The 144179-nt window shown below is 37.7% G+C and overlaps 4 protein-coding genes across 5 annotated transcripts; 1 reads left to right on the top strand and 3 right to left on the bottom strand.

Annotated features, from left to right (window-relative positions):
• Nucleotides 1-9235: 9235 nt before the first annotated feature.
• Nucleotides 9236-22877, bottom strand: Cetn3 (centrin 3). Its single transcript, XM_090331115.1, has 6 exons — nucleotides 22754-22877; nucleotides 20473-20608; nucleotides 18249-18363; nucleotides 12118-12309; nucleotides 9535-9629; nucleotides 9236-9500 (listed from the first exon to the last, which is right to left on the bottom strand). The coding sequence occupies exons 1-5, from the start codon at nucleotides 22768-22770 to the stop codon at nucleotides 9586-9588; spliced, it is 504 nt and encodes a 167-aa protein (XP_090187241.1). The 5' UTR covers nucleotides 22771-22877; the 3' UTR covers nucleotides 9236-9500; nucleotides 9535-9585.
• A 43176-nt stretch (nucleotides 22878-66053) lies between these two features.
• Nucleotides 66054-74621, bottom strand: Mblac2 (metallo-beta-lactamase domain containing 2). Its single transcript, XM_090331649.1, has 2 exons — nucleotides 74154-74621; nucleotides 66054-69252 (listed from the first exon to the last, which is right to left on the bottom strand). Exons 1-2 carry the CDS (start codon nucleotides 74608-74610, stop codon nucleotides 68867-68869), a joined length of 843 nt encoding a protein of 280 aa, XP_090187775.1. The 5' UTR covers nucleotides 74611-74621; the 3' UTR covers nucleotides 66054-68866.
• A 768-nt stretch (nucleotides 74622-75389) lies between these two features.
• Nucleotides 75390-96730, top strand: Polr3g (RNA polymerase III subunit G). The gene is made up of 8 exons (XM_090331114.1): nucleotides 75390-75431; nucleotides 82650-82799; nucleotides 84741-84870; nucleotides 88397-88453; nucleotides 91950-92000; nucleotides 92857-92936; nucleotides 93591-93734; nucleotides 94949-96730. Exons 2-8 carry the CDS (start codon nucleotides 82683-82685, stop codon nucleotides 95033-95035), a joined length of 666 nt encoding a protein of 221 aa, XP_090187240.1. The 5' UTR covers nucleotides 75390-75431; nucleotides 82650-82682; the 3' UTR covers nucleotides 95036-96730.
• Nucleotides 96731-100673: 3943 nt separating this feature from the next.
• Lysmd3 (LysM domain containing 3) lies at nucleotides 100674-108343 on the bottom strand. Of its 2 annotated transcripts, XM_090331647.1 has the most exons (3): nucleotides 108181-108343; nucleotides 105385-105644; nucleotides 100674-102490 (listed from the first exon to the last, which is right to left on the bottom strand). In XM_090331647.1, exons 2-3 carry the CDS (start codon nucleotides 105634-105636, stop codon nucleotides 101831-101833), a joined length of 912 nt encoding a protein of 303 aa, XP_090187773.1. In that variant the 5' UTR covers nucleotides 105637-105644; nucleotides 108181-108343; the 3' UTR covers nucleotides 100674-101830. The 2 variants fall into 2 exon arrangements, with proteins under 2 accessions (XP_090187773.1, XP_090187774.1); XM_090331648.1 differs by lacking the exon at nucleotides 108181-108343 and having other exon boundaries at nucleotides 105385-106292.
• Between the last annotated feature and the right edge of the window lie 35836 nt (nucleotides 108344-144179).

The following is a 144179-nucleotide window of genomic DNA, read 5'->3' as shown; positions in this document are numbered from 1 at the left end:
TTCTATATTTTAGATTGGTAATATGTTTTCATAGTTCTAAAAAAGAAAATCAATTCCCTCTCCTTAGCTCTGTCCCTTAACCACCTACTTTCCTCTTTTGCCCACAGCTTTCAAAGTTTCTGTTTAGCAAACCTCCCCTTTTACACAAAAAATAGCTTAACTTCTTCACCTTTCAGTTTTACATATCACTATAGAACTCTTTCTTATTTATTACTTTTGCATGTGTACAAGTATATACATGGATTAAATTTCAGGAAACACGTTGGACCAAATGGTATGTCAATATTGACTATTTTTCTTCATGCAGTTGTACTAATTTTTAGCTCATGTACTAGAGAATATTTTTTGTTTCTCCTATTTCCCAGTACCTAGCAAAGTATATCATAAAAATTAAATAGGTGAAAGTAGTATCTAATGTACTATAATTTTATATTTCTTTTGCTCTAAGTGAAGCATTTCCTATGTCTAAGATAAATTTTATTTGATTTGGACTCTATCCATTGGGCTAACTAACCCTTTTTTCTTTTGAAAGAAAAAATATGTACCTGCACAACAGTTAAAAGGTATTACAACTGGAGTTTTTTTATCTCTCTAAAATAGACTATCACTGATCTTTAGCAAGGTCAGTGGGAATGATCAGGCAGAAGTCATTTTCAGCAAGACATTCTTCATACACAAAACCATGTATGGAGCAGAAGGCTCTCTGACACTCCAATTACAAGTTCACCAGCCTAAGGTCGACTGAGGAAGTATACTGGAACAATGAATGGTTAGTCTATGTTAGGGATATGCCAAAAAATCAACTGTGTATTTTGGAAAGAATATTTGACTTAGAATCTTCAGACAGAGAATGTTACATTACTCAAATAATGACATCATTCTCAGACTCCATTTCCTTATCTGAAAACTAGGAAACATAAAAACTCCACTACAGCCTTTACAAACTGTCACCACTATTAACCACCAATGTCAATTATTTCTCGTCAATAAAATCAGGGAGGTAGTCATAAAAGCCAGGTTAAAAACATTGAAAATAACTGGACGCAGTGGCTCACACCTGTAGTCCTAGCTACTCAGGAGACTGGGATCTGATGATCAAGGTTCAAAGCCAGCCCAGACACAATAGAACCTGAGACTCTTACCTCCAATTAACCTCTAGAAAATGGAAAGTGGGACTTAGCTCAAGAGTAGGGTGGTAGACTTGAGCTGCAGAGCTCAGGGATAGCACCCAGGTCTAGTTCAGGCTCCATGACCAATCAAACAAAATTTTTTTGAGAATAAACTATAGAGCTTTCCTAAGAAAAATAGCTGAAGTATAAAAAGATTGTTGAATGGTCACATGGGTGATACTGATTGAGACACCTTGTACTTATAAGCCTGATAAGTTGAATTGAAACTCCTTTGTATAACTACTGGTAGTAAATATTTTTATTAATATATATTAAGACATGAGTTAAATACAAATAAAGAGGATAGTACTTGATGGTAAGAAAACATGTAATCTGAAAATACAAAATGGAATGCCTTCACTGCCTGTCTTTTTTGGGCAAAAAGACAGATTTGCCCATTTTCTGATTCATTTTGTAGATGTAAATATCCTAGTATAGAAATGTTTTCAGAAAAAGTATGTCTTTAAATCTCAGAAAAAAAAACCAGAATAGAAATGAAACAGACTGAATTAGCAAGTTAGAAACGTGCTTTCTGAAGTCAGTCCTGCAATCACTTAAAATTAGTCTCAAAAAACTGGCTACATAGTTTTATCTCATTCCATATAAAAAGACTGTCTTACCTTTCTAATGTTTTCATTATATATAGTGTAAAATAACATGCAAAATACTATAATGTAGAATATAAGTATTTTTAAACAGACGTATACCCTTTAAAAGAAAAACAACTATAGTAGCATGAAATAGTCTTGTAAAAAATGTATGTTCTTCCTCAGATTTGACTTTTTTAGTTGCAGCAATAGGTCCCCCTGGTGGAGATTTAAAATATATTTGTCCTATTTTTCTGTTGCCTCAAATCACTATTCTAATTTAAGCAGTTGGATTAAATACTATTCTTCCTTGAAACACTGTATGGGGAAAGCTTTAAAAAAAAAAACTTAATTGGTTAAAGGAGGGTAGAAAGCCTGTAGAATGACTGACATCTGTATGTGTAAATTTTCACTTAGTAATGTGCATAAATTCAAGAATAAAACATCTTTCCCTAAGAAATTTCCCAAAATATGGTTCTAGTAGATATTTAAATTTTAGTGTAAATATAATCAAGGTTTTAAACATCAGGTTCATAATTATAAGATTCTACCTAAAGATTTCCCATGCTAGTCTATATCTACTCATGTATATAGGCAAATTGCCAAGTTCTCAATTACATTACCAGATTGAAATACCAAAAGATGCAACACTTAATGTTAGGTTCCCTTATACGATACCTATCAAGTGGCACATGGGAAATGTGTGTCAGCTTCTCCTACGGAAATTCTCCAAGTGAAACCAGTACCACATGGCTCCATCCATGTTGCCCTCCCAGCAGATAGCCCCTTCAGAACAGCAAGGAAGTCATGTTCAAGCAAGCCCAAGGCAAAAATTGAACCTTAGGTGGTATTGTCAAAATTTTACACTGTTAAAGGTCCTGTCGATCCCAGAACATTCAAGATTGTAGAACTGCAGATCACTTAAACAGGCCAAAAGCCACTTACCATATTCTCTCTGCCATCTATGCCCCACTGTTACTCAGTTTTCCCTGTGACACCTCCAGGTTCCCTACCTCAATCCTAAATCTCTATAGTTTCCCTGTGTGTGGTCCAGGAACCCCAGAACATTGATATTGATAGTGTTAGTACACCCTACTATATTGATATTAATATATCCTTCAATATTGAATTCTTCAAAACAGGATGCATTCTCAATTACTTTAATCTCAAATTCTTCTTAGTAGATGAGGTATATTACTGATCCAGAATTAGCACTTCAGAAAACGATGCCCATACTCTTAGGTCATATTCAGTCACACTTCCTTTTACCTATCTCTGTCTCTCATGGACTCCTGGACTATGTTCCTTCATTATACAGGAATGAGTTGTCTAGATATCAACAGTTGTAAACACTACAGTGGCCTACTACATCCCCTCCTCTTTAAGCAGACACTTCTCGAAACCCAGTACCCTTATGTCCATAGGTAACAAGGAATGTGGTGTGGGACAAAAAGTGGTAAAGGGTACCAGTCACTAATGAGAGATGAGCCTCTACTGAGTCTAATCATGGCTAAAGACTCTTGGACCCAACCCCAAATAATTCATTATGTATTTTTCTTCCTTCTTTCTGGTTTGTAATGTTTTGATGCTAATTTATTCATTTTACTCTATTTATGAAGTTGGCTACATTTTTAAAGAATATTACATAAATTATAAAAATGCAAAGCAGAAAATGTGGTACCTATATACAAGGGAATTTTACACAGCCATTAGAAACAATAAAATAAAAGTCATTTGCAGGAAAATGGATGGGTGGATCTAGAGCAAATCATGTTAAGTGAGGTAAGTCAAGCTCAGAGAGACAAATGGTGCACATTCTCTGCTATGCAGAAGTTAGATCTAAAATGACTGGGTCATGATAAATTACATGGGATTCTAGATAATCACAAACAGTGAAACAAAGAGAATAATCTTAGGAGAGAATTTACAAAGATGCAACATCTAAGCACCTCTTTATTATCTAAAACAAATTCCAAATCATGGAAACAAGACTTTTTTTCTGATGATTCTATATTCTTTACTTTATATACAGTGTATTCACAGGTATATCTATGAGAGGGTGGGGGGAAAACAGAATCAAAGGCAAAAAGTGAAAAAGTACAGCAGTGGAGTGCACTGGACATTGATGAAAGTGAACTACACAATATATGGGTGGAGATGGGAGAGAAGGAATGGGAGAGAATGAGGAAACAGGTAACACTGTGCTAAAGGAAATGTAGTTATTACCTGATGCATGTATATCACTTCTATAACAACAATAAAGTAATTTTTTTAATGAAAATAGAACTTTCATTTGCTTTTTTATTTAGGATTAATCTTTTAGAAGTGGAGAGTTATATAGATGCTAGGAAGCAAGGTTCGTTCTTTGAAAATATTTTGTTGTAAATCTTTGGCCTTGTTAACTGGGGTAGAAACATACATTTAAATTTGTTTCAACTGAATATTAAAGAGTATATGGTTCATCCAACCTACCTAAGGTTATACTTCCTTAAGTATAAACTAATGTAAACATAGAAATTTACACACAAGTGGGATCGTGTTGGCCTAGTCTTCATGAGGTCCTGGGCTCCAGCTCCACATCCAAGTATGAGATTATAAAATAGTTGGCAGTTGGGTTCATAGGCTAATAACTTAAACTGCACAACAAGCATAATTATGCTTTATATTTTCATATAACATAAATCACAAAAATTTCATAAATACAATCTTTATTTTTCCAAAATTAGTTTTGTTTAATCTGTCCTTTACTTGGAATCTCTGAAGCAGTAGTAAAACCAAGAAGCCAACTACTTGGCTTCCTACAGATATCTTCTAAACTCCAATTCATACTCCACCCCCCATCTTTCCAGGAAGTAAATGTTTGTTGTCAACGTTGAAAAACGCCCCCACACTCCCACAGGACTTAAGATTATCAGCTATGATCACCCAGCAAGACCAAAAATTTAGTTGGGCCAATGATTCAGATTTAAGTGGACACTTATAACTTCGACAGAAAACAATGTAGGTCGCACTTAAGATATGGTTACAGCTATATATTTGGCAAGCACCTCAAATGCTTGCACTTTCAAAACAATCCCAATGCACAATTATAATGAAAGATTGCTTCTCAGCAGGTCAACCTCAAACCTTTACCCTGCTGCTAAAATTGAAGGAGGTGCTCAATGGTAGGAAATAAGATTTAGAAATATTTTTATCACTTAGCATTTAGTTGATACATACATATATATATATATTATTTTTTACTATAAATAGTCATTCATCAGAATAGGCTTTCACCAGTAAGTCCCCCCCACCCCATTTGTTTTACAGCAGTACATGTTTCCTCACAGTTAGACATACACAGACCTTTCGAAGACCCTGGGGACAGGCCGTCCATGGCAATGCCATACAGAGAAAATGATGGCTCTTTTCAGAGAACACAGTGGCTGTTGGACAAATGTTACAAGCATATTCAAATCAGAAATGTCGGACTCCAGGGATTCTATTAAGTGTCCCTGATTTCTTTTATTATGGAATAGAAGAAAATCTATTTTAAAATATTTTAATTAAGTATAAAATGAAGGCAACCCTGCTGATCTTTGATTCTAGAAAATGTCACTAATCTTCCTAAAATCATCATATAATGAAAACATGTTACATATTCTCAGAACAGCATAAAACTTACAGGTTCCCAAAGTTCTAATTTAAAAAGAGATAATTTAGATGTTGCAGACAATTAGATAATATTACTAATAATTATACCTACTAAAGTGCACCTAATAGACTACATGTATTAGAGTAATGTTCACCTGCATATTACAGGTATATCAGAAACTTGTTTTTCCTAGTTTTAGATTTCCATTAGCAATTTTAATACAATCTAAGTGGAAGTCTTCACTGAATGTCTTAACGATAGCATCAACTAAAGACAGAATGGAAATTGTAAATAAACTGAAAACACGTTGTCATTCAAACAAGGATGCCAAGGCCAATTAAAATTTCTAAGATTCAACTAAGTGTTGATTCTAAGTGTCTTAGAATCTTCAATATGGCTGCCATATTTCATTTCAGTATTAAAATAAGTTGCTTGGGGCCTGGAGTGTGGCCTACTGGTAGAGTGCTTGCTTAGCATGCACAAAGCCAAGGGTTCAATTCCTTGGTACTACATACACAGAAAAGGCTGGAAGTGGTGTTGTGGCAGAAGTGGTAGAGCACTACTAGCCTTGAGAAAGCCCAATGATAGTACCTATGCCCTAAGTTCAAGCCCCAGAACTGGCAAAAAAAAAAAAAAGTAAATAAAGAAGTTGCTGATTTTTTCTGAAGCTTACAAGAACTTGGTTTTAAGCTTCCAGGTTCAGGTCAATAAACTTTACACCTTCCTCCTGATGGCTGGTTTTAATAACTCAAAGACCATCTCAAACACCTTTCACCAAGCAATCTTCTACTTTCTAAGAATACAGAATTGAAAAACATTTTCTAAACTTTACCTTCAAAATAAATATCTTGAGTCTTTACTACTGCTCAGTAATGTACATTTTCTCAAAAGATATTTAAGTGCATTTTTTGGGTGGGACAGTCCTGAGAACTGAACTCAGAGCCTCAGCACTGTCCTGGGGCTTTCCTCAAGGCTAGTGCTCTAGTACTTGAGCCACAGCACCACTTCCAGCTTTTCTGTTTGTGGAACCGAGGAACTGGGTCTTCATGAATGCTAGGCAAGCACTCTACCACTAGGCCAAACTCCTAGCCCCTTAACAGTATATTTTTAAATAATGTAGTTTCCTTTTAAGTCCAGCAACTTTAATGTTTCCTACATTACTATAAAAAGTCAGTAGACAGTAGACCTTTAATCAATGGGCATATGAATATATAGCCCAAGGAGATTTAGATTGAGGGAGGAAAAAACTGGAGATGTTCAGGATGCATAGGGTCCAATGGATCTGTGACTCCATTTTAGCACACTATGGCCAACGTCCATTAAAGGCATGTGGTTTTCCAATGAATCTCCAACGTTTCTTACCACTTAAAGCAAATTAACCTTTATCTTGCTTTGCAGGCACCATTAGCTTTTATGTGAGGCATATTTTCAAAACCAAAGGCAGGAAAACAGATCACAAAATTTAAACAAATAACAAATGCAGGACTAAGAGCTTCTCCCATCAACTGAACTGTGTAACACATGCACAGCAACTTAACATTTTTGTTTCTGTTATCTTCACATTAAAACTATTTTTCCATTCATTATTTGGGCCTACTGTATAAACTTCCAAAGGTCTGACGCTAAATACCACTTCCTATAGAATAATTTAACAGTTCCATGCTAAAGTAAGCATTATATAACAAATGTTTCTAGTGCTGACCTTCTGAACACCAATATCCATCTTTTGTGTTTTTAAAGATCTGACTCACTTGAACGTCTCTGAAAGTAATATTAAGGTTATCATCTAGTAGTGGTTATGAGAGGGCTCAAATTATAAAATCATGGGATTAAATTCCAACTCAGTTACTGTCAGCTAACTTCAACACATTGAACTCCAAACTGGTTTTGTGAAGTTAAAATAAACTAAGATTAATTCATTTCCTACAATAAAATAACACTAACACAAAGAGCCAAGAACATTTTTTTTTCCCAAAACAAAAAAAAACCCCACAACTCAGGAGACTGAGATCCAAGAAAAAAAGCTGGAAATGGAGGTGTAGCTCAAATGGCAGAGTACCATCCTTGAGCAAAAAAAGCCAAGTGAGAATGTAAAGCCCTGAGTTTAAGCTCCAGAACTGGCACCATAAACAAACAGACCCCTCTGGCACTCCAAGGAGAGCTTACTTCCCTAGCAGGACTAATTTAAAATAATAAAGATGCCAGTCATGAGGGCTCACACTTCTACTACTAACTACTCTAGAGGCTGCGGTCAGTAGCCTGGGGTCAGCTCCAAACAAATTCATGTGGTGTGGTGGTGCATACTTGTCATATCAGTTTCACTGGAAACACACATAGGATAATAGTAGTCCAGACTGGCCTGAGCCAAAACTTGAGACCCTATTCAAAAGAAACCAAACAAGCAAAAAGAACTGGGGCCGAGCTCCAGTGGTAGAACATCTTTTTAGCAAGCACGGGTCTTGAGTTTGTAAAGAAAAAAAGGTATCTGTAAATACAAAAAGTATCTTAAGATATCACTGAACTAAAGTATTAGAATACTAGGCATCAATTTTTGTGCATTATTGTTTACTTGCCTGGAATCAATGTAAGTCATGATCATAACACAGAATACAATTCATCAAACAGGGTGATTTGTTTCAATGTTACTCTGTGAAGAGTGATTCCACATCCAAAATTAAATTATTCTAGGTAAAATTAACTTACTTTCTAGAGAATTGCTTGAAATATCACCACTGCTCTTTCATTTCTGATTTTCTGTTAATTTTTTTTTTTTTTTTTTTTTTTTTTTTGTGGGTCATGGGGCTTGAACTTGGCCTGGGCGCTATCTCTAAGCTCTTCAACTCAAGGTCACCACCCTACTCTTGAGCCACAGCCCTAATTCCCATTTTCTAATGATTAACTGCAAATAAGAGTCTCATGGCTTTGTAGTTCCTGAGTTGGCTTTGAACCAAGATCCTCAGATCTGAAATACTCAGATCTGAGCCACCTGAGTAGCTAGGATTACAGGCATGAGCTACTGCGCCCACCCGACTCTGGTAGTTTCATAATATTTAAAGTGCCTCAAATTATATTAAGCTTAAAATAATGATTGAAATTGAAACTTCAACATTTTCCCTAAGAGAACCCAGACCACCAAAAAGTGAACTGTTAGTGAAGGCTTAGCACAGATCCATTTTCTTCGTGTATTACCCATAATCACCGTAGGAAACCCTAACTACAACCTGGGAAGTCTGTCTACTTTTTCTGGAAGAATCATGGCAAGTGCCCGTAGGTAAGTAAAACACAGCACAAAATGTTTCCTGTGGCTTACCATTTTGTCTTCATCACCACTTTAACAGATCAAAATTTTATAATTTTAAATGCTTTTCTTTGCCAAGTTAGGCAATTAAGCCTGTATTCATTCAGAGAAAACACTCAGATTCAATAGTTAGAATAGCAAGAGTTCTAGAATGTAATACAGTTGAATGAATAGATTTATATGCCCAAAATATGTTTCTTCCAAAATAAAAAAATGAGTAAAAAAAGAATTGGACCTATATGGATCATTATTTTACACAGCACATCAAACCTGATGAAATCTTAGGTAATGCAAAAATATTCTATAGTATTGCTGCTTTTGTTTTGTTCCAGAAGCTGGTAAATGTGTAGGGAGAAAACTTTTTTTTTTTTAGTTAATCGTGAGCCTTGAGCTCTGGGCCTGGGATCTGATCCTGAGTTCTTCAGCTCAAGGCTAACACTTTACCATTTGAGCCACAGCACCACTTCTGAAAAAAGTTTTTAAATAATTTTTCAAAGATTAACATACTAGAAATAAAAATAAAATAGAAAACTTACCAGCTTTCGAGTACTAATAAAATAAATATTTTATTAACAAAATCTGAAAAATGTGTACACCAAAATAAGTGATGACTAATGTTGAAAGACCTGCAAAGAATGTACACCACATGATTTTGTTTTTAACACTTTATATAAAAACTGTATTACAAATTCAAAGTTAAATGTATTTGAATACTAACACTAACACTGTTCATATAAAGAAACTTAACAGTAGGTAAAATACAAATACAGAAGATGTTTAGTTTTGGTCCTTCTAGGAAAAAGAATGAAGATTTTGTTTGTTTTATCATGGCTCCAGGCCCAAGATCAGAATATAAGGTTGTTATTGTGACATTCTTAGTGTTTATCCTTGCATTCTTCAAATGTCACCGGTCATAATAGCAATGAACTCCTCTTGATTAACTGTAGTAAGAAAGAAAATGTAAGTCAGAAAGATAGACCCCTTAGTTAGAAATAAAAATACCACATTTTTCAGACTACAACAACCATTTTACACTATTTTTAAAATTTATATTATGTAAACTTTGCAATAAGTCCTAGTTTGCTCAGAAGTTAAAAACACTTATTAAACAGAATTTCATGAATAAAAAAACATAAAATGTATAGGGAAGGGGGGAAAACCAAGACGGGTGAGGGTAATGGGTACCAAGACATGTGAAAGGGTATCAATGTATGTGAATTAATGCACCTTCTATCTGGCAAATCTCATGTAACCCTTTTATTAATTACAATAAAAAATTTAAAAAAAAACATAAAATGTAAGAAGCATAAAATTAGTACTTTATAATATTAACTGGGCAGAGATGATACATTACTATAAAGCAATCAGTCACAATATTTGTACAAACTTATTAAGACAGTTTTAATAAACATGACATTTTAACTTTTGTAAATGGTTCAAAACCTCCTCCTTATCACTCCTAACCAGTTTAGCAAATACTTCCGGAGTAAGCCTAAAAATTTAAGGCATGTAAGTTACTGGTATTCTGAAGAATAAAAAATATTAATTTTTAAGTTCAAATAGCTGTTTTCAAATTTTCATATATTTAAAATAATTTCAAAGAAAAAATAAAACTAGATGACAACTAAGAATGGCAACCTGAAAATATGAACTTTATCTTAAGTATTATTGAAACCATAAAATACAGATGTAAATTCAGCATATAGTCACTGATTATTACTTTACTAAAATAAATTTAAGTAAAAAATTGCAATTTGTAAAGTGTGTTTCAGACAGTATGCTAGAATAAAAAAATGGGTAATTTTCTCTAATATAATTTTTACAAAGCAACACACAAATATGAGTTCCAAATATTTGCTTTCATTTTATGCATTCTGAAGCAAGAATTCTTTCTATATCACTACTACAGTTTTATGTTTATCTTACAGTATATCTTATTTACCTTTAACTCCACATCTGTTTATTATTTATATGTATAATTTAAGAACAAACAGTTTCATTGCTCTTAAAACCTAAGCAGCATGAAACATTCAGAAACAGATGAACTACAAAAGTCCACAAAAGCAGGAAAATATTATGATCATTAGCCATTAAAATACAAAGAATGCAGTTTATATCGCTAAACAAAACTTGATTTGCAACCCAAAAAACTCACATTAAATATATGAAAATACAAAACAGTCTGTTTTCTAAATGCTATGATCATTCAACAAAAGCCTCACAAACAACACAGATACCATTAAGGGGAAGGTTTTGAGAAAAAGATGGTGTTGAAAATGTGCTTGGAAAAATGAGTAACATTTTAGTAGACAGAAACTGGCAATTAGAGCACTCTCAAAATTGAGGAACAGTATGAGCAAACACAGAATAAAAAAGTGTTTTCAGGATCAGAGTACTCTGTCAAAGTATGCACATATGGAAGATGAGGGCTGAAGTAGAAAAGCAAAAGACTGGGGAAATAAAACTAGCTACTTGAGGTGGGACATATTAGAAGACTTTACACAGTAATGATTCATTTAAAGTGAGCACAGAAACTGCATACTCAAACCTATACTTTTCAACATAAGAACAATAAGGTATTACGGAATTAGAGATTTATAGACTCAGGATAACAGGAAACTATTAAAAAAAAAAACAGCACCACTGTGTAACACATTTCAGCACACAGAATACTGCCACCTGCTGGACAATAAAGGAAAGCATAAATGAAGCTATAAGGACAGATCTAAACAAGGCGCTGGTGTTTCATGCCCATAATTCTAGCTACTCAGGTGGTTGCAAGCTGAGAACACAGTTCTCAGGCCCAGGCAGGAAAGTCCTATTAACAACCAGGAAAGAGGAAGTAGAGTTGTGGCTCAAAGTGGTAGAGTACTAGCCTTGAGTAAAAGAGCTTAGAGACATACCCAAGCCCTGAGTGCAAGCCCCATGACCACCACTAACAACAACAAAAACATTTGTAAGAAGCCAAGATCTGAACCAGATGGCAGCCATCTATAAAGAAAAAAATTCTGTAAAAAGATTTGAAGAGTAAAAGGTTAAATTATATTACCTGTAATTTTGCTACTTCATTTTGGAAGTACCTTTCTAAAGTATATGACCCATAGTTATTTCTGAATTCTGATTTATTCTACATTGAATTTATAAAGTATTTCAAGTAAAAAAAAAAAATCCCACTACAGACTTTACAATGTAATGAGTAAGAAGTATTAATTTGTAGCTATGGCACACGGATAGTGCCAAATACTTGGGAGACCGAACCAGGATGCTCTCTTGAGCCAAAGAGTTCAAGACCATCTTGAGCAACATAAGATCTGTCTAGAAAGAAAAGGAGGGGAGGGATGGATCATAAAGTGTCTTGAATATCACAAGATAGAAATCCAGCATATGTGTCGTACCAGGGATATTGGAAAAATGTTATGCAAAACTTACTTTCTCCATCACCATCTTTATCAAATTCTTCTATCATAGCTCGAAGTTCTTCGTCACTCATATTTTCACCCAGTTCTCTAGCAACACGTCGCAAATTCCTCAAGCTTATTTTACCTGAATCATCGTCATCAAATAGTTTAAATGCTTTAAGAATTTCTTCATGTGGATCTCTTTCCAATATCCAGTCTGTCACTAGAGTTTAAAAAAAAAAAATTTAACCAGACTTACATAATCATGAAGGCATTCATTTGTAAAGTTAACTAAATAGTAAATGAAAATTAAAGCTGTGAAGCTGTCAAACCTTATTCTAACAACAAAAATATCACTATATTATATATATATATCACTAAAACACAGAGATAAAACTTAAAATTATAAAAAGAAAATCCCTATTTTAAATTTTACTTATTTAGTGAAAATAACTTGTCTAATAACAGTAAGCAAAACTGTATCACCTAGAGAAAAATAAAAGAGACTTATGTAAGGCATATTTACTTCAAGTCAACTATTATTAAGAATTGCACTAGGGGGCCGGGAGTTTGGCCTAGTGGTTAAAGTGCTTGCCTAGCATGCATGAAGACCCGGGTTTGAATCCTCGGTACCACATATAGGAAAAAGCCGGAAGTGGTGCTGAGGCTCAAGTGGTAGAGCTCTAGCCTTGAGAAAGTCCAAGGACAGTGCTCAGGCCCTGAGCTCAAGCCCAGAACTGGCAAAAAAAAAAAAAAAAAAAAAAAGAATTGCACTAGGGGGACCAGGAGTATAGTCTAGTGGTAGAATGCTTGCCTAGCATGCACAAAGCCCTGTGTTGGATTCCTTGATATCACATACACAGACAGAAAAAACCTGGAAGTGGTACTGTGGTTCAAGTAGTAGAGTATTAGCAAGGACAGTGCCCAGGCCCTGAGTTCAACATCAAGGATGAGGAAAAAAGAAAATTGTACTAGGCCCCATGACACCACACCTATAAGCCTAAAAAGTCAACTGGCAAGACAATTAACCTAACACAGTAATACAACTTAAAAACTCGATTAATTAACAAAAAGCACTTCTGTCATTGGTATATTCATACTTTGAATCAAAAGATGAATTAATGACTTCTATTAACATGATTAGAAGAATCGCTTGGCTTCTAAACTGTGGAAAGTAGATTTAAAGGACTGAAACTGATCACAGCATAAAAGGAAAATAAAGGGGTCAGGACTTTGGCCTAGTGGTAGAGTGCTTGCCTAGCCTACACGTAGACCTGGGTTCGATTCCTCAGCACCACATACATAAAAAAGCCGGAAATGGTACTGTGGCTCAAGTGGTAGAGCACTAGCCTTGAAGAAACCCCAAGAACAATGCTCAGGCCCTGAGATAAAGCCCAAGACTGGCAAAAAAAAAAAAAAAAGGAAAATAAAATCTTGGAAAAGTAGTCTCTCTAAAAACATAGTCACTTTGCTCAGCAAGAGAATATGAATAATTTCAGGCCTCAACAGAAGAAATATGCATTTAATATACTAAACAAAATCATGTTACCCTTTAATCAATAACTACAATAACAAAAACTGAGGTACAACTATATAGTAAGTTTTTTAATACAAGGTAAAATACTGAAAATGTGAATAATTATACATATTACTCTGCTGTTACAAGATTCTACTACTATTAAGATTACCAGTGTAACATTAAAAGTAATTCTACTGAGGTCACAGAATCCTCACAAAACTGCAATGGCTTGCAAATGCAAACTACTAGGATGTTTAGTAAGTTTAAAAAATAAATTAATAAATCTAAATCCCAACAAGTTATTGTTTTTTGCTGCTGCATTTGGTTGAGCAAGCACCTGTTGAAGTTAGCGTCATATCACCTACATATGTATTCAATACGTAACTTTTAATCACTAATTTTATCCCCAAAAAAGGATTCCAAGTAACTAATTGAAGTATATTACTATCAGTATGCAAATCAAATCTCATAAATATTCAGTCAAAAAAGTTGGCATATATACAGTCATTACACCAAAATAAAATACCACACTTAACTCTATGGCTCATACTCAACTTATTTTGAATTTAGTCCCAACAGAAAAGCAGGACAAGGAAAAAAAGTGTTAAGAAATTTTCCTTACCAATTAAATAATTTGCATGACAGGTGAACCAAAAAAGCAGCTTGCTGAATGTATTAATGTACGTAAGGAAGCAACAGGGTGCTATGGGGAACAGATGGGGCTCCAAGATGTATAAATTCTTATCCCACTGGTACTTTGTGTTAGCTCAGGCTTATTTGTAATCTATATACCCTCTATCAATGCTTTCCCTTAGAATAAAGCTATTCTTTGAAATTACAAATGCCTGTAGTTGCAGACACCTAAAGCATTATCTAGCATATAATTATTCAGTGCCTCTTCTCCATGCTGTCTTAAGTAAACATTAATTACAAGAAATATCTTGCTATGAAACCAATCGGTATACTTTTCATATAGGTATCCTCTATTTCACAAGACTTCAGACTTCTCTGTAATTGCTGTTTTCTTGCAGTGTTACTGTTTTGCTTTCTTAAATTATAATACTGAATTTTTATTAAAGTAAAGCACACTACATCAAGCCAACTATAAAGAAACATGATTTAACTACAACTATCAGAAGTGTACTTCATCAAAATAATTAGATCTTATGCATATAAAAAACACTTAAGAACACAACACTCAAAAACATCACATTAAGAGTAAATCAAAAATTATTTAGTACTAGAGTATCAACTCTACTCCTCACATTACCTCTGGAAATTTCTATCCAAATGCAAACACTTGCTTTAACCACATGCCAGACTCCAAACTCCTTCCATGATCACCCTGGTAGCTCTTTGCTCCTGCCTGACCTTCACCCCACCCTTCAAGGACAAGAGCATCATTAATAGCTAGTGTGCTTAATTTGAAAAGCCAAAATCGTTTCTTATCCCATAAATTTCATCAGTGAACAGATCACATCATTCCTGCAGATTCTACCTTTCTTTCATAGGTAGAGGAAAAAATATACCATTTTAGGGTAAAATCTAGGATGTTGCTTGTACTCTTTCTTCCCTCTAGTTCATCCTCAATCTTCACATCAATTATTTTTCTAAACTCGTCATATCCTATAACTTAAAAATTATTAGAGTCTTTGCTGACGGAAGTCTAAATTCTTTACATTACTCAAGCCCTGGCCAATGGAACCCATTTCTTCTTTCTCCGTTAATTCCCTAACGTCTAGCAAAATGAACCACCTGAAGTTTCTAACCATGCTACATTTCTAATACCATTTCCTAGTTTTTCTATCGTCTAGTCCTTAAAGTATTTCACTACTCCTCCTTCAGCCTTCTTGGAAATTGTATTTACATTCCAAAAGACCTAAATTTAAAATCCCCTCTGTTTAAATTTATCTGGATGAAAAGCTGATAAATCTTCCCAATAAATGACCAGAGAGTAAATATTTTTGAGTCATGGCAGAGGGTTGTGAGGTCTTTGTTTAAACCACTCACTCCACTATGGTAGCAGAAAAGCTGCATGAAGAATGGGTATGGTAGTATTCAGAGTGCAGTAGCAGCCTAAGAGCTGTGCTTGTCAATTCCTGCCCCAGACAAAAACCAGACTTTTATCACATTGAACCATGGCTTGTTGTCACTCAATACTTTAAATCAATTCTCCTTCCTCAGACCAGTAAGCAAATGCCAAAATTTCAGTATAAAATAAGAAAAATAAAAACACAATACTATAAATAAGCAATTAAAAGAAAATTTATATGTACTCAAAACAGAAGAAACCCAAGCAAATGATTTACACTGTTTTTCCTTCTGAAAATCAATCCTATCAAACACGGGTGCTCCATGCCTGTAATCCTACTCAGGGGACTGAGATCTGAAGGATCACAGTTCAAGGCCAATCCAAGCAAAAAAGTACCCTAGAATCCATTTCTGGAAGAACTAGCATCAAGGAGTAAAGCACCAACCTAACAAATGTGAGACCATAAATATAAACCCCAACACCATGCTCTCCTCCCTCAAAAGTGCAATTCCTGAAACATGATACTCATTACCTCCGGCCTCCTTGAATCTAAACTCACATTAAATATTTAATGCTTCTTCCTAATACTGGAAAAAAAGTTAAAAGTAACTTCATTCACAAGTACACTTAAGCAATAATAGTACATAAAGCTAAGATTCAAATGTTCTGGTTTTGAGGCACTCACCACAACCTATAAAACATTCATCTACATCCCATTATTAAAGTAATCAACACATGTGATACATGGTGTGATACATGGTTCTTGATTGATTCTCAAACGTAATGAAGTTTTATTTGGTAGCTGGTATTCTCAATAAGTAGCAATATGTAGCTAAAGCATGTGTTAAATATGTCAGAGGCTCATCATTAAAGAGCCCAAATTTATGTTTGCCATAGCTATATATTCCAGAAGAAATATAGTATTTCTGCTCTGTTACTTTAAAAAGGTAGGCTCTCAGGAAAAGGTGAATATAGGCTTCTGTTCTCAACTGCAAAAAAATAAATAAATAAATAAACCAAACAAAAAAACCTACTCTTTTAAAACTGAATTTATAGAAAACAAAACAATATGTTTTACAAAAAAAAAAAATTTGTGCCAGTATGTAGCCTCTGAAACAAATACTATTTTTAAGTCATAACAGATTACACTTAGTAGCATTTATTATATGTAGTCTTTTTTCAAGTACTTCATGTATTATTAAATTAATCTCTATAAAACCCTATGAAACATATTTATCTCCATTTGATAGCTGAACATAGGCATACATAAGTAAAATGATTAAATGTATAGCTAGTAAGTGGCAAAACCCAAATCTGAGGTCTAAAGAAGGCCAGTATACACCACCACATTGTAACCAAGGTACCTGAATTGTGTAGCTCTTTCCTAGCCTAACACCTTGTTCCTACAAATGCCCTGAATTCATACTTGGAACATTATAATCATAAAAAGCATATATCCATGCTGGGAGAAGAAAGGTGGCTTTTTTCCTTTTCAGGTAAATAAAACTGAAAATCATAAAGAATAAGACAATATACTTCTAAAGGGACCAGGTGCTTCTCTAAATAGCCACATATTAGTTTACAAGTTGTGGAATCTGTGCTGTGGTTTCTTTCACTTGGATTTATTATTTACTTCTGTCTCTTGTCTTTGTTATGAAAAAAAATGGAAAAAAACAAAAGACTAATAATGTGAATCTATTTTCTCTCTCTAGTAATTGCCACATCTTTTTGTTTCTCATATTGCTTCTTAATGAATATTTAAAATATGGGGTTTATGTGTGCATGTGTAATTGCATATGCTTTCAATTTTTTGAAAATAACTATATGAGATGCTTATACTATGACCTACATAAAGTGATTATCAGTTTTTTAGAAAAATAATTAAATAGAAATAAATCTGAATGTTTACACATTCCATGTATATTTTAGTCAATATATTCAGGTTATAGTTGCTAAGTCCTGATTTTCATGAATCTTCTATATTGGTCTAGACTAATTTATGACTAATCAATAATTCACTAAAGTCAATTACACACAATTTAACTAAAATAAACTCATGACACATTATTTTCCCTTGGGAGTATTAAAGCATTTTCTGTTTCTTTAATCTGCCAAATACTTCCTTTACTACCTCACTACTGGCAACCCTTATTTCTAAACAGTTCAAGGTTATTCGGAGCATACAGCCCTGCATCCATATGTGAAGGCATGTATCTCACTTATGACCAAAGATACCAACTGCTATCAATTTCCAGTTCTCTCACTATGTTATTGTTGTTGTTTTAATCATTTAGTAAAAAGATCTTGGGAAATAATTCCTAAATAGCAGGACACTACATTTTTTGTTTCACTCAAAGAAAATCACTTGTTGATTAACCTTGTAACATAATATATAAACACACATTAGTTGGAAAACAATCTTTCCATATAAAAAGCTACATTATAATTTCTTCTTAGAATTTTAACACAAAACTTGAGCCATATTATACACCAAAACATTCAGTAACAAAGTACTATATTTTTTAATACCCAGAGAATTTTTAAAAAGCAACTTATAATAACCAGACAATTTGCTAACAACTGAGGATTACACAACCATTAAAATACACACCAACTTCATTAAAATCTTCAAAGGTGATTTTCCCTGTGGCTTCTCTGTCATAATCTTTAAGAATTTTCAGCACATCAGCTTTTTTTACATCAAACCCCAAGGCTCTCATTGCCACCTTTTGGAGTAAAAGAGAAAAGCAAATTATGAAGCATTCCTTACAAAAGAAATGATTGCTTATCTTTTTATCTTGTAAAAAATAAAAATGCCTGAGGAAATACAATTCTTTTGTAGGCTTTATGTATCCAAAATAACAAAGTAAGAGTACAGTTTATCTTCATTAAGGAAAAACAATTTTTTTACAGAGATTTTATTTTTTCTGACTAGTGAAAACTGTTTACAGAATACCCTCTACAGTGCACTAGCTCAGACAATTTTAAAAATCTATTTTTTCCTCAAAGAACTAAAATAAAAATGGAAACTATATATTACATAAATATTAAGGTTATACAAGAGTAAGAATTACACACTAAACAAAAATTATACATTAAAACAATAATTATTGGCTCAGCATGTAATCCCAGCATTCAGGTGGTCAAGGCAGGAGAATTCCAAGTTTAAGATCATCCTGGGCCAAGAAGCAAGACTCTTATCAGTAAATAAGTAACCTTTAAGATCTTGTGTAATTAGCTACCAGTTACAGTCCAGAACCTAAGTTTAAACAAAGAAGAAATCTTGCTACAAAAACAAGAAAAGAGATATTACTAATTAATGAAGTCTTATTTGAGTTATTCCTTAATGAATAAATGAAGAGAAGTAGAAGGGCATTAGGAAAGGACAACTGGTAATAGCTCAAAAGCTATGTACGTATGGCCACATAGGATGAGGCTAAGCAAAATGAACTCCATTATATTGAAACAAGAGTCTTATCTTTATTTTTGTGATTGTTGTTCTTAAGGAATTATGTGATGCAATTTCTTTTCTCTTTTATTTTTCCCATATGGTTTACCTCATGTTGTTACCGTATCTGATTTTGTACCTCATATATTGTTTAGACATGTACTTATTTATTTAAAATAGGGAAGGGAAGGGAAAAAAACAAGAATGGGAGGGGGTGAAAAGAGGAATATGGGAAGGAATATCAATGTTCAAGAAGTAATGTACCCCCTACCTGATAAATGTAACTATGACCACTCTATTCAGTATTGAAACAAATACTGAAAAAATAGATCTAAGGAACAATAAACAGTGCTGTTTACCTTCTGTGAATAGGAGGAGCTCAGGTGAAAGAAAGTAACTACCAAGTGACAAAACTAGATGGGAATAAAACTGCAGGGGGCATTTACTAGAAAGTAAAGCTAAGGAAACTGAATTTCATATAGTGTGAGGTATGCATAAAGTGAGTCAGTAAAGGTCTAAAAGCAATGAACTATTTAGAGTAATACTTTAAGAACAGTGGTAATGTTCAAGAACTAGAAATGAAAATAACAGTTTAGGAAGTTTCAGCAATGAAAAAAGTTCCAAACCAAGATAATCCATTGCAACAAATGGAAGGAACATTTTCAAAATCAAATATGTACAGCTAAAAGAAAAAAAAAAAGAACAGTAGGAAAAACAATCTGGAGAGGACAGAAAGATTGAGCAGTTGACATTCTATGCTTTCACTGCCTAGTTCCTAGCCCTACTTGGAATTCTTGGAAATCCCTTACAGAGTTACCAAAGTAATTACTAAATAAACATCAGTTTGCCATTGAGGATACTTAAAATCTCAAAATGTTATCTTTGTGAGTATGCAATATATAAAACTAAGATCAACTCCCCTTATATCTTTATAAATAACTTCAATCTTTAACTGTGGCATTTTCCTCCATTCAGTGTGTAATATTAGCTAAAAGACAACTTGCATACTATTTTCATCAGAAAAAAAAAGATTAAGACTGGAAGTGGGCTGAAAATTAACAGCTTACAAGACCCTCAAAGTTCCCTCAACCATAAAAATGAACTATGCTTGTGTACACATGCATACATACACATACATGTACACATACACACGCAAAGAAATCAAAAGTAGAAAGAATATGGTTTGAACTAAACTCAGTCCTTCAATTATGTGAGTGAAAAAATATGGTAAAATCTGCCAGTTCTATTTACTTTTCTTATAGTACCTAACTGCTTAAAATTGCTTCATAATTCTAAAGCACATTTAGTTAAGATAATTATTTCCAAATGCATTTTAAAGCAAATGCCAAAATTTAATGGAGAATTAAAGCTCAAAGTTCATTATTACCTTTAATTCATGATAATCTATTGCTTCATCTTTGTCTGTATCAAATAGCTCAAAAGCATCTTTAATTTCTTGTTTCTGTTCTTCAGAGAGTTCTCTTCTTTTTTTCCTCTTTGCTTTGTCGACTACCAGCTCACTTCTATAAAACAAAAAAGTCTTTAGTACCCTTTAATCCAATGCTTTTATGCAAACTGGTCAAAGACTGAAATTACACACACACGCACAAAAAGGATTTTGGTGAGTCAAAAATCTGCTTATTTCCTAATCTAAACCACTACTTATTTGCATTTCCCAAGACTGAACAGTGCTACATCTTATAAATGAAGGAAAAGCCAGACACTGGTGGTAATTCTATCCACTCAGGAGGCTGAGATCTGGGGACCATGGTTTGAAGCCATCCTATGTAGAAAAGTCTTTTGAGACTCACATCTCCAATTAACCACCTAAAAGCAAAAATCGAAACTGCGATGCAAGAGGCAGTGAGCCAGGCTTGAATGAAAAGTTAAGGGAGAGTATCTCCAATCTCTGATCCCAAGTCCCAGCCCCAGCCCCAGTCTCCTTCAGAGAGTGAGAGAAAGAATATCAAGTTTCCAGGGGCTGGGAGTTTGGCCTAGTGGTAGAGTGCTTGCCTAGCATTCTTCCATACCATATACATAGAAAAAAGCCAGAAGTGGTGCTGAGGCTCAAGTGGAAGAGCTCTAGCCTTGAGAAAGCCCAAGGACAGTGCTCAGGCCCTGAGCTCAAACCCAGGTCTGGCAAAAATAAATAATATATATATATACATAAAGTTTCCCTCTCCCCTCTTTTGCTCCTTTGCATTTTCCCCACAAAGATTACCGTGGAGAAAATATGAGTTGTGAATAAAAAGTCGTACATATGTGTGTGTGAAATTACAACGAAAGCAAGTACCCACTACCTATTAACACCATTCTACAAAAGCATAAAAATGGCAAAAAAAAAAAAACCTCATCATTGCTCATCATATTATATACTTGTTTTTCTTAATTATCTGTAAAACTGGGTTAGCAAAATTACTACAAAAGAACCATCAAATGTATCAAAAAGGTTTCTGGCTCTGTAAATTCATGTTTTAACATTACAAGGCTCCTAATAATACGGTACCCTACTTTTAATTTCCTGTACTATGCCAAACCAAGCAAAATATTAATGTTCCTAAATAAGACTCCAAAAATAGTACATTGGGACAGGAGTTTGGCCTAGTGGTACAGTGCTTACCTACCATGCACCAGGACTGGGGTTCGACTCCTTGGTACCACATACACAGAAAAAAGCCAGAAGTGGTTCTGTGGCTCAAGTGGTAGAGCGTTAGCCTTGCGATAGCCCAAGGACAGTGCCCCAGGACTGGCCAAAAAATAAAGTAGTACATCGTACTCTTAGTTCTATAAGACGTTACAAGTCTGGTACTCTTCACTTAGCATTTATGTGAGGATTTTCGAACAACAACAACAACAACAACAAAAAACACTATGGAAAACCTGAATAGAAACAAAAATGGTGGGGGAGGGAGGCTGACCCTAAAGCCAGAAACATATTCCTTAAAAGCTGGCAACATAAAAGTGTTCTCATTTGGTTTTTTTTTTTTTTTTTTTTTTTTTTTAAAGAGGGTGCAACACGTGTGTGAAAATCCACAAGTTTGGGCACAGGAAAGATGCTTATAAACCTTGAAAAAAAAACCTTTAAGGTGACGTGTGAACGCGTTATCACTGACGTTTTTTCAGTGATTTTTGCTCTGGGATGTGCAACCCCCAAACGGCCCAGAGACGTGCAGCGAGCGTCGGGCGGTCTGGCGGCCCGGGAACGGCGGCCCTGACTGGACGCGAGCTCGGGGTCGGCGCGGCCTCCCGGGGGGCTCCGCCGACGCCCCGCACCGGTCGGGTCAGACCCTGCATCCACACGGAAGGAGGGGGCCGAGCACGAAGCTTTGAGGTCGGGAGCTCCGCGGTCCGGAGGCGGCGGGGCGTGCGGCCTCCTCCGGCCCAGGCCTACGCCGCGGGCGGGAACCCGGGGAGCCACGGCCTGGATCTGGAGAAGCACCGACACCTCGCGAAACTGCAGGCCCTCCTGGCCCGCTGGGGAACCTGCGGTCTCCGAGAGCCGCGCTGCGGCGCCACGACGGGGACAGGGCGCGGGGTCCGGGTGGAGGTCGGCGGGCGGGCCGGCCGGGGTGGTCGTCCCGGGCCCCTCACGGCAGCCTCTTCCCCAGCACGGGCCCTACTTGGCCTCCCATACCCGCCCGCCCTGGGCCCTGGTCCTCGTTACCGACCTCAGAGCTAAACTCATTTTCTCTCCGGACGGAGACCTTCCTCTCAAGAACGACTTTAACCCCCTAACCGGCGCCGCACCGCGCCCCTTCCGCAGGCCGTTCAACAGACTCGAAGAAACCCCCGCCCCCCGCCCCGCGCCAGGCCCCGCCCACTGACCAGGAACGCCTGATCCGGATTGGTCGAAAGTCGCCAATGTGCTTCTCGTGAGAACGGAAGTTTTCCCGATTCTCTTTTCTCGTTGGCCACATTTTACGTCACTCAAAGTCTTTTGGGCCTCTCCCTCCCTTCTAATGGGCGAGATGTTTTCTCCGCCACCCCTCGATCTTTCCTGGGTGCAGTCCCGGGCCTTCTGGCCGACTCCCTGGTGCCAACCGTTCCCGGCGTGGTACCGCGCCTTCCGAGGACCGTGCTTGGACAGGCGCGGCTGGGCTTGTACCTAAACCACACTTCCCTGCGCTTGTCCTCTAAGGTGCTGTTTGGAATGGATGCATTCCGCCTCTGCTCCCTGTTTGCACCACACATCAAGGCCCCTCAGAGCTCACTTGGGGAATTAATACTTTTTATGTTCTTCATCTCTCCTACTTAGCCGATTTTCTAGAGTGGCAGGGTTGTATCTTCCATTTGACAATAGTGTCAAATGAAAATAAAATTATTGTGCTTTGCAAAATGTTTTATTTTGGTAAACATTAATAAAACAGTTATGAAATTATTTTCTGATATGGAAATAACCTTCAAAAAAGGCTATCCTCAGAGTTAATATTTTGAAAATTGCCTGCGAAAACATAGAAAAGAAATTGAGAAAGCTTTTGACAGTTCCACCAACACTTCAGAAATAGTTGGTCTACCTGGCAGAGCTTCAGGAAGACTCCCACATAAAGGGTGGAAAGAGAAGCATTTTGCTTTCTCCAGATTTCCCTCCCTAAAACTTTGTTCACCTGTGTCTGGAACTGAACTCTTAAAAATAAACTAAGAATTGAAATCCATCAGTTATTTTTTTTAATCAACCGCATGAAACATAAAACTAAGGAAAACAAAAATGATTATCTTAGAACTTTGAGTCAGCTGGCAAACAAAAGAAAGTCATAGTAATAATAATAATAACAATAAACTTCCTTAGGCATAGTGAGAAACTATTGTATAAGGGAACAGGATACTCAGAAAAAAAAGAACATCAGAGAATAAGAAAATGTTATAAATAAACATATGCATGCAGAAGTTTAAAAATCGAATGCAATTATAAGGTAGATTAGTAGGCAAAACATCCCAGAACACTCAACAACAGTACTCAAACAGCACATGGACATTTTTTAGGAAACAATGGATTTATCTGTCATATGACTAATAAAAATTCCAGAAAGAGCAACTAATAGGTAGAAACTATCAAAGAAATAACTAAGAAATTTTAAAGAATTGAAGATTAACAAAAAGACCTCAGAGTATAGAAGGGATACAGTGCTAAGCAAAATGAATGATAAAAGAAACACAACTAAGTCACATCAGCATGACATTTCAGAGCATCAAAAATAAAAGTGTCCTCGAATTTTATTTCTTTGTAAGACAAAATTACATATGAGAGTTTAAAAATGATTTCAGAAAGTTAGTTTGAAAATAACCAATAAACCAATAAACAACCAATACATGCAAGTACAAGAGTATGACAGAATGGCCCAAGATGCTCATGCCCTTATCCTAAAACTTGTATGTCACATTGCATAGCAAAAGGAGTATTGTATAATTAAGGTTGCCAACCTTAATACTGGCCTTTGATTTTGTTGCACCCCTTCTGAGACAGGAGCCCTCAAAAACACAGGCTTTTATCCATGTAGAGGCAGTACCAATAAAGCAGGAGAGTTTGAAGAGATTTGAAGTATGAAAATAATTCAATTTACTATTACTTGGATCAGGACATAGATGTTAAGAACTCTAGCCAGCAACCAGCAAGAAAATGGAGACCAACATTTAATAAAAGAGTGAAATGAGTTCAGTCAACAATTTGGACAATCTGGAAAGTAGTACATTTCCCCCAGAGCCTGGAGAAAGGAGCACACCCCTGCTGATGTCATGGTAGGCCTTGCAGGACCCTCAAACAATTCATTTCAATTACACTGGATCTACACTTCTGACCTTGAGAAAGTTGGCATAAGACAAAATGTTGTTTTAAACCATTGCACATAAAAGAAGAGGTATACATACCAAAAAGGCTATGAAAGGAGAAAAATGGTAGATTTAAGAAATGTTTAAAATAAATTTGTGTAAAATAAATTAAGGCTATTTGGGGAAATGTCTTCTAGAAGAAAAAATAACCAGAATAGATTCAAAGTAATATACATTTTTAAAAATGGATAAAGTTATGTTATCATTGGTCATTACAGTGGTAGTAAAACATTATTCAATGTTTTTCCTCAAAGTCAAGATGAACTGTCTTCTTGTTTATTTTAGGAGATAAAGGACTTCATGTACATTTTGAAAAAAAAAATGGATAAAGTGAAAGTGAATGAATTCAATGATGTGGCCAAAAAGTTTTTCTTTCTTCACAATGAAAGAATAAGAGAAAATTCATGAAAAAAAGAACACACTAGAAAATCATGGCTGAAAATAATGCTATTTTAGACTAGTGAGTGTTGTAAAGTACCACCCACTTTCCTCTCTTCAAAACCAAAAAAACTTCCAAAAATCTTCACTGCTGAGAACTTACAGTTCTAGGGTATTGTCCTCCTTCAATTTTAGTTCTTTGAGCAAAGTTAGACATTCTCTTTGAAGACCCAGTAGACCTAAAGATTGTTCAGACTGAAGAAAGAAAAGCTGAGTTCTTTTCTACCTACTTTATAGTTCCCCATACAGTTGACTGACAATTCTGCTTTTAATCACCTCACAATATAACTTCTCAGTGAATCCAATCTTTTTCTATTAGTTCTTCCCAGATCTTTTTTCTGAGATGTCTTCTAGATCAACTGCATCTATACAAGTCTCTACCTCATAGTTTCTTTCTTAGATAATACAACAGTTGATAGAATTTAAAAAGAATAAGACAAACACATTGGTTCAGCACAAATAGTGAGGTAGCTCAGACTTCAAGACTCAAGTTTTTATAGTGAAATACAGAAGTTATTTTCTTTAAATCGAAACCACCACTGGTATTTACAGCAACTATAATCATGAATACAAAAACTTGAAAAACAACCAGCGAGTGCATGAGTCAATGATGTATGGTAAATCCCAACAGTGGAATTCCAGTCAGGTCTAAAAATAAAATACAAGAAGACAAGAAAGATATATAAATGAATAAGTAAGAGAAGTCAATATGAAAAGGCAACTCCATAAAATTTCAGAAAAGGCAGAAACTGTGGAGAGTAGTTGGAATTGGAGACAGGAATTAATGACTACAAGGAAATAGATCTTTGTAGAAATAAAAATAATATTTGATATTATAGTGAAGGGTAGTGTTGGGGACCAAGTATGGGGTCAGTGACCTTGGACCTGCACAATTGAGTACACAAGGAAGTAAGCTGTTATCATGATTTTGGAACTGTGTCAATCGCTTCTCATTTAACCTATTTGAGACTTGATCACTGTTTTGTACGAATGTAACCCCTGGCCCTGTCCTGATTTTAAAAAAGGTATTTAAGGTTGGAACTTGAAATAAACCCCAAGGTCAGGAATCCTGATTCACTGCTGGCTGGCTCTGGCAAGTGGCGCCCGGACAGGGACCCTGTTAACCTGGGCTGAATGTAGTGGAGAGTGCCTTGTCAGAAGAGACCGTGAGAGCCGATGAGTGTATCGTTGGGAGTAAAAAATAATGGGACAAATAACCGAAGGCTTTATGTGCAGGCCCTTAGAGGAACACTCCAAGCCCACGGAACGCTGGAAGGTCAGGGGCAGCTTGAAGGCTTCCTACAGTTTATTGAGGGAGTGTGCCTGTTGTACCCGAATCCCTAGAACCCCGAAAAGACCACCAGAGGCCACAGTCAAAACTAAAAAGCAGGGGTCATTTTATTTACGAGTCTAGACTCGGGCCTCCGCATACCAGCAGCCGGCAATGCTGAAAAGGCCCTGAGCAAGAACTTTACACAGCTTTTATAGGGAAAGTACAATTACCTGACTGGCTATTTAACTCAAACCACTGGTCGAATCAGAGCTCAGGTGTCTAACCACTGAGCACCAAACTGTTACCACCTGTGGTTCAAGTACATGGGCCCTAAACAAGGGGGAAGAAGGTCATTCCCAGAACATGGGACAATCTTGGCACAACATGCCCATGGTTTCCAGAGGAGGGAACCCTAAATTTAGAAATCTTGCGTAAGATAGGGAAAGAAATTCAGGGTTATTATAGTGAGAATGGCTCCGAAAAGACCCCTGTAGATGCTCTTATGCTATGGAATTTAGTAAAAGACTGTTTAGGTCTTCGACATGAGAATGCCAAACTTAATCTTGAATTACAGAACCCTCCTAAGGAAAAACCCGAGGCTGGGGCATGTGCCACAGCCTGAGAGAGTTTAAATGAAATTTTTAAAAAGGGAACAACAACCAGTAGATATTGAGCATAAGAATTCAGATTTGGATTACAAGGAGGAAATTTATGATGAGCTGTCAGAGGATCGGCTGGCTATGGTGGAGGAAATGCTTAAAGAAATTTTACATATACTGTCAAAGACAGGGATAGATCAGAGAGCCCCCCTGCCATAAGTAGGAAATAAGTGACCCTCCGGCCACTATCTTAGACAATTTTCATCCTTACCCTCCCCCCCAAAATAAATAAAGCTTGAGCAATTTTATGAAACTGTTTTGTCCCTCTGCCCATGGATTTTTGCAGGATGGGATGAGTCCACCTGAGAGAGGGTAGCCTGGCAAGTGCAGAATGCTATTGAGATAAAGGATTACTTTTTCTTTTTATTCCCCTTCACCCATTGGATAAGCAGTAGTTTGACTTTACTACCCCTCCTATTAACATCCTTTTTTGAGAAAGTTACCCAGGTGAAAAGCAAAGGCCTCCGGAGGTAAGTAGAAGTTGGCCGATCCCCTGTATGTCTGTATTTTTTTTTTAATCTTTTTTCTAGAAAGTGCACTGTGGGCCTAAAACAGAGAGGAAAAGCTAGCCAGGCGCAGCTAGCTCTCTAAGGCCTGGGTGGTCAAGGGATGCCTTGACCCCCTTCTGGGTTTCTTGTCGATAACAGGGCATGCCTGAGAGTCCCACTGGCAAGACATGTCTAAGTATAAATTCATGTTTTTGTGTTAAATGTATCCGATTGAGTCCAATCGTCTTCTTATGAGCCAATGTTTGGTTTTGTTTGAGAGTAGAAAGGTAGGATGGCCTTGGACAGCCAGCTGCCAGAGAATGGAAGTCTCCATGGGAGAGGCGCACCCCCGAGAGTTTTCAGGGCCCCAAGTGTCTTCCTCACTCTGACTGCTGCCAGGCATGCCATCAAAATTTGGAGGTACTTAAAGGTCTCTGCTTCTGTCTTGTTTTGTGAGGTGATTTTTTGTCTTGTCCGGTTTTGTCTTTGAAATTGGTACCAGTCCTAAATATGGATTCTTGTGGTTTGTGTGTGTGTGTGTGTGCGTGAGCGTGCGCACGCACGTGCATGCACATCTTTGTTATCTATTTGAATATTTCTGGGGAGTAAAAGATTTGGCCCCACCTGGGGCAGGTCTCAGGCCTGGTATGGCCCCTCCCACTCAGCTGCAGTTGAGGCGAGCTGAGGTCAGATGAAGCAGCTGCAGGCCTAGTCTACTTTTCTTTTTCCTAAACAAGTTCTGGAAAAATAAATTTCAGCTAAGTTGCCTTGTTAGAAAGCTGCAAGAGTAAAAATTGGCAAAACTCTCTTGACACAAACTTCCAGAAAATGTACGCCCAATATTAATTGTGTGTGCTTTACAAATCTTTGAATATGAATGTGTGTGAATGGGTGTGAGTGAACATCTTCAAGGTTAAATTGTCATCTGTGTAAAACAATGGATGTGTTTATACTTGAAACACAAAGGCAGTTGGGTAAATCTAAGTCTAAACTTCAAGAAAATGATTAGGTTTGAATATTTCAAATGTCTCAAAGGATTATTGCATTGTTTTAAAGAGGGACTGGTTAATAGGATTTCTCTAATGATTCTGAAATCTGCATTTAAAAAATCTGGTATTGTAATGCTTAGAGCTGTTTACATTGTAAACATTGTATCTTGTTTTTAGCCCAGAGGCATCAGGGAATTTGGAATTTATTTCCTTAAGTTATAGTTGGGAGACATGTATTAGAGATTTAAATGTGAATTTGCTTATCAGTATCAAACTTTGCCTGTCTTTTAAAACTGTTTAGGTAATCAAATGTCAAGAGAAAGGACAGGGAAAGCTTAGGATAGTCCTGTGTGGCCATCTTTCGGGGTGAAAGGTGAACTGGCAAAGGTGCAGCTCTGTGTCTCCATGATGGGACAGGCCCTAGGGAGGGTCCACGCATGGTAAAAGTAAAAGATAAGCTGGCACAAAGGCCGTTCACCTAAACCTGGTCAGAAGGACTGAGTGGACCATCTTTGTCCTTTTTCTTTGTAAACTGACACTAGAAATCTGTGGGTGATGTGATTAGTATTTTTTAAACTGCCCCCTAAAATATATTAAATTAGGGAAAGAGGTTTATAGGAATGTTTAAAGGTTATCGCCTTATGGTTTGGTTTCGTGCTACTTCGCAATTGGATGTATTTTAGAAAAAGAAGGAAACTAAGTCTGGACTTTTGGTGCACCGATGTTTATAGTTCTTGCATTAAGGAAAAACTTATTTGAGTTTAAACTGTTATTGGAGTTCTAGGCAATAACCTAAACTGCAAAAAAATGCCTCTTCTAAAAGGAGGCCTAGAGGCAAAGGGAGTGCTTTGAGCCCTTAAAGGTTTTTAAAATGCAAATAAAGGCTAAAGTGCTAAGTGTTTAAGCAAATATCAGTAAAAGTTTTAGCGAAAATTAGAAATGGGGTTCTGAACAAAATTTGGAAGTGAAAGTTGTCCTAAATGTTTGTTTCAAAAAGAGAAAGAAGGAAAATTAGGACTACCAAAATGATTGCTTAATTGCTATTTCAGCTTGCTCTTAAGTTACTTTATAGCAATTTCCCACAGGCCCATGGAGAAAGTACAGCAAATCCTTATTCAGATATAATTTTGGCCCTAACCAAGTTCCAGGTAAGATCATGCTTAGAGACTATTTCTATGTTGACCACCTGTTGCTTTAATTGGAGTAAAGTGGCCCTTTGTAGGACTCATTGATCTGAAAACTGAAGTTCTGAGCCAGCCCAGGCAAAGCAGAGTCCCTGTAAGATTGTGGTCTCTAATCTGCTAGCAGAGTGCTAATGAGGCAAAAGTTGCTTTGAAGCTCAAAGTGGCAGAGTGCTAGCCTTGAGCTGGAGAGCTGAGGGACAGCGCCCAGGCCCTGAGTTCAAGTCCAGCAACCAACAAAGTGAAATGCCAATGGGATGGTTATCCCTGTGTGGAGAGACACTACTGGGACAAAAGCAATAAAGCATCCAGATGCAATAAGCCACTGCTTCTGGTGTCAGATCCTAGAGTCATTTGCACTTGGCCATTCAAAATTAATCAGAGCCAGGAGGTCATAAAATAGTTTGTAAGCATGCCTTACTAATGTCCATGTCTACTCTATAACTGGGCATGAGCTTGTTAGTCATCTGTAATAGTGGGTAGTTTACAGTCCTGAACCCCATGTTTGCTCAAAGCTCCCTAACTGAGTGAATTTTGAATTGACACCAGCCACAAATTCAGGAAAGAAGTTTGTGGACCTGCGGCTGTGTCCCTATTGATCTGTTTTGGCCTACTCTGGCAACTGAAGCATAGTTAGAGTCACAGAGATTAAGTTCCCCAGATAATCAAGAGCCTCGTTTAATCTGGTTACTAAAAGTTGTCACCCTGGTATTATTTTAGACAGCTGCTTCATAGATTGTTTTGAAACCTTGGTAGTAGGACATTCTATCTGTGCTAGTTCAAAGTCCCTTAGTTTTTACAGCCATCATGGTGTCTCTGGCTGGGTTAAGGGAATTTTCCACCCAGTGCTGAACAGCCTAGAGAGGTGAGAGGTACTAAATGTAAATGAAGGCCATAGTCAAATAAAGAAAAAGAAAGAGAAGAGTTAGTAAAGAAAATCTTGGGAAGGAAATTGAGAAAACAGAATAGTTTATGGATAAGAAAGGATCTGGAAAGAGATGTTTAACAGGATGAGGATTGGTATGCAAATGTGGAACTATTCTTTGTGCCCATCTGAGGGATTGTTAAGCTTTGAAGCATGCTTTCATGGGTGAAGAACTGGAAGGGCACGCTGTATGCCCCTCCAAACCAAAGAATGCTGTCTGCCCAGGTCTGATAGTAATTGTTGACAGCCCCCCAGGCCATGTGTTATCTCTGATATCCAGATGCAACCCCAGGAGTCATTTGAAGGAAAATTTGGGAGCTGAACTAGCTGATAGTACTAGACATGATTCAATCCAGTCCTTACAGGCCTTCCAAGTTGATTTTGGGATGTGTTCATCAACTGAATTCCAGTAAAGAGCTACTAGATTCATCATTCCTAGGTGGAGACAGCGTGTGAGGACTTTGGACTTTCAGATCCCCAGAAAAATGAACTTTGACATCATACAAACTTGTCTTTAGATTTGTTTCGGCTTCATAGACAAGTTATTGGACTTGAACAGACACCATCACTTGACGCTGAAGTAACACAGACCGCCAAGGAGTTGTTTGAACAGTTCCAGCACTATGTTCCCTCCTTGAGCAACTTAAAAAGCTTGTTGATGACCTTTGTTGGTCCAGGGATGTTGCTCTGACCCACCTAAGACAGGGCCTTCAGCTTGATAGTTCCCCATGACTCGTAAGGCAGTCAACGATCCACCTGGTTCTCTTCTTTTAAAATAAAGACAGGGGAGATGTTGGGGACCAAGTATGGGGTCAGTGACCTTGGACCTGCACAATTGAGTACACAGGAAGTAAACTGTTATCATGATTTTGGGCTGTGTCAATCGCTTCTCATCTAACCTATTTGAAACTTGATCGCCTCTCATTTCACCTATTTGAGACTTGATCACTGTTTTGTACGAATGTAACCCATGGCAGTGTCCTGATTTTAAGAAAGGTATTTAAGGTTGGAACTTGAAATAAATGGGCTACAGTCTTAAACTCACGGCCTTAGGCTATAGTCTTAAGCTAGCCTTAAGCTGGAGTTTTGGGCTGCTGACTTGGGCTGTAGTCCTCCTGACCCCATCTTTTTTGTCTTCTTCTTTTCCCAGTCTTCCCTGCCAAGGTCCAGCAGGGTAGATATCATTATACATTTGTTAAAACATCAAACTATAATCCTCATATCAATGATGACCTTTGGATGTATAATCAATGTGGACCCACCAATCATGATAAATATATCTCTCTAATACAAAATATTTGATACAAGATGTTAATAGTATGGGAAGATGTTACATTTTTATCAAGCACATTAACAAGTATTTGTGCGTCAAAGGGCCTTTAGAATTAGGGAAACCAATCCAGACTGTAAAGGGCTATGGAATAATGAAGTGGTAAAAATAAGACTTTTTGTAAAAGATTTTTTGTAAAATAGGAAGTAAAGCCAGCCAACTATATGGGAAAGTTGAGTGGAGGCTGAAATCTCAAGGAAGTAGCTATTTCTGCTGTGAAGTCCTGGGCAATTTCCTTTAGTAATTATTTTACCTCTCAGAGTTGCTAGTGAAGATTTAAGGAGCTGAAATATGTATATGAGACAAAAACTGACTGCAGTTTCCTTTTCAAATAGACCACAGCTGCTGACATGAGTCATTGGGTGAAAACAATGAATAATTTGGGATCAAAAGAAAATTGATTGTTTTTCATTTGTAACATAAGCCGTCTACCTGTCTGAGGTATTTTTTTAGTAATAAATTCAATTTATTTTCTTAGCTAATTTGCAAGAACATAAAAGTTATACATATTTACCAAGTACCATGTGATATTTCAACATATGTATATATTGTGAAATGCTTAAATTAGATCGATCATATCTATATTAAACATTTGTAATCCTTTGTAATGAAAATATTCAAGGTCCTTCCTTCTGGCTTGTTGAAATATTTAGTACATATTTTATTGTTAGTCTATAGTCACCTAATGTGTGCTTTCCTATGAAATATTGCAGAAAACTCAAATGATTTATGAATCCTCTTTCTCTTCTTCAAATCAGAATATTTAGTGGCTAGAATTAGGTCTGAAAATTCCTTTTGTTAGATTTGCCTAAAGAAAATATGAAATTTCATAGCCTCTGTTTTGTTTGGCTTAATATTTCTTACAATCAAGCAAGTTGAATTTCGATATTCATATTTGTGGATTCACAGAATGTCTTTGAACTCAAATGGTGCTCTTATTATAACCATCAGAAACAAAGAACTTTATATTATTTTTTGATGAATTCTCATTAGTAATGAGGCACTAAACATGCTAGTGAATACAATATAGGGCAGAATATTAATAGAGTTATTTTTAGCTACCACCTACATGCAACATCAAGACAACATCAGGAGCAGGAGAGAAATAATGGTTCTTTTAGTTTAATAAACCATAATGTTCCTGAAACATTCTTTCCTTTCCTCCTTAAATTGGAGCATCTAATTATATAAAGTGATTGCTGTGGCAGCAGCTTAGATATGAATAACAGGACAAGTGGTAAAAGAAGAAGGAAGGGAGTGGAGGGAGAGGGAATAGGAGAAAAGAACATACAAAGAAAGAAATTTTAAACTGTTGAACAAAAATGATAAATTTGTACAAAGAAGAAAGTATTTGTCCTGAAAAGTGGAATGTGGAAACTGGTAATGAGAAAAAAACTGAAAAATTATGTTTAAATATTAGACCTGTCAGTACTGACTATTAAGTATTGATGCACATTGTAAATGTATGGGGGAACCCTGCTGCTTGCTATATGCTCTTAAGCATGTACCCACTCAGTGACACAAGCAGTCAGGAACCAGAGGGCTCCTGGTCCCACCCACGTGGAGCAAGTGGGGCGTGTCCCAGGACACCATTGGCTGACGGTTGTCCCTATTTGATGACAAGGCTGCGACCGCTCGATCTGTATTTAGTGAGCACATTTTTGTGAAATAAAGTAGATATGCCCCGAGAGTCTGATCTCTGGAGTCTGTATTACTCGTGGGCTCCACCGCCATTTTACCCCCGCCACGTGGACGTCTGAGAAGGACGCCAACATCTGGTACCCAGACATGGGACACGACTAGCAGGTAAGTGGACTTCTTCAAGCGATTATGTGGAAAGGAATCTTGGAGAGCAGGCACCTTTACTTTTCTGATAAAAAAAAACTTGAGCAATTTTATGAAACTGTTCTGTCTCTCTGCCTGTGGGTGATTCTAGGCAGGATACAGGGTGAGTCCACGTGGGACCTCCCCATTGGGGCCTCCCCCTGCGTTCAGCCACCTTGGTTCTGGCACCGGTCTCCGAGACAAGGGCCCCCCTGGAAAAATGCTCCACCACCCCTGTAGACAAGGGCACAGGCCAGCAATTTTATCCATTTCTGATGGATCGCAAGCTCAAAAATGATCCTGGTGGGTCATGCCCCTCGGCCTCCTCAGGAATCCCCTGGGGTGGGGAGCCCTTCCCTCAGTAATCCTCTCCCATGAATTGTTACTAATCTGATGGTAAATTGGGTAATATGATTAGTATTTCTTAAACTTGCCCCCTAAAATGTATTAAATTGGGAAAAAGGGTTTTAAAAAGATTAAAAAGGAAAATTAGGGCTAACAAAATGATTGTTTAATTGCTAATTCAATTCGCCCTTGTAAGTTTGTAACAGTTTCCAGCGGGCCCACAGAAAAGAACAGCAGGTCCTTATTCAGATGTAAATTTGTCCCTTACCAAGTTCCAGGTAAGATTATGCTTAGAGAATCCTTTGTAAGCATACCTTACTAATGCCTGTGTTACTGGGCAGGAACTTGTAAGTATAATAGTGGGTAGTTAAAATTTAAGATTGTCAAAATTATGGGTAGTTTACAATCCTAATTTTGCTCTAAACTGAGCAGATTTTGGGTTGAAACTATCCACAAATTCGGGAAAGAAGCTTGTGAACCTGAGGCTATGTGCCTATCAGTCAATAAAGTAAGCTAAGCTTTTAGGGTCACTGGCCAAGTATAGAAACAATGCCCCTGACCTATCCAGAAAAACCGCCCTGGATGGCTGCTCTGCCAGATATGGATGCCATGGAATCTCTTCAAAGCTACCTCATCCTATGTCTACCCCGGCATGGGAACCAGAAGAAACAGAAACTGTGGAGGCCCAGAGTAATAAACTTGACTCCCAAGCAGGTGACCGTGATATGATTATGAACAATTATCTTCCCTCAAAGCATGCTGTGGAGGACATGGAGCTGTGATTCCTGTTTACCCCAATCCCATTTCTGAAATCCACCTAGCCCTAGTCTGTCTTTGGCCCACTAAGCCCATTTCCACAGCAGCAGGACCCATGTTTTCCTTAGCTAAGTTTGTTAGGCCCCATATAAGTATCCATAAATCAAGAAAAAGGGGAAGATGTGGGGGAATCCTGCTGCTTGCTATATGCCCTTAAGCGTGTACATACGCAGTGAAGTGACACAAGCAGTCAGGAGCCAGTGGGCGCCTGGCTCCACCCACCTGGTGCAAGTGGGGTGTGTCCCAGGACACCATTGGCTGACAGTCGTCCCTGTTTGATGATGTGGCTGCGACCACTCCATCTGTATTTGGCGAGCACGTTTTGTGAAATAAAGTGGATCTGCACCCAGAGTCTGATCTCCAGAGTCTGTATTACTCCTGGACTCCATCCCCATGTTACCCCCGCCACGTGGACATCCGAGAAGGATGACTACATAAATGTAGATAAAAGAAGATAAAAATCATAGTAGATGTCTTCAGTAAGATAGAAGCAATACACAAATATATTTCCAGATGGTATAATAAACCTTAGAAGGAAATCAAATACATGCTATTTTGTGAAATAAGAAAATACAAAGATTACCATACTATATATTATATCACATTTCATACAGTAATTATGCTACATATCATATTAAGTATATTAAAATATGTACAGTAAAATGAACTAAATAACATATATAGTACATATACAATATATAGTGTAAATATATATCATATATGACATGCCATATGTGATATCTATGATCTTGCATGATATATATGCATCATATATATATTATGATATATTTCATTTTACTACATGATATATGATATATACACTTACATATTTCCATAGTAGAAGAGAACCTAAACTATTTAAGAAGGAATCTTACTTAGAAAGTTGTACAGGCTGGGAGTTTGGCCAGTGGTAGAGTCTTTGCCTAGCATGCACAAAGTCTTGGATTTGATTCCCTAATACCGCACACACAGCAAAAGGCAGAAGTGGTGCTTGGCTCAAGTGGTAGAACATTTTCCTTGATAAAGCTCTAGGACAGCGCCCAGGCCCTGAGCCTGACTGACAAAAAGCAAACAACAACAAAAAAATACAAACAAACCCTACAAACTGGTAGTCTAAAATTGGTAGTCATTGAAGGCAGGAATGGACAGAATCAGCATATTGGAAAATGAATGAATAAAAGAAACATGATCAGATGAGACTAGGGAAAAAATGAGCAATGACTTAGATTAGAGAACTAAGTAGATGGAAGAACTGCAGAGATGGAAGAACTGAAAAAGGCAAAAAAATATATAGGAATGGAAAATAAGCTTGAATTTAGGAGCAGCAAATTTCTGATACTCTTTAGACATTTGTGTGAACATGTTAAATATGAACCATTTACGAGTCTAGAACTTCAAAGGAAGATGAAAGTATTTTTTTAATTTTCAAATTTTTTGGTTATTGTAATGGTTTCAGTTACATAAGTCAGGTAATGAGTACATTTCTTCTTGAGAAATGCCCCACCTTCCCTCATTTTCTCCCTGTCTTTCCCTCCTGATTCCTATCCCACAAGTTGTAAAATTCATTTTCCACATAGTATCTAGTGAGTAATATTGCTGCATTTGTTCACCCTTTGTTCCTCCATATCTGTCACATTTATCAAAATGAACTCCAAAAAATGGAAACAAGAGATTTTATGTTATTTTTTCTTCCTTTGCCACTGTTTTTTTTTTGTTGTTGTTGTTGTTGCTGTTGTCTGTATCTTTTGTCATATATGTAAGTTTATCTGTTTTGAAGCAAGGAAAGAGGAACACAGGAAAGAGGAAGGTATTTCAAGTGATAGTATTTAAAGTCAGATAACTAAATAAAATCAATCTCAAAAAGTATGTGCACATTTTAAAAATAAGGTATAAGATCAACAGCAGAGCATATTAAAAAGTTGGCCAGAATAGTAGAAATAAAATCAAGAAAAAATGAGTGCTAGACACCAAGTAAGAGGAAAGAGGTCAGCTCAGTAGAATTTGTCAAAGTTAGTGAGTTCAACAGGAGCACATGTACTGGAATGTTAGTGGTAGAATCCAGGTTGGATTAATTAAAAATCATCACAACACTTTTACTGTTAACTGATATCTACGTAAAATAAGTTTTGAATTTATTTTTCAAATAGAATGATAGGATGAACCCATTTTAAACTGACAGAATTACCTATAAGAAATAACATCTTCCTATTAATTGCAGCCCTTCCCTTTTCTCATTTATATGCTAAATTACCATATTATATAGTAAAGATAGCAAGTTTATGGCTGTGGAATGAATGCTTTGCATGGCAGAACGCCTGCTTAGCACAGGAGAGTCACTTCACAGCTAGACTCACTACAGAAAAAAGATTCCACATGATAGACTTACAGCTAAATTTTATCTACATCTTTGTTCCAAGCTATGGAGTGTAGACTCATGGAGTTTCCAATATTTTAAGCCTGAAAAGTAAATAGCTGTCTTTTAAAGATAGAGATAACTTGTCTGTCCCATTCTGCCTAAGATTTTTAGCATGGATAAGGACACAGTGGATGATTTATAATAATCAGTTTATATTTGTACACAATTGAAAGCTTTCAGAATAAAATGTGTGTGTGTGTGTGTGTGTGTGTGTGTGTGTGTGTGTGTGTGTGCAAAAAGGAAATCAGGATAGCATGTACCAAGAAACTTAGATACAACATGAGAAGACACATTCCAGAGAGTTAAACCCCAGAGACAGGGAGAACCTGTGCTTTGGAAGGAGATATATCTTACAGTATTTAAGTGTTCTGTGTTGATGTGAAAAGCCAGGCTATAGGATTTTAGAGTTTAGTAGGAACAAATATTCATGGAATAATTTATATTAATTTCTGAGTTAGGTTTTGCAGGCATTTTTTAATTTACATCTTACGTATATGATATGAAGTTGTTACCATGCAAAATAGTGAGATACTTGAACAAGGTGAAGTGCCTTTCAGTTGGGCATGAACCTTGTGTGGGGATACTTTAGTAAAGCAAGATCTATGGGAAAGCCAAATCTACATGGGAGCAAGGAAGAGAGGACCAAGGGTAGCCTTACTTTAAGTAAGACCTGAAAAGGTAAAAGTGCGATTGGTGCTAATCTTTAAAACCCAAGAACAAAGAACAAAGACTTTCAGTTTTCTGATTCTTGAAAAACCAATGATCCAACGAGGCAGATTCTACATCCCTCACAACCAAAGCACTGCTTCCCCCTTCAGGTGGGAGTATGAACTGTTTCTTCCTGAGTCCTTTCACTCACTTCACTAAAAATGTACTGCTTCATTTAGTGCTTCATGCCCTATATAGGTTTTGAATTTATTTCTATACTAATTACAGTCAGCGTGGAGTGTTTGACATGCTAGCATGGATTTGATCAGGGAGAGAGAAGCAAGTAGAGCCTTAGGTTCTCAATGTGATTTGACCACCACATGTTGAGAATTATACTTCAGACCACTTCTCAAGCAATTAATCCCATACTCTATGCCTGCTATAATGCCTCACAGAGTTTTCTTTTGCTATAAATGCTAAATGCCTTGTGAATAAGTGGTGTGATAATAAATGCTTAAGGATGCAGACAAGGGTGTGATTATTTCTGCAATCATTTAAGTATTCTAAATTGGCTTGATTTTTTTTAAAAGAATGCGTTCAAGATAGAAGGAAAAATAAAGAGAAAAAGAATCAATTTAGGAGGTATAAAATATGTGCAATCAGTGGAAACTAGAGTTCTTGAAACTAATCTTCCTCCATCCCAATAACTAACTGAGAATTTGAGAAAACTACATAAATATGAAAACTGGAAAAGAACTGATAGATCATCCTACATATGAAACTCTTCTTTTTATACAAGACAATCAGTATCTGAAGAACTTAAATGATATGCATAGCTTCATAAAGCTAGTCAATGAAGGAATCTAGATTAGAGCTTCAATTTTCCAGTGTTCTGCATTCTTCACATTGGTCAGTGTGATCATTGATCCATGATAGGCAAGAGGAGAAAGTCCTGAGCTGTTGCAAAGTTCAATCACTTCATTATCATCATCATCATCATCATCATCATCATCATCATCATCATTAATATTATTATTATTATTATCATTATTATTTTGCTAGTCCTGAGGCTTGAATTTCAAGGCCTGGACAATGTCCCTGAGCTTATTTTGCTCAAGGCTAGCACTCCATCACTTCTTGCTTTTTCTGTTTCTGTGGTCCTGAAGAATCGAACCCAGGGCTTTATGCATGCTAGGCAAGAATTCTACCACCAAACCACATTCCCAGACCTTTACTTTTCTTAACCCCATTACTCATTACTCATTTACTATTAATTACTAACTTTCTTTGATAATCTTTTTTTCATTATTGCTATTATTGTTGTTCAAGAAGGGGCATGAACTCAGAGTCTAGAAGCTGTCCCTGAACTTTTTGTTCAAGGGTAGACTTGAGCCACAGATCCACTTGTGGCTTTTAAGTGGCTGATTGGAGTTGAGTCTCATGGACTTTCCTGCTCAGGCTACCTTTGAACTTCAATCCTCAGATCTCAGATGAGCAGACAAGATTACAAGCATGACCTACTGGTGCCCAGATTATTTGACATTCTTAGTTAGGAACCAAACCAAGAAAGTACTGGAAAATATGTGACAGCTAAAGAAAAATATTTAAAATAACTGATACATTATCCCACTTTCTGCCAATGTATGATTGCATTTGCCCTTGAGAAAAAAAAGTCTACTTTTAAATTCCACATGATGACTGTACTCATTAAAGAGAAAGCACAACGTGCATTTTCAGCTTATAAAAATGAATGCAAGGTGGGCCAGGAGTTTGGCCTAGTGGTAGAGTGCTTGCCTAGCATGCACGAAGACCCGGGTTCGATTCCTTGGTACCACATACTTAGAAAAAGCCAGAAGTGGTGCTGAGGCTCAAGTGGTAGAGTTCTATCCTTGAGAAAAATCCAAGGACAGTGCTCAGAACCTGAGCTTAAAGCCCAGGACTGGCAAAAAAAAAGTGAATGCTAGGAAAGGCCTGATGTGCTGATCAGCAAGTTTCAGCTTTAGCATTTATAATAATTAAAATCAGAATTTGAAAACAGTAGTTGATGTTGTCTGAAAGATACATGGAAATTCTCTCTGGCCTCTACTCCACACCTCATGATACCTAGCTTGCATCTAGGATTTGGGGATTGTTGATGTAGCATAGTGTTAAGATCATAAGGTTTAAATTAAATTCAGTGAATTATCATGGGTGGTTAAATTAATTTCTTATACCCTCAGATGACAAATCTGATGACAGATCTCTCTCTGTTCTCATTTGGCTGTAAGGAATATTGAATTCCTTAGTTTCTTACAAGATAGACTGAGACAAAAATTTGAGAGCAAGTCATTCATTTGGGAAGTGATACTACGAAATTCAGTGAGACCATGATTAAGTAAGGCAGGAAGGGAAAGAGTACATTATTGCTAACAAATATATCATTGCTGCAGATAGCAATCTTACTAACAATTCTTAATCCAAAAGACCAAAAATCCAGGAATGGTAGTAAACTCTTAACTTCTCAGTCCACAAAGGTTTGAAGAATATCATATCATCATTCTGACTCTTCGCACCTTATTTGGATATATCTAGGACATTCTAGACCACAAAGAAAGTCTTCTGACAGATTCAGTGCTTGAGATAGAAAACATTTGCTCTCTGTAGGAACTATACATTATAACTGCCTAGAAGATAAGGAGAAAGCCTTGATCGCATTTGATAGCAAGACAATACGTTTATCATAGCAATGATACATTTATCATAGTAATGCAAGAAATCTAGGAAGCACTTAATAAATTATAGAACAACTTCAAGTCTAAAGTACTGAGCACTAAAATGTCCAAAGGAAAAATTTCCCAAGTGAAAAGAGACAGCACTATTACTAAATCAATGAGATAAATAGATACAAACCAGAAACCTGGCCGACATCTTTCAGTTTATGTTCTTCACTCTCATCTCTCTTATTTTCTTCAAGACCCAACAATTTTATAACCTCAACATCACTTGCTTCCCTCTTCCTTCCTGCAAGCATTTCATATATTTTGCTTGAAATATGACAGCCATCTGCCAGACACTGGTGACTGTAGCCTGTAATACTAGTTACTCATTCAGGACTCTGAGATCTGAGGATAGCAGTTCAAAGCCAGGCCAGGCAGAAAGGTCTGTGAGACTCTTATCTCCAATGAATCACTGAACAGGCCAGAAGTGAAGTCATGGCTCCAGTGGTAGAGTACTATCACTGAGACAATAGCTCGGGGACAGTGACCAGGTCTTAGGTGTAGGCTCCAGTACCAGGGATCTGGCCATCTAACTGCCAGTTTTACCATCTTCCTTACCTCAAACTTTCTTACCACTGACTTTTATTCAACCCACTCTTTCTGTATTCTCAGAGTACTTTTCCTGAAACCCCAATTCTCCTCAGGATTTCCTTCACATCAAACACTTCATTGATTTACTCCTTCATCCTGGGTAGAAGTTTAGTTTAAAATACCAAATTGTTTATGATGTAGAACTGATTGTTCAATTCCATTTTTCCTGTACTTTATCCTGGCCCCTAAGTTCCACACACAGATTCAGTGCCTAATATTGATCTTCCTTCCCCATCACTCAGTGCCAATGTCCCAACATTTTTCCCAATATTTCTTAGTATAGAAACATGTTGATTTTAGTCAGGAATTCAAGTTGTTATTAGTGTCTATGAAAAATAACTCTGATACTTTCCTTTCCCCCTTGACAGAAACTTTATCTCGCATACTTTGTTAGAAATAAAATCACCTTCATAGTAGAGTGCAGTGATTCTATTCTTCTAGAAACTACAAAAATGTATACTCATGAAGAAAGTAAATTACATGATCAGTGAAGTTTTGAGATTTACCTATAAATAAAATTTTACTAATCAGGAAGCCAAGATCTAATTGAATGTCAGTAATCCTAGCTACTCAAAATTATCACAGTTTGGAATAGACCCAGGCAGACAGACCTGGAGAGATTCATCTCCAGTTAAGCAGTAAAATGCTAGAAGTAGAATATTTCATGTGGTAGAACACAAGCCTTGAGAGGAAATCCAAGCAAGAGTGCAAAACCCCAAATTCAAATCCCAATAATGACCTAAATTTTATTTCCTGGACTTATCTATATAATTTAGATAAATAGATAGATACTTAAAGGTCAAAGTTTTTTTCATATATTTTTATTGTAATTAATAGAAGGGTTACATGATATTTGCCAGATAGATGGTGCATTAATTCACATACATTGATACCCTTTCACATGTCTTGGTCCCCATTTCCCTCCCCCCTACCCCTACCCCTCATCTTGTTTTCCCCCATTCCCTAACCAATTTCAAATAACCAAATACAAATATATCCTATATATCAGGTAACAAAGTGAGATACTGTAACAATATGAGATAACCAAGGGACAGCAAAAGAGATGAGAGATAACATAGTACCTTAAGAACAACAATCATTCATTATATGGCTTATGTTTCTATGTCCTAGAGATCCTTTCATTTAGTGTCCTACTATATGGCCTTGGCTCTCCTAGCAGAGATCTGCAATAGAGCAAAACCTTGATACTAAAGGTCAAAGTTTTTAAGTTAGGAAATTCTATAAGATACACTTTTATTTTATAATTAAAGTTTATAATAAAATAATATATTTAATAGAACCTTCTATTATAGTCAAATTTTTAGTAATGAAGCTTCTTAATTAAAAGCAAGGAACCCTAATTTTAGACCATATTATACTACATTACATTGCTAAGTAACTTTACAGAATATAATTCTAAAAAACGAATTATAAACTATTCATTTTATCAATTTAACTGTATTGCTACTTTTTTTTTTGCCAGTTCTGGGTTTGAGCTCAGGTTCTGAGCACTGTCCTTGGACTTTCTCAAGGCTAAAACTCTACCACTTGAGCCTCAGCACCTCTTCCAGCTTTTTCTATGTATGTGGTACAAAGGAATTGAACCTGGGTCTTTGTGCATGCTAGGCAAGCACTCCACCACTAGGCCAAACTCCCAGCCCCTATATTGCTATTTTTAAGTTTTCAACATGAGATCATTTCTTCAGTGAAACATGATTTATTGATATTTTCCTCAATTCAAAAGTTTTTGTGTGAGCTGGACGTGGTGGCTTGCCGGAGCCAGCCGGCAGCAAACCAGGGTTCGTGGATTGGGATTCCTGAAATAGGGGCAAGGACTAGGAAAAAATAGAAGAGAGACAAACAGATGGAGTTCGGGAGGACTACAGCCCAAGTCAGCGGTCCAAGAAGACTGTGAGCTCCAGACTGCCGCCTAAGACTCTCCTGTTTATTTTAAGTTCCCACCTTAAATACTCTTCTTAAAGCTAGGGAACTGCCAGAGGCTACATTCATACAAAATAGTAAACAAGTCACATATAGGATAAATGAGAAAGGATTAACATTGCTTAAAGTCATCTTGATAAGAACTGATTGACATAGCTTTAAGTCATCATGATAAGAACAGATTGACATTGCTTAAAGTCATCATGATAAGAACTGATTGTCATTGCTTAAAGTCATCCTGATAAGAGTTACTTCCTTGTGTATACCGTTGTGTAGGTCCAAGGTCAGGTCCAAGGTCATTGATCCCACAGTCGGTCCCCAAAAGTGGCTAATGCCAGTATTCCTAACTATCAGGAGGCTGAGATCTGTGGATCTCGGTTCAGAGCCAGCCTGGCCACTAAAGTCCATGAGACTCTTATCTCCAATTAACCACTAGAAAGCTGGAAGGGGTACCACTTTAGTGCCCAGGCTGGCTTTGAACCGAGATCCACAGTACAGGAGTAGGACAGTAACCTTGGGCTGAAGAACTCAAGGACAGTACCCAGACCCAGAGTTCAAGCCTCACAACCAGAAAAAAAGAAAAAGAAAAAGAAAAAAATTCTAGCAGACTTCAATGCATATAGACTATAATGTGACAGGAAAAAAATGAGTGTCCAAGTCCCAAGATTTAATTTGACAAACTGTAATAGTATTTTTTGTGAAAAGTTTTTTGTATTTAAGAAATGTGTCCTTAAATATGAAATTTTATTAAAATTCATGAGAAAAGGTGCCTTATTGCATTTCTTGAATTAAACTCTAGATGGCAGTATCTTTGCTTCTTTGTGAATCAAGACAAATGCCTCTTGAAGAGTCTATTCTATTTTAAAAGGAACAAAATTGCTTTTTCAGTTCTAAGAAAGAAAAGTGTGTGGGGGGGGGGCTTAAAAACATAGCTCAGTGGCAGAGTGTCTAGCTAGCAAGCAAGTTTATCCTGTATGGGTTTTAGTCCAATAATATTCTTTTTTCCCATATTTTTATACAAGGTAAGATCCTGTAACAATATGAGAATAACCAAGGACAACAAAAGAGATGAGAAATAACATAGTACATTAAGAACAATATTCACTCATTATATAGCTCTTGTTTCCATATTCTGGAGGTCCTTTCATTTAGTCTGATCCTGTATGGCCTTTTGTATCTAGGTTTTGCCCTATTGTAAACCTCTGCTAGGAAAGTCCAAGGTTTGTACTAATTATTACAAATAAGGGAAACCATTGAGCCTATGTTCCTTTGGGTCTGGCTTACTTCACTTAATATGATTTTTTCCAAGTCTTTCCATTTCCTTACAACTGGGGCAATGCCATTCTTTCTGATGGCAGCATAGAATTCCATTGTGCATAATAAATACCACATCTTGTTGATCCACTCATCTACTGAAGGGCATCTGGTTGGTTCCATATCTTTGCTATGGTAAATGGTGCTTCAATGAACATTGTTGTGCTAGTGGATTTAGTATGTCCTTTTTTCTGGACATTTGGGTTAATACCAAGTAGTGGAATTGCTGGGTCATAGGGGAGCTCTATGTTTAGTCTTTTGAGGACCTGCCATACTGCTTTCCATAGTGGTTGAATGAGTTTACACTCCCACCAACAGTGTAGTAGTGATCCCTCCTGGCTGCATCCCTGCCAACCTCTGTTGTTATTAGATTTCTTGATCCTGGCCATTCTAGCTGGAGTGAGGTAGAATCTCAGAGTTGTTTTGATTTGCATTTCTTTTATGGACAGAGATGTTGAGCATTTCTTCATATGTCTATAGGCCATTCTTATTTCTTCTTCAGAGAAGACTCTCTTTATGTCTTTGGCCCATCTTTTAATGGGATGGTTGTTTCTCTGGAGATTAGTTTTGGAGTGATTCAATGTTTTTAGCTGTAAATATGTTTTAGATATGAGGCATTTGTCTGTTGTATAGTTACCGAAGATCTTCTCCCACTCCGTGGGCTTTCTATTTAGCTTGCTAGCTATGTCCTTTTCCATCCAGAAGCTCTGTTGTTTAATGCAGTCCCATTTGTCCAAACTTTCTTTAATTTCTTGTGTCCAAAAACATTCTTAGAAGATTCTAAGAATTCTTAGATTCTAGAAGAAAATCCTCTGGGAACCTGATGTGGAAAAGCAATGTCTTCTCTCTGTACAGGTCAAAGTTCCAGGACATTAGAATTTTACATAAAGAGACTTCTTACAGAAGTCAATAGCTGCACCTTGCTCTTAAACATACCTGCATTTCTTCCCACAATTTTATTTTTCCTTTCCCACCTAATTTCTCCATTCCTGATCTTTATTTTCCTCTTTCTGGATTAGTGACAAGAAAATTGAGAGCGAATAACACGTCAACCTTTCTAAATGGAGATTTGCTATCTCCAAAACAATGTTAAACATTGCCTCCCAAAATAGTACCCCAAGTACTCTTTCACCCCAGGATCACTACCCACCGATTCAGGACTAATTAAGGGTCACACATTTTATTTTTTTTTTATTATCTTTAGTTGTAAGAGGAGTCCCACTTAACAAATCAGTTTATGAATATGACATATCTTGATCACTGTCATTGCTTTCAGCATTCTCACCCAGCCCTTCCCTACTCAACCCTTTCCTCACTCTCCTTAAAATTTGGAGGATATATTTGGGATTCTTACCTGCATTGTCCCCCTTTTCTATTAGCTTTTCTACCTCTTTCCCCTTTACTCACATCACTACTTTGACTACTTGCTTCTGGGTGTTTTATTTTGCTGAAACTTGACTTTTTCTTCCTAAAGAATTACATTATTTGAAGGCCGGGAGTTTGGCCTAGTGGTAGAGTGCTTGCCTAGCAAGCATGAAGAACAGGGTTCAATTCCTCGATACCACATATGTAGAAAAATGCCAGAAGTGTGTTGTGGCTCAAGTGGTAGAGCTCTAGCCTTGAGAAAACCCAAAGACAGTGCCCCAGCCCTGAGCTCAAGCGCAGGACTGGCAAAAAAAAAAAAAGAAAAGAAAAAGAAAAAGAAAAAAGAATTACACTATTTGACTTCTTCCTTGAGTCTTTCCTATTTCCGCTAATATATTTGTATATTCTCACGTACCATACAATCATACATTTACTAACCTGAGTTGCTGCCGTGTGTGTGTGTGTGTGTGTGTGTGTGTGTGTGTGTGTGTGTGAGTGGGTATGTGTTTGGGATTGCTGGAGATTTGAATTCAGAATCTCATGCTTACTAAAGAGTTATTCACCTGAATGAGTAAATCTGCTTACTTTTCACATAAATTTTCACATTTTTGCCAGGGTTGATCAGACCAAATCACAATTCTTCTACCGATGGTGATGATGGGGGAAGAGGTCTTGCACTCCCCTTTTTTGTTTCCCTAGCTTTGAACAATGATTCAATTTCTATATTCTGAGTAGCTGGAATTTTAGGAATGAAACAACATGCCTGATTTGATTTTGTTTATTTGTTAATTTTGTTCCTTATGGGTTTTTTTTTTGTTGTTTATAGGGTTCCTTCATTATTCTGTTTATATCAATGAAATATATACTTATGGCTCTTTTTTCTTTATCAGAATACATTAGTAATGCCCTTAATGGAATTATGTGATAATTTCAAACATGTGTGCACTGTACTTTGAAGTCATTTGCTCCCCTTAAGCACCTTACTCCAATATCTTTTTTGCCCCGGCCTGCAGGGTAGTCAACTGGAACTTGAGGAGGAGCAAACATGAATGAGAGAGACAAACAGACACGAGAAAGGAGACCAAGACAGTATTCTGATCAAAGTCTCAAACTTTATTTTTACACAGCTGCTTATATATGCGTTAGGGAGAAGGCAGTTAACGCAAGTGGGCTGCCTAGTAACTATCATCATGTACTTGAGTCAGGTTTGGGATGTCAGAGAGGGTCAGGCTGCTCTACCAAACAGGATATTAGTCAAGTTCTTTCTGCCAGACAAGATATCACGGTTGGGCCATCATGGGAGGGGTAGAACAGATAGTGTTTTCAATCAAAGTTTTACAGTTAACAGCTATTTGGTTCCCAGCACTTTTTCAAATGGAAACTATTAAAAGATAAAAATAAAAACAACAAGCATCTTTCTGGATAAATAATAATGCTTACAAAGTAAAGTTGTAGTTTTTATTCCCCTAGAAATATAAAATGATTGCATGTAACAGATATTTTTCAAGCCTTTAATTAAAAGGGAAATTAGCTTAAGGAAAATTTTCCAGAAAACATACACACAATCAAAAGAAAGTGCCTAAAAGTTGGCAAAGTAGTTAATAATGTCCTATAAGGCACAATAATGTAATGTTTATGATAAACTTTTATCCTATGAAGAATCCAGTTGTATTTCTAATTGACAAAATGAATTAATTTTATCACTATATATATATATATATATAAGAATTACTTTCAAGACTATTAATTTCAGACAAGTTAATGTCTACCCATATTGAGATGTAAAATAGCCTGGCACAGAGAAAATTGGATCAAAGTAAGCCATTATTTTATATAGCCAATGATCTCAAGAAGGTATGGCGGTAATCTCTTCTACTAGTTTTTAAATAATAGATATTTTTCTTCACATTTCCATTTAAGAAAAATAATTACATTGGAGGGCACACAAAAGTGCCTTTTTGCATGTGCTGCAATATTGGGACAAACCACAAGGAGGTACTCTACATTGCCATGCATTTCTCATACAAATAGTGAATTGGAGGGATGGTTAAATTTTTGAGAGACAATGTTTTGTCAGTGAATTTGAGGACTAATTAAGCAAACTGTGGCTCTCCTTACCTCTAAAGTAAAGTTTAGTAAATGAAAAATAAATTATCTCTGATGTTAAATAGCAAAAATGAAGCAGGTATACCTTTTTTGGTTGGACTATATCAAGTGTGATGGCTCTACCCCATATTTACAGATCAGGGATTAGAAGGTTAACTTAGTTATCTCAGTGTTTGCCTAGAAGGTGCAAGGTACTGAATTCTAGCCTCAGGATCACAGAAAAATAAATGCATAAGTAAGACAGGGGAGGGAGAGGGGAGAGGGAAAGAGGATACAGAACAACTGATGAACTAAGAAATAAGAAAGATCAGGTCCACAAACACAAATACCTAAAAATGACCATGCAGATAGGTGAAATGAGTAAAGCTGAATGGATGTAATATATCACACAAGATTCAAACGAGGACAGCTATGGAAAAATCTGGCTAAAGGCAGAGATCACTAATCAGATCCAGACAGATGACATAGAAAAATACAGTTTCAAACTGCCAGATTTTCCAGTGTTGTTGTTACTTTAGTTTTTGGTTTTATTTGTTTAGGTTTTTTCCTCAGTACTGGGAATCCATAACATCTCACGTGTTAGACTAGCTCTCTACCTCTGAGCTATAGCCCCAGCCCCACATTTTCAGATATTTGTAAAATAAATATGAACACAAAAATTAATGTTTGTTCCGATTTTTGAAGATGCTGTTTACTTAGTGAAAATAAAACTTATGAAAAGAAACAAACAAAAATTATGTAGCATTAATTTTCCTTAAATTTGCTTGAGAATTTCCTTAAAGCCTTTCTATTTTGAAGTCCATCAAAGGGGCATATTCTGAGAAATGAATGTGATTAGAGAAGTAGTGGGAAAGCTGAACAGTAGTGATAAGCAGGAAAACAATAAGAATGTAGTTTCCCACATCCACAAGACAATTGGGAAATCAATATGAAAACACACTATATTGGCTTGACACATTGGAGTCACGAGGAATAAGCCTTCAGGATTTGAAGTTGTTATAAATGAGAAAAGAATTAATGAAACATGAGTGTCACCAGGTACTAGTGAATCACATTTTCACTCCTAACTAATTGGGAGTCTGAGATGAAAAGTTCACAAGACTGCTTTTTAAGCCATAACTAGGCACAGAGGCACTTTCAACCCAAGCTAAATGGAAAGCTAAGACTGGGAGGGTTGTGGTTACAGAACAGCCTGAGCTGGAACATCTGGTGGTATCTGCTAATCCCAGAAATGTTGGGAACACTGAAGTAGGTGAGTGCCGGGGCCAACCGGCAGCAAACCAGGGTTCGCAGATTGGGGTTCCTGAAATAGGGGACAAGGACTAGGAAGAAAAAGAAGAGAGACAGACACACCGGGTCCGGGATGTCCGCAGTCCAGGCAAAGACTGACGAGACTGCCGCGTTTATTTTCCACTCCCCCTTCTTCCCTCCTCCTCTCCCAGGGAACCTCCAGGTGTTACATTCATATGGTAATTCTCAGGTCATTTACATAGAATAGGGCCAGAAAGCAATAAGACAATATAGCCATCATCTGATGCAAGTCAAGGTACAGTTTGATTCCACTCTGGCTCCCAACATGTCCCCCGTTTTTTATTTTAAAAGAAACACAAATGCAATTTTTACTCTTTTCTATACCCCTAATTTATCCTGTCACATTTTCCAAAAATGACTTTGGTCCCTTGGTCCAACGGGGATTTGATGGGCGGAGATTCAACTTCCGTGACTTCTTCAAGCTGACTCAGGGGCGCCGTCTCCACGCTTGACCAGGGACCTTAAGAAGCCTAGCCTGTTTTATCAAGGGGTTGCAAGGATTAGACACCAGGAACAACAATCTACTCCAAACTAGAAATTTACTTGACATTCAACAACTGCACAAACCATCCTTGGCCACAACAGCGCAGCCTACCTAGCACCCATTTGCAAAGGCTTTTTCTTGATTGTCTGGGGAACTAAATTTCTGCAACCTTAACAATGCTTCAGTTGTCAGATCTAAACAGATTAATAGAGACAAGCCTCAGATCCACAAACTTTTCCTGAATTTGTGGCTGGTGTCAAAAATAAAAAATAAAAATTTTACTCAATTAGGACTTTAAACTACCCACTATCACAGAAGATTGACAAGTTCCTGCCCAGTTATGAAAGGCACGGGCATTAGTAAGGCATGCTTACAAACTATTCTATGACCTCCCGGCTCTGATTAATTTGAATGGCCAAGCACAAGTGACTCTAAGATCTGACACCAACTCTGCCATCCAAGCAGAGGCTTTCCTGTCCTGGTAGTGTCTCTCCACACAGGGATAAACATCCCATTGGCATTTCACTTTGTTGGTTGCTGGATTTGAACTCAGGGTCTGGGCGCTGTCTCTCAGCTCTCCAGCTCAAGGCTAGCGCCCTGCCACTGTGAGTCCCGAGCTTGGTGCTTGAGTGCTTCCCCCCAGCTTTTCAGCTCAGAGCTAGCACTCTGCCACTTCGAGCTCCAAAGCAACTCTGTCCCAGCATCCTGCTGGCAGATTAGACACCACAGTCTCACAGGGACTTTGCTTTGCCCGGGCAGGCTCAAAACTGTGGCTTTCAGATCAATGAGTCTACAAAAGACCACTTTACTCCAATTAGAAGCAACAAGGTGGTCAATACAGAAACAGTCTCTAAGCATGATCTTACCTGGAACTTGGTGAGGGCCAAACTTACATCTGAATGAGGATCTGCTGTCCTTCTCCATGGGCCTTCTGGAGATTGCTATAAAGTAACTTACAAGAGTAAGCTGAAATAGCAAGCAACCATTTTGATAGTCCTAATTTTCCTTGTTTCTTTTTTTGAAACAAAGCTTTAGGACAACTTTACTTTTAAATTTTGTTCAGAAATGGTTTCTAATTTTCTTTAAAACTTTTACACTTTTTAACTTAAACTCTTAACACTTTGGTCTTTATTTGCATTTGAAAAACCTTTAAGGCTAAAGGAATTCCCTTTGCCTCCAGGCCCTCTAAGGCTCAAGGCACTCCTCTTGCCTTTTAGAAAAAAGGGCTCTTTTGCAGTTTAGATTACTGTCTAGAACTCCAACAACAGTTTAAACTCAAATAACAGTTTTTCCCTAATTCAAGAACTATAGACATCAGTGCACCAAAAGTCTAAGTCTGGACTTAGTTTCCTCTCCTTTTTTAAAATACACCCAAAAGCATGGAGATAAACCTTTAAACATTCCTTTAAAATACTAATCACATTATCCACATTTTACCATCAGATTTCTAGTGTCAGTTTGCAAGAAAGGACAGGCAAAATTTCTGACGTTAATGAACAATTTTACATTTAAATTTCTAATACATGTTTCCAAACTTTAACTTAAAGTAATAAATCCCAAATTCCCTAACACCTCTGTGCTGAACAGGATACAATGTTTACAATGTAAACAGCTGTATGTATTGCAATACCAGATTTTTTAAAATGCAGATTTCAGGATCTTTAGAAAAATACTTTTTACCAGTTTTTCTTTAAAACAATGCAATAATACTTTTAAGACATAGGAAACATTCAAGCATAATAATTTTCTTGAAGTTTAGACTTAGATTTACCCAATTACCTTTGTTTCAAATGAGTTCAACCATTGTTTTATACAGTATGCTGACAATTTAACCTTGAACATGTTCACTCACTCATTCACACACATTTATACTCAAAGATCATAAAGTGCGCAAAATTAATATTGGCCGTTCGTTTTCTGGAAGTTTGTTTCAAGAGAGTTTTGCCAATTTTACTCTTACAGGTGAGAACCAGGTTCAAAACAAAACTTCTTGCAAGGCAACTTAGCTGGAATTTATTTTTCCAGGGCTTGTCACAACTGCAGACATGGGGGAGCGGCCATACTAGGCCCAGAAATGTTCAAATAAATAACAAGGATGTGTGCTTGAGTACGCACAGAAAAACCATAAGGATCCATACTTAGAAATGGTACCAATTTTAAAGACAAAACTGGACAAGGAAAAATATGTAACACGAACAAGACAAACGGAGACTTTTAAATAATCAGACATTGACATATAACAAGAAAATTGGACTCAATCAGATACACTTAACACAAAAAACATGAGCTCAAATGAATGTTTTCACCAAACAGTTATTTTTAGATTTAGACATGTCTTGCTGGTGGGACTCTCAGGTATGCCTTGTTATTGACAAGAAACTCAGAAGGGGAGGGGGGGTCAAGGCGTCCCTTGACCACCCAGGCCTCTGTTTTAGGCCCACAGTGCACCTTTTCAAACAAACAAAAATAAAATAAAATAAAACGCAGACATACAAGGGGGTCGGCCGACTTCTACTTACCTCTGGAGGCCTTTGCTTTTCACCTGGGCATCTTTTACAAAAAAGGTTATTAAGAAGAGGGCTGGTAAAGACAAAATAATGTCACATATTAAATTGTGTAGAGTCAATAAATATGTTAAAAGGTCCCTACATAATAGTAAAAGGAGGAGAAACACAGCTCATATGAAAGTGTGGAACAAGTGGATCAGTAGGAGTCCTGATTGACATGCACAAATAACTCAGGTCCTTCCCACATCGCAGGATGCACCACTGGAGGGTTGGGGGTGTAGGCCCAGTGAGTCGCTGCTTGGATGGCCACTGTCACTCTCCACGATCCGAACGCAGCGTTCAGGCAGCCAGCGGGCGTCATTTTCTCCTTGTGAAAAAACACATACATGCCCTCGACCCCAGGTTAGAACAGGATCGGGTCCATGCCAAGCACCAGTTAGGGGATCCTTCCATTTCACTAAGGCAAAAGGACGCTGCGCTCTTTTTTCCCAGAATCGCTGAGCAGCAGATAAATTATTTGAATCCAAATTCAAAAAATTTAAAACAAATAAAGCATGATTAAGTATATTCATAGGGGTAGCGGGATATGACTCTCCTTTCTGTATTTTAGCAATTTGATGTTTTAATAATCCATTAGCTCTCTCCACGATGCCTTGACCTTGAGGATTGTAAGGAATGCCTGTAATATGAGTGATATTATAGGAATGGCAGAAGGATTGAAATGCTCGGCTTGCATAGCCAGGGCCATTATCTGTTTTTATTTGCGAGGGAATCCCCATCTCAGCAAAGCATCGAATGCAGTGAGAGATACAATGTTTAGTGGCTTCCCCAGCAAGGGGGGTGGCCAAGATAAAATTAGAATAAGTATCTACAGTAACATGAACATATTTTAATCGGCCAAATGATGGAACATGTGTGACATCCATCTGCCAAATGTGATTAGAAAGCAGTCCTCGTGGATTTATACCTAAATGGGGGGCTGGTGAAAAAGGGACACAGTTGGAGCAAGTCTTAACTATTTGCCGCGCGGCTTCTCTAGATAATTTAAACTGTCGGCGCAAGGCTCGACTGTTTTGATGATGGATGGCATGTGACTGCTTAGCAAGTTCAACCTGAGTTAAGTAAACTCTGGTGGCGGAGTCAGTAACTGCATTGCCCTCACTTAAAGGGCCAGGAAGATTAGTGTGAGCTCGAACAAAGCCAAAAAAACAGGGGTGGTTGCGAGAACAAAGCAAAGTTTGTATTTGGCGAAATTGGGTCTGAATATTGGAGTTAGTAGTTCCAATAAAGGGAACAGTTTCTATGACTTGAAGAGCACGAATTACATATTGACTGTCTGAGTATAAGTTAAAGGGCTCGTCTTGTAACAGGACGAGTGCGTGTAAAACAGCCTCTAATTCCACCTCTTGGGCGGAGGAAAAACCTGTAACCCAAGATTGAGTTTTCCCATTAATGGTCAGAGCAGCCGTTCCATTTGAGGATCCATCTGTAAATACCAAAGCAGCAGAAGATAAAGGCGAGGCCTGTACTATGGAAGGAAATAGAAACGTATGACACACAGCAAATTGGAGAAGTTTGTTAGACGGGTAGTGATGCAAAATTTTCCCCGTATAATTGGCCCAAGCAATGGCCCAAGAATCGCAATGGGCGAATAGCCAATCTTGTTGTTGTAGATTATATGGGACACAGATAAAATGAGGTTCCTGACCTAAATATTTACGGGAATCCACTCGGCACATGTGTATCAGATTAGCTACCAATTCGTAGTAGGGGGTCAGCACTTTGCCGGGTGTTGATGGTAGATAAAGCCATAAAAGTGGGCCATCCTGCCACAATACAGCAGTTGGGGAGTGAGAAGTAGCTAAAATATAAACTCCCCAGGGTTTAGAATAGTCACAATAGGTCATTTGTTGCTGGGAAATTGCCTTTTCTACAATTTGGATGGCCCTCCTGGCGTCAGGATTTAATTCGCGCAAGGATGTAGGGTTGGTATCTCCTTTTAAGAGATCAAAAAGGGGTTTTAACTCTCCTGTGGAGAGCTTTAGATAAGGCCGAAGCCAATTTATATCTCCTAAGAATTGCTGAAAATCATGAAGAGTTCTTAAGTGGGAAGTTTTTAATTGTATTTTTTGGCTTTTAAAATAGTGTGGGCCTAATATATGGCCTAGATATGTAAAAGGGGGGTGTTCCTGAACCTTTTCAGCTGCTATTATAAGGCCAAAGAGGCTCAGATCTTGCTTTAGTTGTCCAAAGGCTTGTCGTACGACGATAGGGTCAGAACAAGCCAACAAGATGTCATCCATATAATGAACAATATAAACAGAAGAAAATTTTTCACGAGTGGAAGAAATGGCTCTAGCTACAAAACTTTGACATAAAGTTGGGCTATTTGCCATGCCCTGCGGAAGCACAAGCCAGTGATATCGCTTCATGGGTTCTTTAAAATTAACAGAGGGGACACTGAAGGCAAAGCGCTTACAGTCTTGAGGCGCCAGGGGTATAGTATAGAAACAATCCTTCAAATCTATAATAATCTTATAAGTATCCTTTGGGATTGCCATGGGTGAAGGCAAGCCAGGCTGTAGGGCCCCCATCAGTTCCATTGTGGCATTTATTTTTCTCAAATCCTGTAACAGCCTCCATTTACCTGACTTTTTCTTTATAACAAAAATTGGAGAATTCCATGGAGAGTTAGAAGGGGCCACATGCCCCAAGTCCAGCTGTTCCTGTACCAGCTGCTGTACTGCAATGATCTTTTCTAGTGAAAGAGGCCACTGTTCAACCCATACCGGTTGTTCAGAGAGCCAATTTATGGGATCAGCATGAGGGGGAGGGCAAACGACAGCTCCCGTCAAGGGATACCCTAATCCTTGTCTCGTAGGGTGAGACTGGGGTTGGAGTGGCTCTAGCTCCCCCTGTGCTGCTCGGCCTAGTCCCCTAAAGGGGAGGAGGCCTTGATCAAGTAACTGCTTAGTGACCGCAGCACTAGGACTAAACATATACACTCCCATTTTTTCCATGATATCACGACCCCATAAATTAATTGGCAGATGATCCAAGACAAATGGCTGAAAATGACCAGAGTGCCCTTCCTCATCTCTCCAAACAAGGATCGCACTGCTCTGCTGTGGGTCAGTTGCTTGCCCAACCCCCTGTAGGGAAGTCATAGAGGTTGTCAGGGGCCATTGGGCTGGCCAATGTTTTTTAGATATCACAGACACATCTGCTCCAGTGTCTAATATTCCTTTAAAGGGCTTTTCTTGTATAAATATAGTCATCTCAGGCCTCTCTTGTTTTATGCTTTGTACCCAATAGATATCAGAAGATCTAAATCCTCTCTGTCCACATGGGGAATTAGCAGTCTCCCCGGGAGGTAAAGGCACAAGTATTAATTGTGCTAATTTTTGACCGGCTGGGATCGATACCACGTGTTTCGGGGCAGAGGCCATAACTTTGATTTCTCCAGTAAAATCCTGGTCAATTTTGCCAGGTGTAATCTGTATCCCTTTAAGGGCTGAGCTACTTCGCCCTAACAGCAATCCAGCCACTCCCGGGGGAAGGGGGCCGAAGACCCCCGTGGGGAGAGCTTGTGTCCCCATCTCTGGGGTCAATACTGAGCAGGTGGAGGAACAGAGGTCCAATCCTGCACTTCCTGGGGTGGCACGGAGGAGGCCGGAGACTGATCTTGGGGGGTTGTTAGAAGATGCACTTGTGGCCGAGAAGAGGGAGGGACTGCCCCATGGTTTTGCGGGGCCAGGGGCTGGCCCCTCCTCCAGTTTCCCGAAAGCGGGCGGCCATTGCGATCTGTTCTTGACCTGCAATCTTTAGCCCAGTGCTTCCCTTTACCACAGCGTGGACATGTGCCAGGTGATTTTTCTCTCTTTTGCCTGGCCTGGCGTGGGCATTGCGTCATCCAATGTCCTATTTGTCCACAAGAGAAGCAACGCCCTGGGGGTCTAGTAGCCCGAGAATGCCGCTGACCTCTATATTTTAGAGACTCAGTAACAGTCTTTCCTTGAGGAGCGGCGGCTAAAGTAAGGCCTTGTACATGGGAGGGTCCAATATCAGCACACAGTGAAATAAAGTCCGTGATTCCTCCCTTATTCCTATGGGGTCTGATAGCTGCCTGACAGGCGGCGTTGGCATTTTCATAGGCTATGTGTCTAACTATAATCTCCCTTGCATTCTCATCTTGTACTAGGCGGTCTGCAGTCTCCATTAATCCGGACAAAAATTCTAGATAAGGCTCATTTGGTCCCTGTTTAACTTCTACTAGATTTTTTGTACGATTGGAATTGCGTAACTTTTTCCAAGCCTCTCTCGCCGCAGCATTTATTTGTAAATAGGCCTCCTTTGCATAACCCAATTGATCTTCGGTGTTTTTATAGGTTCCCTCTCCTAACAACTGATCAACAGTGTAAGGCAGGTTCTTAGACCTATTTGTTTCAATTTTAGCCCGACACTGTGCAGTGAACTCTGTCTCCCATAATAAGTACTCTCCCGCACTAAGGCATGCTCTGGCAAGCCGCTTCCAGTCATTTGGGCATGCAATACCAGCACACGCGGCCTTCAATATTACTTGAGTAAAAAGGGGCAGTTGGCCCATATTGGGAGCAGGCATTTTTTAAATCCTGTAATAGTTTAACAGGAACAGGTTGATGGTATACTTGTTCATCATGATCAACTAAACTAGGGAAGCATCGAGGCCCTGAAATACCTTCCCTCTCTCTAGCAGCCTGAGTCAGGTTTAATTGCAATGCACTGTGCCTGGTTGTAGTGCCTGTTAAAAGGGACTTGTTGCTAGGGCCTTTAGGCTTGCCTAAAGGTTGAGAAAGGGATTGAGGCCGTAAGGCTGCAGCCGGAGGCGGTGGGTGTGAGGGGTAAGGTTTAGAATCAGACACCATAGTGGCCTGAGGGTCATATTTCTTTCCTACTTCTGGGGGGGCTCTCTGCTCTGTCCCCATTTTCGATAGAAAATGTAGGATTTCTTCTAACTTCTTCTCCATCGTAGCCATTCGGCCCTCCATTGACTCATCATAACTTTCCTCCTTGATCTTCAAACCTGAATTCTGATACTCAATATCTACTGGTTGTTGTTCCCTTTTCAAAATCTCACTTAGACTCTCTTGGGCTGCGGCATATGGCTCAGCCTCAGGTTCTTCAGAAGGGTCCTTTAACTCATAAAGTTCCCTTAATTCAAGATTAAGTTCAGCATCTTCATGTAGAGGATCTATGTATTCACTTACTAAATTCCATACAGTAGTAGCCTCTACTGGGGTCTTTTCGGGGCCATATACATCATAATAATCTTGAATTCTTTTTCCTATCCGCTGCCAGGCTTTTTGGAATTCCTCCTCTATAGACCTCAGGCATGCCTCCTTGAGAAACTGTAGGAAGCTCTGAAGCACCCCCTCTTCCACCCACGTTCCGTGGGCTTCAAATAGGCCTGTTAAGATCGGTAGAAATAACCCATGGCTATTAGCTTGACCCATAATTTTTACTCCTGACTATACTCTCTTAATAGTCCTACGATGTGTTACTCACCACAGGGAGGGGTCCTTCACCTTCGTCCCAGATTTTCAGGGTCCCTGTTCGGGCGCCAGATGCCGGGGCCAACCGGCAGCAAACCAGGGTTCGCAGATTGGGGTTCCTGAAATAGGGGACAAGGACTAGGAAGAAAAAGAAGAGAGACAGACACACCGGGTCCGGGATGTCCGCAGTCCAGGCAAAGACTGACGAGACTGCCGCGTTTATTTTCCACTCCCCCTTCTTCCCTCCTCCTCTCCCAGGGAACCTCCAGGTGTTACATCCATATGGTAATTCTCAGGTCATTTACATAGAATAGGGCCAGAAAGCAATAAGACAATATAGCCATCGTCTGATGCAAGTCAAGGTACAGTTTGATTCCACTCTGGCTCCCAACAGGTGAGTATCTTGGATACTGGCCAGAACATTCTACTTCACTCCCTAAGGATTTTACAGAACTGCAGGGGATGTGAAATGCATTTTGACTTAATAGAAACATGCATCAAAGATTCTGTTACTCTAGCTGCCTATTGATCTACTATACCTGAATGGAACCACTCAGTATCTTTTTCTTAGGACTTGGACATTGAACCAAAAGCATTGCTAAGTACATGAACTGATGAAAGTTTAGGACAAGATTTAAAAAAGGAAAGTAAACCAAAGATAGGATAAATTACAGGAACACAAAGATAGCAGAAGTAAGCCCAGAAAAGACAGGGAGGGGAGAGAGTTGGGGGGGAGAACGCATATAATGTTGCCTTTATTTTCATTTTCTGGCTAACAAATATTTTATTTGTCCATGTATTTCTGAAATGGTCAATTTTGTCCTTTTAATGAAACTCAAACTTATTGATGTATCACTGTGTATTTGCACACAATTTAAAATCTCTTTCTTCTAGTCTCTGCATCACCATGAGCAGGACAATTTTCCTTTGCAAAATGGTGATGTTTCATTTGTGTGACCTGAGAACGCATGATGGGCTCAATGGTAATTCTTGCAGCTGTTTCCCAAATGATCTTATCATTATGACTCTGAAGGTTAAATTAAAGCACTACTAAAATAAAATTAAATAGGAACTCAGGACCAAGTTGGATCTTCCTTGGCATTTCCCATATCATTCTCTCTGCATGATATATTTTAATGTAAAAGTAACAAATTCTTGGTGAGTTCAAAAGTTTCACTGAAGATTTCAGTTTCTGCAACTTATCCATAAGAAACATTATCATTTTAATCAACTGAATTAAAAATTATTCAATTTTGTGATTTATTTAATGCTCAAGTTGTTTTTAAAGCTTTATGAAATCAAACTATCTTAATATAAATGTGTTTCCTCTTGATTCTTGGATCAATGATTCAATTATTCTTTTCTTTCTCCATTATATCTCATTTTTCCCAAATAGATTGCCAAAATGTAGAACACACTCACAATTATTTTTATCTTTGTATTATTCATTCATTTGTTCTCACATTTGTTAGTATATATCTTGTGAATGTTGAATAAACATTGAAATGAATTGTTAAAGATACAAGTATACAATGAAGTTTTTTAAAAAGAAAACACTCATTTTCCAATTATAAAGTAGCTTAATGATAATATCTAACAAATATGTTCACATGCTTCGCTATAAACTTAGAGTATAGCCATCAGAAAAAAAAATAGACTCCTCAGCTTTTCTACCTCTTATGTAAAGATTTTGTCCATTTGACAAAGGCAGAGAGATGAGGAGGAAAAGATAAGCTTGAACCACAACACAAGGATGAAGGCATTAGTGAGAGAAATGCCAGAGTACCCAAGGCTTTGCCTTGGATTCCTATGACAAGTGGGAAAACCAACGGAGTTGTGCTATAGAATGAAATGTTTGTGTTTCTCTAATTCCTATGTTGAGTCAAAACCCCAATGTGATGATTTGGAGAGACAGGACCTTTGGAATTGAATACTTCTGAAGGTGTTGGCTTCCTGAATGAACAAATTCCTTCATATAATGGAGCTGAGAGCTCCCTTTGTCCATTTGCAGTCTGAAACCATGATGAGAAGACAGCCATTTATGAACCAGGAAGTGGGCTTGCAAAGGTGTTAGTATCATTATCACAAACCTTCTGGCCAAATAGTTTCACAGTGATTTATTTCTTCTTTCCCTTCATTGTACTGGGGGTTGAACTCAGTATCTTACTCTTATTAGGCATATGCTCTGCCACTTAAACCAAATCCTTTAACTCTTTTGGCTTTAGTTATGTTGGGGAGTAGAGGCTCATAGTCTTTCCCAAAGACAACCATGGATTACTATCCTTGTACATATACTCCCTGTACAGCTGGAACACAGCACCCTGGGCAGCTTTGTCCAACAAATTGGTCGAGATGAGGATGTCAGTAACATTTTGTCCAGACTGACCTCAAACTGTAATCCTTTAGATGTCCACCTCTCAAATAGCTGGGATCATAGATGTGTCACTTTAGTGATTTCTACCAGTGATATTAAAACAATATAGGAGCTGGGAGTTTGGCCGAGTGATTGCCTAGTATGCAGAAAGACCAGGGTTCGATTCCTTGACACCACAAACATAGAAAAGGTTGGAAGTGATGCTGTGGCTCAAATGGTAGAGCTCTAGCCTTGAGAAAACCCAAGGACAGTGCTCAGGCCCTGAGTTCAAGCAAACAAACAAACAAACATATTTGTATACATTAATAATCCCACTTACAATAGCATCAAAAAGAGCCAAATACTTAAGAATAAATTTAACCTAAGGGGCAAAAAAAAAATCCCTTAAGCTATAAAATACTGATGAAAGAAATGGGAGAAGGCCAGGTGTGGTGGTGAATGTCTATAGACCAATCACTTTGGAGAGTATGGCAGGCGAATTGAGTTTGAAGCTAGCCTGGGCTACAGATTGAGTTCTAATGCATCATGACTGAAAAGTAAAAGCAAAAATCAACAACAGAAAAAAAAGAACTGAAGACACAAATAAATGAAAAAATATTCTCCATTGATTAGAAACCAACACAGTAAAAAAAAAAACATACTATGCAAAGTGACCTAAAGATTCAATACAATCCGTACCAAAAAGTGAATGGAATTTTTTTATTTTTTACTGAAATAAGATAACACAATCCAACACTTTGTGTGGATCCACAAAGGAATCCAAATAGTTAAAGAAATCTTGAGCAAGAAGCATAATGCCCTCTGATTTCAAATTATACTTCAAAACATTGGTAAACAAACAGTATGGCATGTAACTCAAACAAATATAAAGATCATTGGAACAATAAAAAGCTCAGAGAATTAAAAAATGTGTATTTGTCCAATTCATCTGTAATTGTACCCCGGGTATACAACCTGACAGTAAAATTTAAAAAAAAATAAATTAAAAGGAAATGCAAGTCAAAACAACTCTGAGATTCCATTTCACTCCAGTTAGATTGGCTAGCACTGTGAACTCAAACAACAACAGATGTTGGGTGTATATGGGAAAACAAGAAACCCAAAGGCACTGTTGGTGGGACTGTACATTAGTGCAACCATTTTAGCAAGCAGTCTGGAGATTTCGGAAAAACTAAATGAAGGTCTTCCCTGTGACCTAGTTATACTACGCCTGGGCATCTCACCAGGACCTCACAGCTGGGATACTGGAAAAACACCTGTCCATTCATGTTGACTGCAATATCATTCACAACAGCCAAGATACGGAAACAGCCCAGGTAGATGAATGGATTCAAAATATGTGGTATCTCTATACAATGAAATTTCCCACAGCCGTTAGAAATAATAATATCATGTCATTGGCAGGGAAATGGATGGAGCTAGAACAAATCAAGGTGAGGCAAAGCAAGCTTAGAGAAACAAACAGTGAATGTTTTCTCTCATATGTAGAAACTAGATCTAAAGTACACCAGGACATGATAAATTATACAGGATTCTAAACACACACAGTGAGATCAAAAGGGGGTATTCTTAGGAGAGAAACACAAAGGTGCAGTGCCTATGTACCTCTTTATAGCTATGTAAAATTATATATATATATATATATATAACAATGAAGTCCAAGATATTGAAACAAAAGGGCTTGTTGTTGTTTCTGTTTTCTTTTCTTTCTGCATGGTTTATTCGTGTGTAGATCTTTTTGAAGTATAAGGAGCACAGAATTCAAGGGGAAAAGGGTGGAAAAAGTACAATAGCTGAGCTCACTGGATACTGTGATGAAAATGAATTACACAGCCTACAGGAGAGAGGGACCAGGAGGTAGTGAGGGCAGGGATGACATTGTATGAAAGAAAATATACTCATTACCTGATTTACGTAACTGTAATCCCTCTGTATATCACATTTATAATAATATAGTAAATTAAACAATCTTACTTGATTTAAATAGTTATAATGACTTCTGCAACTTTTATATAAAGAAATGAATATTAGTGTCTGTCTATTCATATTCCTATCACCTAAATGAATCTGGATTGGTTTACAAATTGGAAGGGATTTTCTGACATAGAGTTGACACTTAATGGTATAGTCATGATTAACCTGGGATAGCCTTAGAAAGACTGGAAGTCACCACACAGCTGCAGAGGTCAGTAGGTGATGAGCTTCTTCATAGAGCTTTAAGCTCTGTAACTTTGTGAATAGAACATCCTCCCCAGGGTAGAGTAGTAGAATTTTATTCAGTATCAGGGAATGGACTTGCAGGCAGTTCTGGGGAAACTAAAAATTCAACTACATAGATACCTTGGGAAATAAATCAGTCTGGGCAATTTTAAACAGAATTACTTAAAAAATTTTATCAAGGTGATGTATAGAGGGGTTACAATTACATTCCTAAGATAATTCTTTAATCTCTTGCTTTACCCAACTGGGATGCAATTTGTTCTAAATTTTAACTAAACTAGTTCTATTTTTTAAAGCACCTTATTGAACATAATTTATTATATGTATAATTTTTTTTCAGTACTAGGACTGAATCTGAGGCCTTTACCCAGGCACTGTGCATGACAAGCAAGTTTTCTACCACTTGAGCTATTTCTTCAGTCTTTTTGGTTTTGCTTTTGAGATTGTCTTGCTACTATCTTTGCCTGGGTTGGATTTGAGCTAACAACCCTTCTCTTGAGCATCTCAAGTATCTGGGATTGTAGGTATGCAATTAGCATACCAGGCTAGCTTAGCTGTTTCTTGACTACAAAATATTTATCACTATTAACTATTTGAGAGTAACCAGTTGGATATGATAAGATAAAGTCATGTCATTCAAGAATAACAGACGAATACAATATCACTCTAACTTTTTAAGTCCAGCAATATTTGTATTCTAGTAGGTACTTGGACCCAGGGGCCTTTGGCTCTCTCATGAGGAGCTTTCTTGCTCACAGGTGGCACTCTACCACTTGAACCACAACCCCAATTTTGATCCATTTAGTCCCATCCTTTTAGGATGGGAATATGAAATTTATGTCATTATATCTTGGAGATGAATTGCTTTTGATTTTTTTTGCCAGTCCTGGGCCTTGAACTCAGGGCCTGGATACTGTACATGGGCCTTCTCAAGGCTAGAGCTCTACCACTTGAGCCACTTCTGGCTCAAGCCATTTCTGGCTTTTTTTCTATGTAGAGCATATGGCTAGCAAGAATGAAGCTCAGAGTTCAAACCTTGAAATTGCCAAATAAAACGAATCTTGTATTTTAATCTTTAACTTTGGGTGTGTGTGTGGGGGGGTCATAGTGATTGAACTCTGTCTGGGCACTGTCCCTGAGCTCTTCAGCTCAAGGTTACCACCCTATCCTTGAACCAAGCCACACTTCCTGTTTTCTAGAGGTTAACTGGGGATTAGTCTCAGGTCCTTTTGTGCCCGAGCTGGATTTGAACCATAATCCTCAGATCTCAGCCTCCTGAAAAGCTAGGATTAGAGGTGTGAGCCAACATGCCCGGCTGTTTAACATTTTTTATGGCATACTTTTTTTGTTTCCATAGAATTAAGATTTTCTCTATAATAAGGAAGAAATTGAGTTTTCTTCAATAATAACTAGAGTTCTGGGTCACAAATTTAAGTCATTAATCTACTTGGAATTTATACTTAATGATGGTATGAGCCTTTCCCCACATCAACAACTGTAGTATTTGAGTTGTCCATCTTTTACTCACTAATTTGAAATTAAGTAGGTACTTTCTCTTTCAGGTTTTTATCATTTTTCCATGATTATCATACGCTTTTCAAAAGCACAGTTCTTTTTTTATTGTAATTAATAAAAGGGTTACATGATATTTGCCAGATAGACGGTGCATTAATTCACTTACATTGATACCCTTTCACATGTTTGGTACCCATTACCCTCCACCCTCCCCCCCGGCTTGGTTTTCCCCCCTTCCCTATCAAATTTCAAATAACCAAATACAAATAAATTCAATATATCAGGTAACAAAGTGAGATACTGTAACAATATGAGATAACCAAGGGACAGCAAAGGAGATGACAGATAACATAGTACATTAAGGACAACAATCATTCGTTATATGGCTTTTGTTTCAATATCCTGGAGGTCCTTTCAATTAGCTTCATACTATGTGGCCTTATGTATCAAGGTTTTGCTCTATTGCAGATCTCTGCTAGTAGAGCCCAAGGTTTCTACTGATTATGACAAATGAGGGAAACCACTGAGCCTAATTTCCTTTGAGTCTGGCTTACTTCACTTACTATGATTTTATCTAAGACTTTCCATTTCCTATGAAATGGGTCGATGTCGTTTTTTCTGACAAATACCACAACTTGTTGATCCATTCATCAACTGAGGGACATCTAGGTTGGTTCCATATCTTTGCTATGGTGAATAAAGCTGCAATGAACATTGTTGTGCTAGTGGATTTAGTATGTCCTAGATTCTGGATGGTTGGGTAAATGCCAAGTAGTGGAATTGCTGGGTCATAGGGAAGCTCTATGTTTAGCCTTTTGAGGCACTGCCATACTGCTTTCCACAGTGGTTGAACCAGTTTGCACTACCACCAACAGTGTAGAATTGATCCCTCCTGGCCACATCCCCTCCAGCATCTGTTATTATTCGTTTTCCTGATCCTGGCCATTCTAACTGGAGTGAGGTGGAATCTTAGAGTTGTTTTGATTTGCATTTCTTTTATGACTAGAGATGTTGAGCATTTCTTCATGTGTCTATAGGCCATTTTTGTTTCTTCTTCAGAGAAGACTCTCTTTAAGTCTTTGGCCCATTTTTTTAAAGGGATGGTTGTTACTTTGGAGATTAGTTTTGGAGTGATTCAATTTTTTGAGTTGTTGACATATTTTAGTTATGAGGCCTTTGTCCGTTGTTTGGTTGGTGAAGATCTTCTCCCACTCTGTAAGCTTCCTAATTAATTTACAAGCTATGTCCTTTGCCATACAAAAGCTCCGCAGTTTAATGCAGTCCCACTTATCCAGCCTTTCTCTGATTTGTTGTGATTCTTGGTCCTTATTAAGAAAGTTTTGACCTGTGCCAAGGAGGCCTAGTGTATCTCCTATTCCTTCTTGTAAAGTTTTCAGTGTGTCAGCTTTTACCTCCAAGTCTTTGATCCATTTGGAGTTAATTCTAGTGCAGGGTGACAAAGAAGGATCCAACTTTAGTTTTCTGCAGGTAAAAGCACAGTTCTTATAGACTATATCCTTCTAAGAAATTTTGAATAGATTTAATGTTGTAAAAAATACAACTACAGGGCTGGGAGTTTGGCCTCTTGGTAGAGTACTTGCCTTAGCATGCATGAAGACCCTGGTTCAATTCCTGGGTACCACATACCTAAAAAACTCAGGAAGTAGTTCTGTGGCTCAAGTGGCAGACCAATAGCTTTGAGAAAGCCGGAGGACAGTGCTCAGGCCCTGAATTCAAGCCCTAGGATTGGCAAAAGAAATAAATTAAATTAAAAAAATAAAAAACTAGCAACTACAAATTGAAATGAATGTCCACTTTAATATTTATTACACAGATATTTACTTACACATATTTGACAGCCATAAGGGGAAAACTTGTGCATTGTAACATTCATATCACTATCCACATATGAAGAAGTAAACGTAATCATTTATCCAACGATATCAGAAGAACATACAAGATTTTGTTTAAGCTTCTCAATTAAAAGGAGACATCAAGTAAGAACAAGCATTAGACAACTGGTAACAACACAAGTTAGAAGTTATTTTTAAATATCCTACATTTTAATGACTTTAAATTATACTTCAATATTTATATTTTCAAAAATCAAAAATCACAAGGGTCACTGTCAGGGTGAAAATATGTGTTTTAAAGTTTTATTTATGATATGCATTAGCATTATTTGATTTCTTCTTGGCACATGTGGTATCTTAGAAAACAAAAATACATTTTGCCAATTTTGTGTATTGTGCAGCTATAAGAGAAAAAGCACAGTTTCGGGGCATATAGACCTGTGTTCAGTCACCAGGTTTGTCCCTAGGCTACGTTGTGTGAGGTAAGGTAATTACCTCTTGTTGCTAGAACCAGGTTTGAATTTTTTAAATGAATACTTAAAACATATAGCATGGGTTCTTAATGAATGCTATTCCTTCCCAAATTCTTTCCTATTTCATTCACATGGTAGCAATAACAAAATATCACAGTCTTATTATGTATTACAGTTGGGAAAATGTTAATTTACCAAATAATATCAATGTATCCTAGAAAATTACACTTTTAAAAACTTAAGGAGAAACCCTCAACAGGATAACTTTTTCCTAATCAAATTTAATGCTTACTATTACCCTAATTTTAAAATCATAAAATACGGATGAAATGGCCAATGGTTAAGGACTTTTGGTTTTCTTTTGTGCTACTGATATAAAAATAATGGCTATAGTTAAGGCTCATCAAGTCGTTATAGTTGCCCTGAACCAATCACACTATCAGCTGAAACAGCCCTACTGCCTTGAATGACCATCCCAGAACACTCTTGTGATACTCTATTCTTGAATCAATCATAGCTTCCTCTTTGATTCTATGTAAAGGTGCGCTTGGTGGCATCTGGCAGTTAGTTTGTGTCATGGAAGATTTCTAACATAAATACATCACAAATACATCTTTTTCAGATTAAATACATGGTGCTTGGAAGAAATGGGATTCCTGAAAATTGACTATATATTGTTACAAGAAAAAAAGACTACTCTATACAGCAATGCTGGCATCTCTGTTCTTGGATCTTTTTGTTTCCTACCCTGACCCCCTAACAAGTCATCCTTCCAAATATGACTCAAAACCCCTCCTCCAGGAAATTTTCCCTAACCAAACTTCACACACCTCCCCTAATGTCCCTTACACTCATGCATCATTTATATGAACTTCAACTTGCATATATTCACTGACTCATATATTGTGTGCCTTCTGTTCCCAGCTATGTTGTCTGTGACGTCCGCAGTGTTAAGAAGCACAATGCTGTGCATGTACGTTCTGGCTAGTCTTATGCATGCGGGATGGGTGTCTGCGTGCACATGCATGTGGTGAACGAATCTTTAAAAATCAACTAAAACTAGGGAATCTGCTGTCTATAAGGTAGGAAAAGTTACATACTGCTTTTCTAGGAGTAAGATCTGATTTCCAAATCTGCATCAGTTTGTTTTTAGATATGTAAATAATAAAAAGGTGGTAGAGAAAAAAACTGGTTTAGAGACCTTTATGAAATATTTCAAAAGGCTTTGTGATAAATTAACTAGAGCACCAAATCAAAGCAATTACTAAATAGTGCTTTTACCTTCCCTATGACTTTATGAATGTAGACCTGTTTTGTTCAAGACAAAGAATACTGAACAGGAATAGGTGTTGTGAATCAGGATAGAAAGGCAATTAACTCTAGGTCAATACATAATACACATTTTGCAATTTAAAAATCCCTTTGTGGTACCTATATATGTTATGTCAAGTAAAAGAATGGTTATATCAAGATATCATATCTCTACTTGTTTTAATACTGTAAAATATGACACAATACTGAAGTTTCAATAAGACAAATTTTGTTTATATTAGCTATTGGTATTAAAATAGCATATAATAAAAAATTATTCTCGATGTGTATATTTTCAGATTTGCCTGACAGTGTCCTTTTGAGAAATCTGACAATTAGTAGTTAAATGACATACATTTGAATTTCTCCTTCATGACTGAAAATATTACATAACAAACAACAATGTAAAATAGCTTTTTACTGAAGCACTTTGCAATTTATATTTAAAGCTTTTCATAAGGTAATTTACACAGCATAAATAAATGGTATAATTACATAAAGAATAAATTAAATAAAGACATAAAAATATAAGATCACAGGATGTTTTATCTGTCATTCTAAATTTAGTTTGTGTTTTGCATTTAGTTCTAATGTATTTTCAGGCCAAGGAAACTTAATATTTAAATGAAATTCTAAAAACTCTAACTTGGAGTAAAAACATAAATACCTCTTTTCTTAGAAGTGGGTGTGGAAAGTTCCTTGCTACATACTATATATTCACATGGAATCTTCTAGAGCAATTATAAGATGACAGCCTTGGCAAATGATCAGCTTATTTAAGTAGCTTCTCACTTAAAAGAAAGAAAACTCTCCTGTTTTGGATTTATTCACTTTCAATTTTCTCCTCTAATATACAATAGTTGTATAAAAGCACTTCTTGAAATGCTCACTATGACCATTTTTAACAGCACAAAATGAACCAGACACACACATATATATATAATTAACAAAAATAAATGGAGAACATATATATTTTAGGGTGAGGTCCTAGAATTTGTCACTCGAAGGGCTAAACTTGCAAGAGATCTCATGGCAAAAGTAGACACTTTGTGACATATCCCGGCTTTTGAAATATAGTTGGAAGCCAATCGAAAAAGCCTTTCAGCACCAAAGGTATTGAAGTGGCCAGGAAGCACCTTCTCCACCAAACCTCTGTCCACTAATTCTATCAGACGTTCACAGGTGCCAACATAGTCACTTATCCTGCTGTATGGGAGCCAGTCAATCAGGGATCCATCATACACGACATCTCCACTGAAGAGAATTTTTCGGTCTTTGTCATGCAAGCAAATACTACCCCTGGAGTGACCTGGCATGTGCAGGACAGTGAGCTGTCTGTCACCAAGGTTGATCACATCTCCTACAAATGGAAACATTTCACAGATAAATATGCTGTATTCATAATTTCAATCATTAAACAAAAGGACACTAGCTTCAAAGAAATAAGGAAGGATGACACTTATTCATTTTTACTGTTAATACTATTCTATCTTAATGATAATTAGAAAATTAAGTGGCCTATATTTATTCCTATTGTTTCCCAGACCATGTTTGCCAAGATGAATAATGCACAACTCTACTTTTGCAGGTTGTTATGTTTTTTTTAAAAGAATTAAGATGTTTCCTTTTCTGCAAGATAAGACAAATATCACAATGGATATTACAGATATAAAGAAAATACACAATTTTTCAAACTTATTTGACCATAAATCTTTTACTTCTCAGAACATCCAAACTACTACTATCCTGTTGGCATATTTTTTTTTTATTGTCGCTTTAGTGAATTACATTGTATTTTTACCCTTGTTGTATCACGCTGTGGGAATTAGGGCTTGAAGATTAGTTTATATGATAGAGCTCTGAATAATGCTATTGTTGCTCTGTAATAAACAATTTCTGACGCAGGAACCTCACCTTGTCTGTAAGAATCTACTGAGTTGTTGCAGGCTCACATGCTACCTTTATGTAGGGGAAAAATCTCAGAGATATCAGTTATTGAAACTGAGGAGGAAATGGAGCTCTGTGGGGCAAGATTGTTGTGCTTCACAGAACTTAAATACTAACTTGAAAAAAATGATTTGTTAAAACATTCTTATAGTTTATTTCTAGTACAAACACATCACAGAAAGAAAAATACAATAAATGCAGAAATATATATATAAATATAGTTGATAGAAGAATTCAATAATATAACAAACAGGAGGAAAAAAAGAGGAACAACAACAAAAGAGAATGCAATATAACATGAAATAGCAGTCCAGAAGCCAACTGTATAAATCATTACAAGAAATATAAACAGGGGAGGGCACAGGTGGCTCATGCCTGCAATCCTACCTACTTAGGTAGCTGAAAAATGAGAACTGAGGTTTAAAGCCAGCCTGAGCAGAAAAGTCCAACAGATTTCACTTCAATTAACCAACAAGAGTTAGATGGAATGTGTGGCTTAAGTGGTAGAGCATCTGGGCTTAGTGGGAAAATGTGAGAATGAAAGGCCCTGTGTTCAAGCCCTGGTACTGGAACAACCAAAGGGTGGGATAAACTCTCTCATCACACTAAGACATCATCAGACTGGATTAAAAAGCAAGATGTATGAAGTAACCAAGACAAGAACTTAGGTCAAGGACAAAATTAGATTGTAAAAGGTATAGCATATAAATATCAATATTAGAAAACTAGATGGGCTATTATTGTAAGACAAAATAAAATTATTTGCGTAAGAACTATTACGCAAAGAGATTTCAACTTTACTGTATTATCTCTGCTCCTATTATGTCAATATTTAAATCCCAAGCACCTTCTGCTTATTATTTTTATTTATTTATTTTATTGTCAAGAGTGCTGTATAGAGAAGTTACATTTTTAAGTTAGTAAGTACATAACTTCTTGAACACTGTTACTTCTTCCCATGTTTTTCTCCCACTTTCCCTCCCTTTACCCCCTCCCAAGTTGTAGAGTACATTTCTAACATACCGTCTAGTGGATATCGCTGTTACTCTGATTCTCTCTTTTTGGGTATCCAGAATGTGACAGCTTATCTATAATGGTATTGATGAAAGCCTCTACTCTCAAGTTGATCATCTCAAGATGACCTCATGTTAGAGGCTTCTGTCAGATTTTGCCAAGGGCTTGGTTGTCTGTTTGAATAGGGGAGTAGGAATTCTGCTTGAAGCACACATATGGGACTTGACAGTAGTGACCCAGCCAGGGATAACTTAGGAATGTCTTCACATGAGCATCTCAGTCTTTCCTTGAGGGTCAGGTTTTCCAGATAATATTTGTCTAATTTCCTTCCCAGGTGGTAGAAGTCTGGCAATCTTACGTCTAAGTATGTAATAGAAAATATATACCGATTATCCTGTTTTGATACTGAACCCATAGCACAATAGTGCCCATCTGTGCTCAATCAAGAAACCACTCTGTTTTACTTCTCTAGAGAGCAAGCTAACTAGATGGGGGAGGGACATTCACTTAAGGAGAAAAGTTTTGCATTTTTTAAGACCTTTTTAGGACTTTTAAATGCTTACAACCCATTCCACTGATTTTAGTATTCTCCTGGCTCCAACTGGTACTAGCTAATGCTCGTTCTTGGGCCTTTTAAGTCTTCTTCAATACAAACTGAGGAGTTAGCTGTTGATTGTACCTTGCTGGCTAGTACATAAGAGCTAATTCAAATCACTACATCTACTTTCTGGCATCTGAAATGGTTCCCTCAGTCAGTACATATTTATACTGAAAGCAAACAGATCACATATTCTTAGTAGTCTTAGGAGGGCTTTTAGAAGGGAGCCAGATTGGTGTTAGTTCAATTTACTACCAATTTAATCTTTCTGGAAAATGTACATTTTGTTTTTAACTTTCTCAAGTGTCCTAAGTCCATCTGAAGCCAGTCCTCTGAGACAACAGATCCTTGAGGGCTCTGATCAAATTGTTTAAAGATGGATAAAGGAGGTATCAATATCAGAAGTGGAAACACTTGAATCTTGTGAAAGATAGGCAACGAGGTGGACTCACTTCTAATAGGCCTGGGATATAACTAAGGTCCATTTGTCTCTTCTTACAGGAGAATACTATCTCACTGTTAATAAGACAAGTTTTTTAATCCATCAAAGATGAGCATTTACATTGATGAATCATTTATCATATATTGCATGATATGCTTACTCTTCTTGGCCAATCAGCTTTTGAGTGGGAGAGCCACTACACAGATTTTTGCCTTTTCATGACAGGAAATCATCAACTTACTAAATGAAATATAATAAATGATTTCAGCCTCCTGTGTTCTCCAACCAAAGCAATGAAGACATTAGGCTGTTTGGATGTGCTGTATATGTGCAGGTGCAGTGTATATACATTTTTAATATAAACATTTTATGTATTCTTGTAGGCATCTGGATTATATCTATCTTACCAGTGAGTTGGCATCATTTGGAACAGACAGGAAATTAATATTCCTGAGAAGTGAGGAAATCAGATACTACTTGAGAAGCTAAGACATCCACCTTCTAATGAGGGACAACTTTTAATAACACAGTATTATCACCTTGTAGGTGCTTGGTAAATATTGAGATTTCTTTTCTCACCTTCAAAGTTGTAAAGACTACACATGTATCTGGTAAGCCCTTTCCAAATCCGCCAAATGCTAGGATTCTAAATCATCAACTGTGACTTAGAAAATGTGGATTTTAGGCCTAGTTCCCTCCTAAATGATCTGTGACCTCAGACATGAGATTATCTCTACATCTATAAATTAGTAATCCTTACCATACTTTCACCCCCCCATTACTGTCATAGACTCAAACATAGATGGAAAAAAATTATCTCGCAAACAATTGAAATATATTTATCCTAACTATAAACCTCTCTTTGGCCTAAGTACTACAATTTAATGTGAATACTCATCAGCTGCTTGGTAATCTACAAGTCCGTGAAGCGTTTAGCTTTAGATTTTAAACTTTAATGATGATGCTACTTGGGTGGGAATGATCAAAATCTCATGTGTATGAGAAACTAAGTTTTGTAAAATATTTCATTATTTGCCATATTGTTTAGTCTCACAATATGCTTCATTGTACCCCAGCAACTGGATGCATCACATTACAGAAATATATTCCTATTCACTAAACAGTTAAACTGATCAAGATATGAAGAGCAGATTTTACATCGTCAAAATTATTTTAAAAAATATACTTCTCACCTCTGTTGAATGTATTACAGTTCTTTGTTGAGACTGCTTTATATAGTCCTAGATATATCTAAATCTCAGCCCGAAAGATTGGAATATCTTTCCGATTAATAAATGAGATTATTAACATGAATGAAATATATTTCTCAGGTAGAATTTATGTATGTTCTGCATGGTTTGACCTATCACTCCTTGATTCAAATCCTAGATTATATCATCATCTTGCTTAGTGGACTAATTAATTCAATTTAATCTGAATGGAGAGACAGAGGCCTGGGCTCTGATGGTTTTTATTCTGTAAATTTATCTCTGAACTGTTCCCTGCCTTTTAGCTGTTTGCAAAGCCAAGGAAGACTAAGCTTCATCTCTACCGGAAAGAGCCTTATTACACTCTCTCTCTCTCTCTCTGTTTAGCCTTTACCTACTATTTGTCATAATAAACCAGACATGTTCTGCCTTTATGTTCACTATGGCTTTACCTCATGCGAGGTAGTATTAAGAAATCGCCCTGAAAGATGCGGATGAATGAGTGATTGGAAGCACAGCATTGATGATTTTCTAAGCCCACAGGTGGGAATGGATCACAGTGAGTGGTGACTGAGCAGATGAAGTAGCAGTTCTCAAAAGCACAGAGAAAAAAAAATGCACTCTTGGCAAGGCGACACTTATGGGGGAAAAAAAAAATTAGAAAGCCAACCTGCTATCAGAGCATTTTGAAATGTCAGACTGGTGCTTGGGAGAAGAATGGAATAACCCTTCGTCAGAAGTCTCAGCAGTGTCACCCCTGTAACCAGACACAGGAGAACTGACGCGGGGCGGGGGGGGGGGGGGGTCCGGATGCCGGCTTTTCATTCGCCCTCGCCAAGCCGCACCAGAGCAGATCCCTGAGCAGGGATGGCTGCAGATGGCCTCGGTGCTGCTCAATGTGTGTCCTTCCTTTAACTCGGGGAAAGGTGAGGCACCACAAAATCGTATTTTGGCCGTGTGTCAGAACAACCGTGCAGCCGTGGGCCAGCGCCTTTCCCTTCCCGCTGACCCGCCGGGGTGGGGTGGGGTGGGGTCGGGGTGGGGGTCCTTACCGTCCTGCAGGACCAGGGTGGGCTGCACCGCCTGCACTCGGAACTGCCTGGCCCTCCAGCCCGGGCTGGGCGCCCGCACTACCTCGCTGTCCGAGAGCCAGGTCACCGTTTCGAAGTTGTCCCCTCGAGCCAGGGCCTCGGCCTCGGCGTGGTGCACGGCCACCTGATCGAACTGGTAGAGGCCGCCCGCGTGGTCGAAGTGCACGTGGGTGGCCACGGCTAGCAGCGGCCGGCGAGCCGCGTCTTCCTCCGGGGCCCCGCAGCCCCGCAGCAGGCCGGAGGAGTGCAGGTATTCCGGAAGGCTGCGCAACCCCAGGCCCGTGTCGATCACCACGTCCTGCTCCGAGCCCCGCACCAGCCAGATGTTGGCCCGGTTGCCGGACTCGTAGAAGCGTTCTTGGATCCAGAAGATGCCGTCGCCCAGCGATTTGTGGGCGTACCACTCGAGTGCTGACATGCTGGGGGGAGGGGGGGAGAGCAGGGGTGCGGCCGGCCGGCGGGACGCGCGGGCAGGGTGGGTGTGTGGGCCTGCGTGCTGCCCCACAGGCCGTCCGGACGCGCGGGGCGCTGCGGCGGTGCGGAGCCGTCAGCCCGCAGCCGGGGAGGAGGCGCGGGGCGCGGAGGGGCGGGGACGCGGGCTGCGAGGCGGGGGGAGGAAGGGGACGGGAGCGGGCGGAGGAGCGCGCGTCGCCGCCGCCGCCGCCCGGGCACTTGCCGCAGAAGGCAGTGGCCGCGCAGCTTGCCGCGGGACGCAGCCACCGTCGTCGCAGCACGGGAAGAGTTAACGCAGAGGGCACTGCAGCAATCTGGAGACGCCGGAAGCGGGCGACTCCGTGCCCTCCCCCGGGGCCGGACTGCGGAAAAAACACCCTTGTCTCGCTCCCGCGATGGCAGGGGAAGCGCAGCCTTCCCGTGAGCCGCGCCCGGCTTTCCCTCCCCGCAACTTCCTGCGGCGGACCGTGGAGCTCGATCGCGGCTGGCGCGTAAAGGGTGGAGATCGGGCGAGAGAACCAGAGTCAGTACGGCGCCTGCCAAGGACTAAAAGGCTCTGGGCCGTGGGGCGTGGCTTGGGCGGCGGGTGGGCGTGGCCTGGGCGGCGGGTGGGCGGGGCCGGCCGAGCCGGCTGGAAACGCGCTGCCGGGCCGCGTGGAGGGAGCGCGGTGCGCGCCCGGCTCCCGCGTGGAACCCGCAGTGGTACCCGGACGCGCCCTCCCGTCCGCACCCCTTCCAGGCCGGCTCTGCACCGCTTTGCCTAAGACTGGAAGCTTTCGGGAGCAGGTAAGTGCAGCGGGAGAGGACTTGGGAGGCGGTGGCGAGTTAGGGTGCACGTGGGGAAGGGGTGGGGAGGGTCGAGATCCCCGCGGACAGGGGTTTGCGCGCGTGCGGGTGGGGTGAGAGGCGTGGTGGGGGAGAACTTGACCCCCTCCCCCGCGTCTCCTGAGCCCTTCAGCAGATCTTTGGAAGTCGTCGCTTCCATATTTCTATGTGATCTTCCCTCCCAGCGCCGTACGCGGTGAGTTGGAAGGGAGTTGGTGCTCTCACTCACCAGGAGGGTTGACTAGCCAGAAGGGCGATGGGTTCCTTCAGCCGGACCGCGCGGCCCAGGGCAAATCGCTGGGTATCCTGTGCTTTTCATGGATGGCACTTTTCCCTGTACAAGTGTGTGTGTCGGGGGGCTTAATAGGGTTTCTTTTCAAAGTATAAAATTCTATATCTTCTATTCCTTCCTCATGGGGTGGGTGTGAGTCTTTTTTTTTTTTTCTTTTCTATTTTTAAAATGGGCTCTTCAAAGAGTGGAGAAAGTTTGTCCCAACAGTTTAAGGAACTGGGAAGACTAGAAAAGTGGATAATGACTGGGTGTGGCCAGCCACATAAATCACCCTTTCTGTTAAAAGCCATTTCTATATTGTCTCCTCGTCTCCTAGCTGCTGATTCGCCTCTTTGGGATCCAGAAATTCCCTTGAGAACTAATCTCCCTGCTTAAGAAGGAAACGTTATAAAGAGACCCGTGAGACAGCATTAAAAAATAATTATCAAAATCTTTATAGTGGCAACTAATCAACTTTCATGGAAGGAGGGAGATAACGTCTCTCCACTAGTAAAGTCTTGGTAGAATGCTGCCTTTGGTATTTTGTTTATCCAGCTAAAGCTCTTCCAGTTACTACTCATTTGGAGTACATGACTTGAACAAAACTGTGTGTGTGGGGGGGGAGTCATGATCTTCATTCTCCAGACTTTGCAGCATCTTTCAAATATGTGCAATATCTGTACACAAATACTTGCAATATAAGGCAATATGGAATATGGACTACAGAAGAAATACATGGTAGGTGCTGTGAGGTTACAGATGGAAGGGACTTGGTGGGCAGTTGCATTTGGATTAGCATTTAAAAAGAGGGTAGAAGGGCATTCTGGGCAGAGAAATACAGTGCTGTCTGTATAGTCTGGGTATTTTTCCCGAGCATAATAGAACCACTAGGTAACAAGAACTACCAGGTGGCATGGAGTACCATCCTTCCTAGGTCACAAGTTCAGCAATAATTAGTCATTGTTGGGTTTTTGCCAGGCTTTGGATATCCCTTTTTACTTTCTTCTTCTTCTTCTTCTTTTTTTTTTTTGGTACTTGGGATTGAACCTAGGATACTATACTTGCTAGACAAGCACTTCACTACTAAGCTGCATCCCAGTCCAATTATTTGGACTTAATTGCTTTAAGATACTTCTTTTTTATTTTCCAGTGATGGGTGGGGCTTGAACTTAGGGTGTGGGCCCTGATCCCTGAGCTTTTGCTTATAGCTAATGCTCTGTCTCGTTAAGCCACAGCTTCACTTCCTATGACAGTTATTATAAATATATTTTGCCCATTTTTCCATAGAACATGAGCCGCATGACGGAGCAGAGATTTTTCTTTTGTTCATTACTAAATTTCCATATAAGATGGCAGTGAGGCACAGCTTTCCTTTCAGCTTTTTGGTGGTTAATTGAAAATAAGAGTGTCACTGGCTTTCCTGTCCATGCTGGAATCCAGTCACAATCTCAGATCTCACCCTCCTGACTAGTTAAGGCAAAGGCCAAAGACACCTGGCTGAACTGTACTTTTTTATATATTTTTTTATTGTAATTAATAGAAGGGTTACATGATATTTGCCAGATAGAAGGTACATTAATTCACATACATTGATACCCTTTCACATGTCTTGGTCCCCATTTCCTCCCTCCCACTCGGATATATATCCGATATATCAGGTAACAAAGTGAGATACTGTAACAATATGAGATAACCAAGGGACAGCAAAAGAGATGAGAGATAACATAGTACCTTAAGGACAACAATCATTCATCATATGGCTTATGTTTCTATACCCTAGGGATCCTTTTATTTAGCGTCATACTATATGGAACTGTACTTCTATATGTAGATTTGCTCTTTAAATACAGAACATAAGATGTTTAACATCTCCATAGTGGCGCTATATAACATGCTAGACAGTGAGGGGTAGAGTTTCTAATGTTAATTCTGTTGAAGAACCCAACAAACAAAAATTATAAGTGAAATTCTTCTCCTTTGTAAAGACCCATTTCTTGAAGTCAAATCAATAATCTATCTAGAACTGGAGTGTGGCAATGTATTATGTACATGTATATATAATATATATTACTTAAATTTGAAAAATCTATGAGAAGTAGGTTTCTAAGATCAACATGGGATAGCATTGATATGCATGCTGAGATGCATAAGCTAGACTTTAAAGTGAAAGCCATTAAGAAAGGAGGAAGGAAAAAGGAGCAGACTTCGTGGAGAGACTCAGTCAAGGTATGACTACAGGCTAAGGATCAGGAGGGTAGGTTAAACCATTAAAAAAAGTAGATATTAACCTGAATACTTGGATAGGGACTTTGGTTTTAATTGACTGCCAAGACCTAACATGATATGAATATCACACTCAAAGTTGTATGTTAGGATGAATAATGTGGACTAATCAGTGAAAACAACCAGAAATATTGCAGTGTTCTCAGCCAGAAGCTGAGTAGTGAAGATGGACTGTGATAGAAAATTTATAAAGAAATGAATATTTTGAGGCAAGAATTAAGTGATCGATTTGTTCCATTCTCTCTGGTTTCTAGCTCAGTGCCTAAAATGTCCAGTATTTGCTGTAACTGAGTTAAATTGTTTAAGCCACTTGAACTGGAGAAGATTTGGCTAATGAGCAACTGGAAAAGCTGTAAAAATCCTTTATAGAAGTATGCCCGAAGGCTGGGTGAGTGGAACAAGTGAGAGAGGGCATGAGGCCATGGGTTCAAACCCAACACAAAGGATTTAAAAAGAGTGATACTTGTGAGCTATTTATTCCATGATACAGTTATGATGAAATGAGGACAACCTATCAGCTCTGCAAGGGAAGAAAAAGGACTAACCACTGACTCTGATTACAGGGACACTGACTCATTAACTTGAAAGAGCTGGGTTTATAGGCCATAATCCCATAAGTATTAACAGCATCTCAAGATTGTATTTTACTGCTATGGGACTTTGCTTTCCTGGCTGAAAATGAATGAGGATGCTGAGATCTCAGCCTTCTGAGTAGCTATGATTAAAGGCGTGAGCCACCATTGCCCAGTATCACTAATGATTTATATTTAAAGTTTGCTTGGCAAACATGGAAAATTAGAATCAGCAAAGTTTGATGATTTGGGTAGGCTGTTCCACAGACAGAATTCTTTATAGGATGAGTTTTTCCAATACATTTCTAGGACTCCATCCTGAAAGATTCTGATATAATACATTTAAAGACTGACACATCCCCCATGACTCTGCATGTTTTTTGTTTTTGCCAGTCCCCTGGCTTGAACTCAGAGCCTGAGCACTGTCCTTGGGCTTTCTCAAGGCTAGAGCTCAAGCCACAGCACCACTTTTGGCTTTTTCTATGTATGTGGTACCAAGGAATCGAACCCTAGTCTTCCTGCATCCTAGGCAAGCATTCTTACCACTAGACCAAATTCTGGGCCTCAGCATGTTTTACAAATCTTTTTATTAGTCCATTTCATTCCCATGGTCAGGCAAGTTTGGTAACATTTACCTACCTAGGCTTGTTCTAAGTCTTTAATTAATGGCAGATCTGGGATTGGAATAGAGCCCAGCGATCCTGGCCACACTTATTGGAGTCCAGCTGCTGTTTCTTAGAGTAAAGATGTCTTTCTGCTCAGCAGTTTTCATACCTGGAAGACTTGCATTTTGTCAACTCAGCATATGCTTCAGTGACTCAGCATTGGAAACAAGGCTATGTCAATATTTCTTTTCCCTTTTAATTTAGGCAGATGCAATTAGCTTGGTTATTAAAATGTATGTTTCCCATCTTAATTTTGTTTCATAGAAACTGAAGCATGGATAAGAAAAAGTAATCTTAGGTAGAATTCTGATCAATGAACAGAATAGGCAGGTGTGACTCTAGAGGTAATACCCCGAGTTCAATATGGCACCAAAAAAAATAAAAATGGAGTCTATGAAGCACTTGGTTCTGCAGGTATATTTTAACAAAATTACTACTGAGTTTCCTAATTCTTCTAATATTCTCTGAGAATAGGTTTTCAGACTTTTTGCTCAGTCCTCACTCCTAGAAATGCTGATTGAATGATTCACAAACTTTTGTCTGTATCAGAACTATCAAGAGGGCTTCTTAGAACATAAATATAACCTTTATAGGCAAATTCTAGCTGACTGAGAGTGTTTCTTTTGCTCGTTAGGCCTTTGGTGGTATCCCACAATTTGCACTTTGAACCACTTCCTGGGTGATACTGTTTTAGACAGAGTTCTTCGAGAGCCATTACTCTAAAGTTTTAAGCTAATTCAGTGATTGCATCCAGGGTTGAAAACTGATCATTTTGAAGGTTGGCTCCATGGTACAGTAACTATGAATTCTTTTAGGTATTTGTACCATTCCAAGGGTAGGCAGAAAAGTTCCAAAGGAGTGGCCTCTTGTTAGTCATAGGAGGTATTCCTCATCATTAATTGGCAAATTTGAAAGGAGTAAGAGCCATGGTCTTTTTATCTAGGCAAGACAATCTGGTGACAAGAGCTGTAGCTGAGTGATGTGCTCTCCCTGAGTGAATGCAAGGCAAGTGATTTGATAGGAAATGAGACTAAGTGAGCAGAAGTTAAAAACAACAATAACAACAACAGCTATTTCTTTCTTCAGGGGTTTGGAGGACAAACCACTGCTCTCCTGCACTGTCAGAGTTACATGATATTTAGCATTATCAGTAGGAAGAAAGATATAAGAACTATTGGTTGGCATCATCACCTCATGTGAATGGAGAATTCCTTTGAAAGAGCCCTTTAAATGTACTGCTGCCTATTCCACTACTTGGCATCTACCCAACCATCCAGAAACTAGGGCATACTAAATCTACTACCACAACAATGTTCATTGCAGCACTATTCACCATAGCAAAAACATGGAACCAACCTAGATGTCCCTCAGTTGATGAGTGGATCAACAAGATGTGGTATTTGTACACAATGGAATTCTATGCTGCTGTTAGAAAAAAACAACATTGCCCCATTTCATAGGAAATGGAAAGTCTTAGATAAAATCATAGTAAGTGAAGTAAGCCAGACTCAAAGGAAATTAGGCTCAATGGTTCCCCTCATTTGTCATAATCAGTAGAAACCTTGGGCTCTACTAGCAGAGATCTGCAATAGAGCAAAACCTTGATACATAAGGCCATATAGTATGAAGCTAATTGAAAGGACCTCCAGGATATTGAAACAAAAGCCATACAATGAATTATTGTTGTCCTTAATGTACTATGATATCTCTCATCTCTTTTGCTGTCCCTTGGTTATCTCATATTGTTACAGTATCTCACTTTGTTATTGGATATATTGGATTTATTTGTATTTGGTTATTTGAAATTTGATAGGGAAGGGGGGAAAACCAAGACGGGGGCGGGGCGTGGAGGGGAGGGTAATGGGGACCAAGACATGTGAAAGGGTATCAATATATGTGAATTAATGCACCTTCTATCTGGCAAATATCATGTAACCCTTTTATTAATTACAATAAAAAATAAATAAAAATTAAAAAAAATGTACTGCTGCCTGAGCTCACTGATACCAATAATCAAAGTTCAGATACTTCCCAGATATTCAGTATAAAGACTTGAATATATGATTAAAATTACTGCCCCTAAAGTTGAAAGTACTAGTTCATCTTAGCTTTAACGATTTCAGGGATTTTCTCAGCTGCTTTTGGTGAAGGGAAACTTAAATAGACCATTTGAACTTGAATTGTACCCCTAGTCTCCTATGTTGAAGACTTAGGACTGAGCAGATGATGCTGTTTTGTGTGGACTGGTAACTACTAGAGATTGGGGCACTGTGTAGCTAGAGAAAGTAGGTCACTAGAAATGTGTCCTTGGGGCCTATGTGTCATCCCTAGCTTGCCTCCCCTTCTGTTGCCTTTCCATGATGTAAGTTCCTCTGCTTCCTCATTCCCTCCCGGTCATAATAGACTGAGCCTCCTTCAATACTATGAGAGAAAATAAATCTTCCTTGCTTTAGTTATTTTTCTCAGGCATGTCTTACAGTGATGCAAATCTGACTAATCCAGACCCCTTCATAGTCTGACTGGTCCAGCTCCCAGTTTTGAAAGAAAAATGTTGAATTAGAACTCAAGGAGTCTTTCTCCCATTCAATTTCTAGGGTAAAGAACTCATTTAAGGCTGGGAGTGTGGCTTAGTGGTAGAGTGCTTGCCTAGCATGCATAGAGCCCTGAGTTCAATTCCTTACTACCACATAAACAGATAAAGCCAGAAGTGGAACTGTGGCTCAAGTGTTAGAGTGCTAGCCTTGAGCAAAAACAAGATCAAGGACAGTGCCCAGGTCCTAAGTTCAAGTACCAGGACTGGTCAAAAAAAAAAAAAAAACTCTTAAAATTTTATGGTATTTAGGGCTGGGAGTTTGGCCTAGTGGTTAAAGTGCTTGCCTAGCATGCACGGGTTCGATTCCTCGGTATCATATACATAGAAACAAGCCGGAAGTGGTGCTGAGGCTCAAGTGGTAGAGCTCTAGCCTTGAGAAAGTCCAAGGACAGTGCTCAGGCCCTGAGCTCAAGCCCAGGACTGGCAAAAAAAAAAAAAAAAAAAAATTATGGTATTTGTATTTAACTAGGATCTTCAAGTTGCTGCAGGCAAGTTTCCTTCTCTTCCATTGTGCTTTCCTAAATCTGATATCCTCTTTACAAACCACAGAGGGATGAAGAGTGTAGGTCTTCAGGCAGCATCTCAAAGGAGACCCAGAGTCAGCCTTCCATTGAGGATGTGGCTGGACATGAACAATTCAACTATCAGTAGTCTCTTGTTTCTTTACAAATTCTGGTTTCCAAAAGTATTTTGAGTCCACTCCGTGTAAGAGGTAAAGTTGTACATTTTGTTCTTACGTGTTGGCTTCTCTTTATGTATGATGTAGTAAATTGTATCATTAACTGTATTTTTCAGCATTTGCCTGCTGCCCTGCTGAAACTAGTTCTGATGGCTGGGAATAAAGGGAGAGGACGTGCTGCTTATACTTTTAATATTGAGGCTGTTGGATTTGGCCGAGGTGAAAAGCTACCTGATGTAGTTTTGAAACCACCCCCACTGTTTCCTGTAAGTATATTGACAGCTAACTTCACACAGCTTACTTTTTCATGTTTCAGAGAGAAGGAAAAATTTTACCTATGCCTTGAATATTAAATAACACTTTTACTCTTACACTTGAGTTATATACTCAAGTATAGGAAAGTAAATGAATATACTTTGCTGTAGCTGTGATAACAGGAACACACAAACTCACACAGTCTTTGTTAGAGGAATTATGTCAGTGGAGGATCCTGAACCAATGTGTCTAAACTCTAGATGTCCCTCTAAGACATCTGCTTTTTACTGTAAAGTAAGTAGCCATTTTGATACTTGGTGGAACCTAAAGAAAAACAAACTCAAGGGGCCGTGAGTTTAGCCTAGTGGTAAGAGTGCTTGCCTAGCATGCACGAAGACCCAGGTGCGATTTCTCGGTACCACATACATAGAAAAAAGCTGGAAGTGGTGCTGAAGCTCAAGTGCTAGAGCTCTAACCTTGAGAAAATCTAAGGACAGTGCGCAGGCCCTGAGCTCAAGCCCAGGACTGGCAAAAAAAACCAAAAAAACAACCCTCCCCAAAAAACAAAAAAACAAAAAACAAACTCAAGTCTTTCAGGTATAGGAATAACATTACTGTAAGTTTATTCGAAACTAGTAGCTCTTTTTGTATGTGAAATGGTTTCTAAAATAAGGGTGATGTTATTACATAGTGTTTTACATTTGGAATAGAAGTAAAGTTCCTCACTACTGGCTAAAAGTTTCTTCCTGCTCTGCCCTTTCACCAGAAATGTCTGTGACATTTCCCACCACAGTCTTTTTTGTGTCTTAGGTAGGCTGGCTTTATTTCTCTCTCAGGCATTTATCCCTACAGGTTTTCTGACTGGAACTTTCTGTGCTCCTGTGTTCGCATGGATGGCTACATGGTTTTGTACAGGCCTCTGCTCAAGTGTGATATTTCCAAAAGGCTATGTATACTTATTTATGTAGACTAGCCACTGCTGACTTCCATGGGCTCTTATGAGTCATTCTTCCTTTGCCATGTCACTTGTCACTCCTGAAATTAAAGCTTACCAAATTGCTTTACTTATTCTTGATATACTTTTTCATCAGAATGTAAGATCTGTGCGCAAAGGAGTTTTGACTAGTTTAGCAGGGTATCTCCTCTTGTTTGCTGGTGTGTGTACATGAGTATATGTGTAGAAACGTAGACTCAAAAACTCCTGTTTGCCATTTAATCTTTATATGGCTTACAAACCATTCATGTCTTGATTCATTGTGAAAGGAGACAATGTTGGTAATACTTCCAAGGAGAAGAGTGTATGTTGCTTACTAAGATTGCTGCCTTTGTTTGCATGTATCCCATGGCTTGAAGTGGGACCTGAGCTTTGTCCCTGAGCTCCCTTTGCTCTAGGCTAAAACTCTCCATTGGTGCCACAGTTTCACTTCCAGCTTTTTCTATGATTAACTGGAGATAAGAGTTTCACAGACTTTTTGCCTGGGCTGGCTTGGAACTGCAAGATCGCAGCCTCCTAAGTAGCTGGGATTACAGGCTCGGGCCACAGATGCCCAGCTTATTTATTTATTTTTTTATGGGGTTATTCCCACCCATACCATTACCAGTAGTTCAAATTAAGAAGAAATAATGTAGTTGCTCTCATTTGGGTGTCTTAATTTTTCAAATATGGAATCATTTAACAAGATACTATAGCAATACTATACTATGATTGCCAGTGTGTTTTAGAATCAATAAAAAAGTCATGTATTTATCCTACTTCTGAAATAAGAATAAATTAGGAAAAGGTTCATAAAGGTAAAGGGATTGCAAAAACTCAATAACATTTGAGCTGATTGTAAAACTCAACAATGGTAAACATAGTTTTTAATTTACACTGGCTTTTTTTGGAACGTAAATGGAAAGATACTAGAATATTTAATTTATAAAAAATTAACTTTGTCTTTTAATTTAAACAGGATATAGATTATAAGCCAGTACCACTGAAAACAGGAGAAGATGAAGATTATATGCTGGCCTTGAAACAGGAATTAAGAGAAACAGTGAAGAGAATGCCTTATTTTATTGAAACACCTGAAGAAAAACAAGGTGTGTTTTGGACTGTTTGATGATGTGGTTTATTATCTGTAGGTGAAATAATGCTTTTGCAAAAGATATATAATCTTTTAATGTTGATTATTTGGTTAAATCATATATGACCATCCACCGTCAAAAAAAAACATGGCTAATTTAATAGAAAGCTACTTTAGAATTTTTGGTATTTTTGAATAGAAGTTATTCACAGTTAATGTAAATTATGAGAACCCAGTCTAATAGGTTAGAATTACCCATATGTATTTAATAGGTTTAGTAAAAAACTATTAATATATTTTTATATATTCTGATTTTTTCTTTCATGTTTTTCTTTATAAAATTGGGTTTATATTACTTTGTCTTTCCTTTTTTACTCTATAATAATTTCCTTTACCCTTAAGTTTTAATAGCTGGTTATTATTACATGGGTATAAATTATTACATGTAATTAATTCCCTGCTTTTGATTTAAAGTTATATCCAGTTTTTGCTCACATATATAGTGCTATAATTATTGTAAATATACATGTATTTTAATTCATATCTCTTTATTTACTTTTTAGGTTAAAATATTTAACAACTTTGGGTTTTTGTTTATTATTTATGTATATGATAGAAGATATGAAATATGTATTTATTGCTGATGCTCAGAGCAGAAAGGAGAAATTACAGTTAGAGAACACTTAGTAATCTTAGACTGGAATGGGAGGTGGTTTTAGAGGAAGTAGACCCACTCCTGAGTAGTCACTTTGCACAATGGAACTCTATTGATATTCAGTTTCTTCCATTGTTGAAATTAGAGAGATCAATATCACCCTCGAGTTCTCAAAACACCATTAAAACATGAGAAATTCATATAGTATCATTCCATTCCATTAGTATTAAGAATGCATTTCCTTTTTCCTTTCTAAAAGATTTAGAATTGGCTAACAGAGTTGCATAGTATATTACATTTGTTTATAAGAAGCATTTAGAGAAGTTCTTTTCATATTTGAAGTATACCTACTTGAAATATAATGGTTTCATAAGTGATCTTTTACTTTAACAATACTGATTTTTAAAAAATCTTCATGATTATCTTGCATATTTGCATTTAGAAATAAAATTAAAGATCTCATATATTAAAAAATAGGATTAGATGAACTATTAGTTTCCTTATTAAAATAGTGCAATAGATACTTTAGTCCTTTTAAATTAGTTCTCTTTAGGTTATAGGGCATAATTTTCTAACTCAGTGTGGTAAGTAAAATGAAGTACATCCAATCATTTGAGCATTTGTGTGAGTTTTTTATTCAGGGTCAGTAAGAACATTTTATTGGCTTTATGGAAGTAGTTGCTTTGAACCTGAATTAGGCATGCTTTTGTCTTCGATAACTACAAATTAAAATGTACAAAGACACATCCTTTTGTAGAATTTTCCAAAAGGATACAATTAAATTCTCATGAAATTTCACCTTTCTCTTTTTTCTGATGTAGTATGTTTAGAAAAACTCTGCTTCAAAGTAAAGTTTGTTTAAACATAACATTCATATATATGTATGTAAATGCATACACCCACACATGCACACACACATATACAAGTTCTCTGCTACAAAAAAAAATGAGCCAGCAAAGTTCCTTTATTATGTTTATTTATTTATTTGTTTCCTTTTGTGTTGCTAAGACCAGACTTGGCCTATGCAACCCAGGAACTTACCATTCACTACATCACAGCTTCATCAAATGTTTTGAATGTGCATTTTGGACTCTGAAAAGATAAGAATTAAAAATATAGGCAGAATCTGAGAAATGGATTTGTAATCTGGGATCATTTAAATGACACCAGTGTGAGGAAAAAAAAAATGTAAGTTAGATGTATTTGAAACCTAGAATCCAGAAATACAGCATGCACATTTTAGGTATGTATGCATGCAGTCAAAGAAAGTCACCTATTTGGGGTAAATTTAGCTAGAAAAACCATTAACGAATGAAATTAAAATTTAGAATTGCTATTCTTCATTTCCTTTCATTTCCTTATAAAATGACCAATAGTTATCTCTTTGCTATTTATTCTATTATTTGTTTTAGTTTTCCTTCTTTAACACTTGGTTGTATTACTTAGAAGCATTGTCCTGATTATAGAAAAGTGAGTTCTGATTTTTCTTTAGATATACTGTTTTTATTACCTGCCCTTCTTTATGGCTAAACTTGTAAGCCACATTTTATGATAAACAATGCTTTTACACTATATGTGACAGTGTTGCTGGCCAGCTTGGTGGCTTGGGAAGGGGTCAGGGCCCTCCATCCTTAAGGGAGTTTCTCTGGCACAGTGTACCAGTCAAATGTAAGAACGATGGATGTAAGAATCTACTGATTCAGTCTGTCACAGGTCATCTGCAGTTTTCAGTAGTTGATATAAAAAGCTTGTAACTTGCTCTTTTAGACCCAAGACAGGTCCAGCCTTCTCCACTACTAGTCTTTTTCTTTCTCAGGTCACTGAGGAACCTAGCAAAATGAGTAAGTGTGTAGTAAGGGCTGGGCATGAGCAAATAGCATCTCATTCCCAATTAGGTTCTTGGTATATATTAGTTATCAGGGTTTTTTTTTGTTTGTTTTTGTGGGTCATGGGGCTTGAACTCTAGGCCTGGGTGCTGTCTCTGAGCTCTTTACCTCAAGGCTACCGTCCTACCCCTTGAGCCTCAGCACTACTTCTTGTTTTCTAGCTGTTAATTGGAGATAAGAGTCTCACATTCTTTAGTGACTGGGCTGGCTTTGAACTGCAGTCCTCAAAGATCAGCCTCTTTAGTAGCTAGGATTACAGGAATGAGCCACCATGACCAGCAAGTTATAATTTTAAATGTTAGGAATAGAAGGCCATTGTCACAAGAATAAAATAAGTGCTGAGGGAACCTCCTTTGCCTTGGGATTCCTGATCTGTCTCTACAGTTCTGTGAATGTTGTCATAGCTTGTTATATTAAGAAAAATAGTTGGGTTGATGTGTTGTACCCGAATTCCTAGAACCCCGAAAAGACCACCAGAGGCCACAGTCAAAACTAAAAAGCAGGGGTCGTTTTATTTATGAGTCTAGACTCGGGCCTCCGCGTACCAGCAGCCGGCAACGCTGAAAAGGCCCTGAGCAAGAACTTTACACTGCTTTTATAGGGAAAGTACAATTACCTGATTGGCTCTTTAACTCAAACCACTGGTCGAATCAGAGCTCAGATGTCTAACCACTGAGCACCAAGCTGTTCCCACCTGGGGTTCAAGTACATGGGCCCTAAACAAGGGGGGGAGGGGATCATTCCCAGATCATGGAACAATCTTGGCACAACAGATGTCCCTAGTCACTAGTCTCTTAAACCCAGAGGTTTCTTGCTGTCTTTAGCTTGTCATTGTCATTGAACTTCGTAGTTCAGGAACACCTCATGTACAAATTTTAGAAGCTCATTGTAAGTGAAATAAGAGATGTCTGGTATTTTCAGTGATTTTTGAAGACTGGCTTATGTTTTTGTGTATTTTTGATGTTTCTAATGAATACCTTATACCTTTTTTTTTCTCCTAGATATTGAAAGGTATAGTAAAAGATACATGAAGGTATACAAAGAAGAATGGATACCAGGTAGTATAAAACAGACAATGTTAAATACTTTTAAAAGACCATCGTGGGCCGGGAGTTTGGCTTAGTGGTAGAGTGCTTGCCCAGCATGCACGAAGACCTGGGTTCAATTCCTTGCTACCACATACATAGAAAAAAAAGCCGGAGGTGGTGCTGAGGCTCAGGTGGTAGAGCTCTTGAAAGTCCAAGGACAATGCTCAGGCCCTGAGCTCAAGCCCAGGACTGGCAAAAAAAAAAAAAAAAAAGGACCATCTCGTCTCCCTATGTAGCTTAGGTATCTATTCTCACTATAGGAAAACAAAGTTTAACTATTTTTCTGTAAATATTAAGTAATGTAAATTTTTTGGAAGCTGAAAGGAAGATTGTTTTACGATAACAAGGAAGATCTGAAGTGTTTTATAGGATGCTCTTAAAATGCCTTTTTTTTTTTTTTTTTGGTGAGTCATGGGGCTTGAACTTGCCTGGGCACTGTCCCTGAGCTCTTTAGCTCAAGCCTACCACCCTACCCTTGAGCTATACTGAGCTCTTCAGCTCAAGGCTACCACCCTTCCCTTGAGCCAAGCCCCACTTCCCATTTTCTAGACCTTAATTGGAGTTAAGAGTCTCGGGTCCTTTTTATGTGCCCAGGCTGGCTTTGAACCTTGATTCTCACATCTCAGCCTCCTGAGTAGCTAGGATTATAGGCGTAAGCCACAGCACTTAGCTTTAAAATGGTTTTTATAAACAGAGGTCTTGCCAAATCCTTTTGGAGTTGTCAGTTTTATTAGCCACAATTATAATCACAATATTAATTTGTTATACAAATAAACACTTGCCTGTCTGCTCCTGGGCTATTTTATAGCTTTTAAAGAAAAAACAAATGCCTAGTATTAAGGTTATTTTAATCCAAGCTCATAGATTTTGCTTTCAAACAGAGTTGTAGGCTAGTTTTAATTTCTAAAATTCCTTTACAATAGGATCATACTAAGATTTTTGTTCGCAGCATTCAGGTTTTATCTTGGGTATAGATGGGTGGAAGAGGCTGTAGAACAAATCTCATTCACAGGGCCGGGAGTTTGGCCTACTGGTAGAGTGCTTGCCTTGCATACACGAAGAGGAAGATGCAGGTTCAATTCCTCGGTACCACTTATGTAGAAAAGCCGGAAGTGGTACTGTGACTCATGTGGTAGAGCACTAGCCTTGAACAAAAGAAGCTCAATGACTGATTAAGCTATGAGTTCAAGCCTCAGAATCAGGACTAGTACACATACACACTTCCTCCCGAAAACCCAACTGTCATGGAAATGAAGTGATTCCAGTATACTTACCAATACTGGGACAACTTGAATATCTTCATTTAAATTTACTTTCCTTTTTCCCTCATCTTAGGGTTTCATAGAAACTGCCCTAAATTTATGTCACTAATACTATTATCACTTTCAAGGGTAATTGTGCTTTTTCTTTTTGTCCTGAGCTTGGGCTCAGGGCCTGAGCACTCTCCTTGGGTTTTCCTCAAGGCTAGAGATCTACCACTTGAGCCACAACACCACTTCTGGCTTTTTCCTATGTACATGGTACCAAGGAATCGAACCCAGGTCTTCGTGCATGCTAGGCAGGCATTCTACTACTAGACCAACTCCTGGCCCCTTTCTTGTGCTTTTTAAAAGAAATGTGTTGTCTATTTTAAATTTATTTTTAAAAATTTATCATGATGCAATTTTAGTGAAGATTTAATACTAAATAGTTCTCTAATTTAAATCACTGTATGTTTACTTGTCAGTATACACAGAACACAATTATTTTTGCAGAGGAAATTGCTCTGCTCTATATCTTAATCTTAAGGCTTTTAAATAATTGTAAAATTTAGGGGGTTATTTTATTTTTATCAGCTTACATTAATTATACAATGTGATTTCATTGTGACATTTCCATATATAATGTACCTTGATCAAATTCATCTTCTCTTATTATATTTCATCTTCCTTACCTTTTGTGTGGGAGAGTGGGGCGAAGGATGAGTCCTAGGGCTTGTAACTCAGGGTCTGGGTTTTTTTCGAGTCCTGAGGCTGGAACTCAGGGCTTGAGCACTGTCTTTGGGCTTTCTCAAGGCTAGAGCTTTACTGCATGAGCCTCAGCACCACTTCTGGTGTTTTTTCTATGTATGTGGTACCGAGGAATGGAACCCTGGTCTTCATGCATGCTAGGCAAGCATTCTACCAGTAGGCCAAACTCCCACCCCATGCTGTCCTTGAACTTTTATGGTCAAGACTGGTGCTCTACCATTTGAGCCACAGCTTCACTTCTAGCATTTGGTGTTTAATTGGAGATAAGAGTCTCAGGGACTTTCCTGCCAAGGCTGCTTTGAACCTTGATTCTCTGATCTCAGTCTTCTGAGAAGCTAAGATTATAGGCACAAGCCACTGGAGCCCAGCTCCTCCTTATTTTTTAAAAAAGGAATTTTAATGGATTTCATTATTTGATTGTTGCTCATGGATAAGGTCAGGGGCCCCAAGAAATCTCATGTCTCTCTTATTTCTTCTACCTCATTGTCAATTCCAGAATGATTCTCTTCATGTTCTTCCTCACGATCTATGAGTAGTTTATAAAAACTAAAATATATTTAAAGCAAAATTTATTAGTACATGTAAAATAACTTAAAATTTAACTGTTTTGAGCAAACACACCGAGATTTCTTTATGAAACAATAATTTTAAGTGTTTTATGCAGATTCCATTTTCTACTTATCTTCTTTGCTCAGAAATGAAAGAATATGGGGCTGCATTGTCGCTCAGGAGTAGAACTCTCATCCTCCCAGCCCCCCTTTTTTTTTACGAGTCCTAGGCCTTGAACTCAGGGTCTGGGCACTGTCGTTGGGCTTTCTCAAGGCTAAAGCTCTACCATTTCAGTCACAACACCCATTTCTGGCTTTTTTCTATGTATGTGGTACCGAAGAATCAAACCTGGGTCTTCCTGCATGCTAGGCAAGCACTCTACTACTAGGCCAAACTCTCAGTTCTCTCATCCCTTTTTCCTTCCTCAAATTAAAGAAAATTCATAGAAAAATGATTTAAGAGTCTTCCAAGCAAAAATCCTTTGTTGGTGTATTTTCTGTGGCTATTTGTGTTTTTAGTTTTTAGATAATGATGAATATTGTTTAATTTTACTCTTCATGTGTTAGTATTATGGACATATACTTTAACTTTCAAAGAAAATTTGTATAAAATAACTAGGTCTCAACCACAGACAAATTACAAGTATTTAAAAAAAAATAATACTCAACAAAAGTTATTATGCTGAAATCCCCATAGAATAATTGTTAACATATTTGAATGCTCCTTTTCAAAACTATTTTAATAAACTCAATAAGAAACAATATATTATTGGCTAATCTGTACAATCAGATAGCCAAAAATCACATTGTCTTTTTTCAACAAGTTTCCTTGTGTTCTGTCTTTGTTGTTTACTATACCAATGACTCCTAAAGGAAACTAATATTTTTATATTTCTATTGTACACACAGATTGGAGAAGGCTCCCAAGAGAAATGTTGCCAAGGAAGCACTGCAAAAAAGGTACATTGATTAATGTAATAGTGTTGCAGGTAAGAAGAGGTTGTTACCAAAATTCTATTAATTATAGAATTGTCTGTCTAAAGTTAGGTTAAGTATTCTGAAAACTTTTTCTGAAAATAGACCTACCATTGTGATTGTTTGGCTGAAGATGTGTTTTTGTCACTGTTACTGATTTTGAGGGGTTATTTCTTTTTCTTTTTTTTTTTTTTCAAGTCCCTGGGGGCTTAACCACAGGGCCTGGGCGCTGTCCTTGAGCTTTCTCAAGGCTAGTGCTTTGCCACTTGAGCCACAGCACCATTTTTTGCTTTTTCTGTGGTATGGAGGAATTGAATCAATGTTTTGTGCATGCTAGACAAGCACTCTACTAGTATGCCACACTGTTGGCCCCAAGGGTTGTTTCTTTATTTGACGTTTTTTAATTGTGGAAATATGATGTGCTATGAAACTTAGTGATTTTTGTATTTTCAGTTCTCTGCATATTTGTGAGTTTTTTTTTTTTAAGTATACTAGTTGCTTTCTGTGTTATTGAGAAACACATGTTAAAACTGGGGAATTGGTAAAATAGAACTTTATGTTGTATATAAAAAAATACCAAACTGCGGGCTTACATTTTTTTCTTTTGCTTGTGCAAAGCAGATATCTAATAAACCTGTGACTAATGATCATTTGGTTGTTCATTGAAAATTGATGAGGTGTGATGCTTTAGTTTTTTCTGAGAATGTTAATTCACTTTTGAAACTTAATATGACTAGTATGATAATCATTATGCTGGACAGAATATGAAAAGGCACAGAAATGTAGTCACATTTACTGTTACAGAAAAAAAAAGTATGTAAACTAGTGATTTTTATTTCAGTAGGCTCGAAATCCAAAAAGGCGGAAGATCCGGGCAAAGGGGCTTCACTCAATGCTGTTGATATGCTGAAAAAAATAGAGGTAAGCCTTTCTTATTAACCTAAAAGTAAATTGGAAAATGTAAAATTTCAAGCCTTTTTTTGGTGGCTTTCTTCAGCCTTTCCAGTTTGTCTTACTGTTGAATGTTGAAGCATGTGGTTTGGCAGAAGAAAGCCTGGCACACAGTTGGAACATTGGTAGCGGGAGTTCGGAGGATATCCTGTTCTTTCTCCTCACCTGGCACCTTGACTTACCTCTCATAGATTCCTCCAGATCCCTGTTTTCCTGTCAGAGTCAGTTATTCAGGACGGAAAAAACTTGAGAACTATACACATTTAAAATGTGGTTCTTAGAAAGAGAGCCTCACTTTTCTTCCTGTTGGTGGTCCTGTACTTTTAAATACTTTTTTTTTTGTTGTTGGTCTAAGTCTTATGAATAGAAAATTCTGTTGATGGAGACCTTCTGGCACTCATTTCTACTCATTCCTACAAACATACTTTATTTAAAAATTAAATATAAAGTTCAATAGGATGCCCTGCCATCCCTCTCCTAGTCATTCATTGCTGTGTTTTAAAACAACCTTCACTAATCTCGTATACGTCCTTTCAAGAATATTGTGTGTTTAACTAATATTGCATTTTCCCTTTTAAACTAGAAAAGGCTTCCACCTAAACTAATGAAACTTGTTTATACCAGGAATTGGAAAAGAGAGGTGATGGTGAGAGATCAGATGAGGAAAATGAAGAGAAAGAAGGAAACAAAGAGAAAAATAAAGAAGGGGATGATGATGATGATGATGATGCAGATCAGGAGGCATATGATGAAGAAGAGCAAGAGGAGGTAAAGTTGCTAACTTTAGGGATTATCTAATAAGGTATTATATATGCCAGAGGTAATAGTGTATTCTTATAATCCGAGTCCTTAAGTTCAGGACAGCATGGACTCCACAGTGAGATTTTAATCTCAAAAGGAAACAAGTAAAACACAAAAATCTGTATTGATAGGAACTAGAAATATATTCTTAGATCTGTCCTCATTGGCTTCAGTTCCTTGTTATCAAGAGAACTATTATAATATTGAAGTGATACAGGGGACAAAAGTAACTTGAAAGACATCTTTGTAAGTGAAAGTCCAGGAATGATGGAAATTGATCAGATGAATGCAGTTAAGATTTACTTACATAAAGTTGCATGTCAGCAGTGCAGAGAGGGCTGATTCATCAGTCTGGAAGGGAATCTCTGCAGTGACATCATGTTTCAAATTCCAATGTACTTCTTCTGTAAGACAACACTGGTAATCCATCCTCAGGTATCTGATGGACTGGATTCAGTGTTTGGGTTTAATGAAATTCATGGTATGTTTCTAATCTGCAGTCACTTAAGATATTTGGGGGCAGGATATCTTTGTTGGTCTCTTTGGGACTTCATAACTGCTTCCCAAGACTTTCCTGTCCATTCTGATCATTTTTGCCTTCATTTTATGTCAGCTTCTTGTAACAGATTCTGAACCATTTATTCACTTCAAACTATTCTACCTGTAATCTTTCTTACATATTATGTTTTGTATTCCTTTGAAATTGATATGGATTTACAGAGAGGGCTGTAGACCCATTTTTATCTGACTAGCCAGCTGATAATGTGTTCATTTATTTTCCTTTTTTAAGACTTTCACAAAAAGTAACGTAAACTGGAATCCTAGTAGGCTAGGAACTCTTGAGCAAAGTAATGTTCAAGACAGTGGGTTTAAGTCATTGGGTTTATGTAGAAACTACATTTAATTTAAAACTAGTCCTCTGTAGCCTATTAGAAAAATGAAGTGTGTTTTGAGCTTGAGGCAGAGTGAGAAACATAAATGGACTTCGCGTTAATGCCTTTTTAGATTTGAAGTTATTCTCTGTGCCCGTTTTAGTTGAAATTTGTGGGAATTTCCATTGAATTGAGGATAAGCATTTTCAAAAGTAAAATTTGCCTTTTACAAACTTTGGGACAGTCTACATTGTGTTTTTTAGTGGTATTTTTTCTCATTGTTTACTAAGAAATGTATCCTATCCTTAGGAAAATGACTACATTAACTCCTACTTTGATAATGGAGATGATTTTGGTGCAGACAGTGATGACAACATGGATGAAGCAACCTATTAGCCAAGAAACCTCTCAACATTTTGGTACAGTTTCTTAGCATTTGGAACTTGATGTCTGCTTTATTTCTGATAAGGAATGAATTACCTATCTTATTTGTATTCCTGTTTTATCTGACAAATGTTATCAAAACATGCAGAATCGCTGTTTATGCTCTTGTTACCTTATAGGCTGGCATTCTGACATTCCCTCTCACCAACTCTGCCATCTTTCATTATGTATGCTAGTGCATTGTTAGTTTTTAGCATGTCTAAATCTATGCATACTTGAACAAACCCATGCTTGATATTTTTTGTAAAATTACTAGTCAGAATGGATTTCTACTAATTCAGCACAGAGAGCACTTTAAAAACATAGAAACTTGAAATTTATTTTTTACTTTTATGTAGGATGTTCTATATTACTACAATGGGCTTATATACATACATAAACTTACTAAGCTCTTCCAGGTACACACTTAGGAAATGAAAGGTTTTGTGACAAAAAACACTCATGGAAACATATTCAGCCTGAGATAAACAATTTTACAATGAACATCTCAGCGAGCACAGAGACTGTCACATGCAGTGAATATTAGAAATACTTGACTTTGGGGACAGCGTTGAGTCCTACAATGTGAGTTCAGTCTCACTGTAGTAAGCCTGACATCTGCAAATTGTTGGGCTTATAACAGGTTAGACTATGTTATGTGTGTGTGTGGATTGGAAAGTACTGGTTGTAAAGTATTATTGTAAAGTATGAACTTAACGGAAGAACGTTTGCATGTGAACTTGGTATAGAGGCCCATGCTATGTTTCACAGGATTCACTGATTATGTACCAATGAAGAATAACCTCAGGTTGTTTTGAAGTGAATATTGATCTTTTGTTTAAGTTACAGTCTAGGTTCCCTGCCATTTTATATTTTTGGGGGAAAATCAGACACTGCAGCCTCCAAAGAGTTTAAAATACCAAAGATTTTCAGGGAAGTTCAGATAGTCAAGGAAGTTTGTTATATGCTTCAAAAATGATTTCCTGATATTACCAAAAGAAAGTTAACTTTACTTTTGCCTTTGGAAGGTGTTATTAGCCATTACTCTCTAACTTGAGAATTTGGAACTCTTCATTATCTTTCTACCTATAATACAAAATTCAACCTTGAAACTGCTTGGTTATTTCTGTGCCTTAGTTTCTCCATTTGTAAACAATTTCCTATAAAAATAGTTTAAATACTAACTGGATTACACACACGCGTGCGCACACACACACACTTGAAAGGTAACAAGTTTTGAGAAATAAATGTTTTCCTCATAAAGTGTGTTTACTGATTTTTTCCCCCATCTTTCCATCTCCTATCTATTTGTGGAGAAAATTTGTATTGCCCTAGTTTTATAATGCTCAGGAAAAAAAAATCACTTTCAATGCAATATACTTCCTCAAAGAATTCAAGGTGGGTGTGAGAACTCATCTTGTTCAGTGGCTTTAATGATTGTGCTTGTGACTGACTTCTAGCTATATTTAAGATTTTACATGGAAACCTGATTGTCTTATTAAAGTTGTAATATGTTAGAGACTTCACATAGAGTTTCCCATAAATAAAAAATTGTCATTTGGAAAACATAGATATCTCAATTTCTTATCTTCTCTGGAACCAGAGCTAAAGACTATTTAGCTGATAGAAATCTTTACTTTTATAATTTTGTTCACTTGCTTTATTACAGATCTGTAGGTAACCTTTGTTTTATTCCTAGTTAAAAAAATGTATCTATATAAAGTAGTTGTACAAAGGGGTTTCATTATGTCAGTTTTCAAGTAAAATGAATGTTGATATAGGTAACCTTTCAATGAGGCAAATATATTAAAGGTAAAGGTTCTTTGTTGGCTTTCAGTCTTAGTGGACTGGTATAGTTCTGCCCGCAGTGTAGGTAGCCATTTATTCTGGGAGACCTCAAACATCTTTTTGGGGGGGAGGGGGAGGACAGTCCTGTGGCTTGAAATCAGGGCCTAAGTGTTGTCCCTGAGCTTTTGTGCTCAAGGATAGACTCTACCACTTTGACAATTCCTTTTCTAGCTTTTTGATAGTTAGCTGGAGATAAGTTTTATGAACTTTACTGCCTAGGCTGGCTTCAAACTGCCATCCTTAGATCTCCCAAGAAACTAGGATTATAGTCCAGAGCCACAGGCACCCAACTCTACCATCTCCTCTTTGTTTTTTTATTAAAGAATTTATTAACATTGATTTTTACATCGTATTTCAAATGTCATGTTTATGTCTATAGAGTATATATCCCATCATAATTTTTAATGTCTATGTAGTTATGTTTATATCTCCAAGACCATGTCCAGAATATTGGGTACCCAAATATTGAGTCATCCCTCTGGTACTGTTTGGATCTAATATCCACATATTAAGGATACCATGTGCCTTTTGTTCCTTTGATCTTGACTTAATCTCTCAATATGATTTGCTCTAGCTTCATCCACTTCCCAGCGAATACCATTATTTTATCTTGTCTGTTGGCTATGTAGATATGTAGAATTCCAATGTCTACCATCTCTTTTTAAGCACGTTTTCTCCTTTGAAATGTGTCACACTTTTAAAACCTACTAATTGTGAGGATTTTTAGATTACCTTGGTATCTTGGTTTGAGGACTGTGAAGTTACTTATGAGGAAGACAAATATCACTTTACAGAAAGAGCTTCTTCTGATAGTTGAAAAAGGATTCTTTGAAGTGTTTTTGTAATACCTAAACTGAATATTATTTTGTATTTTTGTTTACACATTAAATTCTTACAAACTGTGTCTTTAATATTGGTATTTTTATGTTGAACATGTATGCATTTTATCAAGGTCTCAATATTTTGCTCCACGTTAGCTCTATTCCTCTTGAGCAACATTCTACTTGCAACTTCTGGCTAATTAATTTGAGATGTCTCAAAGACCTGTCTTAGCTTTCTGAGTAGCAGAATTACTGGTGTGAGCCACTTGTGTCTGTCTACTTTTAATTACCATTTGGTAGAAAAACTAGTTTCAGTAACTGTTTCTTGAATAAGGATGCCTGTATCAAATATTATCTTAAACTACCACCATAGACAAAAGAAAATTGAGTATATGATTAAGAAAACCCTAGCAAACTAATACATAGATAGTATAGTATGTGTGAATGTTGATTTCTTGGATTAAAATTGTCAGAAAATACTAAAACATTCAGGAGATTCTCATTGATCTTGCACTTCAAATGCACAATGTCAATGGTTTTGTTTTCATAAGGTTATTAGTCTCTGTGGTAAAGGTTTATTTTTTAAAAGACTTTGTAAACACAACCTTAAGGTCAACATACTTTTAAGTATGGAAAAAGACACATGGAATAAATACAATTTCCTGTCAAATAAAAGCTCTAAATAATTTCTAGTTCTTTTTTCTTATAATTTGTAAAATAAAAATATTCTTGAAGGAAAAATTTTTGTTACAATAAAATGCACATATACAGAATTTCATGACTGGTTGAGAGCTTTAGTAGGTAATTTGGAGATCATACTCACCAAGTCTTGTGGAAGAGGCTCCAAAGTCCATCTAAAATTTATTTCATTTTACTATAAATAATGGACCGAAGTCTCAGTGTAACAAGGAAAATGAATTTGCCTACTATCTCTATAAGAGCAATTTGAAAGTAGAACAGAAGAGGTTTGCCTTATTCAATTAAATTCACCAAGTTGCACTCCACATTGAATAATAAAATAGAAACTTTTATTTTGTTTTAGATATCTTTTAAAATATGAAAAACAAAGGGGGCAAAAAATTTTAAAACTTTTTACAGATGTATATGCTAACATAATGTTCTATTACATTTTACAATGATACAAAATACATTATACAAAAATTTATAGCTTTTGTATACATAAAATTATTTAAATAAGGCATTCGTTTATTTCTATGATCTAACTGTGCAATATGCACATACTTAGGAGAAAAATACTGATTTCCTGAGAAAAACTGCTGTAATTCAAAGTGAGAATGATTCCCATGATAATGCACCAGTTAAATATAGACTTTAAAACCTTTACCCTGTAACACTTCATCTAAACTGGATCTTTGCTTCATGATATTACTAAAACTGATTACACCCTTCATATTTTCAACTAGGTCATCTTAAAAGAAATCTTAAAGAACTTTTTAGGGCATTGAAAAAATTCAGGTAGAGTCTATAGAAAGAACGACTTTTAAAAATCACGTCATCTGGAGATTATTTCCAGATGTCATTACAGCCTTTTTTCTAATTCTTATGGCCAACAGGACTATTTCTTCTTTTTACAAGACAACAAATGTTTAAATGGCCATTCAACAGTTCAAAACAACCTTAGACACATCTACCCAGACTTAAAATTTTAAAAAAATAAATAGAATTTGCCCCAAATGCCAGTTTCTTCTTCACTTGCAACTCCAAATGTTTAGATGTACCAAATGCAGTGATTGAGTTTTATAAATGACATTTAGATACACACATGTACAAATGTATATCCTCCAAATTAATTCAAATGAGGATTTAAATACAAACTATAGAATATTCATCAATAATTGTGCTTTAAAATTATCTGGGTTACACAATGTAATTTGAATTTGCTACAAATTTAATGTATATTAAGTAATATGTTTTGAAAATTAAAATTCTAATTTGACTAAATGCTTAAATTCCTTTTTAAAAAGATTGAACTATAATTGTACATACAGAATATTTCAAATTATAATTGATCAAAAATATTTAAAAAGAAAAAGCTATTGTTTCAAAAAGTTTGCTGCATTTCCTTCAAAAAGGACATTCTGTAAGACAGATGATTTTTAATCAAGTACATAGTTCACCCTCTTATTTTAAAAGAAGTAACCACACAGCTGTCAAAGTAAAAATAGCCCCCCCAAAATAAGACTGTCCAATCAATTTGTTGTAAAGGAAGTTCTTCAAATGACAGCTAGCCTGATCCACCCCAAGATAATCTTTACTTTCTACCCTAAAACTTGATTTTTCAGCAGCCTTAATAAATAGAAGGTAAACTGGCCAAATTAATACTGAGCAAAGACAACAATGCACATTCCAAGATGTGCAAGGCACGTTAAAACAAATTACTTTAAAAGCTTTACTGAAAGAATCAACTCATTAAAACTATCCTACTAAACACTTTTTTTTGGTAATTTTCTGATGTATATCCAGACTTTAAAAGTGATTTCTTTCTCCTATTCTTTTCCCAAGCTTTTTTCCTGAAAGTATATAAAACCCTAATTACCATAAATATTTATGCACATAACTGTATAAAGATTGGCAGGTGAGATATAAAATGATCAGAAAGGAGAGACATTTAATGTTCGGAGAGATATAATGCCCAGGAAATGAAATGGCATTGTATATCTTATGGTATACTTTATTATACAAAAACAGGCAATCCAAAGACTCCATCAAATCTCATTTCTTTTGAATCACTTTATATTTTAAAAACACATTTTAAAAATGATGGGATCAATATGCAAATTCTTATTTAGCCAGATTGTGGCTGATCCATGCGAGATCTAAGAAAGTGGCACTAGCAAGCATTCATTCTATCTTTATACCTCTGGTCTCTCCTCAATTTTATGCTGTAGTTAAGGGGAAAATGGCTTTTCTTTTTTGTTTTTTGTTTTTTTTTTGGCTAGTCCTGGGGCTTGAACTCAGGGCCTGAGCACTGTCCTTGGCCTTTCTCAAGGCTAGAGCTCTACCACTTGAGCCTCAGCACCACTTCCGGCTTTTGCTATACATGTGGTACCGAGGACTTGAACCTGGGTCTTCGTCCATGCTAGGCCAAACTCCTGGCCCAAGGAGGAAAAGTTTTAATATTTCCCACCACACACCAGAAGCAGAAACCCCATTAACATGTGCTTTCAAGTGTAGGTAGAGGTAAATTTACACAGCTTTATATAATGACAGCTGATGAATCCGATGAATCTGATTGAACCATCTGAACTTGTAGTTTTCCTTTTAAAGTGGTTATAAACTTACATGAACTAATATAAGGCATTAAATATAATTAAGGCATTATCACAGTATGTAAGTTATTTCCTAAATAATGCTCATCTGTACATGTATGACACTGTTTATCAAGGAACTACCAAAGTGCTTTCAAATACCAGAGGCAAGTATCATTTTAAATCAAACAGGTGAGGTTAAAAGGACTGTCTTGAATCATTTTTTAAGAGATAAAAATTTTTAGATCTTACCTATTCCAGTGTTATAGTCACCAAATGGCAACTTCCAACCACAGCATGTTATTTGGGGGTCTTTAAAACATTTAATCAATGTCCTAGTCTCTGTTACATAAATTACACATTATGTTTCATAGTACATGTGCTACATAAGGATGTTTTCAAAATTTTAAATATGCAATCTTTACTTGCTATCATAAATAATTTTAGAACCATACTTTTGGCAACTAAATTTTTGGTAGATCACAGTAGTAAATATTCTTCAGCTGCAGACATCAGAGCCTATCATTCAAATTGAACTAAATCTTAATGAAAAAATGACTTAAAAGATAAAATTTAAATCTAAGTAGTCTCGAGTAACGAAACTGATACATATTCCAAGAAAGAACTTTCTAAACATATATTTAAATTAAGTATTCATATTAAGAGATGGATTGCCTGCTCGATAAAAACAACTTCACCATGGAGATCTGATAACATTGTGTTAGGCAGGTAAGAAAAGCACCTCAATCTCCCTAAAGTGGCTACTGAATATAACTGATTCAACACATTCCAGGTGTATGCAATCAGTAACAGTGCTTATGAGCTAAGTGCTACATTTTGTGTTGAGCGACTGGTGACTGAGAATCCTGGCTATACAGTTTACGGTCATCTTGATGGTCAGTATGGACTCCTTTAGTTGGAACAATTACATTTTCCATTTCCCTATGTTGTGATGGAGGTGTGATTCCTGAATGCAAATGTGAAGAGTCTACAGTTGAATGATGACTAACATCTGCTTTAGCTAAAATTTCATAATATAGCAAATAAAATACTGGTGTTATAATACCGACTATCAACATTATCACTACAGCAGTCCACCAACCTATTCCCCAGTCTGCTCCATAATACGGATCCTTCCGACGCGTACTTTTGTTATCTCGTTCAAAACAGACTTGCTGTGCCGTCAAAGCAGATACCACCTCATTAAGATTCTCTTTCTTGGTGTCTGTACACTTCACTATTAGTTCTATGTCTCGGTCTACTTCTTTTAAAAAACTACCAGCTGACTCGCTGGAAGAAAGAGAATCAGCTGGCAAAATTTCCTGTGGTTCAGGAGCATATTGAACATAAGGACGGGATGCGTGTCTTCCTTTTGGAGTGTACAGTGTTTCAGTCAATGAACTGAACTTTTTAACTGGAATTTTGATAGACCTAAGCGCAAAAAAGTCTTGATCACTGATGAGATTGTTAAGTCTCTTGATATCTGCTACCTGTAAAAATAGGAAAAACATTCAACTAAATTATAAGTGAAACAAGAGGCTACAACTCTCATTCATCCACTTAACTTTTAAGAGAGGACTGCGCTGGGTGTTGGTGGCTCATGCCTATAATTCTAACTATTCAGGAAGCTGAGATCTGAGAATCGTGGTTTAAAGCCAGCCCAGGCACAAAAGTCCATGAGACTCTTCCAATTAACCACTAGAAAATCAGAATTGGCTCTGTGGTTCAAGTGGTAGAGCGCTAGCCTTTCTTGAGCTGAAGAGCTCAGGGAAAGCACCCATGCCTAGAGTTCAAGCCCCATGACCAACAAACATGTCCCTCCATGAGTGGACAAACTTGTAAACTTCTTCAATCATTCTGAAAAGCACTATGGAGGGTCTTCAAAAGACTACACATAGAGCTCCCTTATGACCCAGCAATCCCACTCCTGGGCATTTACCCAAATGTCCGTAAAGAAGGACATACTAAAGCACTAGCACAGCCATGTTCACTGCAGCATTATTAACCATAGCAAAGATATGGAATCAACCCAGATGCCCCTAAGTAGATGAATGGATCAAGAAGATGTAGTATTGATACACAATGGAAGTCTATGCTGCCACTGAAAAGAATGACACCCCATTCATAAGGAAATGGAAAGAGTTGGAGAAAATCATATTATGTAAGCCAGACCCAAAGAAACATAGGTAACTGTAATCTCTCTATACATTACTCTGACAATAAAATACAATTAAAAATTAAAAAAATAAATCTGATTTTCTATAGTATGAGAAAACTTCTGGGGATGAAAATATCAAAAGATGAAAACTGATTTTACAATATATAAAAATTTCTCATATATATGTACGTGTGTTATGAAGATTTCAGGTAAAAATCTTGATGGTGTTTATAACCTGAGTATTCTAATCTTATTTTTTTATTAAAGAATTTATTAATATTGATTTTTACATCATATTTTAAATGACAAGTTTAACAAACAAGTATTGAAGGAGGGAATCTCTTATTTGCAATCAGTGGGACTTAGTATTTAGAACTTAAATCAAAATTAGGCTAAGGGTTTGTATGTCATAGAAACATTAATTTATGAAGTAAAACACTATGTCTATATAGTCATGTTTATATTTCCATTACCATGTCCATAGCTTTGGGTATGCAGTTATTGAATCCTCACTCTTGTACTCTTTGGATTTAATAGCCACATATTAAGGATACCATGCGCCATTTGTTCCTTAGGTCTTGACTTGTCTCACTCAACATGATTCACTCTAGATTCATCCACTTCCCTGCGAATGCCATTATTTTATCTTGTCTGTTGGCTATGTAGAATTCCATTGTGTATATATACCACATTTTCTGTATCTATTCATCTGCAGTAGGGCATCTGGATTGTTTCCACTGCCTGGCTATTGTGAATAGTGCAGAGATGAACACAGCTGAGCAGGTGTCCTTATAATATCTTGGGTTATGATGTTTAGGATAGATGCCCTGAATTGGCATGGCGGGATCGCAGGGAAGGTCTATTTTCAGTTCTTTAAGAAACCTCCACACTGCTTTCCAGAGTGCCTGAACTCCAATCTTATTTTTTAAATGCCAATATTGACAAAATTCTAGGAACTATCTATCTCCTTTGTAAGTATTCTAAGTCATTAGAAGAATTTAACAAGATCATTTACCCAATTGTCCAGAAACAAGGACAGACCAAACCCACTAGCACAACGATGTTTATTACAGCACTATTTACCATAGCAAAGATATGGAACCAACTTAGATGTCCCTCAGTTGATGAGTGGATCAACAAGATGTGGTATTTGTACACAATGGAATCCTATGCTGCTGTCAGAAAGAACGACATCGCCCCATTTGTAAGGAAATGAAAAGACTTAGAAAAAATCATATTAAGTGAAGTAAACCAGACTCAAAGGAACATAGGCTCAATGGTTTCTCTCATTTGTCATAATCAGTAGAAACCTTGGGCTCTCCTAGCAGAGATTTACAATAGAGCAAAACCTAGATACATAGGCTATATAGGATGACGCTAAATAAAAGGACCTCCAGGATATAGAAACAAAAGCCATATAATGAATGATTGTTGTCCTTAATGTACTTTGTTATCTCTCATCTCTTTTGCTGTTCCTTGGTTATCTCATATTGTTACAGTATTTTACCTTGGTATCTGATATATCGGATATATTTGTATTTGGTTATTTGAAATCGGATAGGGAAGGGGGAAAAAACAAGATGAGGGGTGGGGGGTGGGGAGAGGGAAATGGGGACCAAGACATGAGAAAGGGTATCGATGTTTGTGAAGTAATGCACCTTCTATCTGGTGAATATAATGTAACCCTTCTACTAATTACAATAAAAATATATGAAAAAATTATATCCTTTTGATGATGGTCACTGATAAAATACCAAGAAACCTTTACTTGTGAGTATGAAAATTGCTTAATAATATTGGTATATCGATAATATGAGCATCACACATCTACTTGAAACAGTAAGTTGGATTTAAAAGGTTCTGAAGGATGATCTTGATAAACTGAAAGTTCTTAAAATAATATAAGTAGTATATGCCAATTTAAAAAAGACAAAAATGACCAATTCAAATACATGTACAGGAAGAAATACATTAAAGTAAAAAGTCATTGAAAAAGCAAAACTTAATATCCATCAATGTGACAAAGTATGCAAAGGAAAAAGAAGAAAAGGTTTATTTCAGTTTGGGTTTGGCTAATACATAGTTTATTATGCACTGCCTTATGAGTAATTAAAATTAAAATTTACCTTCTGAGATGGTGAGATTAATCAAAGCTCATTATATGTATGCCTCAATTATCACAATGAAACCCCTTTGTAGAATATACATGGAAAAATAACCACTTACTGTGCAACAGTACTGAAGGGCTATTGCATTTAAAGTGTCACCTTCCTGTATGTCTTTTGTTAACACAATAATGTCATCAAGTCTATCTCTTGATGTACTTCTTCGAACTTTCTCCTTTCCTCTGGATCGAAGCTCATACACTTCAGCATCCTCTTCTAGCATATCATTGTCTATATAATTTCCAAAAGCATGTACTTGAGCACTTGACTGAACTGCTGGAAGAGAAATACGATTCTGGTGTCTTCCTGCCATGTTAAAATCTGGAAGAAAACAAAACAAAACAAAACTTTGGAATGTATCTCCTCCATTGATTTACATCAGTCTTACATTCTGTAACATTTGGACAAAATGTTTTTTAAAAAAATAATGACTTAAGTTCAACTTTTGTAATTGTGCAAGTACAACAGGAATTGACCAAGAATTTTTCTTCCCCAGGAAGCTTTTCATCTAAACTTCCCAGCAAATTCAATTTGTGCTTCATGAAGACTGAACAGATTTTTGGTGACATTGGTTCTTACCCTTTAGAAAATATGAGCTAGCCCAAGCAGAAGATATGCTGAAGATACAATGCTTCAAACTCATCGTTGAGTAACAACTCCTTTGTGCAACTACTTATTCTTTTTTTTTTTTCTTTCTTTCTTTTTTTTTTTTTTTTTTTTGCCAGTCCTGGCTTGAGCTCAGGGCCTGAACACTGTCCCTGGGCTTTCTCAAGGTTAGCACTCTACCACTTGAGCCACAGCACCACTTTGGCTTTTTTCTGTGTATGTGATACTGAGCAATGGAACCAAGGGCTTCATGCACTCTACTACTAGGCCAAACTCCCAGCTCCAATAATCATTTTTTAAATTAAAAAACAACCAAAAAAACCTTAAAGATCATACTAATCTGATTTCTAAAACAAAACAAAACAAAACAAAACAAAACTGCAGTGTCCTTCTGTAAAGTATGAAACAGTGAAGAAGGTCTAGGGATGGAATGTTTGTGACTATTACAATCAATTCCTTCCTATAAGACAGCAAAAAGGAATGCCCTTAGATAAGTGAGCAATCACAGAAGTGTGTCATTAAAGCCAAAGACACACAGTGATGTCTAGAAGGATAATACTACGGATATGGGCCCTTTTTCATCAGATAGTATAGATAGAGGTACCAGGTGAAAAAGGGCCCTATATAACTGAATCACACCCATAAACACAAGTTTCTGACCCTGCTCTATGGCAACACTATAATGCCTTCAAGATTTAAGTGGTTTTGTTAGAATTAAGTGTTCTCTGAGGTCTCCCATTATTTATTATAGAAACTAACATTGTTAACTTAACCACATTCAAGAAAGCCACCAACATTCTCCATCTCAAAAGCAGTTTTGAAGCTCATGAGTATTTTTACCCTCTTTCATGTACTTAAGTCCTTTTTATTCGGTGTCTTTAAGCAGAATCTATTGAGCCCTGTGGATTAGCCCATAGGTTAAAAAGTGTTTTAATTATGTTCATTTTCTAGGAAGAATATTCATTGTTTCCTATTCTTGAAAGACATCCAGAATCAGAAAAGTGGAGAACCACTTAGTACACAGCAACTCACAAGCGGCTAGGCTACATGCTCCTAGTCACAGTCCTTTTTAGACTTTTCCCTTCTGATATTCTTGCAATGTCTAAACCAGCGCAGTATCATAGCCTGAAATTCACTGCGCAATACCCAAATGGCATTTGTACTTACAGCAACGTTTCTCCCTAATACTGGCTAAAGACCACTGAAAGGACTAAAACCTGCCCTGTTTCCCCTATGCACACTCATTGTCCAGAAAGGGGAGGGGGGCGCAGCTGAATGCCACAAACTGGATTTTTTTCATGCCCAGGCAATCAAGAATTGGCTGTTTGAAATCCCAGTGAAAATTCAGACGTGGACCAAGGAAGATGAATCAATCACCGGCATGGCCTACTAGAGATTACGAAAGTTCACAGTATTCACATCATAAAAGGACAAGCCTCTCTCTAGAAAACGGTTCACTAAGTCACCAAAAGACCAAACCGATTGGGGGGGGGGGGGAGTGATATGCAGTCCCCGTGGTCAGTGCGATGTGGCAGGCTTTCTTCTTCAGCTCCCGTCTTAAGGACTGCCGCGTGCGGGTCGCCTGTCGTGACCTCTGGAGCCGCGAGTGACACCTACCACAAACCTGACAGCAAAGCTCCTTCAGCACAGGGGACACAGAATCAGTGGGGACCGGGTTCTATAGAAACCCGGCTTCCCTCCCTGTCCATCCCACCTACCCAGGCTTGTTTTCCCTTCCTTATCAACCTCGCGCCCCCCCCCCTCCAACCCCAGCAAGGTGGGGAGGAAGGTGAAATACAAATCCTATCCAGAAGGATCTCTGCGATGGTGGAAGGCCAGTCCCAGGCTGAGGGGGGGCGCGCGACGTTAGGGAATGACATGATGGTTGGGGGGAGGGGATGACTGGGTGTGGGGTTGGGTGGGGCACGCGAGGCGTGGCGGGAGGGGGGGAGATGACACGCGGAGCTGGGAGCAGGGGGTGGACGGCGAGGCTCGCCGGAGGACCCGGGTCGCGCCGGAAACGGTGCAGGTGGGAGGAGCCCCTCCCCGGGACCGGCCGCCGAGTGTCGTGGGGCGCCCAGCGGGAGTGGGGGGGGGCAGGCGGCCGCCACCCCGGGAGTCCAGCGTCTGGAAGTGGGTTCCCCTCTCCGTTCGGGGGTGTCGGCGCCGACCCCGGAAGGACACACCTGAGGTCCAGTCCGGCCTGCCCGCCGGGTCCGCGGCCACCACCACCTCCCGCCGCCATCTTTACCTGATCCGTTAGCAGGGGGGACGCAGCAGAGACATGGATACCGGGTTCGCAGCCGCCGCCGTCCGGGATAAGTTCATGGCCAAGCCTCAGCGTACGGCCGTCCCGGTCCACCGCCGAGGTGGCCGCTGCAGCCAACGTCCCCAGCTTCCGGGATGTGCGCCGGCGCCACGTCCGCAAGCCTGCGGTACGTCATCGCGTCCAAGGGGCGGAGGCGGGAGGGGGCGGAGAAGGGCGGGGGCGCCAGAGCGAATCGGGGACCCCGAGTGTCCAACCACACACCCACGCCCAGCACGCATGCGCCCCGGCTCCGAGCCGCTCTTGGAGGGCGTGGTCTGGCGTCCCTCCCCATGATGACTCCTCCCCCTTTGGCTCCGCCCTTCCATCCTCAGTACAAAGGCGGACCTGCAGGGTGCGCCTCTGTCCCGCGTTCCTGGGGCCCAGATTGTCCCTGCCCGTGGAGGAGAGGGCAGGCAGGGCTGGGGCGCTGGAGAGCTATTGTGCATTTCTTTTTGCCTCTGCCTGTGGAGAAGAACACTGAAAAAGTATAGCCTTGACATCCCCCATTCTGGGAAATTACACGGCGCTTATTGTTCTTTAGACTTCTGCAGAAGCAAAAATACTGCTTTGGGTGTGAGTTGCGGGAAGTGGGGTGGCGGATCAGCCTTTGTGTTTCTGGGTGAGGAGAATGAGCCACCTACACCCAAGCCTGGGATGTGTTTACTCCAGCTTCCCTCTCAGGCTTTATAAAGCATCGGGTGAAGTTGGCTCTAACTTACTAGCTATCTTAACTGCCAGTCACTGGCCATCACGGTTGCATTGTAAGAAATCAATTTGTGACATAAATTCATGTCATCATATGTGATATTTCTCACATATTAACCCAATGAATAAAGACTGAATGCATGTAAATGAATGTAAAGCTTTTTGATGATGGTCCCCAGTCTGGTAGATCTTAGACAAACGTACTCATTACAATATCCATTTTAATTTCATGTAGGCGAACAGCTGAGTGCCAACTGCTTCTTTTCATAATGTCTGCATATTTATATCTCATGAACTCTCGGAAACATTGTTCTAATTCCCCCGCCCCGTAAAGGGCATATTTATGGTTTTCCAAGGAGTGCCTCAACAAAGTTTAGGATTTCTGCATTGCAATATTTGTCTTTTCTTTGAGGAAATGGGTCTGATGGTCACAATGCTACAAAAAAAAAAAGCTATGGAAGACCTTTAAAAAAGAATGAAAGGAAGAAACTTGGAGCTATTCTGTGTGCTGTTGCCCTTCTGACACCTCTGTCTGACACCATTTATCACTGAGACATTTTCTCATCAGTAGACAAAGATATATTCCCTACTTAATGTGTAGGACTTCAGCTGCCAGCCCTCATGAATGTTAATGGGAATGCAAGCTTCTTTCTGTATATAGGTTGCTTTTCTTATTTTAATGTAAATAGGCAGTGGAATCTTTGGAAGAGTGGTAGAATTCCAAGCACTTCTGCAGGACTGTTACCTATGTGCTTCCTTTAAGCGCTTTCTCAGAAATCTTTATATGCTGTTAAATTGTTATTTGTACTTAACGAAAATGCACTAATTGCATTTTTAACAAAAAACAGACATAATAGAATTATATTTTATTATTAGACTATACAAAAGAAGCAGCTAGCCATGAATTTTGGCTAAGTTCCAAGAACACTGGCCAATAGGAATGATCACTTTGTCTGAGAAAGAGGATGTCCACATGCTCAGCAAAGCCAAAAGGAGTTGTAGTTTTGTTTAAAAACAATTTTCATTAGATGAAAGAATATTGTGTTTCTAGGAATATGTTTTTATTATTAGTGTTTAGGTTTTTATCTGTTGCTGCAGAATAAATGTGTTGTAAAAAAGTATAAATTGATGCAATCTATGAGAATGTCATTTAGCAGTATGTATTAAAATTAGAAATGAAATTGACTAAACTGTAACATTGCCAACTTTAGGTTCACCTAGACATTTATTTGAATATGGTTTAACAGACATGTTCAAGAATGCTTTCTACAATACTTGACAACAGAAAATATTTAAAGTGTTTATCAGTGCTAGGTAGGTAATTCTGGTATGTGAAACAATGAAATTTATACTTTGAAACAAAAGAGTGAGTCAATCTGTTTTCTGACTTCTTTTTATTTGCCTAATAAATTTTAGTTGAAGGAAGAAGAAAGTATTCAAGACCTTTGTACAGGTCCAGCACTTAAAAAGACCCAATCTGCTTGCTCATGGGGCTTGCATGACATGACTTCAGTATTTAGAGAAGTCTTTAAAGTATGCCTTGTAGGTAAAATAAGCAGATGACCGAACAGTAGATGCCATGATTTTCCTTTGAAATGAAATTTAAAATGTATATCTCTCTCCCACACTACCTATACTGCACACATCTGTATGGGAGTTGCACTTGAATATTTTCTGTAAAGTTGCTAAAAAGATTTTTTTTTTACATCAGCATCTGGAAACCACTTGACATGGCAAGAATGTGGGCAGGAGATTTTTCCCTGTTTTCATATAGACTAAATGTTTATCATTGTGTGCCTTTATTATCATTAAAATATTGAGAGAACACATTTGCTGGATTTATTTTTTCCCTATAGCTTGCCTGTGCATTTTAAAATCACTCCTGAGTCTTTTGAACTTTGTATTCAAGTGAGGAATACCTAGGAAAAAGAACCAAGTCGAGTCTCTTAGAAACAGAAAGAAAGAAGGAAAGAAAGAGAGAGGGGGGGAGGGAGGGAAGGAGGGAGAGAGGAAGGAAGGAAGGAAGGGAGACAGGCAATGAAAGGGTAAAAATGTTGAACTCTGTTTACATTTTTTATCTTCTCTGCCTAATTCCTTTAAGCCTTGCTCTTCCACTCTCCATTCCTTTCAATCTCCTCTAAGCCTTTTTTTTTCCTTTCCAATTCTACCTTCCAGAAGCAAAACTGGAAAATACTCTTATACACTAATGAGCTACTTAAAGTAATCTCAAATTAAATTAAAATTGGATTATGGGAAAAATGCTAAAAAATAAAACCTCTATTTGTCGCTGATTTTCAAGCACTTTGTATATAAAGAAAATTACTGTGTGTCATAAAAGCCAAATCAGACTGTGCAATTTAGATATTTGTTCTGCTAGCAGACATATGAGATGGCCTTTCTATTTGACTTTCACCTTGTGATTATTATAATCACAGCTTTGCTATAATTTGGATAAAAGAGTCAAATATACTATCCAGATAATAGATGCTAGAAAGTCATTGAAAGAAATTAAATATGACTTGAAAATGACCACTTCCAAAGTCTCCACCAGTACATATTTTAGTAAATGAAAACTAGCATCACAAATGCTGCTTTTTACTTCTTTTACTAAATAGTTGGCTTATAGAGAAAGAAATAATTCTGTGCCTATAATTAAGTAGACTATAACTGCAAATCAGTGCAGGCAAGTTCCCTAAAGCTTGCAGCCTACTCGCATGTAAATACCTAAGGTGCTCAGGTAAAATTCAGTTCCATCCATTACCATGAAAGGGCTTAAGAGATAGGACCCAGTCTATGGAATTTGGGTGAGAGCAGAGGAGGATCACAGAGAAGTGCAGAGTAAGGTAGCATAGAATCCAGTGAGTGGACATTCAGCTACAGATCTCAGGTCTATAATTGCGTGCTTAACAGTTTCAAGAGAGTTATAGAGAATCACATATGCCACCACATGCCTGTCATCACACTAGGTGGTAGGTGGAGATAAAAAGGATTGCAGTCAGAGGCCAGGAAAGAAGTTAGTGAGACTCCATCTCGAAAAATAAAAAGCTGGGTGTGGTGCTTAGCATCCCAGCTATCTGGAAGGGATAAATAGGAAGATGGTGGTCCAGATCAGACTGTGTAAGAACACATGCTCTATGTTGAAAAGAACTAAAGAAGAAGAAGAAGAAGAAAAAAAGGCTAGTGTGAAGCTCAGGTGGCAAAGTCTGTGCAGGGCCCTGAAGTCAAACACCTGGTACTACCATAAACAAACCAGCAAGAAATATTATATGGTATATGGACAATTTGGAAATAATATATCGGTATACGGACAGAGAAAAATTCAGGAAGGGCAAAACCACCAGCATGGTCGGAGCGATTTGCACAAAGAGGAAACGATGGTCTTCAGATGGGGTCTGAGAAAGACAAATTGGGTAAGACTTTGTAGACCATTGAAAGGACTCAGGTGTTCACAGTGAACAAAATTCAAGAAACCCTAGAGGGTTTTAAGGAGAGATCGGTTTGATCTCTTCAATAGAGATCTCCTAAGAGAATTAGGGTGCAAGCAGGAAAGTGACTTAGGGGACAACTGGAACAATAAGAGGTTGATTTGGATGAAAAAAAGCATATGTTATAAAGCTGGGTGGCTCAGGGCTGGGAGTTTGGCCTAGTGGTAGAGTGCCTGCCTAGCATGCATGAAGACCTGGGTTCAATTCCTCGGTACCACATACATAGAAAAAAGCCAGAAGTGGTGCTGTGGCTCAAGTGGTAGAGCTCTAGTCTTGAGAAAACCCAAGGATAGTGCTCATGCTCTGAACCCAAGCCCAGGACTGGCGAAGAAAAAAAAAAGCTGAATGCTAATTTGAGAGGCCAGAAGGATCCCAGTTTGAGACCAGCCTGATTATACACACCTGAGACATGCCTTCCCAACCCTATACCCCACTGCAGTGAAGCACACTGGTCATTGCAGGTGTGTGAGAAGCTGAGATCAGGGGACCACTGTTCCAGGCTAGCCCACACTGAAGAGTTTGAGTGGCAACCTCTCAACAGAAAGAAGCTTGGTGTAGTGGCACATGTGTGTAATCCCAGCTACAATGAGAATATTAAAATAGACAGAAGGTCAGGTGCACACCTGAGTGAAAAGCAAGATCCTACCCAAACAAAACAAAACAAAAAACAACAAAAAAAAACTGTGTACCAAAGCACTAGAGGTATGACACAGAGGTAGAACATCTGCCTAGCAAAGTAATTTGTGACTGGTAATCCTTTGTACAGCTACTTAAAGATGATAAAAATATGTTTTCAAAGCTTTCAGTTTCACAAGGATGTACAATGTTGGTAAAAAAAATTCCCCCATTAATTTTTGCCTACATTGGTAGTGAGTATAATTAGGTTGTTTGAGTTGGAAATTTTCCTTCCCAACCCTCCAAGTTTTAATCCGATCTGGTTTCTGATTCCCTTCAGAATTTTTTTGAGGCCAAGCATGCCTATTGAGTTCAAAGAGTGTTTCTCCCTTGTATTCACTCAGCGGGGTTTATGAACAGGAGAAGCTGAACCTCCCCTCATTCCCCTGCAGAATGCAGGCTTTAGTGGGGACATATGCAGATCAATGAGGAATCTATGAAGGAAAAGGAGAAACATACAAAACTCATTTTTTTTTCTCTTTCAAGGACTTATTTTCTTGGATTTCTGGATCAGTTCTAAATCTAATCACTTATGTCCTGGGAAAGTCAACTCACAATAATTAAACATTGATTAATAGCCTTTAGATCAACTATAATTTTTACCAGATAGCTTAATGTAATGTAAATGAAGATTTATAAGGATTTCTAAATTCTGTACTTCCTATCATTTTGAAAGATAATAATCTTTCAATTGGGATACTATTCTTGTCTTTGGGGAATATATTTTATATAAGCTTTCACTCTTCTAAAAAAACTGGGGTATTATTCTTGGCTTTGTGAAAGATAATTTATATAAGCTTTATAGTTTATGTTGGCATCATAGAAGGAATTAACTTGAGAAAGAATGATGTTTTGTATAGCAATAATTGTGGTAGCTTTTAAGACCAGCACATGATCTGGTACAGTAAGACAGATAGGCTAGCTTAGAGGGAAATTTGATGAACAAAAGGTTTATAGTAAACTCTTTCCCCTTCTTTCTCTGTGTTATCTTCCCTGAGCCATATCCACCTTCTCTCAATGTCTACCCTATATTTGTTAAATAAGTATTTAAGAACTAGAAATAGAGACTGCTGCAGTGTATTACATTTGCATAACAAAATACCTGTCTAAGAGATGAGAAAACACCAAAGAGTTTATGACATGAGTTGATGGAGTTTATGGCCTTGGTTAATTGTATTTTAGAGGCATCTTATTCCTGTTATACTTTAATTAAGACATCTTATTACCCGTTCATTGCACTTGACTTATACCCTGTTCCTATTATTTCAGCCACATCCCATTAAATTATTATTTTTTTTACTGAGTTCAAATTAGCCAGTGGAGTAAGATTGTAAACCTAAATTCTGAACAATCTGAACAAGAAGCAGTACTGTGTTAGAGGTAAAATCTAGGCAGACTTCCTACCCAGTGGGCTCATATATTGGATTCTTGTCAGTAAGCATGCCCTCTGCAGAAGTAAACTTTGCCTTGCTGAGTTCCCTTTGAGTTTGTGCCTTTATTCACAATGGGACTCCCCAGTATCTCAAGAGACTTTCAACAATTTGGGGGCTGTCTTGGATGTTTCAGATAGCCTCCTCTGGAGGAGATGTACTCTGTTTTCTAGATGCTGAGGCTTCCAGGTCTGAATAAATCCAAGATTCTCATGGCTGCGAATGGACCTGAGACTGAAGTTTTATGGGCAAAAGGTTGGGGTAATGGATATGGTGGGCCGGTGACTCCATGTACAGATCAAGGTAGGAAAATCAATATCACTTTGATGGCCAGGACATCTTAGTAGTCAAGTGTGCATGCCTAAGATCTTTCCTAAACCTGGAGGAAGAACAGAGTCTCTATCTGTTGTTTTTACCAGCTAGGGAGATAATTGGAAATGAAAGAGGTGGGGCCTTGAGATTGTGTGAGAAACCTTCAGGTTAAATCTAAAAGTGGTGCACAAAAAAAGAGATGCTCCAGTTTGGGGGAGGAGGAACAGGTTGAGTGCACAGGAAAACTTAGTCACAGGGACTTGCTGAAAATGGGGAAAAGAATTCTGGGTATCAATGCATCAGTGATACTCAGTTGGAAATAAAACACACAATGTTAAGGGCAAGACGGGCAGGAGGAGGAAAAGTAGGAGGAAATGAAGGAGGAAGGGATGATACTGTTCCAAAAGAAGTGTACTCCTTACCTGACATGTTTTTTTTGTAACCCTTTACACACCACATTTACAATAACATTAAATAAATAAAAGAATTCTAGGCCTAAGAAAACCAAGAGAAGCGGGCTGAGGCGGTTCATTTAGACATTCTCAGGGAAAGCCCTTTGAAGTGAATGTTAAGGGTTTGGGAAAGCCACTCTCAAACCCAGGATTAAAAATAAAAATGAATAAAAGGTGCCATCTGATTGTAGGAGAAGGGGGAATGGATCCTAGGACCAGAGTGGCCTTTGTAGCCTGGACCCGGAGCAGATAGAACCATGTAAACTGGAGAGGGAGTGTAGCTCAGGGTTTTAGGCCAGCCAGCAGCATTTTATTCCCCACAACTCCGTCTGCATTTAGGTCTGCATAGCTTCCTGGTTTTGAGCCTAAAGAGAGCCATGGCTCCTCATTGGCCTCTGGAGCCCACTAGACTTCAGTCCTTAGTGCTTGGGGGTAGACTTCACTGTGAAAGGTGGTATAGGAAACTTGGTGGCCAAGGCAGCTTCTACTAAAGTACCTGGTGGGCTAGGACCAGCATTCTACTCTGGTGATGCAGCATTTGAAACTTGCTCTTAATTGTAGCAAGGCTTTTCTCTTTCTGCCTTCTCAGATTACCAGCATGAGTTTTTCTTCTATAAAGCTGTGAATCATAGGAGTTTTTAAAGATGATTCTATCTCTTTCAAGTTCCTAGGAGGCAAGCTAATCATTGACACGTGTCTACTGAGGAACCTTTGGTGTCTAGCTATATGCTTCCCAGGATTTGTGGGTTGTGTATCTTTGACCTCAGGTTGCAGATTAGCTGTGTCAATTGGTTGGTGGTTGGCTTTTCCTTCTGTTCTTTTAGTTGACTATGGTTATAGTATACTTGGTACTTGAACTTATTTAATTTTCTTCTTTTCAACATATCTGGCAATTCTAGCATGAACATTCTTCTTTTTGAACCTCTTTATTGCTCCATTCATATGGGTATTGATTTGTTTGATCTGGAAGCATTTGAAAATGTCTTACCAGAGTATAAATGTTGCTTTTAATTTTTCTTTGTTGAACTTTAATTTTAGACGTCGATGGACTTCTACAAATTCAATCTATCTATTATTTATTTACTTATCATGAAGCTTGAACGTGAGGCCTGGGTGCTCTCCCTGAGCTCGTCAGCTCAACGCTACTGCCCTACCTTTGAGCCACCACCCCACTTCCTGTTTTCTAGAGATAAGAGGCTAGCTTTGAACTGAAATCCTCAGATTTCAGTCTCCTGAGTAGCTAGGATTATGAGCCACTGCACGCTGCCCTGTGCTTGTTTTTCTTTCTTTCTCTCTTTCTTTCTTTTTTTCTTTCTTCCTTCCTTCCTTCCTTTCTTTCTTTCTTTCTTTCTTTCTTTCTTTCTTTCTTTCTTTTTTTCTTTCTTTCTTTCTTTCTTTCTTTCTTTCTTTCTTCCTTCCTTCCTTCCTTCCTTCTTTCCTTCCTTCCTTCTTTCTTCCCTCCTTCCCTCCCTCCTTTCTTTCTTTCTTTCTTTCTTTCTTTCTTTCTTTCTTTCTTTCTTTCCTTCCTTCCTTCCTTCCTTCCTTCTTTCTTTCTCTTTCTTTCTTTCTTTCTTTCTTTCTTTCTTTCTTTCTTTCTTTCTTTCTTTCTTTCTTTCTTCTTTCTTATTTTTTTTTTTTGCCAGTCCTGGGCTTGAGCTCAGGGCCTGAGCACTGTCCTTGGACTTTCTCAAGGCTAGAGCTCTACCACTTGAGCCTCAGCACCACTTCTGACTTTTCTATGTATGTGGTACCAAGGAATCGAACCCGGGTTTCCATGCATGCTAGGCAAGCACTTTAACCACTAGGCCAAACTCCCGGCCTCTTTCTTATTTTTTTTACTTGATAGCTTTTGTGCTTATTTACCTTAAAGTGAATAAGAAAGGGAAACAGTAAATTTGTGTTTGATTTTAACACATGGATATTAAGTTTGGTTTAGGAATGGGGGCAAATAATAGGATGTGGTAGATCTTTCCTTTCATTAGTTTTCTTTCATTTTAAGATCTGTTAACTCAAACTCCTCCTCTTGAGTTGCCAGCTCACTTTCACTGACTCAGAGACTTTTTCCTGATAAAATCTTGGAAAAAGTCAAACTCAAGCCCTCCTAGGTGGAGGAGGGGGGATTGTATTAAGTTCAGGACTTAATACATGTTCTGGATGATAAAACAAGATGGAATTCATTATATCCCATTGAAAGGTTCTCTCATGATCCTACCAAACTGACTCTAAAAAGATCCAAGTAATTATCTTGTTCCTGATACGTGTAAAGACCATGAATTGGTCTTTGTATATATGCAAAGTACAAACTACATGCAAACTACAGGTAAAGGTTTTCCTATCACATTGATCATAAATATCACTCAGTCCAGTAATGCCTAATTATGTGATAGAATTTGATGCTTGTTTGGTGTTACCTTGTGGAGAACTAACTACTCAGAGACAATTGTCAGTGAAGATGAATGTGCTTATGTCCTAAGGGAGAAACTACATTCAATGGAAGAGGCTCCTGTAAGTCATAGAGTAATGTCTGGTGGATCATGCAATATCAAGGATGGTCTCCAGAATCAACTCCTTTTTTTTCAAGTCATAAATCCTCCTGAACCCATAGGTACTTCTATAAAAACACAATTAGGATCCCTATAAGGATCTCACCAAGGTAATTACAACGAAGGTCAAGGACTTAAAACAGACCATAACAAATTTAGACTGGATATGGGACTGCTTGGGTAGAATGGGTTACATATTCTGACCACACACTAAACAAAAATGACTTATATTTGTGGGGCAGGGAGGCCAGAGGCTCAAGTAGTTCCAATTCAGCTAGAATAGGTCTCAGATGCTATGACATGTACATTACCTTTATCAGAAATATATGGCCTAGGGAAGCTCATCTTGTCATTGTCATTCTGTCATTGCTGTTCCTGACAGTTATGGTTCTAAGAAAATCCCCCCTCAAAAAAAAACTATGCAACGCTTTATCCCAAGATCAACTATGCATCTTGCCAATCTAGTTGGGAGAAATAGTTGGCATTTCTGGAAACATTGTCCAGATGCAATGAGGGTCAATCCTTTGAGGCACTAAATAATTTTTTGATGAGATAAACTATTAGCCATGGCTAGATCAAATATCTGGGGGTATGGCAAAGAACTACGTTTGATTTTCTACCCAACTAATTGGAGTGAAACCAGTGCTTTGCTTCAACTGGCCATCTCTTTCACCCTAGAATTTTGTTGACTTGATCAGTCTCAAACAAACACCATATACCATGTAAAGAGAGACCTTATTCCTAGCAAATCATCAACTCTTGTATTTACATAGATGCTATCAGGGTCACTTAAGGAGTGCTCAATGAATTAAAAGCTACAAATAAGATAACAGAAAGTTTTGATTGAATTCTATTCTGGTGGTTCTCCACAAACAAAACTACAGATTGGATTAAATTTATTATAATCAGCAGAAGTTTGTTAATTACACTAGAGATACCATCAAGGGAATAGCACAATAAAAAATACCTCAGGAAAAACCTACTTTCTCAACCAGAATGCCTTTGACCTTTGCAAGTGATGTAGGAGGAGTTATTTAGAGGTTATTCTTTTTCTGGAAGATTATCTAAGATATGTTGTATTACTTTTTTGTGAAGCAAAAAGAGAACTCTTCAAGTTTTGCATGGACTAGCTTTTCTTACTGACAACATGAAAGTCTTTCAATATCGCAATCCAAATTCTGGCAGTACAACTATGATTGAAGCAAGGGCCAAATAGGCATTGCCAAACAGAAGATTTGGTTCTGCTCTGGCTCCTGGAATGCTTTTGTCTATTCATCCTTCACCCTATTCACAGTTCTGTATGTTTATACTTGGCCATATAGGCAACACAAAGTTGTTATTTTTCTCTTTCAACTTAGTACTTTCCAGAATTCCATTCTACTCCAACTTTCTCCTCTCTCTTTGATACTGTAGAAAGATAAGGCAACTTCTAATGTTTTGGCTTCATTTTCTATTTCCAGCAGTAGGCTTTCCCTGCACCAGAGAGTAAATGTGTTATTTCTGATCAGAGCTGGAATTGTCCTTGGCATCCATTCCCATTATTACAAAGCTTCATTCAGTTCTGCTGCAGTAGATCCTAGAACTCCCTCTCAGAGTTGCTAGTCCCACAACGATATTACAATATATGCCTTTGGGCCGTACCAGATGGAGCGAGCCAGGCACTCCGCTAACATCACCATCTCATATAAAGAATATAAAACCAGAATTGATCTGTCTTTTCTGATGCAAGAGTAATCAGCCCTTTTGCCTCAAATATAGAAAAGCCATCCTTAAAGTATTTTAGGATGGCTTAGGTTATACTCGGGCAGTAGTATTGCAACCTCATAAATCTCCCTTAAGGGAAAAAAAAACTGATTCATGTGTTCTTGGAATCATTTCGCAGGAGATGATGTAAAAACTGAAAATGTAAGTAAAATAAATTAAAATTAAGAAAATCTATTCTATTGAGTGTTGACAGTGTGCACACTGCTATTTCAAATTAGGAAAATTATTTAACTTTGAACCATAAGAAGTTTTCTATTAATCACTTTCCCAATATTTCACTATTTACCAAGGAAAATACAAAGTTTGGGTGGCTAAATGAAATGCTGATGTTTCAATGACATGATTCTAGTTTTATTCTCTTGCAAATTCTTTTAGTGGTAATAAATGCTTTTTTGTTTTATATTATCTTCAGTTACTTTACATTGCCAGTAGAGTGCGTTGGCTGCCTGGTGATATTGATGAAATATTTAAAAGTAAAATGCAAGTACATAAATCATCTGGTTATGATTTGCCTTTTCTTCCTCCTGTTCTCTACTTGCATGATTCAACTTGATGCTGCATAATTCTTTTTCTTTTTGTTTGATTCCATATGATGGCATAACAACCACCACAAGATGAAAACTTTCAGTACCTTCATATCAAAGCAGCAGCCTCACATTCTGTTCTATTGATACCGCATTTTGGCAGTGGATTAAAGGGACACAGTTAAAGTCTCTACTTATAATTGGTTTTATTTGGGAAAGATTTTCTTTTGAACCTAGTGGCCACCCGTGATTTCATAATTATCAGAAATTAACTAGCTCAGCTTTTCTTGAAGGAAATATTCACAATCCACTTCCTTGCTTTGGGGGAGATAAAAAGAAAAGAAAAGCACGGAGAAGACTTAAGAGGCTTAATTATTTGGGAATGTTCCCTGTGGGATTGCAGTAACTAAATGTTAAAGCTGCCTTGTCTGAATGATGCTCTTCTAAGAACAAACTCAAAAACCTTTCTACTTTCTCAGAACTTTAAAAAGAAGCAAACTTAAGGAGACACCTTTCTTGTAAAATTTCTGATCTGACTTGCTTTGTATAAAATCTGCTAGCAAAAGTATTACCGTTTTCTGCAGAGTATACTTACATGCATTTCAAAATCAGTTGAAAGGTAGAACACATGCACAAGTCTAAATCGTCTAGCAGAGATGTCTGTGTTCAGTGAAAGATACCACATGTAAGATACAAGTTTTGAGGGCTCTACATGATTCTCATGTACACCATCAGTCAAGTCTCTTTTTACTGGGCTTGATTTTCCCACCCCTGTGGGAATAGATAGTGTATGCTTTGTTGCAAGTAGCTTTGTTTGCTTGCAGCCACTGGTAAAGTAAACACTGCCTCAGAATGAAGAAATCCTTGCTAGAGTTTAGGGGTCCTGGGAGAACACTTCTAATAACCCAACATAGATAACACCATCGAACCATCGAGCTATCTGGTGCAGATTTACCCAAATTAAGACAATGAGCGCGCGCGAGAGCGACTTTTCCTCTTTCACTTTAACCTGGCCCTATATGTACATGAGGCTCAAAGAAATTTAAAGTGTTTGTCAGCAAAACAGATTCAAGTAATGAAAATTGCTCACAATTTCACCTTAGGACAATTTCCCCAGTTTACCACCCCTCACCCCCTTCCAGTCATCTTGTTTTTCCCCTTCCCTATTTCAAAAAACAAATAAACATATATACAATATACCAGGTACCAAAGTCAGATACAGTGACAACATGTAACCCCTTTTTACATCATCCTGACAATAAAATACAATTTAAAGAAAGAATAACATTTAAATTGCATTAGTATCCTATTCTAAGATACTATTTTCTCCTTTTAATGATTAGAGGTTTTTTTTTTTAATTGTAGGATTTAATCTTGAAGAGAAATGTCTTCTGGTTATCTACGTGAGAAAGCTAGCAGACGTCATGGAGGGGAATTGGTTTGGGTTGTACGGAGCTATCATGAGCACCTGATCTTTGTGAATTAAGGTTCCTTTACCTCTCAAATATGCCTCTCTCAAAGGATCTCCTTCATCCTGAAGAAGAGAAGAGGAAACACAAGAAGTGCTTGGTGCAGAGCCGTAAATCCTGCTTCATGAATGTAAAATGCCCAGGATGCTATCAAATCACCCGGAGGCTTACGGAAGGATGTTCCTTCAGAAGGAAGCAGCACTAAAAGCACTGTGAACCAAGATGAGTGGGAAACCGTTCCAATAAACACATTTTGGATAAAAGAAGAGTTAGTTTTATAATGTAGTGTTTATTGAACAGGAATGGTATTGTTCAATGTAACTATTGTTAAATGGAAGTGATTAGCAGAAATATTTGGTCCATAACATACTCTGGTTTAAGATGGTATATATAAAAATGGAATTTAAAGAATTTTACATAAAAAATTTATAGATTTTAATACCAAAACACTTACTTCATCACCCAGGCTTCATTCATTTTCCTTGATGCCTCACAGGAAATTAACTATTTGAAATCAATGTTTGGTAAGTTTATTGCCATCTACACTATATTTTTGAAAACTTTAAATGCATTTCCATCAAATTATCAGGACAATTGGGAGGGGGTTGGGGGGAGGAAACCATGACAAAAACATGAGAAGGGGTATCAATGTGCAAGAAGTAATGCACCTACTACCTGACAAATGTAACTGTAACCCCTCTATACATTACCTCGATAATAAAATTTAAAAAAATTAAAAACAAAATACAAGCATATTACAAGAGAATTATGCAAGACTCAGAAGCTCTATTGTCTGTGCTCATAAATAAAGAGTAGACAGAAATCATAACCCTGGCCCACTCAAACTGGATATTAGGAGTGGAGGATTTGTTTGTCTTATGTCTTCCCAAACCCCAAGTAATAAATCTCAAAAGCTTCAATATTGATTCAACAAAATGAATGGCTGAATCATTTCAGAGGGACTCTGACAAGTGGATAAATGCTGCCATGGTGACATTTTGATATGCAGTGTGGTTAGTGAACCTTGCTGGTTTCCTCCCCTTGCCATTAAAGCAAAATGGCAAACCACGGGAAGTGCCCCACACAGTGTGCTTAAACCCAAGGCAACTAGAGGAGAAAAAATTTAATTAGCTGCTCTTAAAGGATTAAAAATCCCATATACATTTGGGTCTGACTAATAAGAAAACAGCTTTTCAAATATGAAAAAGTTCAGAAATCTGCTTCTAGCTAAGAAATAGAAACTATTACTGATCTTTAAAAGTTTTAGAAAGCAGCGTCAGTAAACACGTTGTGGAAACACTACTTGACAACAAAATAGGTTTAGTTTGGGAAGGTAAGGATTTAATCTTTTCCAGAGGATATAATATTGTACTTCATTCTTGGCTAAAAATTAATAAAATATTGCATATGTCCAATGATAGAAATAAAATATCATATGCAATAAAATACCACTGTCATATAAGTTTAGACTTGGATGGAAATGTGACTTTTCTTTTGAAAAAAATATGTATAGTTGACTATTACTTGATCTTAATATCCTATTGGTGTGACTATTTATGAAGGTATACATGTACTATATTATTCTAAAACATACCAGATATATTAAAATTAGATACAATTAATAATATATTTTTCTACTCCTTGAACCATGTCTCCAGACTTGCTCTTTTGCTGGAAATTTTGGAAATGGAGTCTCATAGACTTTTCCGCTCTGAACTGACTTCATTCTACAAATCTAAGCTTTCTGAGGAGCTGGTTTTATAGGAATGAGCCACTGATGCCTGCCCGGCTTATTATTTATAATGTAGCTCATATCCTGCCCCATAGAAGGACTTGTTTCTTTCAATTCTCCAGTTTTTTTAACCCTTTCATAAGGTATTTGCATTCTCATATTGTCCTCATTGAGGTGATAATTTCTACAAGCACCACTCACATTTCTGCATACATGACATTACCAGGAGTTGTACAATGTCTGTATACCCTCAAGGATGACAAACTCTATGGAAGCTGAATTTCCTTTACCTTCATATATCTTTTTTATGTATTTTTTATTGTAATTAGTAAAAGGGTTACATGATATTTGCCAGATAGAAGGTGCATTAATTCACATACATTGATACCCTTTCACATGTCTTGGTACCCATTATCCTCCCCCACCCACCCACCCCCCCCATGTTGGTTTCCCCCCCTTCCCTATCAAATTTCAAATAACCAAATACAAATAAATTCAATATATCAGATAACAAAGTGAGATACTGTAACAATATGAGATACCCAAGGGACAGCAAAGGAGATGAGAGATAACATAGTACATTAAGGACAACAATCATTTGTTATATGGCTTTTGTTTCAATATCCTGGAGGCCTTCATATATCTTTGAATTTTAGCCCTAGTGCCATATTTAATACTTTCTTAAAACTGAATTTCCCAAAGTATGTTATGAATATAAATAGAAGTAAGGTAGAATCTCTGTGATAAAATCAATTTTAGAACAGTGACTTAAATTTAAACTAGTTTGTTCACTATTCCGATTTTTTAAAGAACTTATTAACATTGATTTTTACATCATATTTCAAATGACATAATTAAACAAGTATTCAAGAAGGGAATCTCTGTATACAATCACTGACACTTAGATTTTAGAACATAATTAAAATTAGGCTGAGGGTTTGTATGTCATAGATACATATTAATCTATGTACTAAAACATTATGTCTATAGAGTCACAGCACTATTCAGAATTTTAAATCTATTTTTAATGAGATTTTAAGAATGAGTTCCACATTTATGGTAAGATTATAAATTTTTTCATTCCTTGCAATACTTGGGTAACTGAAATTTTTAGAAATGGTGAAATAAATGATTTTCTGAAGCCTTTACTTCACTAGAGTCTAAACTTGAATCAAGTTACTATCTCTTCCCTATGGATCTTATGTCAAATTCATTTGTTTAGATTGAGTAGCAAATCTTTTGGGCAGATTTCATAACTTTAATGGAGTTCAAAAATGCCAATCCCAAATGATATTTAGAACTTTCTCCTTCCTAAAACTGTAAAGACCAATTTGAATTGTGTTAAAAATGTGTGTGTGTGTGTGTGTGTGTGTGTGTGTGTGTGTGTGTGTTGGTGTTTAAGACATATTCAGGATTGCTTCTCTAATTAACATAATCTAGCAGTACTTTGTGTCACTGGCATACTGCCTTTCTCAAAACCATGTTCTTAAGCTAGGGTGGATTTAAATCAGGACTGGATTTTAAACATATAAAATATGTAGGAACCGTGTGGAATATGGCAGCAAATATGCTACAGAAAGTTTCCTAAAGGCTGGCACTATACCTGTCTTCATCTTTACATCTTCGGTGCATGCATCATATACATTAGAATTAAGTGTCTGAAAATTAATTTGACACACCAGCATCAAATAAGAAATAGGCATACAACTAGCAAGACTATGATACACTGTGAAGAAAACATACAAGCTTTGGCAGTTCAGAGGCCATAACCTTGTTAAGTATTACTAAGCAAGAGATCAACTGAAAAAAGATATTGAAGCAATGTTCAAAGAAGTGGTGGCACTAAGAAATGTCTCTCATCAATCACTGTTCAGGGACTGGCTCAGGTTTTATGACGCTTTTTACTTCCAAAAGGCCCCCAAACATTTGCTTTTCTGATCCCAAAGCAAATCCACAGGCTCTGACTATCCCAAATTGTTAAATCTGATCCTTTCTAAAACTGGAAGTTACTTCCATTGCCTCACAGATTCTGATTCTGGGTCCACTTATTCAACAAGTGTTTGGTTATTCTGTGCCCTTAGTTCTTTGAGAATTTGAATTTATACTGTTTTTCTATTATAAAGTCTTAAGATGATAAACACTAAACTTTGCTGAGAATTTTACTACATATTGGTGTGCAAATGCAAAAAAAATGGGAAGACTAGTTGGCTTATTTTCAGATTCATGGTGGGTCTGAACTTTGAGGGCAGGAAGAGGAAAAGCAGCCCTCATCTGCAATGAAGTGTGATTGTCCCTATTTTCTTTTCCTTGTAGACCCATTTCTTAACCAGAAGGAATTTTTTAGTAAGCAGATTTGACACTTATGAGAGAAAAATCGTAATTTTAGTGTTTAGGGGCAAAAGAAGTAAATATTAGCTAAACTTTGTTTCACTGCTTTGGAATAAGCCATTTTGTATGCCTAAAACGTAGACATGAAAAAAATAGTTTCAAAAGATTAAAAAGATCATTTAAAAAGATTTAGAAGGTTTATTTAGTAAGAGTAACAAAGGAAAATTGTAAGACATCAGCATCTTTTTACCGGATTTAAGCCAGATTGCTCTTTACAATCTGTATTACTGGATTAGATGACTCTTACAGAGAAAGGGTTTATATTCCATTGATGCACATTTAGGTAAACTTGGGAGTTAGGCTGTCTTCAGAACTTTAGTTTTTCTGTACCTTTCTCTATTAGTGGACGTTATTCTGTTCCATATCCTCTTAAAACACTTCTTTTCTTCCATTTTTTTTTTAAAAAATCAAAGCGTAACTAGAAAAACAAAGTCAAAGATATAATGGGAATCGGACTTTAAAAATGATTCCTGATATCTCTCATTTGTCATTATCAGTAGAAACCTTGGGCTCTCCTAGCAGAGATTTACAATAGAACAAAATCTAGAGACATAAGGCCAAATAGTATGACACTAAATGTAAGGACCTCCAGGATAAGGAAACAAAAGCCATATAATGAGTGATTGTTGTCCATAATGTACTATGTTATCTCTCATCTCTTTTGCTATCCCTTTGTTATCTCACATTGTTACAATATTTCACCTTGTTATCTGATATATTTTATATGTGCTTGATTGGTTATATCAAATTGGATAGGGAAGGGGAAAAATCAAGATGAGCAAGGGGATTGGGGGAGGGAAATGAGGACCATGTCATGAGAAAGGGTATCAATGTTTGTGAAGTAATGCACCTTCTATCTGGTGAATATAATGTAACCCTTCTATTAATTACAATAAAAATACTTAAAAAATATTTCCCGATAAAAGAAGCCAGCCAACATTTCCAGAAGAGGTGTTCTGTCTAGCAGAGGAAAAAGCTTTGTGCAAAGACTCTGTGGCCAGAATGATTTTTATTGTGTTTCAGAAGAAGAATATGACAAGTTGAGAGTGGTATAGATAAGGCTGGAGAAGAGGGACAGACTCCTTAGGTCTGTCTAAGAAGATTGAGTTAAATTGTAATAGGCATTGATTAGCATCGATTCTTCTTCATCCTGTACTAATACTAATCATGATATCTATAGTGTTATTTTCTTCAAGGGAGAGATCATGAATTTTTTAGAGAAACACATACAGTCACTGTCTTAGAGCAATTAGAAGAGTTTGGATTTTGAATATCCCCCCAAAACCCATGTATTAAAGTTGGGCTCAGGATAGCACTAAGGGAGCTCCCTCTTCTTTTCCTCACTTCTGTCTTAGTTGGTTGATTTTTTGTCATTATGGGTTTTTTTATTGCTTGTTTCATTAATGTTCTGCTCTAGCACCAGCCCAACAGAACATGAAGTGAAACCTCCAATCTTTGAGCTACACATGTCTTTTTCCCTTGTAAGATGATTAGCAAAGCATTTCACAGTGATATAAGTTGACTGGCATGGTTTTTAGCATTCTCTGGACTACTCATGTTTTGCTTACCATATTCTGATTTTTGGTTGTTTAAATCTTCACCCAAAAAAGAGTGCAGAAAAAGTAGAGCTTAATAAGTGCAACCTTGTGTTTTAGAGGTCACATTTGTCTCAGTGTCTTCCAGATTCTTCAGGCTCATAAACATTCTAATAATTGTCAACAAATAATATAGTTTCCTGAAGTATATTAGAGGGAGTTAGAGGATACAAATTTTCATTACACTTTTTTACAGTGTTTAAGGAGGATGCCATAAACAGAATACTGTACATGCTACATCTAGTTGTAGAAAAACGTTTGATGATGAGACTGACGAGTCAAGGACTAAGATGAATATTTGATTAACAGATGCTGATTTTGGCAGCAGCTTAATATATTAAAGTGATAGGTAATTATAATAAAAATTTTTGTTGGTTTATTTGCTATTTAGGTGCTGGAGCTTGAATTCAGGGTCTGGGCGTTGTTCCTGAGTTTTTGATCAAGGTTAGCACTCTTCCACTCCAGCTACAGCTTTACTTTCTGCCTTTTACTGGTTAATTCAAGATAAGACTTTCTTGGACTTTCCAGCGTAGGCTAGCTTTAAACTCTGATCTTCAGATCTCAGCTTCCTTAGAAGCTAGGGATAGAGCATGAGCCACAGGCACTAGGGAGACACAGAACTTTTATATATGCAAAAAATCCCCAATCAAACTGGGTATGAAGTATATATTTAATAAGCCATTTAAAATAACTAGGGGGACATATTTTTTCAAAGTTACAGTTCTCCTTTTTTTCCACTATGACTACTGGAAATTGTTTGGTCTTGGGTTTTCTTGTGATTCAGTTTCTATATTGTAGAATTTAACAAGCATGTCCGTCTCTGTCCAGTCCATGAAGATGTTCCTGGATTTAATTTCTAGATCCAACTCCAACCTTTTGCAGCTCTGTTTTACTGGCCATTTCTTCATTCACCTCCATCATACACATTGCTCTTTTTTTTTGCCAGTCCTGGACTTGAGCTCAGGGCCTGAGCACTGTCCTTGGACTTTCTCAAGGCTAGAGCTCTACCACTTGAGCCTCAGCACCACTTCCGGCTTTTTTTTTTTTTTGTATGTATGTGCTACTGAGGAATCAAACCCAGGTCTTTGTGCATGCTAGGCAAGCACTTTAACCACTAGGCCAAACTCCCCTAGTATACGGTAATGAGTTGCATTTCCTTCACCATCAAATTCATTTAATCGTCCAATGGTCTTCTAAAGTTGAGATTAGTTCTATTTTATGAATGTGGAGACGGACAGCTTACTCCTCACCCTGACTTTACAGACGTATGCGGAGGGAAACTTTCATTCCTAATAGGTCATGGATTTATGTGCAAACTGTCCTGGAGTGGCCATGTCCGGATGCACTTCAGTGACTGCTAACACAAGTGTGAACAGAAGGAGGGAGGGAACGAGCCTGGGTGACAGGTTCCCTCTCCTAAGAGATGAAACATGGGACTATCCCCTTATCTGGGCGGCAGAGGGGCCCTTAAGGCATCCAAGGTTAGTGGAAGGGAGCTATCCAGAGTCCCTACCAAGTCCAGAGGAGGGATGCCCAGGGTGAGGCTGGATTCCCGCGCTCCTGCACCAGGAAGGTCCGCCTGGGCGCCTCGCTGCTGGAAGAGTCCATTAGGGATGGCCCAGGCAGGGTGTTTCTGATGCGAGACCTGGCTGCAGGCTGCGCAGAGGACAACCCTCCGTGGTGGGCGGCCACCCCCTCTCGGCTGATCAGGTGAGCCCAGCCCTGGGAGCCTACAGTCCTATTGGAACGTTGCAAGGATGGGGGGGGGGGGGCTGGTAGGGGTGGCAGAGGGAGGGGGATCCTACAGGAGGAGGGGAGGAGGGAACTCTGCTTCAGACCTGTTAGTGGGAGAAAGGATCCGCAGGCGTGGGGGCGGGAGACACAGGAGAAGGGAGGACTGGCAGGGAGGACCGCAGGGCGCGTACTGATGTTGGTGACCCCAGGGCCAGGTAAGCGCGGCGGCCAGAGGGCGTCTTCCCGGGGGCTTCGGCTGGGGCCGCAGCACCTGTTGCAGAGCTGACTCGGCGGGGCGCGCCGGGGACGAGGCGCGCGGGTGGCACGTCGCACTAGGGATGGCTGCCAGCACGCAGCCCTCCAGCCCAGGCTGCGGCTGTACTGTGCGCCCTGGCCAAAGCTGCGGGGGTCGCCAAGAGAGTGAGGAAGGAAGGAACACCATGCAAAGTCTCCATCCTTTTCTTTGTGTCTGGAAAAGAGTTGATTCTAGAGCTGTGCGCCATGGCTAGCGATGGATAACGGGAAGAGGAAAATAAACTTCAGAGGTCTTGTTAATGTTCCAAAGAGTCCACTGGCTGGTTGAATTTTCGTGAAATATATTGATTCCGGGGAGAGTGGAATTTTCCTGGAGTTGTTTATAGTGCATCTACACACAATATTCATTGTGCATTTTAAATTTCTTGGACGACCTCGAAGTTTACTTTTCCCCTCATGACGAACGTTAAGAAATGTTGGCGATATTTGTCGGAAACAACGCCAAAGTGTAACATTAATTTGTTGGTAACTGTTACTTAAACTAACTGTTCACATTTCTTGAAATCCTCAGCTCTTAGAAATGTTATTTAGTGTGCTTATAAGTAAGATGTATGTTCCAAGAAATTGAAATTAATTTTCTATTATGGAAAGTAAGGCTGGAATTCAAAATAGACCTTAAGTAATGCTGAGCAGTCAAAAAAATCTTGTTAATGGTTTGATTACTTTAAATTACTGATGTGCTGTTCCTCCTCTTTGTCCCATACAAAGACATAAAAAAAAAGACAAAAAGAAAGGATGTCTTCTATCGAGGACAGAAATAAACACAACGATTTACTTGATAATTTCATAGGCTAAGTGGTAAACTCAGATTTATAGTATTCGAGGAAAAAATATGTCTCAGGAAAGTCCCAAATGACTGTGAACTATGTTTATAATGAAGTAAATACATGTGAGTATATATAAACTGTGGGTTTGTTGTTAACTTACAAAAACTTTGGACATTCAGCCATCCTACTGGGCATTGAGTTTCCTTGTTTATAAAATAATATTACTGGACTTGGTGATTGCAGAGACTTACTTCAACTAAAAACTTGTATCCCTCAGCATTATACCTTGTAGAAGTAACTGAAATATAAACACTAAAACAAAGTGTCACTGAATGTTATTTCCACAAACTATAAAAACAGCTTTGAATCAAGAATTCTGAGAAGTCACTTTTATAATGATGTTCTTGCTGAAAACAACATCATTGCACATTGAACAATATTATTTCAGTTTACGTATCCTGGCATTAAGGAATGGAAAGTTTAAGCTCCTGGCTTCAAGACTTCAAGTTACAAAGAGCTGGGTTAGAATTCTTTCCTGAATGCTTTTAACAATACACCAAACAGAATATGACTGAAAGATTACAGAATAAAAGCTGAAACAAATAATATGACAGTGGTGTGAATTGATAATGAGGCAAAGATATATTAAGGAAGAACACCCAGTTTTGATGCAAGCAGACACACAAATGGTGTGCTAAACTTCATATTATTTCAGGGACAACTATATCCCAACTAACATATACACAAACAACACAACTTTAAGTTGTGTGCATATTTATAATTAAATTGCCAATTGGTGTTTGTTGCTAGACAAGGATAATATAGAATATGTTTAGGACACAAATGCTTTCACAGTAATAAGAATCACTACTAGACTTAACACAGGCAAGCAAAAGCTCTTATTAGTGCTAAAGAATGTCAGTATCTTTCTTCTTGGAGGTGCTCATGCTCAAGAGAGTGGATGATGTGCTGTGAAAAAATGCTTTGCTTATTTTTACACTATGAATCGTGTGGTGGGTTACTGCACTTATTGAGTATATTTAATCTGCCAGGAGTTTTGGTGAGCCCTTTAAATAGATTAACCTTATATTTAATCATGAATTGAATATTATCGTGATTCCCTATATGAAAAAAAGTAAGATAATCATACTTCTCATGAATGGCATGAGAGGACTCATAAAGACAATACTTTTTGTCTTAGATGACATATGTAATCCTTCATTATTTAAACATTTTATCTCTGAACATAATGTGAAGCCCTGAAGCATGGGGAGAGTTCTTGGAGATAAACTAGAACGATGCCTTTTCATTTGAAGAAAATGAGACTTAAACATGTTAGGACTCACTTAAGGTGCCCTGTTTTCCTAATTGTGGCTTTATTCACCTATACATTTTTGCAAACTATTAAGTTAGAAACATCTTAATTGATAAACATGATCATTAATGGGTTTATTTTGACTCAATCAAATGCCATTTCATGCCCTTTACTGAGAATATGCAACAGTTAGAGCATAAAATTACTGAAGGCTGTGACTGCATTGTATATTTCTCTAGTGTCTAGTTTAGTAAATTGGTTCATGTACTTAATAGAGGACCTTTTTTATCCAATTGTTTGTAACAAGTCACTAAGACATGAAGTGTGCATCATGAGAACACTGGAAAAGCACCACTTCTTCTCCATTTAGAGGCCAAATAGGCAATTTGCAGATGGTATAAAACATATTGAATTCTTAGGTGACTTTCCTTGTTGAATGTAGTGGGTAGGCATGAGGATACTTTAATGAATCCTTCCTTGGCATTTGTGAAAAAAAATCATGCAGATATGTTTCAATACATTTCAACTCCTCTCTTTCTTCCTTCCCATCCCCTTTCTGTTTTTCTGTGCACATGCATTTGAACTAGAAAATTATATTTTCTCTGACTATAAAAATAATACAGTTATGTAAGAAATTTGAACAGTATATAAATGAGGGTGAATCATCAGAAACTCTCTTATCCAAGTCTTTTGGGGGTAACATCCAGGCAGAGAGATATCTTTCTTCCCTTAACTCCTGCCTAATCAGAGGAAAGCTGAATTATTTATAGTTGAAAGCTGTCTTATCTCTTAGTATGCTATTCTTCTCAGACTTAACTGTGTGGGAACAATATGATTTTAGGAAATGAAGATAAATATAGTATTAATCAGAGTCTGTTCTATGCATAATAAAGTTAAAAAAAACTTGATTTCCTTTGTTGCATGGACACTTTACCATTTAAGCTATACCCTCAAGTTTGTTTGATTGTTTGCTTTCGTTTTTTTTGGGGGGGGGGGTATATCCTGGTCTTGTGTTTTGTCCTGGATTTTTTTTCTTTTGTCAGTCCTGGAGCTTGAACTCAGAGCCTGAGCGCTGTTCTTGAACTATTTTTTGCTCAAGACTAGTACTCTACTGCTTGAGCCACTGTACTGCTTGAGCCATAGCACCACTTCCAGCCTTTGCTCTGTACATGGTACCAAGGAATAAAACCCAGGTTTAGTGCATGCTAGGCATGCACACAACCTCTAGGCCACACTCTGGGCCTCTGTCCTGGATTCTTCTTTCTTTACCTCTCTCATTTCTAGGATCTAAAGATACATGCGTGGCTTATTGGTTAGGATAGTGTCCATTAACAATTGTTGGCCAGCTGGCCTTGAATCTTATCTGATATCTATTTCCTAAGTAGCTGGGATTATAAGTGTGTACCACTGTGTCTGCTTACATGTGTACTTTTCTCCCTCTAAAAGCAGGACTAGGAGGAACACAGGAGGTATTTTCTATATATCTGGAGTGTTCTCCAGGATATCAGGCCACGCAGGAGGTCTCAGCATCTCAACTCTGCTGACCTACCGAGGAGGGGCAGAGGAGGAGCAAGATGGAGCTGGCACACACGAGGCTGTGATAGCACAAAGGCTGTGTTTCTTGATTCCACTCTGATACACTATCCACTTTAAAATATATGAGGCCAAGTACCTCCCCCAGCAGCTGGGCAGGTGGTCACGGGACTCTTTTCTTGTGCAGTCAGGCATAAGTCTGGCTGTACCTCCATGGGGGACAGGAGACTCACAGCACATTTTAACATATTTATTCAGGTTTCTGAAAGCCTCAAAAGAACCATCCTTCATATAATAGCAAAACACTAGATTCATTGTTCATACATGAATTTTGAAATAATAGTCACAAAATTATTAGGTTATAAGAGGAAGCTAGGAGTTTCTTTGATAAAAGTAGTGAAAACTTCCTTTATATGGCTGTGAATGCTATTATTTTGAAGGAGGGCCATTTTATTGTTTTAATTTCACAAATTATTAGTTATGCAAAACCCCTTTTTCAGAGGCACATTTTCTATTTCTACTACAGATACTTGAGCATAGAGTTCTTTCATGCTTCACCTTATTAGAGGCTTAACGTGGCTTTAATCCAACCATCTGTTCGCATCTTGGCACATCAGCCTATTGGAGATGTTTGGAGGGGCCAAATAAATTTCCCACATTTTAAAGGTTAGAGAAAGAGCTACCTTTCTGAATAGATTTCGACTAATTCCCAGCCAGACAATGGTGCAGAAGTGGAGTAAAAATGCGTTTCACTCTCTCAAGGCCAATGTCCCCCTCCATCTTTAGTTTGGCTGAAAGGCAATTAGCATTTCAACTAGCCAATTTGGTTACATGCAACGAAATACTTGGGTTTATAATTTGCTGTTCTCTCTGTCTGAGGCTCTTGAGTGCTAGCTCCTGCGTGATCCTCTCCAACAGCTTTCTCTCCAGCATAGTTATTGTTGCTGCTCTTTAATCAACAGAGTTTGCTTGCCTTCAACTGTATGGTACCATAGTGCCAGGAGAATGGCATGCCAAGCTAATAAGGGGACAATTATGATTATAAATAGTAATGATCGAACAGTGACACAAATCAAAAGATATGAAATTGCTTAAAATAAAATGTGACTATAAGAGGACATTGTGCAGCACTGATAATACTTTATTTCTGCCATTTCTGCTTGCAACACCCAGAGTGTATAGTTGGCATTTATTGAGCTAAAATGACTCAAAATTAACAATAAAGAAGTGATTCTTATTTGTACTGATTTTCTTCACTTTATGCAAGATCTGTATTTTATGTGTGTGGTTGGATATGAATGACTAAAAGAGAAAGGATTTTTAATTGTAGTAAACAAATGTTTTGAAGCATGTTGTGAACAGAAGTTAAGGTTTTGTATTGTGTGCTTATTGAAAATAAAATTTTGTTAGCTTCTGTAGTCACGAAGTTTGATAGATAACATTATCATCATGGATATCTTCATATTCCTCTGCAGGAAGCAGCACATTTGTGATAATTTGTTTGTTAAGATAATTGGAATTATATTAGCCTTTACTTCCTGTTACAGGGCTATAATTCAATTAGTTCATCTTGTAATGCGATGCGACTTTTGCATAATTGTCCTTGTGCAATTGTTTGGAAGTACAATAGTTCATTTTTCATTCTTCCAAAAATGTTGAACTGAAAGAAGGCATAATAGAAATGTTTCAGCTACTGGCCTTGTAGGTGATCAGTATAATCTTGGGAACTATATGAAATAATTACATTGTCTTCTATATTTTCAATATGCGATTATAGCTACAATTATTAGTCTATCTAAGTAGACAAATAATTTAAGGGAGGACAGAGTTACTTTTCCCTTGGCATGGGATGGTTCAGTCTACCAGGCAGGCAGTATATAGAGGAGAAGGGCAGCTCATGTCAGGATGATCTGGAAGCAGGAGAGAGAAAAGGCCCAGTAATGGTGGACATTCTCTTGTTTCCCCTGTTATTCCATCCAGGCCCCAGCCTGTGGCATGATGTCCATGTTCCAGGAAGTCTTCCTAATTTGGTTAATCCTGTCTGGTAACACTCCACACACAGAGTGTGCTGCGTTATGACTCTTCCAGTCATGTCTCAGTCCAATGAGGTTGTCAATAAAAGATGGCTTCCATGTTTTTCATTGCTGAGTGATAGTTTTGCTGGATGCTTGGTTGATGTGCTTTGTCTTCCGGTGCTTTGTATGTCTCACACCATTGTTTTCTAGTTGCCTTGGTTTTTCATGACGAATCACGTGTTTACCACTTTTATGGGATGCTTCATGTCTCCCTTCATGCTTTCATGATCGGCTGTCTCTTGCCTTTGGCAATTTGCTTCTAGATGTGGATCTCTTTGAATTCACATTCATTGAAATTTGTTGAGCTTTTCAAATGTGTAGTATTTCTCCCCCAAAACATTTGGGAAGGCTTCAAGTCCCCAAGTCCCCTTTCTTCTTCTGAAATTCCTCCTGTGCAATGTGCAAACGCTGGTATATTTGGTTGGTCTATTTGATGATGTCAAATGGGCAGTGATGTTCTGTTCATTTTTCTTCCTTCTTTTATCTTTCATTCTTCAGGCTAGAAAATTTCATGTATCTTCAGGCTCATTTTTTGGCTTCTGCCTGCACAGATAAGTGCTTGAGCTTCTCTAAGAGATCTATGGCAGTTATTTTGTTTCTCATCTCCAACTTTGTATTTTAAAAATGATTATCTTTATGTTAATAGTCTCCATTTGGTAAGAAATAATTTTCTTCTGTTGTTGTACTTTTAGCTATATAGACAGGGTTGAAAATACTTAAAAAATGTATAAGGTCTTTGTCCGATAAGTCCTACCTCTGGACTTTTCTCCAGAGACAATTTCTATTGCTTACTTCTGTATATGCATTTGCTATGCTTTTTTGGGTCATTTGAAATAGAGTCATCAATTGCTTTATAAATCACATTATCTCAGGGTTTGTTGTGACTGATCTTTAGGCTGTTATTTGTTGGTTAGTGATTTTTCTGAAATATTTCTTAAATTATTTGGTTTATTTCTTAAATTATTTAATTAAAAAATGTGTGACCAGTATAGTTTCCACAGGTTAGCTGAGTGGGCAAGTAATAATTGAAAAGAACTTTCTTTAAATCCAGGGAGGACAGTAGGCTCTTCAGTTTTTGTGGAGAAGTGACATGTACATTTGGAGCATCCATTTAGCCAGTAATGTTACCACTCTGCCACTTCCTCGTTCTACATAGACTCATAGCCAGCCAGAGGCGACTGTTTTCATCCTTCACAAGTGATCGGCTCCACAGCCCTTTACCAACTCATCATCTTCTAGTGCCCCTATGAACTTACTATGGCTCAGCCTTTCCCTTTAAGCTGTAATAAGTATTTATTTATTTATTTATTGCCATTGATGTCATCTCCAACCTCTGGCAGCTACTGTATTAAGGAATTGCCTTTAAATATATTTTTTTGGGGCCAGTCCTGTGGCTTGAACTCAGGGCCTGAGCACTGTCCTTGGTCTTTCTCAAAGCTACAGCTCTACCACTTGGGCCACAGCATCACTTCAGCTTTTTCTATGTATTAGTACTGAGGAATCGAACCTGGGATTTTGTGCATGATAGGCAAGCACTCTACCACTAGGCCAAACTCCCGGGCCCTGGGTATTGATTTTTAAGGAAACCATATTGCCTCTGAGAAATGTATAACAGTAGGTCAAGATTTAAATACAGAATAGTTCACTTTTCTTATAAAGAGTAACTGTTATTTATTTTTAAAGGCTTCCAGGAATCCAGTAAGGCTTTGGTTAATTTCTAAAATCCTGCATAAGTTGATTATGCTATTTTATTCTTGTTATCATTATCATGATTTTTATGGAGGAGAAATTTTCAGGTTTGCCTAACCCTGACATTTTTGCTCATGTTACCCTGGTTTCAGTTTTCAAAGTAAAGATCAGGGCTTTTATTCTTCTTGTCCCTCTCTCTTGTTAAATGATAGGGAATCTGAACAGTTTCTGAACAATAAATTGATAAAAATATTGAAAATACTATTTGGTTATATATGGAAGGCTGATTGGAATGAACAGAAGAAAGTGAGTTCATAAAGGCACTAATGGTTGGTATGTGGTGAGGAATAAGGCCTTTATTGGGTATGGGTAATATGTAACCTGAGAGATAATGATACATTTAAAAAAAGCAATACTTTGTATGACTCTGGTGTTAAAGCATGCCCCATGTATGTAAGATAAAATGAAGATGAGCTCTTCTGAAAATAATGTATGTGATCATCCATTTAGTCATTAGTTCCTTCAGCAGATCTATATGGGCTGCTGTGCTGTGTGGAAGGAAAGGTGAATAACTTTCAAAGTAAAAAACAATAATTGAAATGATATACTGTTTACTTTGAAATTTGCTTTGGAGGAAGGAAGGGTGTTTAGGACTTGCTGAAGGTGAAGAGAAAGCAGTTGAGAGAAAGTTGTACCCATTTCCCTCTCACCTGGAAGGTACAGTGGAGCTTTTTAGAAAGAATGCAATGCTTTTCTTCTAAGTGTTTTACTAAATTAATGATCAGATTATGGGACAAAGCATCTTGTATAGTTTGAGTTTGTCACTTTTATTTCCTTGCATAGATATCTATCAATAAAGGAAGAAATGGAAGGTCATGAAATTGTGAGAGAACAAAATAAGTATCATTTCCTTCCCACAGCTCTGGGTTATGCTAAAAACAAAAAAGTGATGGGATGTTATCTGATACTCACCGAATCTAACTCCTTAGAGGATTAAAGTACTTATATGCATTATATAATATTTCTTTCTAAAACAGATTTGTCAACTTTCAAAAAAGTTACATTGGTAATTAGGGCAGCTCAGTAACGTATTGACAGACTGGGTTTTCAGTAGACACTAGTTCAGTCCACTAACACATACTTTGCTACTTTGGGGGCATGTGTTTGATTTTGCATATATTTAGGTAAATTTTTATATTTATTCAAATTGTAACTGATTTCATAAGTAGGTACTTTATTAAGCAAAGTATCATTTTACCAATTTATTCAAATTTGATGGAGTCCAGATGTTTTAAACTCTCTAAAAAAAACCCTATAGAATGAATGTTTTGTGATTTGTGAATTGTAACATACACTCACATAAATGAACTATATCATATGAACAATTGTGTTTATAAATTGATAAGCCATAGATAAGGAACATAAAATTTGTGAAAGTCTACAAAATTACTCAAAAAAAACAATGATAAATGTAGTTCTTTAGTTCTATGCTTAGGTTTGTCCACTGTTTTATAAGGTTTTCTTAACTTTACCATGAATTTACTCATTTTTAAATTTCATAGTATAAATACAGATATCAATTTAAATAAATCTGTGTTAGATCCTTCCACTGGTTGTGAAACATTGAAAACTTCACTATAAATGAAAATATTTTCAGACACTCAGTTCTTTTGAGCATGTGTTACTAAAATTATAAAGAATTGAAAATAATGTTTAAATATAAATGTGAAATGCCCAGTGTTTTGCTGGTTCAGTGAAGATAAGGGTCTCTCAAATATATCTCTCCAGATTCTCTCAAAATTTTATCCTCAGATTTTAGTCTCTTGACTAGAATATGGTCATTTTTATTACATTCCCATGAGTTTTCTTTCTATTAACAATGGTCATAGGCTATGCTAACCATAGGAGATTGTCCTTCATAAAAGAGAGAAGACAGTAAAATGTGAACTTTATATAGTTTTTGCATGATGAATTGTATAGAAATAGTGATTTTTGAATGCAATTACATTATGCTTATTGGTGAGGATTTAAGTTTAGAATTTAGTTAAACATGAAATCTGGAACTTGGGTGTGTATCTTGGCTTTGCAATTGCAATGTCTAATCTGAGCAAATATATTTAATCTCATATTTTAGGCTTCTTATAAAAATGGGCATAATGAGGTATGTTCATATTTTATGTAATTCTTTGGGGATTTAATGAGCAGAAATATGTAGAACTGCTAGAATAGTACCAGTACTGAGTTACTGAATATTGTTACATAAGAAATCAAAATTACTGATGATTAGCATGCCAAATATTTAACTTACTCATTAGTTCCTTTTTTTCCTCTTTTAGAATCCTGAGGAAGATGTGTTTACCTAAAACTGGTGAAATTCAGACATAACCCCTGACAGTTTTTATGTGGAGTTTTGTTTTTGTTGTGCTTGGATAGGAAACCCACCTTACATATGTTTCAAGTGCTAGCACTTAATGGCCAGCTTAACTATTTATTTATTCACGAATCTGAAAATTTGGGTAGGACATGGTGGAGACAGCTTCTCATTGTTCCATAGTAAGTACTGGAGTAGTTAGAACCCATTCCAACATGTTTCCCTCCTTCACCAGGATAGAAACAGTCACTCATGCTAATGTTCTCTTCTCTATGGGGAGCCTTGAGCTTCCTTACAACATGGTAACTAGACTTCGGGAGCAAGCATTGCATTTACGTCTACTTTATTCTATTGGGCAAATGTTCACAGAGTGAGTATAGATTGAAGGAGAGGAGATATTCTCCCTACTTCCTTACTTCCAAATGGGAGAAGTATCAAAAATTGGTGAGATATTGTTTGAATTGTTGTGTGATAGATTTTTCACTATGCTATGTTGCCCAGATTAGATTTAAATAATCCCCTTGTTTTAGCTTCCCAAGTAGCTAGTTTGGGAATACAGGTGAGGATGATATTTTTAAGGCTACCGTATTGCTATCAATAATAAAGGTGGTGATAACATAGTGTTTATTGTATTATAATATACAGTTTACAGGTTGATGTGGACTCTGAGCTCCAGGCTTGCCTCTTGTTTTTGTGACCTCAGGGGACAAAAATTCTTTAGACTCTAATTTGTTGATTCATTGCTCTCTGTGATAAGATTTTCACATAGTCTCTTCCATTGATTCTTTGCCTTGTTCTGTTACATCAGATTCTGGCAGGAATGTAGCTTATGAGGTATAGTGGTGTAGCTGTATGTATTTGCATGCTCATGTGTGTGTGTGTGTGTGTGTGTGTGTGTGTGTATACATATACATATATATATATATATATATATATACGTACTTCCCTTTCTACCTTTTAAGGATACAAGTATGAGAGATATTTCACCTTCCCCTTTGACCCTAGGGTGAGGAGGCATTCAAAGGTACAGAGAACAATTTCTCTTCTCAACAGCTGTCTAAATAATAGCTATTGCTTACTTAACTCCTGCCAATTGATGGCATAGAAAATGTAGACCTAGATTTGCCAGTGCTGGCAGTAAGAACACAGGGATTCATTTACAAATTATAAGCATTCAAATTTGAAATTTTTGTAAGTGATGATTTAGTGTTATTTTTGTAAACACGTGGTGTCTCTGGATTGACAACATGAACATTCCTTATTTTGCTCTCTTCTTTATCTAAAAAACAAATAGTTCTTTGGGAAACCCAAGTGTCCAGTAGAAACAGACTAACTTCAGTAAGAAGGTACAGAATGTTTGCGAAAGGATCAGTTCTTAAAAATGTTAAGTCTCAGGTTGTTCTATTAGATCTTAATTGCAAGAAATTGCTGGTGACATTTGTCTTCAAGTAATGAATTATAAAACTATTTTTTTTATTAGTGAAGCTTTAAATTGCAAAAGTCTATCTTCAGAGTCTTGGCATAGATGGCATCCCTTCATCTTCAAAGCCAAGAAGTTAGTAGTTGTTTTTGAAGACGAAGGGGTGCCATCTAATGGCGGCATGAGAAAAAAGCAAGCATGTCTTTCTTGGCATAGATGCTGTCAGACACTCAGATATATCAGCTCTATGGACAATCTTGACTGACTTAATGATTCTCAGTTTGCTTCAAAAGATTTAGAGTAGTGAGAATTGCAAAAGTGGGACAGAATTTGCAAAAGTGGGATAGAGAAAGCACAGCTGAACTCCACAGTCTTCTAGAGTTTTTATAATAGAAGCTCTTGTACAGATTCTATTTTCTCGATATATATGCATATATATATACATGCACACACACACACATACACAATACAGAAATGAGCAGGGTGCTTTTCTCATCTGTTTTTTAGTGACTCATGCAAGTGGGACTGAATGGTTTCATGATGATTAAATCAGAAAGTTTTTTTATGTATTGAATCAAGTACTTACTCATCCTGTTTATGTTGAGCAATGTTACATTTTAGACTCTTGCTTAGTCAAATGGCTGTTTTAGAACCAAAGATCTAAATATACATTAAGATGCTTTGTGTGTGTGTGTGTGTGTGTGTGTGTGTGTGTGTGTGTGTGTGTGTGTGCGCGCGCATGCGCAAAAGTTACTTGTCAGTTTACTGGACAAGTTTTTGAATTTACATGTAACGTTCCTAAGTGTGAAATCTTTTATTAATAGTAAACAATTGTTGATTAGCAAAACCTCCATCGTAGATGAGTCTGTACCCTACATTATTTGAGACTAACTGATACAAAAGTGTCTTTCTTTTTATCTAGTATTTGGATATTTTATTTGGATATTGTTCTTATGATAATATCTGTGCCTATGTTATTGGAATTCACACACAGAGTATGACCTGTCTCTTTCATTTTCCATAAAATGGAATATGGGAAGGAAGGCTGCAGTCTTGTTTTCTTTCCTATGCCATACTCTTCCCATTGCTTTAACAAGGTGGGTTGCTGTATTCTTTCATGCATTTTCTCATAAAGCAGGGGCTCATTCTATTTCAGAATTTGTACTATGTACGTGGGACACAAAAGCAACAAGGATGACAAGGGCATTGTTCAGAAGGTGTTTACACAGAGAAGGCCATTTTGAGACAGTTCCATTTATGTAAAAACATAAAAGGCCAAACAAACTGGGGAAGGGAGGAGAGTCACAGACTAAGAGAGCACCCAGATGTGGCAGAAACTTGCATGGAGGCTTGAGACATTCAAAGATCTGGAAGACCAGTGAGTGGGGTTAGCATGGGGGAGGAGAGAGTTACAAGACAATAGTAGCTCATCTTTATGCTGGGACTTAGTCCCAGCAAGGAGTTTGCATTTTCTTTTAGTGTCACTAGACATTGTTAAAGATTTAAAAATTATTTTTGAAAGTACACAATTGTAGAAGGAATCATATAGTGAACATAAATGAAATCACCTTCTTTAAGACTAGATCCTAGGTCTCTTGACTTTGAATTCAGTGATTCACTGATTATTGTACACGATTACTTGTAAAAATAAAAATAAAACTACAGTATATACATATAAACAAAATTAACTGTAAGAAGCACTTAACAGGAAACTACAAGATGCTTTGTAGAATCAGGGCTGGAAAGAAGTAAAGTGATCTTGAATAAGTAGGAAAATTGGGGAAAATACTGATTTTGAATACATATATTTAATACTACATTTATCTAAACCATCTAAAACTTTATAGAATAAAAGTTTTAAAATATAAGCTCAAGCCAGTCTTCAGTGGGTCATGCTTGTAATCCTAGCAACTCAGGAGGCTGAGATCTGAGGACCTCTGTTGGAAGCCAGACCGGGAGAAAAGTTCCCATGAGATGCTGATCTCACATTAACTCCTCAAAAATGGGAAGTGGAGCTGTGACTCAAAGTGGTAGAGCACTAGCCTTGAGCAAAAGACCTCAGGGATAGAGACCAGGCCCTGGGGTCAAGTCTCACGACTGACCCAAAAAAAAAAAAAAAAAAGATAAAGAAGAGACAGGAAGTAATAGCTGTGTGGTTTTGGAGTCAGGAGGCAGATGGATGAATAGTAAATGACTTAGTTTACACAAAGGCTGGCTCTAAGTTTACAGGCTCCTTAAATAGCCAGACTTGCATAGAAGAATGAATGAAAGGCATGAAAAATGGTTAGTAAAGTAATTGCTTTACTTTGTGTAACTTTGGTGGTGGGTAGGTAACTAGTTGGTGAGAAAATTACTCCAAGAGATGCTTAGATTCATCATCTACTAACTCTATTAACTCCTACTTTGGTTTCTCCAATTCAGAAAAAGTAAAATGTGACTAATGGTAGGAGGCATGTTTGAAGGAAACAAGGATTGAGTGAGGAGGTGATGGCTGGATTTTGAAACTTCAGTTCCTTATTGGGTCTTGGAAGTCTTGCTAGTTATATGTATATTATTCCAGATGGAAGACAGTAGATTCTTTGGGGGAACCTGAGCAATCTAAAAAGTAAAGTGTTTTCCACAGGTACTAAATTCAGAAGTTTTTGATAGTTGTTTCATCAATTCCCCTCCCTAACGTTGAGAGCCACATACTTCCACACGTACTCAGAACATCTGTCCATCAGTTTGATCCCTTACTTAATTTTAAATCATGTGCAGATATGAAGATAGTTATATTGAGAACATCTATCATTTTAGTTTTCACTTTTAAGTAAAAAAAGACTTAGCAGATATCTGAAAAAATCTAATATGGAGCATAGGTTGCAGAATAAATAACAAAGCAAGTCAGATGTAAGAGACACTAGAGAGAGAAAACAAAAAAGACAAAGTAAGGATTTTCTGAAAGATGAATTCATTGTCTGTATATACTGTTTTGTTGAATGGCAATTCCTTTGTACTAGAAATAAAAATGGAATTTAAAAATAAAGTAACCAACACACACATATAAATATAAAGTACACACACACACATATATATATATATAAAGTACTAAATTCTCATATATTAAAATATGGGAGCATAAACTAGTAGACCTGTTGAAAGTTAATAATGAGTTAAAATTAAAGAATACAAAGCAAAAATTACAGAATTTAAAATGAGACAGCCAATCTCAGGTTATCAGCGACAATGATAGGAGTTCCTGATGAGAAAAAAGAGCAGAGATATGTATCATTATGCAGTATTGCAAAAAGATTATCTTAAGGGTATGAATGGTGGTTGAAGAGACAGCTAAACAGATAAAAATAATTCTAGGATTACACTCATGTTTATAAAATTTCAGAATGGGGAACATAAAGAATTTTCCAAAGGCAGGGGATGCCTCATAAGTAATCAACAAATAAATAAGCAAACAAAATATAAACACACGCGCACACACACTCACACACACACACACACACACACACACACACACACACACAATAAGTTACATATAGCTGTTCAGAATCAAGATGCCTTTGGACTTCCCAACAGCATTACTGAAAGCTTAGAATAATGAACCAAGGCTTTCAATTATCAGAAAGGAATTATTTTTACGTAAAACTCTCTACAT

Source organism: Megascapheus bottae, chromosome 4 (genome assembly GCF_031878675.1).
Source record: "Megascapheus bottae isolate mThoBot1 chromosome 4, mThoBot2.hap1, whole genome shotgun sequence".
Taxonomy (NCBI): Eukaryota; Metazoa; Chordata; class Mammalia; order Rodentia; family Geomyidae; genus Megascapheus; species Megascapheus bottae.
Note: the sequence above shows the minus strand (reverse complement) of the source record. Positions and strands in the feature narration are given on the sequence as shown.

Bases quoted from the DNA above. Each gene is read 5' to 3' on its own strand.
- Polr3g (XM_090331114.1), top strand. From the start codon at position 82,683: ATGGCTGGGAATAAAGGGAGAGGACGTGCTGCTTATACTTTTAATATT. The intron at 92,001-92,856 runs GTACATTGATTA...TTTTTATTTCAG, and splicing joins AAGGAAGCACTGCAAAAAAG to TAGGCTCGAAATCCAAAAAG. The intron at 93,735-94,948 runs GTAAAGTTGCTA...TCCTATCCTTAG, and splicing joins ATGAAGAAGAGCAAGAGGAG to GAAAATGACTACATTAACTC.
- Mblac2 (XM_090331649.1), bottom strand. From the start codon at position 74,610: ATGTCAGCACTCGAGTGGTACGCCCACAAATCGCTGGGCGACGGCATC. The intron at 69,253-74,153 runs GTAAGGACCCCC...TTCCATTTGTAG, and splicing joins CACCCTGGTCCTGCAGGACG to GAGATGTGATCAACCTTGGT.
- Cetn3 (XM_090331115.1), bottom strand. The intron at 12,310-18,248 runs GTGTGTATTTTA...TTTAAACTCTAG, and splicing joins TGAAGATTTTAATGAAGTTG to TGACAGACTGGATATTGGAA. The intron at 9,630-12,117 runs GTAAGTTTTGCA...TTCTTACTACAG, and splicing joins TAAAGATGGTGATGGAGAAA to TTAATCAAGAGGAGTTCATT.
- Lysmd3 (XM_090331647.1), bottom strand. From the start codon at position 105,636: ATGGCAGGAAGACACCAGAATCGTATTTCTCTTCCAGCAGTTCAGTCA. The intron at 102,491-105,384 runs GTAAGTGGTTAT...CTATTTTTACAG, and splicing joins CCCTTCAGTACTGTTGCACA to GTAGCAGATATCAAGAGACT.